This window comes from Chenopodium quinoa, unplaced genomic scaffold (genome assembly GCF_001683475.1).
Source record: "Chenopodium quinoa cultivar QQ74 unplaced genomic scaffold, ASM168347v1, whole genome shotgun sequence".
Taxonomy (NCBI): Eukaryota; Viridiplantae; Streptophyta; class Magnoliopsida; order Caryophyllales; family Amaranthaceae; genus Chenopodium; species Chenopodium quinoa.
In genome coordinates this window covers 5129816-5273994 of record NW_018744626.1, presented here as the reverse complement: position 1 = coordinate 5273994, position 144179 = coordinate 5129816, and the positions used below count along the sequence as shown (strand labels likewise).

At 35.1% G+C, this 144179-nt stretch overlaps 11 protein-coding genes across 15 annotated transcripts; 5 read left to right on the top strand and 6 right to left on the bottom strand.

Moving 5' to 3' along the window:
- The first annotated feature begins 9477 nt into the window (after window positions 1-9477).
- LOC110700816 lies at window positions 9478-11173 on the top strand. Its single transcript, XM_021878405.1, has 3 exons — window positions 9478-10023; window positions 10122-10293; window positions 10926-11173. Exons 1-3 carry the CDS (start codon window positions 9868-9870, stop codon window positions 10967-10969), a joined length of 372 nt encoding a protein of 123 aa, XP_021734097.1. The 5' UTR covers window positions 9478-9867; the 3' UTR covers window positions 10970-11173.
- Window positions 11174-31505: 20332 nt separating this feature from the next.
- LOC110700659 lies at window positions 31506-43471 on the top strand. Its single transcript, XM_021878231.1, has 8 exons — window positions 31506-32090; window positions 32798-34198; window positions 34536-36275; window positions 36708-37820; window positions 39616-39720; window positions 39877-39966; window positions 42331-42441; window positions 42516-43471. Exons 1-8 carry the CDS (start codon window positions 32028-32030, stop codon window positions 43056-43058), a joined length of 5166 nt encoding a protein of 1721 aa, XP_021733923.1. The 5' UTR covers window positions 31506-32027; the 3' UTR covers window positions 43059-43471.
- A 197-nt stretch (window positions 43472-43668) lies between these two features.
- Window positions 43669-65921, bottom strand: LOC110700660 (DNA annealing helicase and endonuclease ZRANB3-like). The gene is made up of 23 exons (XM_021878233.1): window positions 65280-65921; window positions 64137-64499; window positions 63533-63665; window positions 61912-62087; window positions 55986-56059; window positions 55797-55832; window positions 55627-55717; window positions 54877-54936; window positions 54508-54667; window positions 53240-53430; window positions 52616-52717; window positions 51946-52056; window positions 50403-50468; window positions 50223-50321; window positions 48816-48956; window positions 47652-47756; window positions 46291-46584; window positions 46023-46204; window positions 45849-45951; window positions 45618-45763; window positions 45207-45286; window positions 44629-44783; window positions 43669-44291 (listed from the first exon to the last, which is right to left on the bottom strand). The coding sequence occupies exons 1-23, from the start codon at window positions 65634-65636 to the stop codon at window positions 43944-43946; spliced, it is 3573 nt and encodes a 1190-aa protein (XP_021733925.1). The 5' UTR covers window positions 65637-65921; the 3' UTR covers window positions 43669-43943.
- Window positions 65922-67737: 1816 nt separating this feature from the next.
- On the top strand, window positions 67738-70596 carry LOC110700815. The gene is made up of 6 exons (XM_021878404.1): window positions 67738-68011; window positions 68478-68563; window positions 68673-68921; window positions 69547-69685; window positions 69796-69877; window positions 69984-70596. Exons 1-6 carry the CDS (start codon window positions 67983-67985, stop codon window positions 70179-70181), a joined length of 783 nt encoding a protein of 260 aa, XP_021734096.1. The 5' UTR covers window positions 67738-67982; the 3' UTR covers window positions 70182-70596.
- A 7737-nt stretch (window positions 70597-78333) lies between these two features.
- On the top strand, window positions 78334-82624 carry LOC110700658 (transcription factor PIF7-like). Its single transcript, XM_021878230.1, has 6 exons — window positions 78334-79164; window positions 79602-80238; window positions 80872-80970; window positions 81147-81212; window positions 81306-81716; window positions 82281-82624. Exons 1-6 carry the CDS (start codon window positions 79001-79003, stop codon window positions 82392-82394), a joined length of 1491 nt encoding a protein of 496 aa, XP_021733922.1. The 5' UTR covers window positions 78334-79000; the 3' UTR covers window positions 82395-82624.
- A 3437-nt stretch (window positions 82625-86061) lies between these two features.
- Window positions 86062-91306, bottom strand: LOC110700656. 2 transcript variants are annotated; one of them, XM_021878228.1, is made up of 2 exons: window positions 90587-91306; window positions 86062-88253 (listed from the first exon to the last, which is right to left on the bottom strand). In XM_021878228.1, the coding sequence occupies exon 2, from the start codon at window positions 88214-88216 to the stop codon at window positions 86342-86344; it is 1875 nt and encodes a 624-aa protein (XP_021733920.1). In that variant the 5' UTR covers window positions 88217-88253; window positions 90587-91306; the 3' UTR covers window positions 86062-86341. The 2 variants fall into 2 exon arrangements, with proteins under 2 accessions (XP_021733920.1, XP_021733921.1); XM_021878229.1 differs by lacking the exon at window positions 90587-91306 and adding an exon at window positions 89649-89823.
- A 2328-nt stretch (window positions 91307-93634) lies between these two features.
- Window positions 93635-98503, bottom strand: LOC110700655. The gene is made up of 2 exons (XM_021878227.1): window positions 98347-98503; window positions 93635-95265 (listed from the first exon to the last, which is right to left on the bottom strand). Exon 2 carries the CDS (start codon window positions 95129-95131, stop codon window positions 94337-94339), a length of 795 nt encoding a protein of 264 aa, XP_021733919.1. The 5' UTR covers window positions 95132-95265; window positions 98347-98503; the 3' UTR covers window positions 93635-94336.
- A 2514-nt stretch (window positions 98504-101017) lies between these two features.
- LOC110700654 (flavin-containing monooxygenase FMO GS-OX-like 9) lies at window positions 101018-105187 on the top strand. The gene is made up of 7 exons (XM_021878226.1): window positions 101018-102189; window positions 102368-102438; window positions 102698-102853; window positions 103210-103292; window positions 104376-104511; window positions 104659-104832; window positions 104990-105187. Exons 1-7 carry the CDS (start codon window positions 101634-101636, stop codon window positions 105185-105187), a joined length of 1374 nt encoding a protein of 457 aa, XP_021733918.1. The 5' UTR covers window positions 101018-101633.
- LOC110700653 (pentatricopeptide repeat-containing protein At2g02980, chloroplastic-like) lies at window positions 103760-108473 on the bottom strand. 4 transcript variants are annotated; one of them, XM_021878223.1, is made up of 5 exons: window positions 106299-108473; window positions 105657-105779; window positions 104966-105343; window positions 104364-104536; window positions 103760-104009 (listed from the first exon to the last, which is right to left on the bottom strand). In XM_021878223.1, the coding sequence occupies exon 1, from the start codon at window positions 108453-108455 to the stop codon at window positions 106893-106895; it is 1563 nt and encodes a 520-aa protein (XP_021733915.1). In that variant the 5' UTR covers window positions 108456-108473; the 3' UTR covers window positions 103760-104009; window positions 104364-104536; window positions 104966-105343; window positions 105657-105779; window positions 106299-106892. The 4 variants fall into 4 exon arrangements, with proteins under 4 accessions (XP_021733915.1, XP_021733917.1, XP_021733916.1 ...); XM_021878225.1 differs by having other exon boundaries at window positions 104966-105196; XM_021878224.1 differs by having other exon boundaries at window positions 104966-105779; window positions 106299-106451; window positions 106555-108473.
- Window positions 108474-109670: 1197 nt separating this feature from the next.
- On the bottom strand, window positions 109671-114689 carry LOC110700652. Its single transcript, XM_021878221.1, has 3 exons — window positions 114141-114689; window positions 112851-113080; window positions 109671-112039 (listed from the first exon to the last, which is right to left on the bottom strand). Exons 2-3 carry the CDS (start codon window positions 113070-113072, stop codon window positions 109973-109975), a joined length of 2289 nt encoding a protein of 762 aa, XP_021733913.1. The 5' UTR covers window positions 113073-113080; window positions 114141-114689; the 3' UTR covers window positions 109671-109972.
- A 12740-nt stretch (window positions 114690-127429) lies between these two features.
- On the bottom strand, window positions 127430-134099 carry LOC110700650 (meiosis-specific protein ASY1-like). The gene is made up of 23 exons (XM_021878220.1): window positions 133827-134099; window positions 133664-133720; window positions 132827-132923; window positions 132664-132732; window positions 132478-132570; window positions 132105-132231; window positions 131909-131978; window positions 131768-131809; window positions 131217-131345; window positions 131013-131126; window positions 130881-130923; window positions 130717-130764; window positions 130511-130635; window positions 130408-130420; window positions 130229-130305; window positions 130025-130129; window positions 129548-129698; window positions 129389-129465; window positions 129234-129291; window positions 128984-129156; window positions 128732-128869; window positions 128546-128630; window positions 127430-127821 (listed from the first exon to the last, which is right to left on the bottom strand). The coding sequence occupies exons 1-22, from the start codon at window positions 133827-133829 to the stop codon at window positions 128574-128576; spliced, it is 1866 nt and encodes a 621-aa protein (XP_021733912.1). The 5' UTR covers window positions 133830-134099; the 3' UTR covers window positions 127430-127821; window positions 128546-128573.
- Window positions 134100-144179: the final 10080 nt, after the last annotated feature.

Here is a 144179-nt window from a genome sequence, read left to right as displayed (position 1 = left end):
TCAACCTTGTAGGTCTTTTTTTGTTGTAAACTATCTTTTATAAAAAGAAAAAAAATAAAGAAAATAAAATAAAGTGGCATAAAAAGGTCTTTTTATCGCACTTGGGTCGTGCTGAGGGTCCTTTGATCGAATTTTGTCCATTGACCTTTTTTTTCGGCCAAAAAAAGTCATGTGCATTGCACGTGACAACTAAAAATTCGTTTTTATTTATTTCCCATGTTGAATCGAATGAACAATACAAGAGGAGGGGGTGAATTGTATTATAGAGGAAATAGGGTAATTTTTGCGGAATCTATACAGAAACTAAGAGAAAACTTAAAGTGCAAAGAGAGATTTTACGTGGAAAACTTCTTGGCCCTAATAAAGAAAAAAAAACCCACGACCACAAGGAATTTTAAACTCAACTCTTAATTATAATAGGGCATACAACCTATTAATTACAAACTAAGACTCTAACTCAAGTTCCTCAATGAACTCGATTTCCTTTCAACTAATCCCTCAACCAGTTGAACACTCTCAACTCTCTCTTTCTCCTTGCTTCACTCTAAGCAATAAACACTTTAGAGTTTACCCAAACTCTAACCCAATACAACTCAAGATTTAACTCTAACGCTAAGTACTAAGACACTCAAGGACTTAAGTGGATTATGACTCTTTTCGAAAACTAGAAAGATTGTAATGCTCAAGTGTGTTCTTTTCAATAGAAAACCAAATCTATTTATAGAGAGGAGAGGAAGTTACTTATGTCGTGCCTCATCTCCACTAAGTCACAACTTCCTTAAGAAGTGCAAGTTGTGGGATGTTGGGCAGCAAGCAAACCATACCTCCCCACTTTCACAGGAAGTGTTTTACTGCTTCCTTACTTTTCTCAACCGTCTTGACCAAGTAAAACACACATTTAAAAGTTATTTTCCAAAAACTGATTTTCCAAATTAAAAGATAAGTTTATTTTAACAAATCTTTTTAACTTAAAACTTGATATTTTATCGAAAAAGATATTTTCTAAAATATTCCAAAAATAAAATAGGAAAATTTTGACTTTTACCACCAAAAAAATCAAATAATGGTATTTTACCACCAAAACTTCTAAAACTTTTATTTTAGAACCCAAAAAAAATTCTAAAAATTGTTTTTTACCACCTAACGTCAAGAAATCCGGAAACTAAATTTCACTGATTGCTTCATTGTAATTTCGGCGGCAAAACCAAGAAACTTTAATCCGAGACAATATTTAATTTCTAAGCCCAGAACATGAAACAACTTAATCGATCGAAATTCTTCAAACCAATCGAACTAAAGTTCATAACCTAAACTTGCAAGCCTAGAAAATCGATCGAAAATCTTCAAAAAAAAACACCCATAAATCCACCAGAAAATTGTCAAAAAATGTTCAAATTCGAACATTAAAGAGTGAAAAATTGGAAGAACCCTAGAAATTTGGGTAAAATTCAAGAATCAAAAATTTGTTTGATTTTTGGTTCGAAAAACAAATTGTAAGTGATTATGGAAGACAATTACGTGAATTAATCCTCCAATTGCCACTACTAGTAAACACGCTATTTCCGATGGGTTCCTTCCGATGGCCACCTAAAACCATCGGAAAATATATAATTTCCGATGGTTTTAAAAGCCATCGGAAATTTCCGATGGTTTTTGAATTCCGATAGATCACGCCGTTGGAAATTTCCGACGGCCTTTAAAAGCATCAGAAATCGTATTTCCAAGGGCTTTTTCGATGGCTTAAGCCATAGAAAATTTCTGATAGTTTTAAAAACCGTTGGAAAATATAAAATTTTCGTTGGTTTAAAAAGCCATAGGAAATTTCCGATGGGTTTTAAGCCATAGGAAATATCCGATGGTCTAAAGCCATCAAAAAATAAATTATTTTCGATGGTTTTTAAACCAACGGAAATTTTCGATGGCTTTTGTTAAAATTCCGTCGGAAATTATATAAACAAAATAAAAAAAAAACCCTAATGCTACTAAAGAGCCAGCCGCCCCCTTTAACTCTCATTTCCCTTTCTTTCTCCTCTCTTTTCCACTCACTCTCCTCTCATTTCCCCACTCTGCGCCCCTTCATCTTTTTTCTCTCCTCTTTTTTCTCATTTCTATTCTTTTCTTTCTTGTTTATCCCACTTTAATTATCAAATTTTCAGTTCATCAATTGTTTATAGCAAATTTTACAAGAAAACAAACATCGTTGGTGGTTTTTTTTTCGGGGGTTTTTGGCCAAATCCAACCATAAAAATTCCAGATCTGGAGTTTTCGTGGTTTAATTTGACCATGTAAACCCAATTTTCTTGAAATTATGAAGGTTTGTTTTTTAATCGTTCCTTTTCTTTCATTTTTGTTGGGGATTTCGTTTTTTTTTTCTTGTTTTTGGTTGCAGCTACGGTTGGATCCCTTGGTTGTGGTGGAAGCAGCGAGTACTAGTGGTGGCAGTTAGGTTTTTTTTGGTGTACGTGTGCGTGGGGCTGCTGTGGTTACAAAGGAGGTTTGGGGAGGTTGGTATGGTGTGGATCTAGTTGCGTGGGTGTGGGTAGTGGGTTTAAGTTTAGGGTGGTTTTTTGTGGGTTTTGGTGGTTTAGGGTGGGTGGGTAGCCTGAGTGGGTAATTTGGTGTCTAGGGCTTGGCAGGGGTGGGGTTTAGGGTTACGGTGGGTGGTGGAGGGGGAGCAGTGTTTTTTTAAAAAAATTTCTGGTGGCATTTCCGATGGCTTAGCCGTCGATAATCTCCGACGGTTCATCTGGCCATCGGAAATCTCCGATGGTTTAAGCCATCGGTATTTTCTGATGGCCTTTAAAAACCATCGGAAAAGTGATTTCCGATGGTATTTTCGTCGGAAAAGTGCAGATTTCCGACAAAGATGTTTCCAACAACACTTTTCTGACGGAAAACCATCGAAAATCACTAATCCGACGGTTTTTGGGTGTTTTCGATGGATTTTTACCATCGGAAATAGCCTTTGTTCTTGTAGTGTGCTGAATTTCGAGTAAGAATTAAGGAAATTACGAGCAAGAAATTCCAAACGAAAAATCAGAAAAATGAGATGAAGAATCTTGAAATTGAAGAAGAATAAAAAACGCAGAATGAATGAGAGGAATCAACGCGCTCTGATTCCATGTTGAAATATACATTTATGGTGGAAGAAAGTTATGGAGGAAGTGAAGAGAAGTCATGGTAGAAGTTTGCTTCTATCAGAATCTTGGAAGAGAGAAAAGAGAGTACCTTAATATTGGTAGAACCATAGAATGAAAGAGTTCGATACAAATTACTATTACATGTATTTATATAATACTAAACCTATACTAGTACACTACTAAACTTATACTACTAACCTGTACAAGTATATTCCAACACTCCTCTTTAGTCTATATATATATTGCAACCAACTTGGAGTTCTAATAAGCTCATTCAACCAACGGTCCAATTAACCAATTTCCACGCCAACTTTCTCCATCACTCCTTTTTATTTTTTTCATTTCTTTCTTACAAGTACAACATTTCCTTAATATTATTACTTGACTGTGAATTCAACAAATTTTTCTTTCTCCCTTATCTTTTCTAAAAACCTCATCTCTCTATCTCTTTCTCTATCTCTTTCTCTATCTCTTTCTCTATTACGAGTAGGGCTGGCAAAAGGTCGGGTCGGGTCGGGTTCAGGTCGACCTGTTTACATAAACGGGTCAGGACCCCCCAACCTGAACCCGACCTGTTTACTTAAACAGGTCAAAATAACCAACCTGAACCCGACCTGATTATAAACGGGTCGACCTGAACCCGACCCGCCTAAATCTGATTTTTTTTTAATTAAAAAAAAATAAAATAAAAACCTGTAATTTACTAATTTCTTTATACTGTAATTTTTTTAACCTGTAATTTGACTAATTTCTTTAACCTGTAAGATTCAAGTATTCAAGACTTCAAATTCAACACATAATTCAAGCAAACATAACTTAACAACATAATTCAAGAAAATCCTGCTGCATTAGTGCATTGTCCATACTTCATAGTTTCATACACTCACAACAACAACTAAAACTTGAAAAGTAGCTAGCCAACAAGTCCAAAATATTTCCAAGAGTTACATGTCCAAAATACTTCCAAGTAGGCAAATAAAAGTTCAACTAGAAAACCAAATACATGTCCAAAATAACAGTAACAGTTTCATCAACTAATTTTAGAAGAAATTAACAACATAATCAGGTTTGACTCTCCATGACAGTAGGACTTTCTGGTGCACTTTGTGGAGGGCTGGGGCTGGGAGTATCCCCCACATCATCGTTGACTTTCATGGCCATGATTTTTCCACATAAATCTTGCAATTGCGGATCCATATTAGCTACAACCAAAAGAATACATACAAAAGTTAATTTCAGCCTTAAGCATAAATAAAATAGTACAAAAAAAAAACAAAAAAATTGTAATTTTAAATACATAAACTATTTTCATACCTTCACCAAAAGTCCAATCTTTGAGGCAAATGATAGCTTCTGCTGTGTTTGGTTTCAAAGAGCTTCTATAGCAGTCCAAAACTCGACCACCAGTACTGAAGGCAGATTCTGAAGCTACTGTTGAAATAGGGATTGCAAGGATGTCCCTTGTCATCTTTGAAAGAATTGGATACCTCACAACATTTGTTTTCCAATGATATAGAATATTAATGTTGGTTGCACGAGGAATCAATGGCTCTTCCAAGTAGATTTGCAAGTCAGATTTAGCAGCAACATATGATTTGCTAGAAGAGAAGTTATCAAAGTCCTAAAAGATGTTTAAACAAAAATTACAATAAAGCATACAAAAAACAGAATTTAAAGTTGATTATCAAACAAAAAGCAAGTGTTCACAGTTACCATCATAAAAGAATCAGAAGCAACATCAACTTGCTCTTCATTAGGCTGTCTAGAAGAACGACGCCTTGTTCGTGGTGTTGTTGTGGAAGCCTCAGTCACATAAGCACCATATAAATAATCCAACCTTTCCTTGAACTTCACCAACTCATTAGTACCCTCTATTTCCCCATACACCTTCTTAAAAGCCCACTCCACAAACTCATACTTAAATCGAGGGTCTAAAACAACAGCCACAACCATGATTATGCTAAAGTTGGTCCAATATTTAGCAAATTTCTCATTCATTCTTGCTGCCATCTTATGCATGAAGTTATCAGAATTTTCAAGCTCCTCTTTCAAGAGTAAACGGATTTTCAACACATTTGGGAAGTATACATTAGCGGTAGGATAATTAGTACCCGAAAAAACATTTGTCACATCAAAAAAGACCTTCAAAAATCTAAATAACTTCTCTATTCTCCCCCACTCCTCATTTGTTGGACAATGAATGTAATTGGCATCAACCTTTTGAAAATGAAGAAAAGCTTTTTTGTAGTACAAAACATTCTCTAACATCAAATAAGTTGAATTCCATCTAGTAGGGACATCTTGTCTCAATCCTCTACTTGAGTCTAGTTCAACATGTGCCACACAAGTCAAAAAACGTTGCTTTCTAGCCTGAGACCCTTTACAATACTTCACAGTTTCTCTCACCTTAACAACAGCCTCATTAATTTCTTTTAACCCATCTTGCACAATTAAATTTAGGATATGTGCACAACACCTCACATGGAAATAATCCCCCCCACATACCAAATCAAGTTCATTTTTAATTACATCAGCAAACACATCATTAGAGGAAGCATTATCAAGAGTAATACACATGATTTTCTTTTGGATACCCCACTCTTTAAGAAAATCATAGACATGGTCAGACATATGGACACCGGTGTGAGGTGGAGGCAAAAAACGAAAGTTCAGAATTTTTTTTTGCAAATTCCATTGATTATCAACAAAATGGGCAGTCAAAGACATGTAACCATCAGTAGTAATTGAAGTTCAACAATCAGATGTAAGAGAAATTTTACCCTTAACTACACTCAACTCCTCCTTAAGTTTATCTTTTTCCCTCTTAAACATTTTCAGAACATCAGCCTTCAAAGTATTTCGAGACACAAGTTTAACATCAGGATTTATGTAATTAATCAACTTCCTAACAGCACTATATTCAGCAAACTGAAAAGGCAAATCATGTTTCACCACAGCAATAGACAACATCTCACGAACAATATCATAATCAATTGTAGGAACCCTATTCATCATAGAACCAGAACTGCTTGAATCAATAATCATCTGACCCACATCTTTAAAGGTCCTTTTTTTACATTTCTTAATGTGGCGTTTTAAATTACCAGTTCCTTGCCTACTTTCAGCATTATATTTCTGCCCACATTTTTTACACTTGCAAATGATGTTACCTTGTTCGTCAGGTTTATCAAGGAATTCAAAATTTGCCCACACATCTGAAGTGAGCTTTCGTTGGCGCTTGAAATGAATTCCAGGCTTATTCAGCGAGGTGACATTAGAGGTTTTCTTCTTTGATTCCGTTTGATGAGAATCAGAAACTTCATCATCTGAATCAGAATCCGGAAGATCAATGGGTTCATCAGGATTAGGGCTATTAGCCATCTGTGAATAAATTAAAAAAAGAATTACACTCATGGCATAAAAGATAAAACATGAAAAACAGAAGTATAAACTCATGAGTCATGACATAAAGAATCAAACTCATGAAATTGCAGAGTAAGAAAATCAAATCAGGGCAAAAAATCGCATAAACAAATCGCAAATAATCGCAAAATAAGTAAATAACAAATCAAATCTTCGAAAGAAATTGCAGAGTAAGAAAATAACAAACGAACAACATTAAATGATTAAATCACATAAACAAAGCATACATAAACCATAATAGCAAAAAATCGCATTAAAAAATCAAAGAAATCTGAAAATTGCATAACCAAATCAAGGAAATTGCATAAACAAATGACTCATGAGCAAACAAACTCATAAAAAATCGAATAATAGGATTATTACCTTCAGAATGTTTGAGATGAAGCTTCAATCTTCAAGGTTCAAGCATTTTTATTTCAATCTTCAAGAGTTAGAGAGAGAAAAGAGAGGAGAGAAGAGAGAGAAACTGAGAAGAGAGAGAGTTTGAGTGAAAGAAAGCGGCGAGAGAAAGAGGGAATTAGGGTTAGATAATTTGGGCTTGGCCCATATTTTAAAATTAGGGTTTTAAGTTAAGCGGGTTGGGTTCGGGTTGACCCGACCTGAAACCGACCCAATTAAATAAACGGGTTTATGCGGGTTGGTTTCGGGTTGGGATTTTCAACCTGAACCCGACCCATTTAACTTCAGGTCGGGTTCGGGTTGAACCAATTACATAAACGGGTTGAAAATCTCTATCAAAACCCATTTATTTCGGGTTGGGTTCGGGTCGGGTTGTCGGGTCGGGTCAGCTTTTGCCAGCCCTAATTACGAGTGAGTGTGTGTTGTTGGGTAGCGACTTCTGAGCTTTCTCCTCCATTGAATCGGCCTTTGAGATTTCTCCTGCACTGAAGTAGTTTCCGAGCTTTCTCCTCTATTCAAGCAGTTTCTGAGGTAATGTGTTAAATCATCGTATATATGTGCATGCCTAAGTAGTTGTTAATCCATAATTAGACTTAACAAACTACTGCAAAGTGTCTCAATTAATTAATCAATGCACGTGTGCTTTCTAAAGTGTCTCATTTTACTAGTAATAATTTTTTTGTTATGTTTTTGTACAGTATACTTCACGGTTTGGTCAGATTACTAATTTTGACTTTGATTTTGTATATATGTGTACAACTTTTTGTTTGAATATTAAACTAAATCTTTGGATTTATAGAGATTTGAAGTTGAGTTTTGTGAAATGGAACTAATTTTCTCCGTGGATTTGTGTGATTTTTGCTTCAAGTTGTTTGAATTAGAATTTGGAATGCCTGAGAAAATTATGAATTATTCTTGAGTTGTTTGATAGCAATTTTTGCTTCAAGTTGTTTGAATTAGAATTTGAAATGGCTAAGCAAATTATGATGAATTATTCTTGAGTTGTTTGAAGCAATGAGGTCGGATGAGTGATGAATCATATTCGATTGTACTCACTAATTAATATTCTTATATAAACAAGTTAAACATTTTTGTTATGCTCCCGGTTTGCGAACTTTGATCCTTCTCTAGTTAAAATAATCAACTCACAATGGTTCTGATTAACATAAGAAATATGGCATGGTTTATTTTGAGCTTAAAGAGCTTTTTATTCTTTTTTTTTTTTTTTTTTTTTTTTTTTGTCATTCACAACAAATGCTGCTATTTTGTTCTGATTTTGTCCTAATATTGTAGAAATTCTCTTGTAATACTATTTGCTAAAGAATTATGTAGATCTATTTACAAAAATTTTGTTAATTGCAGTTTATTTCCAAAGAGAAAGACATTTATTATGGACAAGTATGGATCACTACCCAAGCTTCACTGGTATAATTTTTCCTTTTTATTTATTTATTATTTTTTTTGTGATATCTTATGATCGATGTGGAACTTTTTTTTGTGAAGGTGAGATTCTATAAAAATAAGGAATATACATTTAATATTCCTTATGAAATTGGAGAGACTGATGGAAATGGTATTTTAGTTTGTAATCTAATTTTAGAATGTAGGGGAAAGAAAATAAGCAAAAAAAAAATGAGTTGTAAAATAATGGATAAGAATGAGGCTTTGCAAAGGATGAGAAATAGAAATGCATGTTATTTCTACCCCGTAGTAGGTTTCCAACAAGGTGAATTGGTTTTGTGCGTCGGTAATTTTGTTGGGGTTCAATTAAATGATTGGATTAGAGAACAAATACAAAATAGTAGTGGATTATGGAGATTAGATGCGATTAACAATGTTATTATTGCTGGGCCAATGTTAATCCAAATAGCTAGGGAAATTGCTGAGAGTTTAACCCTATGCCAGCAACAACAAACACCCTTAGGTTTTAATCGTAACTGATTATACATTAAGGGAACTTCTTTCAAGCTCTCTGATCCTCCCAATAATCAAGGTATTACTTATTTATGTTTGTAATAAAGATTAAAATTTTCAAACAAAATGGAATGTAGTATTACATTTAAAGTAATTTGTGTTTTATTTGTAGGTGATGTTGTTGGAATTCGTAACGATTTGCGAGAATTTGTCAACTTCGTTAACGATGCCGCAGTTGGTTATAGAAGTGATCGTAACATCTTGTTGTTTAACGAGTTGCCTAACATGTCAATCTCTAATGATGTTGGAGAAGTAGTGTAAGTTACCATCTTCATCTTGTTTAGATTTGAGTTTTAATTAGTTGGATATAAAAGTGATTATGTATTTCCCTGTTTGAAATTCATATAATATTTAGAATTTCTAATGACACCAAAATTTGGTTATTCTTGAAAACAAATCATAACTTGTCTTAGCTTCTAACGGCAACATTAAACTTCATTTTTTATTTCTCTCAACCACTGGAAAATGCTTTTATCAACAAGAGTATTAATTCCAATCCAACTATAAATCATGCCATAACAATGCTTATTGACATGAACTCAACTGTTTTAACATAACAGCAAGCATCAAATCTGACTAGTCTAGCTTGAGTTATCTACTTTGCTAGGGACAATCCCATCAATGATGTGTGCTTAAGAATATTTAACTTGTTCCAAACACTGACACCATGGGACTTTTAAATTGTGCCCAATAAGCCATTATAACCACCATAAATTGATTTTTTTTTTCCCACCACGCACTTATTCTGCAAGAAGCCATCAACAATTGCATCCTAATTTTACAAGCATTCCTCCAACCCCAAGTAGAAATTCTATGTATTTAATGAAATATAGATTTTCCAAACACTGTCTCATGTTATTTATGTTTTTATTTTAATAGGATACTCTCTTACTTCATTTGTCATTCTCCACTGTTTTGGAGTGTTTTCAAGATGAATTACTCCATATATCGCGTCGATAACTGGGTGAATAAGATACCAGTTGCTAGTTATCATCCGTTACGAATGGTATATAATAGATCCGGAGGACCGCACAATCGTATGTTGATGCAATATATCAGATATTGTTATCATCATTATTTTGATAAGGTAATATTTATAAAATAATGGTATAAAAATAATATCTTAGATATAATTGTTTTATTTTATTTTTAGTAAAAAGCTAACATATTTTCCCTATTTTGCAGCACCAAAGTTCTTCTTTTGATCATCTTGATGACGAATTACTGGCGCTATTTCCCACTGCATTTTCAGCTACCTATGGAGAACTAGCATTAAGAATCAACTCTTTTCCTTTTACGGTACCTAAATCAGAGTTGTTGAATCACCTTCACAGTGTCGGGTTAATTTACAATAGAGGTAAATTTACTAACTATCTTTACACTTTTCTTTCTTTATATTATGAAGAGTTATTGTTCTTTATTTGTATTTTTGTGGAATTTGTATTAATATGAACTATTATGAAATATGAATTTATTAATGTTACAAATGGTTATTGTGTGTTTAACTGTTATCTATTTATTTTTAATTGTAATTTTTATTCCTTACCTCATTTGTTTTCGGTTCTAGTTTTCTAGAGTCTAGACTAGTAAAAAAAAAATCATTCTTCTCACATTCCTTTCCCAGATACATCAACCAATCATACACCCATTGAGCCAATGGATTAGAAGTGTTGATTCCTAATTAAGATTCCGCCCCCCCCCCCCCCCCCCCCGTTGCTTGGCTTAGTCAATGACAGTAACGAAACAGTTACTGTCGCTGTTTCGTGACCCAAAGATAGTAATCTTTGATTTGCGCCCATCCCTAGTACATGTGCTACAAGCTGGCTCTTCTAATCAACCTTTAAGCATTTTAAACTTTTGCTTACAAAGTATAAAATTCAATTGTTGTTCTTCTGTCAATGGAAGAAATTAATTTAAATGTCAAGCCCATTGCAAAATTTTGAAATGTCAAACTGTTGTAAATCTAATCCATATCTATGATACTTGTAGGTAACGTCAGGGATCGAGCTGCAATTCGAGAGCAGAGAATGTAATAGATAGCTGATCACAATTTGTTTGTATGGTGACTCTGTCACGTTGTGTGTTGCATTACACGCTGTACGGATTTGATATCTTATCGTCTCATGTTTGGTTACATCTTTTGTGGAATTTATGTCGTGTAATGATGATATGATACTATTGATGGCATTCTGTATTTGAGTTTCGTGTCCTTAAAGACAAGCACTACAAGTTTGCAACATTACTTGTTCTGTGTATGAGAATGTAAGAATTAATCTTTTGTTCATTCCTTGATGTGTTTTGATTCATATTTCATAATAGTTCATATTAATAAATTCATACAAGTGTACGAGATATTAAGAATTGAAAATGTTAAGTGACACACTTGAATAATAATTAAATCGAGGAAATACTTGAATCTATTACATGTAAAACATGTTAAAGCTGGACTTACCAGGGTTGTACAATTGTACTAACCTTCTATGTCTCTACTGAAAAGGTTAAGATTGATTGAACTTGTATGACTTGACTCATACAAGTGTATACCCGGAGGTCCAAAGGGAACAACCCAAGAATCAATGGTCAAGAAATCAGCAACTACAACAAAGAACAAGAAGACAAAACCCATTAAGAAGCAATTAAACTTGATTATACTAGTATACAATCATTCACATGTTAACAGATGATTAATATAAATATATTACTACATTTATATATCACAACATAGTCATTGTATTAATGTTAATTCTTTTTCATAGTTTGGAGTGGAAAATTATTACTACATAGTCATTGTATATATAAATGTCATTCTTTTTCATAGTTTGGAGTGGAAAGTGATTTTAGATGAATATTCGGTTGTATTTTGGTAGATGTTCAATCGCATAAAAGTATATGGTTTTCACATATTAATATACGATTACTAGAATTTTGATAAATATTTATATTTTGGTCATCTTCTTCAAATATTTCATGCTCGGTTAAATTTTGAGTTTCAACATATGTCTTTTTTCAGATGGATGTATGATAAATCACATATTGATAGCTTCAAGTGTTATTTACGTATATATTTCATGTTCATCGATTGATATCTTTCATAGGCATTTTTAAACTAATGCATGTTCATTTATATATTAATAGATGTACATTTTCATATTCAATTATGTAAATATGTTCATTATTGTATTAATAGTTGTTCATTCCATATTAATAGATGATCAATTCTACAAATATATATGTTCATTTATATATTAATATATATTCATTTCCATATCGATCATTTCAATTGTTATATTTTCATATTCATATGAAAATTGGTTCATTTCAACACTTATTCTTGCTCAAATCTAACTAAAAAAATCTTGTTTTTGTCGATTAGTTAAACAAAGAATCGTGGATATTTAGCAAGGAAAAAAAAGAAAGATCAGACGACAAAAATAAGGAAATCAAGAATGCATGGATTCGCGCAACATCAATATGTGTAGAATTGAATTGTATATTTAATATTCAATAGTTTAATTTTTGGTGATATACAATTTCTATTTGATTTTAATAAGAAGGATATAAACTTTTTGTTTCCCAAAGTATTATTACAAATCACATCGTTCAAAAGCAAACATTTAAATAGTATATATATAATACTAATATTTTTTTACGACTTTGAACCATCATTCACTAACTATATTAGAATATGTTCATAAACACACCTTAACGATCAATAGGAAACTGTACAAAAGTTAAACATTCAGTTCTTGTATCAAGTCACTCATAGAATTTAATATTTCTACACTTATTATCTTTATAACCCCTTATTAGAACAAATAAATCCTTTCATAAAAAATGATCCATCCTTTCGCCTCTTACTCCTCCTAACTCTGATCCCAAACCTTTCATAAAAGCATACTCATTATATATTTCATAAGCATCATCTACCGAAGGAAATTGTTTCCTCCGAAAATCAAAGTGACTTGCTTCTTCAAAAATAACAGCATCCTCTATTCCCACTGCAATAATTAAAAATGTAATAAATGAACAAATACAGTAGCAATAATGGTCAATTACAATAATGCATTTGATCAATTACAGTAAAATTACCATATGTAAAAATATATATGATCATCTATAGTTACATAACTGAACATTATTAATGAAACTACAAAACAGTGATAATCATTAAAAGTTGCATGTACAACTTATAATTCCATAAACACAAGTGTATATATAAATGAACATTTATAATTGCATAATTGGACATTATTACAACAAAACTGTTTGGGGTAAAAATACCCTAAACACGTGGCCCAATGGCCTAGTGACACGTGGCATCCAGCCGTTGGTCAGCAGGGCTCCAATCCTCTGCTGACACGTGTCCTCTAAACCCTAAAAGGGAAACCATCCCTTCCCCACTATAAATAGTGGAAGGACCCTCATTAATGGGGGCTGGAACATTTGTTGTTCACATTGAATACTCCTCAAAAAGAAAAACACTTACCCCGAGCAATATTAATTGCAGAATTCTCCCATTACGCGAGAAGTAACTTCTACATTACGTGCATTCTACCTCCCGTATCTTTACTAACTTGATCGTCGGAGGCGGAGCTCCTACCCCCAGGAGTCTTCGTGATTTTGCAGGCACAGGCGTCGAAGGGCATTCTTGGAATTGTAACTCTCCCGCAGGACACATCAAAGAACCCCGAAACATTTGGCGCCGTCTGTGGGGAGAGTACTTCTAAGATGACTTCTGATACTGTGTCACCGAATCAGGGCAAACGGCCTGTGGTCGAGCCTGAGGTCCAGACGGACCATGAAAGTGGAGACGAAATTGAAACATATGTGGCCCCGGATGGGTCTTTCAGAATGAAGCACCCTCGTGCTAAAGATAGAAGAGAACGGGAAATCAGCCAAGCTGCTCCCAGCAACCCAGCCGGGCAACCGGCTGGAATTTCCCAAACGGTGGAGGGCTCAGCCCCCGTTACAAGAAACGAACTCATGTCTTTCATGAATAGTTTCAAGGGTGAGATCAAGAGCCTCATCCGGTCAGCTACTCCAAAGAAGGGTCAGCCGGCCAAGAAGCCTTCTGGAAAGAAGGCGGTCAAAGAACGAGTTCCTACCCCTCATCCCAAGCCAAAGGAGGGGGAGGGCTTAAGGTTTGATCCAAGCAGACTCCGTTTTCCTAAGGGGAGCTGCGAAAGGCCATCCGGCACGTACAGCCGGATGGCTCCAAGAAAACATTCTCAGACGCCCGCACATTTCTCCAAGAGAAGCGAGGTCAGGCGTCTGCGTCGGCCTCAACGTCGACCTTCCCGGACAGTTTCCATGACGTCTCACACAGGCGTACGAGAACGAACCTTGGGAGCCAGACGGGTGAAGCTTCTGCCCGGTCTGGACCCAAAGTGATCCAGCCTGGCCTATTCGGCACACCGAATGGGTTGGGTGGATCCCCTTTTATGTCACCGGGTCTTTTCGGTGGGCAAGCGCAGCAGCCGTTCCAACCCACGGACTGGCAGCTGCGCCTGCTAAATTTGGGGGAACAGCCAACGGCGTTCTCACCAGAGATAACCCAGGCGGCACAGCCGCCTAAGATCAAGAATGTTTTGGTGGGGGCCTATGACGGCACCACCAACCCAGAAGACCATCTAATGGCCTACTCTAACCTCATGTACCTCCAGGGGTTAGATGATGCCGTCTGGTGTCGATGCTTCCCGGCTACCCTCAAGGGCATAGCCCAGCGGTGGTTTGGTAACCTACCAGCCGGTTGCATCAACAGCTTTCGAACTTTGGCGTACTTGTTTACGTCAAATTTCTCAATGAATATTCCTGCCAAAAAGACTAGCCTCGACCTAGGGGCAATACAACAGGGCGACCGGGAGGGCCTCCGGTCATACGTCAGACGGTTCAATCTGATGAGAATTCAGATTCCAGGACTATCAGACAAAGTGGCCTATACAGACTTCTTTCGAGGTCTGAAGGATGGGTCGACCTTTAAGTTTGACCTCGTCCGGAAGAGGGTTGCTACCCTCCAAGAGGCGTTAATTGAAGCTGAAGCCTATATACAGGCGACGGAGCAATGTGCTGTCAAGCAGCCGTCAGATTATAAAAAGTCTGACAAAAAAGAGAGCAGGCAACAGCATCAGCCGGCAAGAAAGGAAGAAAAGAGAAAAGGGGTCTGGGCAGCTGACCGATCAGGACAGCCGGCCCAGAAGATCAGGCGGAAGTCAGAATCGTATGCTCCCAAATACGAGTTCGCAAAAGATTGCTCCACCATCCTCCTGGAAATCAAAGACCGGATGTCTCTCGACAAACCGGCTGAAATGAAAAGCCCCGTGAATAAACGGGACAAGAGCAAGTATTGCAAATACCACGAGGATGTCGGCCACGACACCGATGGCTGCTATAGCTTCAGGCGGCTATTGGACCGTCTGGCAGATAAGGGGCCCCTAAAATCCTACCTACCCAAGGCTAAGGGTAATACCCAGGCCAAGAAAGGGCAGGCGGCAAAAACCGGCCCAGCAAACTCCGAGACGGATGAAGAGACCATCTTCATAATAGCAGGCGGTTTTGCCGAAGGGGGTCCTACCATCCGGGGCACCAAAGACAACATCAGGAAGCTGGTCAACTCAGTGGATGAGGGCCAGGCGTCGAAAGACATCTTTCCTGAGGTCCTTATTTCTGAAAAGGACCGGGGCAAGGTCAGGCGGCCTCATGATGACCCCATCGTCATCGAATGCAAGGTTGCCAACCAGAAGGTTGGCCGAATCCTAATAGACACCGGGAGCTCGTCTGACCTAATCAGTTATCAGTGCTTGACCAAGCTCAAGTACACATCCGGTAACATGCACCAGGCTCCTCACCCACTAGTCGGTTTTGGGGGTGGAGTAGTGCATCCGGTCGGAAGCATAGATCTTCCGATCCGGCTGGGTGAAAAGGGGCAAGGACGCCACATGATAGTCAAGTTTTTAGTTGTGGAGGAACTGTCCGCCTACAACATGATATTTGGCCGTCCTACCCTCAACGCATCTAAGGCTGTCATCATCCCGTCCCTCATGTTGGTCAAATTTCAAAAGGATGATGGTACAGTCGGTGCCCTAAGCGGGGACCAGAAGACGGCAAGAGAGTGCTATCTCTCTGACGTCAAGACAACTATGGGTGCAGCCGGCCAGGGCGAGCCCATAGATATTGATAACTGCGACCCAGCAGTCCCAGCTCCAAGGGCAGCCGGTATGAAAAGAAAGGCGGACCAACTGGCACCCGTCAAAAAGGAGAAATAGCAATCACTAGCCGGGGAAAGGTCAGATGACCAACGACCTCAGCCGGCTGGTGACTGCCTTGATGTCATCCTAGATGACAGCCGTCCTGAAAGAACAGTCAAGGTCGAGACGGTAGCCTTCGAACGGTTGGGAGAAGGCTTGCTCCAGCTGCTGAAGGAATTCAAAGACATCTTTGCCTTTGAAGTGGAAGAGATGCCAGGCGTCAGCCCGGATCTTGCTGTCCACAAGCTAGCCGTAGATCCCAAAAAGCAGCCGGTTAGGCAGAAAAAGAGGGATCATGGTGGAGAAAGATCTCAAGCGGCAGCGGCTGAGGTCAAAAAGCTGTTGGATGCTGGGTTCATTAGGCAATGCTACTACCCGGATTGGGTGGCAAATGTCGTTCTAGTAAAGAAGCCGAACGGTACTTGGCGGATGTGTGTGGATTACACAGATCTGAACAAAGCATGCCCAAAAGATAGCTACCCGCTTTCAAAGATTGACAGCCTAGTCGACTCAACAGCCGGCCATGCGTTAATGAGCTTTATGGATGCTTATTCCGGCTTCCATCAAATACCTCTGGAAGAAAGATTAGGAGAAGACGGCTTTTGTCACTGATCAGGGGTTATTCTGCTATACGGTGATGCCGTTTGGGTTGAAGAATGCACCGGCTACATTCCAGCGCATGATAAACACCGTTTTTATCAACCAGATTGGCAGGAATGTAGAGGCGTATATCGATGACATGATAGTCAAATCCAAGCTATAGACGGATCGCCTAGCAGACCTGCGAGAAACCTTCACCACACTCAGGCGGCACCGGGTCATGCTTAACCCAAAGAAATGCGTATTTGGTGTTGAGTCTGGGAAGTTTATCGGATTCTTGATTGACCAAAGAGGCATCGAAGCTAATCCGGAAAAAATACAGGCGGTAATTGACATGAAGTCTCCCCGCACTGTAAAAGAGGTCCAGAAGTTGACCGGTTGTCTGGCGGCATTGGGGAGGTTCCTCAGCCGGTCAGGTGACAAGTGCCTCTATTTCTTCCAGGCAATCAGGAAGAGGTCAAGGTTTGAATGGGGTGAAGAAGCAGAGGCGGCATTCCAGAGGCTTAAGCAGCACTTGCATTCTTTGCCAAGGCTAGTGAGCCCCCTACCCCGGGAGGTTCTGTACATGTACCTAGCCGTCTCTGATCACGCCCTTAGTGCCGTTCTCCTCGCTGAGAGAGACGGCATTCAGCTGCCGGTGTACTTCATCAGCCATGTCTTTAAAAATGCTGAGCTCCGGTACCCCATGATCGAAAAATTTGGGTTGGCCTTATTCGTAGCAGTCAAGCGGTTGAAGCCTTATTTTTTGGCACATCCGGTTGTGGTAACTAATTTTTTCATCCGGTGACACCCATACGGGTGAATTCATCGAAGAGAACATCTCCCATTTGGGTGGTAAATTGTTCTAAGCGATCACACAGGCGGACAAATCCGCCTGACGATCCTTCGCACCAAAAAAGGGCAGGCTAGCAACCCCAAACTTGCAGCCGGCTCACTTTTTGGAAGGACAAATGAGAATTACATTCAATTTTGTATACAGCCGCCATGTCTTGTGCCTACCACAAGCGGCACCAGTAACTAATTTTTTCATCCGGTGACACCCATACGGGTGAATTCATCGAAGAGAACATCTCCCATTTGGGTGGTAAATTTTTCTAAGCGATCACACAGGCGGACAAATCCGCCTGACGATCCTTCGCACCAAAAAAGGGCAGGCTAGCAACCCCAAACTTGCAGCCGGCTCACTTTTTGGAAGAACAGCCGGTACTCAATACCGCCGCCTGACTCTCTAAGAGCAGGCCTAAAAACATTTGGTCTAGGCCATAATTCATTCAGGGGTATGCTTGCAAAAGCCCAACCGGTGAATGGACATCCTAATCTGGCGTGATTCTTTTGCGAAGTCCCGACCGGTAATTCAGTATAAACCGACTGGCTCCCGAATCTAATGTTGGCACTTAGTGTATATTCGAGCTATATCATATGGATAGTCGCCTGGCTTGCAAAGACCCAGACCGCTATCCAGGGGCAATTACCCAGACGCCATCCGGTTTGGTTTTGGGTCGAAATTTCTTCGCCTAGTTTGCGAAGACCCAGACGGCAGTGTTACCGGTGGGGTCTTCTTGGCAACCCTAGTAAATTTCTTCGCCTAGTTTGCGAAGACCCAGACGGCAGTGTTACCGGTGGGGTCTTCTTGGCAACCCTAGTAAATTTCTTCGCCTAGTTTGCGAAGACCCAGACGGCAGTGTTCCCGGTGGGGTCTTCTTGGCAACCCTAGTAAATTTCTTCGCCTAGTTTGCGAAGACCCAGACGGCAGTGTTACCGGTGGGTCTTCTTGGCAACCCTAGTAAATTTCTTCGCCTAGTTTGCGAAGACCCATACGGCAGTGTTACCGGTGGGGTCTTCTTGGCAACCCTAGTAAATTTCTTCGCCTAGTTTGCGAAGACCCAGACGGCAGTGTTCCCGGTGGGGTCTTCTTGGCAACCCTAGTAAATTTCTTCGCCTAGTTTGCGAAGACTCAGACGGCAGTGTTACCGGTGGGGTCTTCTTGGCAACCCTTGCAAATTTCTTCGCCTAGTTTGCGAAGACCCAGACGGCAGTGTTACCGGTGGGGTCCTCTTGGCAACCTTTGCAAATTTCTTTGCTGTTTGCGAAGACCCAAGCGGTAGTGTTACCAGCGGGGTTCTTTTGGTTATCCTCGCAGAAATATGTATAAAAAAATAACAAGAATTCTAGTATTGAAGTGCAGAAACATAAAAAGCATTCAAAAGCCGGCTCAGCCGGTGAAAATGTTAATATTCAAAATAAAAATTATTACAGCTTAGCCCATCTCATCCGGTGCTATTACAAGATAATGCAAGGCGCGCAGGCCGGGAAGTAGTTGCTACTCCAGGCGAACAGTGAACCGGTCCTCTTCCGGTTGGTTCTGGGTTGGATCAGAGTGAGCGGCTGCGTCGGATTCAGGAACAACTTCTTCCTCTTCAGCAGCCTCCGCCTGCCGTCGCGCAATCTCCTCCCTAACCCAAGCGTCATAGGGTCCGGGCCCCGGCTCATTCGCCTCCTCGGCCAGAATGGCAAGATCAGAATATTTGAAGGCGAGTTCCCAGACGGTGAAGTCCGCCTCCGGGTGGATGAGGGAAAACGCCCGTTGCATCCGGTTTGCACAGTCATGCTCATTCTCTTCAATGAGCCTCTCCTGCTCCGACTCCAAGGTGGCCTTGAAGTTCTCATTGGCAGCAGCCGCCTCTTTGCGCAGGCGCTCATTCTCTTTGGCAAGGCGGCCATTTTCAGTCTCCGCCTTGCTCAGCCGTTGGAGGGGCTCTTTCTGTTCCTCCAACTTTTTATTGGCATCATCCAGGGACGCCTTTAGTTGGTCAACTTGGTTTTTCAGCTGATCAATCTGCTGTTGGAGGGCCTTGGTCTTCTCCGCCTGTTCCATGCGTATAGATTTAGATTCTAAGCCATGCATGTACAAAGAGTAGTCAGCAACATTATGGGCGTCATCAACAACCCGTTTGCTTCTCCTTACCTCTTCAGACTTGCGGGTATAAGCTCGTTTGAGCCCCTCTACGCGCAGCATAGCCTGCAAAAATACAGCCGGTTAATACTGCATATTTAAAAATGCACGTCAAGAAAATTACCGCATGGTTGTTGGAGCATACGTCGGCCAGGTCGACCAGCACCCGGTCGGCATTAAAGGAGTTGATCCCAGGGATCGCCTCCTTCTGGTCCCTGGGGACGACTTTCAGCATGGCCCGGGCATATTGTGCCCCGTCCGGCCAGCGGGGAGAATTATCTGCACCAGAAACAGACGGTGAGAAACTCGCATATGCTCTGCCTATAGATTGCCGGCTGATTGGAGAATCCCCCGGCTGCGATCGAGACTGTGAATAAGACTTGACCCGCATGGGCAGGTCAAGCAGTGTAAGGTCGAAGTTACCTTGGCGGCCCGAACGGCCTTCAGAGGGACCGGTTGCGGTCCTCAATGGGATGGCAGAAAGCACATCCGCAGATCCAGGCCCGCCTGGGACCTTTATTGATTTACCGCCGGTAGTTTGCCGGTCGGCTGTCTTCTGCACCTTGGATGCAGACTCTTGTCGGGTCGGCGGAGGCCTGACCTGTTTTTGAAGGGACCGGGGCATCTGCTTCCCGTCCTGTAAACGAGAAAAATATAAGTTATGGGATAAAAGGATTGAAATAAACGAGAAGGATCAGACGGTTATACCTTCCTCGCCGCCTGGGCAGCAAGTTTTTTCTCGAGATTGGCTTTCCGGATGTCGGCAGCCGACCTAGCCGGTGTCTTCTCGGTGGGCAGCATTTTCTTGGCTTCTTCTGCAGAGGAAGGCACACGGTTAGAATAATAAATAAGCAAGGAAATAAAAGCATCCGGTTCGAAAGAAACCGACTGAGTTCCGAATACATACGTTTTTTAAACATGCTGCTTAGACCACAAGCGGACAAGAAGCATTCGTCCCTAAAAAATTCATGTTTGGGCACCCAGTTTCTAGGTACCCTTACTATCTCTCCGGATGAGAGGGTGTCAGGAACTAACTCAAAAAACCCGGAGTCAAGGATGGTCTCTCTATCATCCTCCGGGACAGGGGGCAGGCAGCACTTGGTCCCCAAGAGTTCTGGTTTCCGGTTGTAGATCCGGAATTCTCTGTTCTCTGCCGTAGTTGGGGCCTTAACCAAGTAGAACCGGTGCTTCCAGTCCGACCATTTGGATGGCTTGTCCAAGGTCATAAGGTATTTGGGCTGGGTGGTCAAGGTATACCAGGCTCTCCAGCCGCCTGGGCTCCTACTCAAGTAATGCATGTGGGCAAACGCCTCCCAGCCGGGATTGAGGCCCTGCATCTCGCAGGCGGCGATATACCCTAAAATATTTACCCATGAGTTGGGGGTTAATTGCCAGAGACCTAGGCCATACCCCCTAAGTATGGCTTTTATTGTGTCGTGGAGAGGGAAGCGGACTCCGGCCACGAAGGCCGCCTCGTAGCACCCGAACCAAGCGTTCGCGTTCGGTTGTCCATCCTCCCACCATATTGTTCCCAGAGCAGCCGGGATTTTTATTGTATAGTCACCCCCCAGCGGCCGCCGTTTGATAAAATCTGGCAGCGCAGCCCGCATGAGCTCGCGGTCCTTAGAGGAGACTGCGATCATGAGAGGATCGTTCCTATTATCCCAAGAAGGCCTCTCCGCCTCCTCGCTATCCTCAGATTTGGTTAAGTAGCTGCTACTGCTACTTTGAACGTGACCGGCATCAGAGCCGGCTGGGGAGTTGGAGACCTTATCAGAGCCTACCTGCTCTCTAGTCTCCTGGAGGGGAGCAGTCTCTTCGTTTAAAATGCTATCACCCGGGGTGCTAGGAGCGCCCCCGGGTGAGCCTCTCTGCTCTACCTCTCCTTGCTCTACTTCACCGCCTGAAGCTGGGACCTCAGGCGGCTGCTCATCTGAGCTCCCACTTCTGTAGTTGGGATCTCTGGCAGTAGACCGGATTCTGGCCATTGTGTCCTGCACAGACACAGAGTCGGTCGATATGGGTGTTGAAAAAGGGTTGTCCCAAAGAACAGAGGCGGCAGACCCAGTTCTAGACTCAGCCGTACTAATAAACCGGCTGAGCTCACAGCTAGGTTCCGGGTATGGGTATAAGGGGTCCATCTACTTATGGGACCAATGAACAAAAATGCGAGTAAAAGACTCAAACGGAAATACATGAAAAAGCTAGAAAGAATAGAGACGGTACCTAGAAGAAAATCTGGAAATTCTTTGGGATGCTTGCGAAGACGCAGGCGGTTCAAAATCCGGCTGGGTTTCTCTGATTACCCTCTCGAAAATCTTTGGCTAGCTTGCAACGACCCAGACGGTCTGTAGACCGGTTGCTCTCAACGAATCTCAACTCCGAATGCTCTCAACTCTCAAATTGCCGGCTGCTCTCAAATTTTCAGAAATTTGCCAAATTTTGTAAATGAGAGCTCGGGGGACATCTTCTCCTATTTATAGAATTTGTCCCAGAAGGTGAAAAGTCGTGACTCTTCGCCTTCTGCTTTTCCATCCTTCAAAAAGAATCTGAAGAGTTGTAAAAAAAAAAAAAAAAAAAAAAAAAAACCTTTCACCGGCGCCACGTGGCACCCTGCCACGTCAGCACCAGTGAGGGGCAAATGTTTGGGGTAAAAATACCCTAAACACGTGGCCCAATGGCCTAGTGACACGTGGCATCCAGCCGTTGGTCAGCAGGGCTCCAATCCTCTGCTGACACGTGTCCTCTAAACCCTAAAAGGGAAACCATCCCTTCCCCACTATAAATAGTGGAAGGACCCTCATTAATGGGGGCTGGAACATTTGTTGTTCACATTGAATACTCCTCAAAAAGAAAAACACTTACCCCGAGCAATATTAATTGCAGAATTCTCCCATTACGCGAGAAGTAACTTCTACATTACGTGCATTCTACCTCCCGTATCTTTACTAACTTGATCGTCGGAGGCGGAGCTCCTACCCCCAGGAGTCTTCGTGATTTTGCAGGCACAGGCGTCGAAGGGCATTCTTGGAATTGTAACTCTCCCGCAGGACACATCAAAAAACCCCGAAACAAAAACAGAATAACAAATGTTAAACTATTTTTTTTGAGGGAATAAATATTAAAATATGTTCACTAGTTAAAATTTACATGAGCATCTTTAAAAGAATGAAAATCATTCAAATTTACATGTACAACATATATTTTCGTATACGACTACAATAAACCTATAGTTTACTACAGAAACATACATTAAACATAAATGAACATTTACTATTACACAAGTGATCATTTTTTTTACTAAAAGTATTTTTAAACGATACACCAATGTGATAAAAATAAACGATTTGGCAAAATAATATTTAGTGTTCAATTTTGTAGCACATAATGTTTGTGCCTTTAAAGCTAACATTTTAAGTAAAATTTAATAAACAAGTTATAGTATTTAGTGTTCAATTTTGTAGCACATAATGTTCAATTATATAACACTTAATGTACTGTTTATTTTAATAACAATTCATTTTCATTAACATGTAGGCTAAATCACAAGGTTGGGGATGCAAATTGCAATACACTGCTCAACTAATGCTACTGAAGAAAAACCATGAGTCTAAGAATAATAGAATAACATCAAGAAGATTTGCAAAGGCATAATATAATATGTTCACTTATGGATAGATATATGTCCATAGCTGGTTGATAAAACTTATACTTCGTAGATATTATTTGTTAACAGAATTACTCTATGTGATTAACTATTTAATTTTATACGTTTAAAGTTTGATACGGAGTAGATATTATTTGTTTATAGAATAATTCTTACAATTTTATATGAAAATTGCGGATTTTATGTAAAGTATTATGTTAATCAATTTTGATCATTCACAAAAGCTAAATGATTCTTTACAAAAACTTAATGATCATTTTTAAAAACTAAATGCTCAATTACAAATACTAAAATATTCACTTATAGAAGATTTTAAAAAAAATTAATATTCAATAAGAAGAATAGTACTTAATAACAAGGCAAAAGCTAATGAGCGCCCCCGGGGCGTTAGATAAGAGAATTAAAGTGCAAATATTAGAGTAAAATTAACATTAATTGCACCGAACGACGCATGATTTTGTCATGAATTCCTAACTTAATACTATTTCAACCAATATAATTTAACCTTATCTAACGCCCCGGGGCGCTCGTTAGCAAGATCCTAATAACAAAAGGTTAAAGATATTCTTATAAATATTAGAGCCATTTGAGCATTTATAGGAATTTTTACATTTTTGGAAGATAATGGGAGGAAGTTGAGCACTCGATCTTTTGAACACTAGTAGCAACTTAATTATTTGCTTGACCATATAATTGGAATTTGAACACATTTCATAAACTTCATCAGCAGTTTTAAATTGTTTCGTTCCCCACTAACTCAGACTTACTTGCTTCTTCAAAAATAATAATATCCTTTTTTCCCACTGCAATAATGTAACATGTAATAAATTACATTAGCAATAATGTTCAATTATAATGATGAATTTGGTCAATTACAGTTGAATTACCAAATGTAAAACATAAATGATCATCTATCGTCATATAACTGAACATTATTTCTGAAACTACAAAATAGTGATAATCATTAAAAAAAGGTCACATGTACAACATATAATTCCATAAACACAAGTATATATATAAATGAACATTTATAATTACATAAATGAACATTATTACAACAGAACAAATATAAAATATATTCACTAGTTAAAATGTATATGAGCATTTATAAAACAATGAAAATAATTGAAATTCACATGCACAACATAAGTATTCAAATACAACTACAATAAACATATACAAGTATTTTAATACATAAAAAATACATTAAATATAAATGAACATTTACTGTTACAGAAGTGATCATTATTTTAACTAAGATTATTTTTTTACGACGCACAAAATTGGTAAAAATAATCGAATAGCAAAATTAAAACAACAATATATACTCATACGAAACGCACAAAACTGGAATAAACAACAATCAAAAATACAAAAAAAAAAACCCCGAATTAGATGAACAATACAAACTAAATTATTAATCAACTAATAACAACAATAACAAAACCAAAGCATTATCAAAATTAAAGTCAATACAACAAAAACTATGAAATCAGATCATTATAATCATCCAATTACAATTGTAAAACAAAGCATTATCAAAACAGTTGACTAATTATCATTAAAAGTAAGAATTACTTATATTGATCTCCATGAAAGAAGAGAGAGAAAATTGAAAAACAATAAATAAAAAAAAAACCAGGAGAGAGAAAATGAAATTGGTGAAAAAGAGGAGAGAGAAAATGAAATTGGTGAAAGAAATGAGAGAGAAAATGAAGTCTATAAAAAAAACAACACTCAAATAATAACATTACAATAAAAAAAATACAAAAACAAAAAAACAATCGAATTAGAAGAACAATACAACCTAAATTATTAATCAACTTATAACAACAACAATAATACCAAAACCAGAGCATTATCAAAATTAAAATCAATACAACAAAAACTATGAAATCAAAACATTATAATCATACAATTACAATCACAAAACAAAGCATTATCAAAATCGATTGACTGATTATCATTAAAAGTACGAATTATTTACATTGATCTCCATGAAAGAAGAGAGAGAAATTTAAAAAACTATAATAAAAAGAAAAAACAAGAGAGAGAAAATGATATCAGTGAAAAACAAGAGAGAGAAAATGATATCAGTGAAAAAGAAGAGAGAGAAAATGAAGCAAATGAGGTTTGTAAAAATGTTTATATTCTTGTTTGAATTGAAAGCAAAGAAGGAAAGGAAAAAAAAAAATAATACAAAAAGTGCTACTAGATAAAACGACGTAGTATAGAAAGGGGGGTGTAGGGGAAGCTGCATACATTAGAGTCTAGGGAAAAATTTGTAGTTTTGGCCAGGAATAGCATGTTTGGGCACGACTTTTTTTGGTCTGAGCTCGGCCCAACCCTGCCAAGATTACCTCTACTTGACCTTAATTGTTCGTCATTAATTGTATAAGAAAAATTGGGTCTAAAATAATTTATTGTATGTCGATAGGGTCCATACAAGACCTGTTGAAGTAAGTATCTCGTTAGATTTGTCTTAACGTGTATTTTTCAAATATATAATTTTCATAAGATAGGCTCAATCCCTAAAGTAATATTCTAAATCTTGAATTCCTTTTTAAATATATACGTTAAATATTGTGCACGTGAGTAGACATAAACACACAATCTATCCTTGACGGCAAGAGAAATAGAAGAGTAAGGGTGTCCATTATTCGGATTAAAACCAAAATCCAATTCAATCCAAATTGAATTATAAATTCGAATTGGATCTGAACTTTAAATCGTATTGGCTCGGATTGAAATTTTTTGGAAATCTGTATTTTTAAATCGAATTGGATTGACCTTGCATGTTCGGATCCAAATAACCAAATATGAAACCATTATTTTATAAATAAGTATTGTTGATATTAATCATGTTAAACTATTTTTATACTTATATTAATATTGATCATCAAAAACTATGTTTTCAACACTTGTATTAATCGTGTACAACTATACTTTCAAGGAATGAATTTTTATCATCGCATTTTTTATTTTATCTCGGCCCAAAAAAAATTGCAACATATTTTATTTCGGAATTTCGAATCGGATCCAAATAACCAAATTTTAATTCTGATTGGATCGGATTGGATTTGGTTAGGAATTCGGATCGGATTAGATTTGATAATTGAAAACCGAAATTTATTTTGGATTGGAGTGGATTTGAGGTAGATCTAAAGCGAAAATCGGATGGACACCCTATAAAAGAGTAAGCGCGATTGTAATTAATAATTATTTTTTAAAAAAAATAAACTTTTAGAGACATTTATTTTAATATGTATGGCAAAATTAGAGGGATTGAGGAAACAATGGGTTAGGAGATCTAATCAAAATCCTTAATTGCAAGTAACATTTTTTCTACTAAGAAAGTCATTATTTTTTGTTTAAGGAAATGTCAAGTGTTACTAAAAGCATTGTTTAACTTGAACTTTAAATCACCCAATTAGATTTGAAATTATCAAAGTAAAATGTGACTTGGCTAATCCATATAACTGAATTGAGTACTAATACCTTGATTTAAAAATATACTTCCTCCGTTCTTTTTTATTACACCATGAGAGATTTCACACTTGTCAATGCATTACTTTGTTTTTTAAAATCCTTAATTATATTTTTATATCATAAAAAGCTGATATTTTAAACGTAATTTTTGAGTCGAATCTAACTAAATCCCACATGACTATATTTTTCCTTATAGATAAATCACAAAAAAAATGATCAAAGAAGATTATGTGAATAATGTAAAAGTCTTGATGGTGCAATAAAAGAAAAACGGAGGAAGTAGTTATTATTTGGATTTAATATTTTTATAATAACTTTTTTTTTACCATCATTTGCGAGTCTTTAAATTTTGACTTATGTGTAATAAAAAAATTTATATATAATTATGTGAAATCCTATTAAATTTATTTTAATATTACGTATGTATTTTTGAAAAATCAACTTTTATTATTGCTATACATGCAATCAATACTATATGTGCATTAAAGTTCAAAGTTTTACATTAACAAAATTAAAATTATATAGTAGTAAACTAGATTAACTCCCGTGCGATACACGGATATAACACAAAGAATTTATGAGATTTTCTAAAACCACGTAAATTTTCTAAGATATAATATAAACTCAAATATATTAAGCCTAACAAAAAAAAAATTGAAGGAATTGAAATTTGTCAATATGAGGAATTAATTCAATATTTAGATAAAAAGATTTAATCTCCATTAGTCGATTTTTAACCTAGTATTTTTATAAGGAATTTTTTTTTTTTTTGACAGGAAGATTAAAGATTTCATTTATAAAATAGCCAAACGACACTTACAATCAATTTTTGAGAAATTTTAAATTCCAACAAAAACATATAAAATCCTAAAAATAACATCGCATAATCGATTGATAATAGCCTTAACAAAAAACTTCATCCGAAGCAATACAATCTATGAGTTCGCTCTAATTCGGCATAAGATCTGCAGATGCATAATTTTTTGGATGAATATCCTTCCGTGGTCTTCTAAACTCAGGTAGAAATTGCGAAACCTTCGATCTTCATTCTTCAATAAACAAGTAATTAAAATCCCTACCATGAACACCATCTTAAGTATGGTATCTTTTTATTGAAAGCAATTAAAGAGATTTTGGGGCTTCCCACCGGTAAAAACCAGTGGAAGCCCCTACAAATTTCACAAATAAAATCAAGAATGAAGGAGATGAGGAAAAGTAGGAAAGGATTGAAGAAAAAACAAAGAAAAAATCCTAGCAAAAGAGGCTAGGAAAAAACCCCCCAAGGGAAAACCCTAGAGGGAACTATCTCTCTCTAAAAACTAGAGAGAGAAAAAAACTGAGATCGGTTAAGGAAAATTTTTAAATTACCACCAAAAAATGTAACCATTTTCGAACTAATCACCAGTTTAATTTTTTATTTTAAATTACCATCCCTTAAATTAAATAAATGCTCAAATTACCACCCATTTTAAAATTCCGGTGGATTTTTTGTCCGTGGGCCCCACCTAACACTTATTTTGACCATTTTGACTGATTTTTTCCTGATTATTCTCTTAAAAATTTAAAATTTTACCGTAGTCTTTTGAAAAGTGACTACCATAAGTCTTATTACATGGCATAATTTGATTGGATGTACTTTGTTATGTAAGTTTTGACTTTTCAAAACACATTTTAATTAAAATTCATTTTTGTAATTTCTGAAAGTTTTATTTTATAATTTCTGAAATCCTTTTTCTACCACCACCATCCCCAGCAACATCCCCCTTCGCCCCTTTTCTCACTCCAACAAACTCGACCGAAATCGCCGATTGGACTCGCAACCTCAACAACCTTCCTTCGCACCACACTTGCCCTCGATGAAGACTCCTCCTTCCGCGCTTATTGATGGTAAACCCCCACCTCGCCCTAAATTCGGCCCTAAATGGCGCTTCCACCACCACCATAAACAACCCATCTTGCCATCTGCCCATCTCCCTCAACGCAGCGACGAAGATATCAAAGCTTGTAAATGTGAGGCTAAGAAGGAGCATGCTCGACTGCTTACCATGATCGGCTTTACCATGACTACCATTTTATTGGTGGTGGAGCATCAACGCCACGAAGCCGACATGTTCAAATCATCGGTTGAATTCAAAGCAATGAAGAACAGTTTTTTATTTAAATTTTTTTATATTGATTTTCGGAAATTAATTAAGAAATCATAAAACAACAAATTATAAAATATAATTTTCGAAAAAAAAAATCAGAAATTATAAAAAATGAATTTTAATTAAAATATGCTTTGAAAAGTCAAAGGTTACATGACAAATTACATCCAATCATATTATGACACATAATAATGCTTGTGGTTGTCATTTTCAAAAGGCTACTGTAAAATCATCCCTTAAAAATGCTCTCCTAACTTCAATTCACATTTACTTCACCAAATTCTACCAAATTTCACTATAATTGAGGTAGAATTTGGTGAAGGAAATGTGAATTAAAGTTAGGAGAACGTTTTAAAGAGAAAATCGGGAAAAAAAATCAGTCAAAAGGGTCAAAATAATCGCTAGGTGGGGCCCACGGACGGAAAATCCTCTAATAGTTTTTTTTTGGTTAAATTTTTTTATTTTCATGTTAATTAATGCTTGTGAAATTAATCTACTGTAACAGTTTGACTGTTAAAAATGAAACAAAGACAAACCAAAAAAAAAAACGAAGAAAAGATCCAAAAAAAAAAAAATTAAAAAAGGAAACAAAGACTCTAAACTACGCACTTCCATTCCAAACCAGGGAAAAAAAACACAACATCACACTTCCATCATATATGCAGTCAATTTAGAGGAATCATGAGGTAACAGAGCAGCTTGACGGACAAGAAAAAGACAAAAAACTAACCGATTATGAAAACTAGTAATTGTTCTATAATACTCTCATCTTGCCAAAGACTTTAACGTAAAAATGTGTATAAAAAATTATAACCATTAACAATGATTATTATTATTATTATTATTATTATTATTATTGTCAGTGTTGTTGTAATATATACTAAAAGTATGAAAGTTGGCTTTAATTATCATTAGCAATATCATTAGACATAAAGATGAACTTAAAAGATCGGCCCAAAGGCATGCCTAAATTAAATTGCCATTAAAAAATCATTAGCTAAATAATATAAAACAAATAAATTAGCAAAAGAACTGAACTGAATGGAGATGAACTGAACTGATTGGAGCTGAACTGAACTAAACTGAAATAAAACTCAACGGAAAAGGGACCTAAGAATATATGCAAAGAATCTACAAGTTGCTCCAATCTCCTATGGGCCTATTAAATTGACGACTACCGTTAATTTACCACACAAACACCCCTATCCCAACAAAAAAAAGGAAACTTTGAATTTTGGTACCTCAAAAACGGACCCTATTAAATTTTCATACCCATTTAAAACTTTTTTTTTCTTTTTTTTTACTTTTGTACTTATCAAAGTGTAAAATTATAGGTGTTGGTACCTCTGTCCCTATTTTGTTAAATTTTCTGTTACTGAAATGGTTAACTAGTGAAGTACAACAAAAAGTTTGAAATTTCATTCGATTTCAAGCTATACTCAAACATTTATAAACTTATTGTACGGCATGACTTTCTCTTCTCTCTCTCTGACATAATTCCAAAATACACACTAAAAAAGACATCAACAATGGTGAGTAATACACTGACTCTCCATACAGATTTATTTATTTATGGGTGGATAGAAAATAAGTTGGAAAGTTATGGTCCCGCATCGACACATGCTACACAATAAGAGATAAAACTAAAACTATTTAAGTGGTTCTTGCCCATAAACCAACCTCAAGTGGTTGTCCATACATATAGGTGTAGTTGACTCTTCTTACTTCTTAGAATTCACTTTGAGAGCTAATCCAATAAAAAAAAATCCCAATAATACATGCTCTTGATCTTCTATATGAAAGTTTGACTTGGTTTAGCTCATTTGTAACTCTAAACGAAGTAGCTAGATAGATTAGTTAGAAAGCCAAAGAAAAAAAATAAATAAACTGAAGGGTAGTGAATGGAAGGAGAGAAAATGGAAAATTTTGAAATAAAAGAAGAAAATGCGACTTTCTCTTTACATAACTAAATTGCTTTCTATAAACTGAAGGGCAGTGAATGGAAGGAGAGAAAATGGAAAATTTTGAAATAAAGAAGAAAATGTGACTTCCTCTTTACATAACTAAATTGCTTTCTATAAACCTATTGCACATCTATATGCATAAAATACTCGTACAAGTTACGCTATAACAACAAAGTCAACAACTAATGCAACAATATATTTTAATCCAAACGTATTATTATCACGGGTCAAGTCTACACGACTATATAGAATTTAGTTTTCAACATTGGAGAAAACTTAACTAGAGGTGTCAAAAGCACACCCGACCCTATCCGAAATCGATCCGAAAAATAACCAATTTATATTCAAACTAGTGTAGACATAATAATTTAGCATGACTCAACCATAACATTGACCGGACCTTATCAAATCCGATCCGATTATTCGAATTGATACCTCTACTTAACTAGTGAAGATTGAAGAGTGAAGACACAAAAATATGTCATATTGTTATCAAATAATTATTTTTGTAACATCATTTTTCTGGGCATTACCATAATTATTCCACCAATACAAAATTTCATTTTCTCCCTCCAAAGTCTAACCCTTTCACCTTCATCTCTCAAAACTGCTCCTTCACCAGAAAAACCCTATTTTTCTGACATACTTGTCTCAAATCTTTCTATTTTTGGAACTATTGTTTGAAACAACATTTCTGTAAATCTTAATTTAAACCCTGTATTTATAATCTTCACATAAAAATCACTCCTTTTTTGTTCTTTATCTCGCTTTTTGACGAGCTCTGAAATTAAGGGCATCAAAGATTTCACCTTGAACCACTAGAATTGTAATTATTTTCGTCTGTAATCTGTAACATATATTTGATTTTTCTGGCATTCAATCGGGTAATTATAATAATAAAAGGGTTTATTTGTACCTAAGTATAATTGAAAGTTGAGTTTTTTTTAGGGTTAATTTGTATGCTTTTTTCTGGGTAATTTTATATGCATTTCCTGGGAATTAATTTCCGGGTTTCGATCATATTGGGATGGATGATTCTGTTGCAGCTTCTGCGGATGATCAGGGCTCAGGATGGTTTGAAGTGAAAAAGGTTTTATTTTTCTTCTTTTTCATTTTTTGATTGAATTATGTTGTTCATGTTGTATATTTGTATGATCAGTCTCATGTGAAGTTCTGTATAGTGTACAAATGGTTAAAGCGTATACGATTACATGAATCGTGGTTGAATGCTCATGTTGGTTTAATGTGTTTGATGATTTGTTGTTAAGGAGGGTGCAATTCAATGTAGCCAATATTGTTGCTATTTTTAGTTGAATTACATGTTTGCTTGAAATGATAATACTTGAGTATTGCTGAAAAAATGTAGTATATTGTGTTGGACTGCACTTCTTTTGCTAATTGCCCTTTTGTCAAGTTTTAGTTAGGGATAGGGTTCTTAAGAATCAAGTAGACAGTATTATATCAGGTGGTATGGCCTTATAGAGTTATAGAGACTGTTTGTAGCAAAAATAATTTATTTGTATGCTTATGTCTTTGTTTGATTATGAACTTATTTGAGATTACTGACATTATAGTGCCTTAGCTAAGTTAATTAAATTGCATGATTGAAATTTCATTGAATGCTGCAGGCCTGTTGATTCTCTTATAGCTTTCTTGTTCAATCAGTTATTGTTTGTAGGACGAGCTGATGCTAAATTGCTGACGACCTTTGTCAGTTTTGGTTTTTACTTGTTGATTGATGGAGTTTCTCAAATATTATATTTTGTCTCGTTGAAATGGATTTTTCTTTTCTTTCAGAAGCACAGAAGCAGCTCAAAGTTCTCTATTCAAAATTGGGTAGGGGGTTTTTCAAGGCAGCAAGTAAATGGAAAAGGTCGGAGTTCTAGCAGTAAGCATCGCTCCCATGTATCAAGACCAGGGAAAGATTCTGTTCAGAAGGGTGTATCAAGTCAATCTTCCTCCTCCAAGGAGCACGAAAAAGATGAGTGCTGCCTTGATAAGTGTGTTGTTGGTGATGATAATGGATGTCCAAAGACACCACCTTTGAAGATCATAACAACTACAAGCTCTCAAAGTTCCTCCACTGCAAATGAAAATGTCTATGAGAAGAAGCCTGACATGGTTCATAAAATCAAGTGGGGTGACCTAGAGGATGATGCAATTCCCCCAGAATGTGGAACTGCTGCTGTTTCTGAACTCAGATTTGGCGAAATTGGAGATGATGATCTAGCAATGTGTGGTACATCCAGGAATATTTGTGATTTGAGTGCTTGCAATTTATCAAAGGACTTCCCTTTAGTTAATAACAATACAATTGAAGTTTCAGAGGCAACTAGTGATGTATGTCATAGTATACCATCGCCTCTGAACGATGGGCCCTTAGAGGAAGGCTGTAAAGAGGTCACTAGTGATGTATGTCAAAGTATGCCATCTCTTCCAAATGATGGCCCCCTTGAGGAAAACTGTAAAGAGGTGAATGAAGTAGCTTCAACTGATGTGGGAATGCTTTCAGCAATTGAAAACATAGCAAAATGTAGTGGTTTGGACCCTGTGGAACCAGCAAATGATGATGTTGGTGAAGACTTTGCACATGCATGTGGACCACCGAAAGATGTGTTTCAGTGTTCATCTACAGAGAAGCCTGCAGAAATAGTTGATTTGTCAGCAACCACTCTCACTCCTGGTGTATGTGAGATTGATTTATCTGCTTTGAATGATATTGATGATCAGAATGCAAATGAAATGATTATTGCTCAAGATAAAGAGTTTGCTTCATCTGTTCAGAGTCTACCAGAAGCTCCTGGGAACTGCAATGCAGCAGCAATACCTGCTGGTTGCAGTGGTAAGTTGCTTGATGATTTACCCACAGATAGCTCATTGAATACACCTACAATGAGTACCGTTAGACAACCTGAAGGCAGTGAAAGCAAAGAAAGGTTTAGAGAGCGGCTTTGGTGTTTCTTGTTTGAGAATCTTAATAGGGCTATAGATGAGTTGTACCTTTTATGTGAGCTAGAATGTGATTTAGGGCAGGTGAAAGAGGCAATTCTTGTTCTCCAAGAAGCTGAATCCGATTTCAGAGATCTTAATATTAGGGTGGAGGAGTTTGAAACGATGAAGAATTCATGCCTATCATCAAGTGGTGCAATGATGAGTATCAAAGGTGACCACAGACGACCTCATGCACTTTCGTGGGAGGTAGGTTGTTAACATCTTTAACCAATATGTCACTTATTTTGTTAGATGATTGTGTGTATGTATGTCCTTTAGCATTATGTGATTGATAATTTGGAAAGGATAAAAACTATGCAATAGTTATGAAACAACTGTCTCATTGATCACTTGATATAATCATATAGGAAGTTAGACTATTAAATTGAGTAGAAAGAGGTTTTGGAGCAGATCTTTGTAGATTATAACGAACACTTTATGATCTTATGGGAAAAATAGCTGGCAAAACCTTAAAGACTTTAAACGTTTTTGTATTTCAAATGACATTACATTTAAATGACTTTAACTCAATTGCATGATACAGGTTCGTAGAATGACTACCTCGCCTCATAGAGCAGAAATATTATCTTCATCCCTTGAGGCCTTCAAGAAAATCCAAGAGGAGAGGGCAAAAGAGCGTGTTTCTGGTGAAATTAGTAAAGGCCATAGTCGTCTTCGTACTATGGATGAGCATAAAAGGGAAAGTGCCCCCAATACTTCTGAATTGGATACCAAATCAAGAAGGAAGAGTGGAATTTCAGATGCTGCCCGTGTAAATGTTAGCAGGGAAAGGAGAAGCACAGAAGCAAGCAGGTCTAGCAAAATCTCTGTACAAAATAGTCGTGTTCCTTCGGTGACTTCTGCTTCTGATCCTATAACTACTAAGCTACCTGTTAGAGGCAGATCTGCCCCCTTTCTAGGTGGAAAAGGTAAGAAAGAACAACTAGGACCTTTGGCTGAAGTGGAGAAGCTTTCTGAAGGTGAAGTTCTTAAACGACATAATGTTACTGGTGACAAAGAGAAGGAGAAGGATAAGAGTAGTTCACAACCGTGGAAGCCAGTTGATGCTTGGAAAGAGAAAAGGAATTGGGAGGAAATACTGGCTCCTTCACGCCGTCTTTCTTCCCGTGTTTCACATTCTCCTTGCATGAGTAGGAGAAGTGCTGAACGTACACGAGTTTTACATGATAAGCTAATGTCCCCTGAAAAGAAAAAGAAGACTGCTGTGGACTTGAAAAAAGAAGCAGAAGAGAAGCATGCACGTGCTATGAGAATTCGAGGCGAGTTGGAGAATGAGAGAGTCCAAAAACTTCAGCGTACATCTGAGAAGCTGAATCGTGTGAGTGAGTGGCATGCTGTTCGCAGCATGAAATTACGGGAGGGCATGTATGCTCGTCATCAGCGTAGTGAATCTCGGCATGAAGCTCATATAGCTCAAGTTGTGAAGAGAGCTGGTGATGAGAGTATCAAAGTAAATGAAGTGCGCTTTATAACTTCATTGAATGAGGAAAACAAAAAGTTTCTCTTACGCCAGAAACTTCAGGATTCAGAGATGAGGAGGGCTGAAAAGTTCCAGGTAATGAAAACTAAGCAGAAAGAAGATATGGCTAGAGAAGAGGCTGTCATTGAACGTAGAAAACTCATTGAAGCAGAAAAGTTACAGCGCCTTGCTGAAACACAACGAAGAAAAGAAGAGGCTCAAATGAGAAGAGAAGAGGAAAGGAAAGCATCAAGCGCTGCCAGGGAGGCAAGGACCATGGAACAAATCCGACGGAAGGAAGAGAGGGCCAAAGCACAACAAGAAGAAGCTGAACTACTTGCACAGCGATTGGCTGAAAGACTCAGTGAAAGCGACCAGCGTCGCAAGGTATACCTTGAGCAGATACGAGAGAGAGCATCAATGGATTTTCGAGATCAATCGTCGCCCCTGATGCGTCGTTCGGTAATTAAGGAGGGTCAAGGGAGGTCTACACCACCCTGTAACAGTGATAATAGTCAAACAAATAATCATTCAGCTGATGGAGTGTCTAATCTTGTGAATAATGGCATGGGGATGCAGCAGTCTTTAAAGCGAAGGATAAAGAAAATTAGGCAGAAGCTTATGGCTTTGAAGCATGATCTTCCTGAAACTTCTGCTGCTGAAAATGTTGGTATTGGCTATAGAACATCTGTGGCAACTGCCAGGGCCAAAATCGGGAGATGGGTCCAAGATTTGCAAAAACTTCGCCAAGAAAGGAAGGAAGGAGCAGCAAGTATAGGTCTAATAACTGCTGAAATGATAAAGGTAACTTATATTGGAGATAATTACGAATTACTCAATCTTTTTTTTTTTTTTTTTTTTGTCCTGATCTGATTGTCTTTTTTCCTAAAGGGTGAGCCTGCATCTACGTTTGGCCTTTAATGATCTTAGATTCTTTTAATAGCTATTCTGTTGTTTGTCTAGTTAGATTTCCTGTAAGATACAGTTGCCATGTCTCCATAGCATCCTTTGTTTCTTTTTCACAAAATATCAACTGTCGATTATATTGATCAACATGAAATCTTATATCACAATCCTGTCCTACTGTCCTAGCAGTCATGTACTTGTTTTCTCTTGTTTGCTGGAAACTTGAAATTTGATTGGTGTTAAAGGCCTTTATTTCTTAGTTTTCTCTACCGAGAAATGGTAATATGTTATCTCACTAATGTATTAATATGTCATTTGTCTTGCCATCAGTATTTGGAAGGAAAGGAACTTGAACTACAAGCTTCTCGCCAGGCCGGTCTGCTTGATTTCATCTCTTCTGCCTTGCCTGCATCTCACATATCTAAGCCTGAAGCTTGCCAAGTTACAATATACCTGCTGAGACTTCTGAAAGTCGTGCTTTTCTTGCCTACAAATAGAAGTTATTTTCTATCCCAGAACCTCTTACCCCCTCTTATTCCAATGTTGTCTGCTGCTCTTGAGAGTTACATTAAAATTACAGCATCATTAAATAGTCCTGGTAGCACTAGTTCACAGCAGAGTAAAACTTCCTCTGTCAACTTTGATTCAATCTCTGAAGTACTAGATGGTTTCTTGTGGACTGCAACGATGATTATTGGCCATCCTACCTTCGAGGAATGCCAATGTCAAATGCAGGATGGCCTCCTAGAGCTCATTGTTTCCTACCAAATTATCCACCGACTACGAGATCTTTTTGCTCTGTATGACAGACCCCCCATGGAAGGGTCTCCATTTCCAGAATCCATTCTGCTGAGTATAAAACTCTTGATGGTTTTGACATCTAGACCATGCGCTGTGTTTTCCATTGATTGGGAATGTTATCCAGTGGTGTTGATGCCTGAAAATGAAGTAGAAGTATCAAACATCGTGAAGAACAGTAAGTCTGGTTGCTTGGTTGCTCCTGATTTTCAGAATGGACTGAAGTTGTCCTCATCAGCTGCAAATTGTGACTTGTCGAAACTTTCTTGTGTACACAAGAATGGGCAATGTGATGAATCACAGAAAGAAAAGCTTTCTTATGACTCCTTATTCTCTGGAATGGTTAGTGAAAAAGAGCTAGGGAATGATCTTATTGAGTTGACCAGCAGCAATACAGGATTAGATTTTGAACATTTTGACTCACAGAAAGATCCAAAAATGCATGTTTCTGAGTCTAATTCTTCTCAGAAGGATGAGAAAAGTGCTGCATGTACTAATTTAGGAAAAAAGGACGGGGAGCAAATGAATGTGAAACAACCACACACATTTCTTCTTTCTGCCATATCTGAAACCGGCTTAGTCTGTCTTCCATCATTGTTAACAGCTGTGCTATTGCAGGCAAACAATAGGTTATCTTCTGAACAGGTAATTTTATTAAAAAAAGAAGTTATCAAAATTTCTCGCACCTAATTATGTTTTATTATTTATCTGTATGATCACTTTCTTTTGTTGGTATCTGGTATTGTATAGGCCTATTTGAATTTAAGGCCATTGCTTATCTGCTTAAAAGGGAAGAAGCCGAAGAATCATGTATTACTAGCCATTTATTAAGCCCTAAAGCTAAGTAGCTAACTCTATTAGTTATAAAATGAGTCTAGGTACTTGAGCATATACATCTTCACTATGTAGCCTAACAACCATAGGGATTGATTCAAAATCTTAAACTCAATGTAAAGCAAGTAACCAAAAGTTTTTCCATTGATGATATGTTAAGAATTCTTTTGTACTAATAACCCATACAGAGGATCTGATTCCTATCTTTCCTTAGGTATCCTCCTAAGGCTATCCCACCTTCTAAGCTAATCTATATTGCAGATTCTTTTTTTAGTGAATCAGTATTTTTCTAGGAAGGTCATTTTAATATTATACAATCTTATCTAATATAGTCAAACTTCACCATTAGTTTATAACCAATATCAAGGAGTTTACAATATAATTAAATTAATTATATTTCTCTTTAACACTGTCAATCCCATTAATGAGTTTTTGTTTCCAAAACAAGTATCCTTGTTAAAATAATCACTCCTTTTGTCCGAATTTACTTTTTCCGATTGCTTTTTCACATTTCCAATGCACTGTTGACCAATAATATCTTTGATGACATATCAGTAAAATTTGTGAAAAGTTAATATACTGAATACACACATTGAAAATGAATGACAAGATTCCACATATATGTGTATATAGTATATGCTGTCAAATCTATTTGTCCATTGTCAACTCATATCTCCATGTTAAATATTATGCTTCTTTAGATTAGTTGGGTTTTTTTTTTTTTAAAAAAAAAAAAAAACTATTATTGGGTAAGGATGAAATTTCAAATCTAGTTGTTTCAGACATATCGTCCCTTATGTTATTAATCTTGCCACAGTCAGTCATTTCAGTTTGCATTAAAGTTAATTATCTTTGGCCCACCAAGTCCATTTTGTGAAGCTTCCTTATTCCCTGGGCTGTGAAAGGAGAATTCAACTCTGTTAGAAGCTAAGGTTTCCACTTAGGTTTGAACTGGAATTGAATCTGCTAAATCAGGAAAGAACTTAGATAGAGGCATGAACAAATCAATCTTTTGGAATCAGGAACAAGGGATTGGATATTGATAACACCTTGATAATTTTCTGTTCTTCTGCCCCTTAAATGGCAAAAAGAGAGTTACTATACCTAGTCTTATGGGGCAAGCCCTTTACAGTTTACTATAAGACCTTCTCTGCCCTTATTCTTGATTTTGAGAGAATTATGCTATACATGAAGTTAAATGAGGGTTTGCTCCGTTGATTTGTTCAGTTGAGCTGCTCTCCTCATGGTCCTTTAAAGGGTAGTGTTGGACTAATATAGATTGGAAGTGGGATGTATGTAAATCCTTCTAGTACAGGACGTTCTATCAAGCCCTGCAAAAGCTCTTTAAAAAAAATTAGTTTGTCCTCAAGTTTTGAAATGGTGGAAGTCAATTAATTTTAAACCTTGCATTGAATATTCATCCAATTTTAATCAGAGAAGAGTATATTTGGAAACATCTAATCTAATATTGCTTTTGGTTTTTAGTTTTTGTTTTGTTTGGTTTTGTTTGTTAATCTGTTAGTTAACGTGTGATCATACAAAAGAAGTTATATGCCTTATACTTTGCATCTGATACAATACTAAAAGTTATTTTCTTCAATTCTAGGGCTCATATGTTCTCCCCACAAATTTTGAGGAAGTGGCTACCTTTGTCTTGAAGGTTTTGAACAATCTGGCTCTCACAGATATCACTTTTATGCAGCAAATGCTAGTAAGTCACTTTTATCCCTTTCTCCTTTGTCCTGATACTTGCACAGTTGCACCATCCGGGAGCCCCTTGATATATCTGCCTTTCTTTTTTGTTTGTTTCTGAATTGTGCTTGTGATCTATTATCCATTTTTTAATAATATTAGTGTAATTTTTTAGGCCATGCCTGACCTGAAAATGGAATTTTTCCACATCATGGGTTTCCTACTTACTCACTGTACCAATAACTGGAAAGTTGCAAGTGATCAGGTAATTTACAAGTGCTTTTTGATAATCTTTTGTACTAATTTATTGTTTATCATTCTCATCCCAATATCCCCACCTCAGTTTTATACACTGGTGTGCAAACTGCCAGTAATAAACCACCATTGTCAGATAGGTGATTACAATATCTTCAAACAATAGAAATCTATAGTATTATGCCAAGTGGTTTCAAGCTGCAATGTTGGCGTGTGATAATAAATGGCCATGGCTGTGTTTTTTTTTTTTTTTTTTTTAGACTACAAATACATAGCGAATTTCGACAACCTATTGTTATGCTTAAGGACACAAACCAATAGATCTTTAAAAGAAAATCTTCTTGTGGATAAGATGGTATGTCATAGCTTGTGGGCTTGATATATATCTGCCATTTGTACATGGTGTATCCTTAGAGCAACTCCAACAGTGTAAAATTAGGACTAGCTTGCAATTTATAAAACTAATAAATAATTAGCTTAACCATTGGAATTGCATTACCAAATTAGCTGGGCAAAGCTATTTGCTTAGCTAAGCTAATTAGCTTAGCAAATTGTGGGAATTAAAAAAAATTAAATAAATAAAAAAAATTATTGAAAATTAGCTTAACCATTGTGGGATTAATTAGCTACAAGGTAGATTAGCTTTGCAATCCTAGGTGGCATGGCAAGCTAATTTCACAATTAGCTTACCATTGGAGTTGCTCTTATATCTTTGTTAGAAACTTATTTGTGCACATTATTTGTTTTTTTGGAGTTGTTTCCATTCTCATTGTTAGTGGCTGAATGTGAGATTTTCGTATGGGTTAAAATATTTAGAAAATACAAATAATACTTCGTACTTAGGTTTTATATAATTAATAGTTTAATACCCATGCATTTTCTAGGGTACACTTTACTACAATAGATAGTGAAAGGTTAATAATTTCAACCTCTAGCTCCAATTCCTTAAAGCTATAAGAATGTACTCTCTTTCGTTTCATGTTGTTCCATAATGCTCTTTCCACTTTTGCTTTATTCCTTGTTAAGTCACTTAACTCTACATGCTCTCTCAAGCATATTTTCTCCCCTTTTTAATGAATAATAAAAGACGTAATTTCACACTCCTCATTTCCTTGGTAACTGTTTCTATGAAAAGTGGGAAGAACTTTAGGGAACAGAGTACTCCTCAGCAACAATTAGACTCACCTATGTAGAATTATAAGGGAAAAGACAAAAGAGTGATCAAATCAAAAGACACGAAAATTAAGAGGAAATAAATATATGAACAAAGACTTGTAAAACTACAGGATTCAAACCTGGTTATTAAGGTTTTGGATTGCATTGTCTGCTCAAAACAATCACCCAGAACTTAACTGACTACCATTTGCAATTGTAATGCATTATAAAAATTTTCTACTCAATGGACTTGTTCATGTCCCGGCTGGCCACTGATGTTGTGTGTTGTATTGCTTACTATATGTATCACCGTCATTACTACTTACTGTATTAAGAATTTATCTCAATGTCTTTGTGAGGTTATGTTCAAAACTAGATTATGTCTTTTGAATTTATGAAGTACCTATTATTAGCTTCTTTTTTTTTTATTTTTTTTTTTTGGAAACAATACCTTTTATGACTTATTTCTTGCATAATTTGTTAAGTGCATAATAAAATTGACCTAAATGCATCATTCATCAACTGCAGAGAGCTGATACACATACAACCATTATATGTTGTCCCTACATACAGCTCCACTAGAAATTTGACACATCATCAAAAAAAGGGGAGAAATTTAGGAGTCAAATAACTCTTATGGAACATGGGCCTGTAATTGTAGCCAATAAAAACATGACAAAGTAAGGTTGTATGTAGGGACCACATATAACAATTGTATGTGTAGCCTTTACCTCAAGGGGGTGTTTGTTTAGAGGGATAAAAGAGGGGGAATAGGATAAAAGAGGAGGGATTAAACAAGTCTTTTGTTTGTTTAGAGGGATGAAGATTATGAAGGGGGATAGGATGTGGATTAAAAAGGGAGTTATCCCTCCAAATTAGTAACTAAGGGGGGGTGGTATAAGGGATAGGGACTAAATTTAATGGGTAAAAGACATTATTACCCTTAATGAAAGAGAAAGAAAAAGAGGGTGAAGAAAGGATCGTAAGGGTATTTTTGTATTTTTATTAGTTATTCCAATCTAATCCCAACTCATACCAAACAATGGAATACACTATTTTTATCCTTATCCCATCTATTAATTCCACCTTCTTATCCCACTTAATCCCATCCCTCCTACCAAACGCCTCGCAACTGCATAGGCAGTTTCGAACAAAATTTTCAGTGTAATTATGTACACAATATATATGCAATTTATATGACGCTCATTTGCCTTGTCAGGTGGGTATGCTGCTACTTGAATCATTGATGCTTCTTGGGTACTTTTCTTTATTTCACCCTGGAAATCAAGCAGTCCTTCGATGGGGAAACACTCCAACAATCCTTCACAAGGTCAGTGAATCTCTGTTGATATCTCTCTTGATTCTACGGAAACAGGTATTGACATTGGGCCTCTTAAATACCAGGTGTGTGATTTACCAATTGCATTCTTTAGCGATCCAGAATTGATGCCAATCCTTGCTGGAACTCTGGTTGCTGTCTGTTTTGGTTGCGAACAGAACAAAGGCGTTGTCCAACAGGAGCTCAGTACAGAAATGATTCTTTCCCTGGTGAAATTTTGGAAAAGTAGCTTGCCTTCAGTTAGGTCCAAGTCCCCGACAGGAAATCCTTCTGTGGAAGATTCAACTGAGAGTTCTTTGTTAACTCTTGAGCATAAGAAACTGCAAAGCGATGTGTCTGTAAAATCAACCCGTTTTACTACAAGAGGCTCTCGTCTCTCTCTCCCCAAGGGAAATGTTTCTGGGAGTAGTAATGGTAGAAATGGCAAGATCCGAAATCCTAGGGATAGCAGAACAAGTAAAAATTCTGAAGACACAGCTTCAAAGATAAAAAGTCAAGCTTCAGTAGCTCCCACGGTTCTGCCTTTGTATTGTAGGTTTCCACCAAGCTTTGTTGATCGAGCTGAGCAATTTTTTTCTGAGGAACATAATGATAAAGCACCTGCTTAAGTTTATCTTCAGGTTATCCTGCTATTCTTAATTCATGGATCTTATACTCTTTGAATGTTTAACATGATGATCAAGGGATGTTCTGCACGCTTACAGTTTGAGTACCATCTTGGATTCTCACCTCGGTATTCAAGAGAAAATTTGATGTACAATATCATGTACAATCTCAATAACTCATTGGATTGAAGCTTTTGTCTGACCAGCTTCCCCATTTTGCATTTTTATATTTAGAGCTTTCCAAAATGTAATATGTGAATATCATTGATAACCCATTAAAGCTGGGTGCTATGAAAATTGTAGAAAAAACAGTACATAAAGAAATATAAAGCTTTAGAACACAAGGGATACACTCTGTACTCACTCTGAAACCTTGTGCAAACACAATAAAGTTCTAGCAGAAGCATATTTAGCCTGGCAGATTGAAGATTATGCTTATAGATAAAATTATCTCTGAAAATCTAGTGAAAAAAGTTCAATTTACACCATTGTTCCAATTATCCCCTCCCTCTTCTGTTGAGCCTTTTTCTTGCATGGAAACTGGCATTGCAGTTTACAAGAGGGAGAATTTTGTGTCCAAAGCATTTTACAAATGACATATATAAAGAACATTTCAAGCATTTTAGAATTGAAATTTATAATTAATATATTGAAATTTTCATGCAACAATTGCAATAAGATACACTTCATTCATACATTAAATTTCCTGTACTACCTGACAATTGATTACATGTATCCTAGACTAAACAATATTACAGCAAAATCATAATACGCACAAGACCTACTGCATACAATCTCCTACAAAACTCCTTCAAAAAGCTGCTCCAAAAAACATCAGTATGCTCAAACTTAGTGCCTTGAATTTCACTGTTGCATGCTAAGATAGACTCAACAGGTACCAGTGAAGCTAAATTTGGAGAAGTCGGCAATCAATGGTTGTTTCAGGCTGCTATCGTCTTTCTTGTCTTCAGATTCTTCAGAAAAATTGCTGCCAGGTATTATATCTTTCTTTTCTTCAGAATAATTGCTGCCAGGTATTATATCTTTCTTCTCTTCAGATTCTTCAGAATAATTGCTGCCAGGTATAATATATTTCTTCTCTACAGATTCTTTAGAATAATTGCTGCCAGGTACATCTTTCTTCTCTACAGATTCTTTAGAATAATTGCTGCCAGGTACATCTATCAGTAACTCACTGTCATCGTCTAATTTCTCTTCCATTGCAGAACTTTGGTTCTGTACAAAAGGATTAGTGAAATAAAGTTTAAACAGCATAATTTTTGCAATTAAAGAGTAACCATTTTTATCTATAGTAACTCGACGATCAAGGGTAATAAAAAAATTATACAACTGATCATAAGATTTTTTTTTTTTTTTTTTTATTATTTTCTCGTTTGTTTTTCACCTCTAAGTTAATATGTGCCTTTGCAGCTTTGCTTATGTTTTTTCATCAACGCTGCACTGTAATATAATTTAGCTGTCGACATATCTTTTTGGAAATAGGTGTAAAATACTACTATAATGCTCTGAAACAATTCTTGTATTTGAAGAATAACTATGAAGTATAACATACCTTACGCAGTGTCTTCTTTTTATTACTTCTTCTGAAACTGGCCAATGCCTTCCTATATAGCTTATTTTCCATACATCGTTGGGTACGTTGGGCTGCAGTAACAGCAGCATGACATGCCACACATAGGGTCCTCATGTTTTCTAATGTGCACTCACCTGCAAAGTTGAATATAGTGAAAAGGTAGCTCATAGATGACCCCCAAAAAAAAAAAAAAAAAAAAAAAAAAACCCTCATATTAAGTAATTTTAACTAACACAGTACTATGAAATATTAAATTAAACAAATCACGTGGAATTTACATAAAACCAAAGGGTTAAAAATCTACTAGTAGAAAAGAGTGCATATTGTTTTGGAATTTCCTTCAATATAGAAACATTTATACAGAGGCAAAAGTATGACGAACAATAAAAGGAGGTACTGTCTATAAATGAACTAAAATCCTATAAAATTGCAGTTTACAATTGGTTGCATTCTGTATTCAAATAAACAAAGCACCCATCACAGAACTAAACCATTCAGGACAGAAATATAGCAGCGAATGAAGAAAAAACATGCAGATTGAAAGAAATGTACCATACCTCCTCCCATGAACACAGCAATTATGTGATCTGCATGCCAGGCATTACCTTCAGTTGGTTCACGAACAAGTTTGTCAAGCCTGATATTTTCAAATTATGGCATTTCGGAAAGGGGAAAAAAAAGTGTAAGTGATACTCAAAATTTCACAAATGCAATAAACAATGGAGCATATGGCATTTGAATTTTACTGATGATCTATATATACTTCAATTTTTCCTGATAATTTAGAAATACATTGTAGAGTTAACATGTCCTGAAAGACTTAACGTATGACAAATGAGTCTAATCTTACAGAAAATGTCATCATTACCATGTATGCGAAACTATTAAGTACTTGTATTAACCATGACATAAGACATCACAAGCCACAGCTAAAATATAATATAGCATAGTATGATATGGCCTCATACAATTTTCTGTGCTTAGTCAATTGTGGCGCCTCACGCTCGATATACTTCTCTCTATCTTCCACTGCTAATGGTAATAAGTGCTGCACAAGTTTGTGGCAGTCGAGCTCACAATTTGTACAGACACCACGTTCAATTTGAAATAGCTCCTGAAACCCCAAATAACAGTGTTCAAGACATAAAATTTGAAAGACTAGTGTCACATTAATACTGACACGAGTGTAAGATGCGAACCTGACGAAGGTATCTGCCACTAGTCATTGAGCGATACTTATCATAACAGACATTTGAACAGAAAAGATCGAAAAAACCCTTGGGCTTCTTGGAAAAAATACCTCTGAAAGCAGAGAGTTAATTTCAATAATGAACAACTGTAAGAGATCTAGGATACTGCAAAATCATACTCACTGGCAAGGGTTTTGGCAGAATTTGCACAAGGGTTCATCCATTAGTGTCCAATACTGTAAGTGCAATGTCTTCTTCTTTCTACCATCAAGGAGACAAACTTGCTTAAATAATGCATTAGATTGAGGGCAACTTATTTCAAATAATGGTGTATGCCTTCTCTTGCTTCCTCCTTTCAAAAGTCCCTGAGAAGATGCACTAAATATGTTTTAGAAGAGTGTAATTCTGATAATACAATAAATCTATAGAAATTCATGGCCATTGAATGTACATTTCTATCGTGGTTGTTGCTTTCACTGAGACGCAATAGTTCAATGGCTAAAGGTAACTGCAAAGGCTTTCCAAACAACTTCTTCTTTTCAATGTGTTTCAGGTTCTTCCACTCATTTATGAAGCTCACAATAGCAAGCTGGCAAGTAGGATTCTCCTTGATGAAGACAGAAGTCCACTCGCTGGGATCAGCAGAGATTTCCTCTATCCGGAAATTTTCAGATAATGATCTAGGTGCTGAATCTTCTGCAAGATCACAAATGCACAAGTGGACTCTTCCAGTATACTGACTCACCTACAGCTCAGGTAAAGATTATAGTCATTATTCATTGGACAAACAAATTGCAAATTGAAGGTGGACTCATATCAAAACATATTTTTCAGCAACGAGGAAACAAAATTGGAAATATTGAATTTAGTATTCAACAAGATAGAATCAAACATAAATTACCATAATAACAATCCAGGTTAAATCCCATCATTGCCAAATATTATTTTTCGAAATGTAAAAAACACATAATCTATATTTTACAGATATATAAGGGTTTCTTCTACAGCTGTGCTTCAATAACTGAAAATCTTGAAAAAACAAAGAATAGAGAAACCACTACTCTTCCAAGGGTTTCTTCTACAGCTGTACTTCAATTACTGAAAATCTTGAAAAAACAAAGAATAGAGAAACCACTACTCTTCCAAGGGGCATGCGTTACATTATGAAGTGCAAAAGTATTTACTTCCACACAACTTGTAGCTGTGTAGCATGCCTAAGATAGATTTTCAGACAGACAACTTCACTGTAGTCCGCGTTTAATAACACACACACAGACAACAGCTATTGCATTTACCAAAGTGCAAAAGAATATCAGAATTAAAGGGAAAGAAATATTCACATAGATACCCCTGGAAAGATTGAAAGAAGCAATTCAAAAATCTCATCCTGAAATGATTGGTGGTAGTCCGCATTGTTAAATAAATCCAAACTAAATGACCTTCTACCAGACCATTCCATAACTAGCAATTTAATGCTAAGACATACATAAAAGTATTGAATTGGGTGTTGAAATTCTCCACATAGATTTGAATTCTTATTCCCCCCCCCCCCCCCCCCCCCAAACACCAAACTTCAGCAGTTAATGTGGCAAACGGGATAAACTTATTCTTGTTAAGCTGCAAAAGTATATTTGTGCATGAAGTGTATCAATCATATACATAACAATTGAATTGATTATGTATAACACATACAAACTCATACGACTTCACGCACAGATTTTAGTGGCGTGCTAGAATGAGGATACACCAAGTTTATTTGAAAGAAAGGAGTATAATACTTAAATGAAGTAAAAACGTATGTGTAATGCTCACCGCAAAGCGCAGTGAATCCATATTTACTTGGACAAAGCTCTGACTTATAGCCAAACAATCATTCTCTTTAGTTAACTCCTGTGTCACTTTAACCGTTTCATCTGTCTGCATAACATATTGAACATAAGAGTCATCACCTACAAATACAAGATTGATGAAACACAAACTTCTTGTATGAGAATTATATACATGGAATTCCCTAATATATGGAATTCTCTATTCAGAGAGGACCACGAATTATGAAATTTGATAATCTTTTTCTTACTCCAACTACCATAGTGGGTGCTTGCAGGCAAGAAATCTATACATAAAAATATAGAATCTAGTAAAATATATATCAGCACCCTTGTTCAAGATGGTCAGATAATTTGATGAGCTGCCCCCTGACCTTTGTAGATAAAAGAAATATTGAGAAGTCCAGTATCCTTAATTTCATAATAATACACTATAATATGATACACTTCTTACTGCCTAAGTTTATGCAGTGCAATACCAACCATATATTACTGAACAGGTTGTAACCGAGATACAGGTCATATTTACCTAAAACTGGAAACATGTGGAGTAGGAGAGCATTAGAATCTAGACTCAACCGACTTTGAGCTACAATATATATCTAACCCTGTGACATTGTCACTGTCCAAGATGTTTTGGATCGGGCAAATGTCATCCATTAAGGTAATTTTCATGACAATGTGGGAGAGAACCAAAGTATCTAGGTTTAAACCATATGCAATATATATTAAATAGAAAACCCAGTTGAACAATGTCATATAGGAATGAGAGTTTAATGTCAGCAGTTTGGAGGTATAAGGGGAACAGGTCATGTCCATCTGTTATCAGTTCACTTGACTTCCTTAGATTTCTAGTATCCATAAATAAAAAATGACTTTTACCAATGTCCATGGGTTGTGTATCTTTGTAGCAGTATACTTCATTTCTCCTGTTTATTTACAGGGTTTTCTAAATGATGAATAAAAAATTCAAACAAGGGGGGAAGTAAGCAAGGGAAAGTAAAATTCAAATTCCAAGTGTTTTCAGAGCATGTTATACCATGACAATCTTGACATGAGCAAGCCTAAAATTATAAGATTTTAGTACTAAAGCATCATGAATCAGCATGTTACAATTATTGACCAATGTCTCGAGTTCTCATTTACCTACCTTAACATCATCATCATCATACTCTGCTCCATTCTGCTGTACGTTTTCATCTGTTGGACACTTCTCAATAGATGGAGCAGCATAACTTGAATTCACACTTTGAAATAAATTCATGTTTCTGATACATGATACATTATCAACCTGTTTGTAATTAAAACGAATTTCACTTCAAAAGTCTACATAACAAATAGACATCATGCATCGAGGAAACCAATTTCCCAATATTTTTATAACATAATCATATTCTTGGATACTAAAGTTTTGGACAATTTGTAATGCAACTTTTAATCTTTAAAGAGCTGTCCAACAAGTCCAAGTTATAATTCATCTTATAACCCTTTATCAACTACTTGTTAGGTGATAATATCTGTGGTGATGGGAATAATTTATATGAAAATTTGTTAGAGAAGTCATGTTCCAATGCCCATGGTAATGCTAGTTTACCCAAACGTATCTCTTTAGTCATTTACAACCAAAAGTATCAGCACATTGGGTAGCATAACCATAGACATTAGCATGAATTTTTCTTGATTTATATTTTTATTCCTCAATACTGCCTCCTAAGAACCAAGCTTTAAATTTTTTTAGGGTTTTTCTATATATTAACCCTGTTTTTTTTTTACTTTTCTACGTTGTGCCCCAACATATATCACTTTGTACACTGTATATTTTTTGTTTCCATACTGTAACCTTGCCGTTAAAAAATTCCGTTAGTGAGGCCCACTCTCCATTATTAATATTTTTTTATCGATTTGTGCGTTGAAAAATATTCCGTCAAAGGTTTCGAGAGATATTTTGGCCCTTAGGGGTCCAAATTGAGCCTAGATTTGGCAAAAAAAAATAACGTAAATGCCTCGTTTTGTGTGTTAAAATGTGAACACGTAAATCGAGACATTTCTTAATAAGCAAAACAAGGCATTTACGTTATTTTTTTTTTGCCAAATCTGAGCTCAGTTAGCCCCCTAAGATCCAAAATAGCCCCCGAAACCTTTGACGGAATATTTTTCAGCGCGTAAATCGATAAAAAAAATACTAATAATGGAGAGTGGGCCCCACTAACGGAATTTTGTAACGGCAGGATAACAGCAAGGTTACCGTATGGAAGCAAAAAATAGATTGGGGTTACAGTGTAGAAAGTGATATATGTTGGGGCACAATGTAGAAAAGTGAAAAAAAACAGGGTTACTATATAGAAAAACCCAAATTTTTATCTTCCTTGACAATAAATAGCAGTCTGAATTTATAACTCAATTTAATTCCAGTGTCACTCCTCTATGTTCCCTAATCCCTTCTTTTTATACATTATTGAAAATCTAGATAAACATTCAATATGATATCCTCCACACTCTATCTGTATTCCCACAATAATGATCATACAATCCACTGGGAGAAGAAAAGAAAGAGTACCGCAATCTCTCTTATTGCATCATACTTCCCATCAATTGCAGATGAAACACGTTGAATGCTCCTATTCAACTTTCGCCAGCGTGATTCATCAGATGTATCCTAGAGTTCCATGACAAAATTAAACATGAAGATCACATAATCTAAAATAAGGATATGATAGCCAAAAGGGAGAGAGAAAACCTTTGCACAAAATATGTAAATGTTGACTGCATTGGTTTGTCCTCTTCTATGCGCTCTATCCTCAGCCTAAACAAGCAACTGCAAAGGTTAATCAAAGTTCTACTCAAAATCAATCATAATACAGATAGCAAATGTGCTTAGTAAATGACATTGAAAAAGAGCTGTGGCTAAGCTAATAGAAGGAAGAAGTGTTGTTAGAAGATAGGTCTCAAACAGGGGCGATGCAACCACACAGGGCCCTCAAAATTGGATAGAAATAAATCAAGAGACGATAATGACTAAAGAGAAGTGGCACAGTGGTGAAGTGCAAGAGTCGTAAACTGAAAGTCCTGAGTTCAAATCCCAGGATGAGATCTGTTGGGTTTTATTTTTCCTTTCACATTTCTTTCTTTCCTATCTTCTTTATGATTTCTAATTCCCTCCACTCCATGAAAATCCTTTATAATAGACCAAACCAAATTCGTCAGTATCTATAGGCAGTGTTTCAAAACCTGTGCTCTTGTCCGTATCAAGAAGGGGGTGTTTCAACCACCTGTGATCTTGTCTGTATAAACAGGGGGTGTTTGAAAAACCTGTTTAACATTACATCCCATGTTTCACACAAAAGTTACTTCCTATTCAGAGATATAGTGAAAAATTCCCCATGTCTCCCCACTAAAGGCTGTAATCCTCTACTAATCTATTGATTCTATTTTAAATATTCTAATCACATACAACTACAATAAAATCCTAAAAAGGTTTGAAATCAAATTTGCATTGTGACATTCGTGACATGGTCTGTGATCAACGCATCATATGTGTTCCTGCAATCACAATGAAACCGTATCTTCAACTCATGAAATCAACCACAAGAATTTACACATCCTACAGTAGACATGTTACACATTGGTCCATTCCATGCTCAAAATTGAAGGTGTTGGTTTTTTTCTATAGAAATCAAAACACATGTTTTCCTGCGTACCCTTATATGCTTCATCTCCAAAATAGTTCAAGTTAAGAGGGAGAGTCCAGACGCGTCATTGTTTCCTACTTTCATTATACGATTTCATCCTTCTCTCCCTCTCATTTATTTATTTATTTATTTATCTCATTTTAAAAAGAAAACATTATAGAAAGGGAAAGAAAAAAAAAAAGTGTGCAACCTTTGGAGTGAAAAATGTTACTTCATGTTGCAATTAATTTCTCACATTCATCATAATACCGGTCAAAGATACTCACAAGAAGATTTCACAGATAGCCAAAGTCGTGCTACATAGACAACTTTGTTCCAAGCCCTCACTTTTGAAATGAAGATAGAACACAAAAGCTTCAAAAGGAGCATAGTCCTCTTGAAAAAGGATCTATTATTTCAACCAAAGTCCTAAAACGCTAAGCACAATTAGAAAGCAAACATGCACACTTACATAGAAATTTTGAGAGTATAGCGCACAAAGTCACTTGTGATAGTCAAAGGTGTGCATTGGAGACCGTAAAAAAAATAATAAATAAATAAATTATACATCTATGGACTTCAGCACATTATCAATTACCAGCTCAACTATACCTGCTGCAAGGAAGTTGGGTCTTTGGGTAGCTCCAGAAATACCACATTACGAGCCACTGAAAGATCCAGTCCTGCATAGCCAACTGTAATTCCGATGATGGCAATCTTGACCTACATCACATAATTTCTGAATATAAATACAGGATATCAAATCATTATGCCAGTCAAAATTTATTGTCACCTTTAAGATCACTATAATAAACTCATTCAATTTTGATAATAATGCACATTATCTGGGTTGATCCATTCATCATTTCAACCAAATGTATCCATCTACAAGTATAACAGCTTCCATAATTCTTTTTTATTAAATTCTTCAAAACAAGACAGGATGATGACGTGTTTCTGTAGTAGAAACTAGAGTAATTGTAAAAGCATGTCTTTAAATAAAAAAGCATGCTAAGATATTTCTAAAACTTTGCTAGACATGAAAATTAGAGGGAACACTGGCACTGTGGTCAGCACATGGATAGGAAGACATACACACTGGTCACTGTGGTCAGCACATGGATAGGAACACATTGAGCTTGCATACATAGAATGAACTCATAGTAAGTTGGAAGGAACAATCAACTAAATTCTAGAGGCAAATTCAAATACAGTGAAAATTGCAAAGCATCAAACGATGACAATATATAGAGCATAAGTGAGGATAAAGAGCATAAGTAACCTCTTTTGATGACTGAAATGACCTCACAGCATTTTGCCTGTCGCAATCAAGTATATTACCATCAATGCGTACAAAACCAATGCCTTTGTTACAAAGGAACGCCTGAAATTGGGTAACCATTCATAAGAATAAACACAAGAAGTGTATACACATAACACTTCCAAATAGCTAATCTTTTCCATTTAATCTTAGATTTGTTAACTTCCTGCTCAATTTAGAAAAAAAAAAAAGATATAAGCCTTATCTTAGGTTTAAATGGGGCTTTCTGTTTCATGGAAATCGCCATGCCCCACAGATTTATCAATTACCATGGAAATGGAAGTCCCTATGTAGCTTGCTACTAAAGGGTAGTTTCTTAACAGGAAAAGAGGTGGGGTAAAAGGAGCGAGCTAATTTCTCTTAACTATAATGTACATTGGTCCATGAAAAGGTGGTCCTCTTACGAATGAATGGATTCCATTTTATCATTTTGCGGTTGCTGAAAGTAAATTTATACAGCCAGAGAACACAACTATCACGATATATTTGCAGCTTTAATAATGACATAACAATTCCATCATTTTTAAAGTTGGTGAGCCAACATTGGCAACACCTGAAGCAAGAGAAAAATGAAGAGCCCCTCACCTGTAATTTATCTAGGACCTTGAGATGGTGAGCAAATATTATCATTTTGTGAGAACTCGCATCCAGCTCGGTATTATTTGAGTCACCTGCTTCGGTAACAATAGGGTGAAGGGAAAGCCACTCAAAAAATCCAAGCACCTTAGAAATACCAAGCACTTGATCAGAGAGCTCTCGGTCATGCCCTCCAGTGTCTGCAGCAAAAAGAATCACCTCAAAGTGAGAACCATCTATCTGGTGCCATCATGAGGGATCATAATTCAATTTGAAACCACCAATGTAGACATAAATGATTGACCTATTTACTTTACTAACTTATCACATTTACCATACCAGCACATACTAGAGGAAACAAGCAAGAATCAGTCTAAAATTAACTTTGATCTGGTTGTATATACATTTTTGTAAAAAAATAAAAACCTTATAATATATCATTGAATTTGCAACGGATATTTTAAAGCTTAATACTATTATACTATATTAGAGACTGATAGTATCCTTTTTATATTAAAAAAATAAATAAATAAATAAAAAATAAAAAAAAAACACGGAAACAAGGTACAAATATCATAACAGCAGAAAAGAAAAGGAAACCAACCCCCGCCCCCCCCCCCCCCCCCAAAAAAAAAAAAAAAAAAAAAAAAAAAAAAAAAAAAAAAAAGCCTCAAGGGATCAGAAAGTACGAGTGTAAATAGAGTAGAGGGAAAGCAATTAAGCATCTTTGGATTGTAGTGATTATGATTTATGACAACCAACCAAGCAAAGATAAATGTAAAGAATCATTACATTTCAATAAACAAACCCACAAACAAGCAAAGACTCAGTGAAGCCTTTGGAAGGCTTTCACATATTTATAATTTCTTTTATTATGAACCGACAAAGAAGACACATGTCATTACTCATTAAAGCCTTGATGGCAGTTTGAAGTATTATTCTCACATAACTTGATTTCCCAAGCTCTTACATGCCCATAAGACCATGGGTAAATGGAACATGTACATCTAAAAGCTCAAAAAGATGTATTATTCTCATATAGCTTGATTTCCCAAGCTCTTACATGCCTATAAGACCATAGGTAAATGGAACATGTACATATAAAAGCTAAAAAAGAGTACACACATGTATTTATCCTTATGAGCTGCAGTGTAATTAAGGCAAAGCTGAACTTGAGCATGATCACTCCAAATCATAAGTAAATAGGAAAAGGACACAATACAAAAGACAAAATCATGACATTGCAAATAAATTTAAATCTTAGAGTTATATCGTACCGTTATCACCATCTTTACCAGCATGATTAGTATGTGACTCTCCCAGATTTGCCACAACATTCTTTGCAATAACAATGTCTGCTTTTTTTAAAGATAAGCTTATAATTTGTCTACGTTTAGGCGGTAACTGCACTAGCAAATGCTCCTTCAAACGACGTATCTATAAAGCAGAAGCGAATATAGGTAAGTTGGATATATGTAGTCTAAGAAATATCCAAATTTCAAATATCAGCAGAAAAGAAATTGCAACAAAGAAACTCAAAAGTTTATCAACCAATAAACTCTTTACTAGTTACATGCATATGAACAGAGTATATACGATGAAAAAAGCTCAATAGATCCATGATCAAGTAGAGAAGAGAGGAACACCATGACAGTTTGTCTAAGTAAAACATTCAGCTCCTCCAAACGGGTGCCCCTTGAAACATCCTAAAACAGATGCAGGAAGATTGGGTTAATTGACTTGCAATAATTACAGAGACTTGTAATAAATTCTAAATTAAATTACTTCTACACAGCCAAAACTTAATAATAATTACATTTGTGGGGAAAAAAAAAAAGAGGATCACTTGTTCTCTGCAACAAGGCAATCGATACAAAGAGAGCCCTGGGACTTTGGGAGGTGAACTCTTTCACGAACAATATCACGAAAGTATTATTAGTTATAGCCGAATATAGATTTCATGTGTCAAGCCCAATTTTGCGTTGAGAATGGCACTAGTTCTTTAGAGACGAAACAAAATGTTCCAAAGGAGCTCAATCTAGTTTGGATTGAATTTAACACCAAGTACAAGCTAATATTCTAAGAAGAAAGGAATACCCTGGATAGTGGATATCTTAACCAAACCAAGTACTGCTCCAATTATGTAGGTTGATTACACATAGACATTTCTTCCATACAACTCAAGTAAAGACTTGCCACTGAATGTACGACAATGTACATATAATACACTTTAAGCATTTTAAAATGTGTCTTAATCTATATAAACAAAAGATGGATAACTCATTCATTACCTAAAAAAATAGTTTGAACAAATGCTTAATTTTTAAAATTTACGTAGTTCTTTTCCTTAGATAAGGATGAGGTAATTGAAATTCAATGAAGGATACAAACTTTACCATGAATGCCTTTCCTTTATGATTGTTGATAAGTTTTGCAGAACAATAAGTATTTGCATACTCATACTTGTCCTTACCCAGCAGGCCAGGCCTAAAAGAGAAAAAATCACCTTAGAAATTCACAAGGCAAGGAAAGTTAGATTTATGCAACATAAGATAAAGAAGCTCACCATAACATATTTATCTGATGATAAATATCAAATGGCCTATGATCACCTAGCAAGAATTTCACTGTTTAGACATTCACAGAAATTAAAAGAAAAATATCCACAGCATGACAAGATTATAAATAGAATGCCAAGACTTTATGAAGATAATGCCATTAATTGCACTGTTGAAGCTTTGGCTGCATGTGTAACCTTGACAAAGATGGTGTTCCTGACAGCAGAATTATGCGTTTAGCCTCAGATGCCACATCGAGAACAGCTTGTATCTATTAACAAGAAAAGGCATCAAGTTAAGGTGTATTATTGGGCAAAAAGCAATTAAGGATACTACATAATAAATGACTTGCAGTTGGATCATTTGCAAATGACAAAACCCAATATTTTAATAACCATGATACATAGTATCTAATTTCAAGCAAAAGAATGGTAGCGAATGGGCCTTGTACAAATTCTGTTCTTCATGTCCAACTCTGTTCAGATTTAAAATTTCATCGCATTGACTAATTTAGACTAGAGCACTGGCAGCCAAAATGGAACATTAATAATGAAAAAACAAAATTGCTGTGGCACAATATATTTGTGATAACTTGGACGGGTAGATACCCATCAATGACTACTCTACATTCTATCCCGTCAAAAAAAAAAAAAAAAAAAAAAAAAGAGACTACTCTACATTCTAAAGTAAAACGGTAAGACTCAGTTCAATTCACCTTACTTCAAATCAGATCAAACCACTGTAAACAAGAGAGAGAGAGAGAGAGAGAGAGAGAGAGAGAGAGAGTTCAGATCATATCACATCACAAAAAAATTAAAAAATAAAATAAAATAGATCATATCAATATAACTTATTTTACACATTGTTATTGTTGTAAGCCAATATAATTCATTGATCATCACTCATTATTGCTAGCTTCTAAAGAGAAAATGCCAGAGTTCCGCTCCCATTTAAGAGATGTAATTTGAGCTTTAACAAATGTTCTGTTAAGGTAATCTCTCCTCTACTTCAGAACCCACATCATGAGGCTCAACAAGGAAAAAAAAAAAGAGAGACAGCATATACGTTTCCGAATTCATAGGCATGTCTTACTCTATGGGAAGGATTACTTAAGAAAGAGGGTTGAATGAATTTTTTTTCCACGGCAAACTGAATATAATTCTAATTTATCCACCAAACCCCTTAATGACCCTAAACTTCTTGGGTCTGCATAAATGGATTGCTCTTGCTCAATCAACTTTCTTCCTCGTAATGTTGCCCAAAAATCAATAAAAATGACTTAACCTAATGGACATACTGCTTTACCTTCTGTACCAACTACCAAAGGGACCTTTGCCATAGGCGACAGGGAATGATTTGATGATACCCTATTGCACTTATCAATTTCTAGTAGTTTAGGACTTATCAAATTCTAGTAGCATAGGAAAATTGCTGATACAATATTCACCTCTGCAAGAAAGTTTAGCTCATAATAGGCAGACCGCTCACAAAATCACAAGACTGTTAAGTCGACTAAACATGTCAAGCTACAAACTTTACATTTGGTACTCAAAATTTATAGTCGTCAATACTTGTGACACAAAGTTAGCTTCACTATATGTATAAATAACACTGGATGACTACACTGCGCTTTTCTTAGCACACCCTAATCAAATGCCTTATGAAAAAGTTTAACATTGGGTGGATGGGTATTTATGGTTGTTTGTGAGCTCAAGAGCATGATCATGCATTCATGCACCCATCTTCCATTCTTTTCATTGTCATCACAACCTCATCAATGCCAAAGATGAACTCTTTTCTCTTCTCAAAAGCCCTTCCAAGCTCAACCAACATGATTTACATGATCTTATCCAACTTCCAGCTACACCTATCTGAATACAAGAATCAAACTATTAATGAGCAGCTTGAGCCAGGCTTAGCTAAAACTTGTTTGTGTTTGTTTAAATATATGAATATACCAATTTCAAAAAAGTTTAAAAGCTCAATTACATTAAAATATGAGATTGACCACAGATAGATTTGTTACTCATGAACAACAGCAAACAAAATAAAATACGTATGATTTATGTTCATTTCAAGACTATCAAGAGATAATTTGGAGGTTTTTTTGTTCATTTTAAATTCTTTACAAATTTCAAATTTTGGTTTCATAACTAATGCACCGTGACTATCGATCAATATCTTTGAACCTTTAATTCAGACATACATGCCAATAATGAACATATTTTTAATTTTAATAGAAAGCTTAAAGTTGAGCTCCATTACGTTAAAAACGCTTGAGCATAAACAAGATGATACTCAGAATAAACCACACCCACTAAAATGATGTTGTCACTTCAAACCCTACCACTCAATCTTCGTTCTCTTCCCTTTGATTATACTACTTTGGTTACACTGTAAATAATGCCAATATAGAACATTATCAACAAGCCATATATAATGCCATTAGAAGTTGATCTCTAGCACTATAATTCTAATAAAGACTTGGTGAAGCTTCTCAATAATAAGACTCCACAAAAACCCAAAGCATGTCATACATGAAGAAGCTCCCATACTTCATGAATAGGGTCCAAGCACATCATCCCACTCCATCTCACCCGTAGCAATAAATTTCCCACCCTTCACGACTCTAACATGGCCTCAATAATATTCTTTTGAAACAAAAACTATAAAAAATAGTGATCAATAATTTTCTTCAGAATGGCTTCTTGATGCACTGCACTCGTCCTTTCAGCCTCTAAAAGAAAAGGATTCATTTCTCAATAACGAAAGCAAAATAAACCCTTAAGAAGGAACTCAAGTCTCAACAAATTCATTGTATATGGTTATACGTCTCAACCTCAGTTAGAATAACACTCATTTATTCTAGCTCATCAAGCCCCTTGTAAACTGCCTATTTCCTTACTCAAACATAACAGTTTCATACTTCTTTTCAACAAACATATAGCCTAAAAAACTGCACAAAAGAAAGCTGCTTCCAAAGATATCAATGAAAGAAGAAAGTCTATACCATACTGAATCTATTAGAATAGAAGGCTATTTAGATATTAATGGCTATGTAGTTTGGTATGAGCAATCGGCATAGCTTTAGCAAATTAGCATTATAATCAACAGTGAAGGGGAAAATACATCTAAAAAATGAAATAAACCAACACACATTATTACAATTGTCTAACTCAAGCAAAATGTTTCCACTATAATATAATGAGCAAAGAAATTTTGAATAAAAGGAAGCATGATAAAAAGTCTAATTGAGTTTTTAAAAAAAATTATAAAAAAAAAAAAAAAAAAAAAAAAAACACACCATAAAATTGTTCCTACATCAACTGCAATATCAGAACCTAGCCCCAATGATGGTTTGGCAACATGAACCAATAATATATCTTCTGTAATCACCAACCAAGATCCTCTCCCTCCATTACTCTTATCAAAATAGTGATATAATTCAAGAATTTATCTACAGTCAAAATATTCTTGTCATTGAAAATTGTTTTTAAATGACTTACACCATTTCACGTTCAAGATCATTCCAGAAATCTGACATGATTTGATCAGAGGTAGTAGATCTTCTTCATGGGATCCAGCTTTTTTAAATTTCTAATTTTCATGGTATTACTGGAACTAGAAACGGGGAGCCACTTTTCCCCATTAAAGAAGAGATGATTATAAACGAGGGATAGCAAGATATTTATATCTTGATTAGATAAAAGGGTTTGCCTACAATTTTACTAATACAAAGGATACCAATGGAATTCATATTCAACAACCCTAAGTTCAGAACATGTTCTCCTCCAATTGAAATATATTTTGACTTGATTAAGGCGTTCTAATCTGTTTTAGTTAAGGTCTGCTCTGATCTGGCTTCTATCTCGGACTAGATTTTGACCGTAATGTATAAGAAAAAACAGTACCTTGTTGAATTTGTCTCAATCTGTTTTTTCATAAATCTCTTGTTTTTTTTTTCCTCTACAATATTTAGTCACACGATCATATATATTATAAAAAAAAAAAAAAAAAAAAAAAAAAGTAAGTAATTAGAAATAAGAAGTTTAGGTTTAAATCTTTTGGGTTCAGTTTGATCCAACCTTGCATGATTATAAAAAAGAATTAGTAACAAGTTTCCGAAATAAGATAAATAGAATATGACTCAATAGAATATGTTGGAATATGATTTGGGAATCTATCAATGCTAGGCATAAAAGCTAAGGGGATAAATTAATTGTGTTAAGCAAGGAACCATTGGATGGGTCAACTTCAACTGGGCATATCTCTCAAACTACTTGGAGTTTTGAGGTGATTCAAGTTGGAGATGAAAGCTTGTTTCAAGAGCTTTCCAATGATAGGTCAAATGCTTAATTCCAATAAGAAAATAGAAGTTATGGATGTTTTATTGTGAGCTGTCTGTGCTGACCTGAACAAGGCTGCACATCTGTGCCGAATTTGGCACGTCCGTGCAGCTGCAGTTCCAGACAATCAGTAGCTTCTGGATTCATTTATCCTACGTGCCAACCTGATACTCTGACCCACTTTATCGAGGATATAAATACCCAATTGGTTTTATTGTTCATCCACAAATTGAGAGAGACACATTTGAGAGGTAGAGTTCTTGTTTTGTAACCCTTGTGCTTTAGAGTGGAAATTAGTGGGAGATTACTCTTGTAAACCATAATTAAAATCAATACAAACATTTGCATGAAGGATTTTCAGTTTTTCACACCTTCCAATTTCTTGTCTCTTTTACTATCAAAATTCTTAATTGTTCTTTGCTAATTACTTCAATTATCAACCATTTGCTCTAACAGAATAAGTTTGATGACACTATACACACAATTGTGCAACATAACATTACTCTTATTTTTAAAAGCACAAAAGGAATTTAATCCAACTAAATGTCAGCTCTAAATTAGAGATATATCCTTTAGGGTGAATATCTTAACTCTTAAGGGAATTGTTCAACAAATTTTAGGATAAAAAAATTACTTTCAACAAATTTTAGGAGAATGTTATAACCCTTAAAGGTACCATGAAACACAATCAATCAATCAATCAAAGTCTTAATCCCATACTTGGGTCAACTACATGAACCAAAAGTGATTATTTCATGCAGTCATCGACAAAAACCTTCCTCTTCGATCCCTTACAATCAAATGTTTCATCCTCATGCAAATCTATATACTTCATATTCTTCCTACCTCCTCCCAACCAAGTCATTTTCAGTCTCCCTCTCCCTCATTTAACCCCTCCATGGTCCTACTCTTACACTCTTCGTACCACTGCTCCCTCGGGTCTCCTTCTTACATGCCCAAACCAACGTTGGAGATTTTTCCTTAGTTTGGGTGCAATGCCTGTCACACCCACGTTCTTGCAAATAACCTCATTTCTAATGCTCCATTGAACACAATAGAGTATTAATACGTGACAAAGCATTTTGAAATGGTGTTCAATGTTAAGGGGCTAAAGTTTTTGCTAGCATACCGCCTCCTCGTTTAGAGGGCAAAAACTTGAATGGATCATGGAAGAGTAATAAGCTTCCATCAACACTCCATTTTCCATGTCAATTCTTTTAAATAAACATATATATAAAAAGTAGGAAGTCTTTTTTGGTAGTAAGAATAGCATACAACCACAAGACAAGAAATCCTTAAATTGAAAATATAAAGAAATGCTTCTAAAGTCCTACGACCACAATACTAATATCACAATTTCAACTTTAAATTTCCCATACCTATTAATTATCTATTAAGTACTTGCAAAAGTGGTGCAAGGAAAACAAAGGCCCCTAAAACAAACCAGCTAAGACAGCTGAATAACAATGTTAGGTTAAAAAAAATTAAAAATAAAAATTAAAAAAAAAAAACCCATAGTAGCCTCTTTATATAATAACATGATCTGGGTCAAAAAAAAAAAAAATCTAATCTTCTACTCTATAAATGATCCATTCTTCTCATAACAAGTGTTTAGAGCTTACAAACTCATGTTATTACGACTTAGATAACCAACTGTAGCAAAATTATGCAACTAGAAACAAAATCTAGGATTGTTTAAGCCAACATACAAAATTACAGCCAAGTCATGTGCTCACCAACAATGTTCCGATAAAACAAGGGAAATGTAATAATCTACCTCTCCAGGCTCTGATTTCTTCTTTGAACATCGTATATGATGTGATTCATCGACTATCATGACACTCCATTCCCATTTCATTATACTGTCTCGCAAGCGTTTAAGCATAGTATAAGAAATGACAACAACTTTTGGACGTCTCTTCAAATGCACAGGATTGTCTTTATAACCAAATACTGAAGAAAAGATATGTACAAGTGTTAAAATCAAAACAAGACAAGCATCACCGCTTTTACAATTTGATCTAGTAAGAAGAAGCTAAAGCAAGCAATACTTATCAGATTTCCAATAACTATAAGTTATACTTCATTCAATCAAAGATTCAAAGGACTACTTTTGCATTTGTGACAACTTTTTTTTTTACGTAATGTAGAAATTCTTTCATCATATAATATGCCAAAAATATATGTAGTTAGATATGGGATAAAGTGGTGAAAAAAAATCACAATGCTCCCATATTTGTAATACACTTAGGCCATGTTCTATTCACCTTTATTTTCACTTATTTTGAATAAGTTCATATGACATAAATTCGGAGAAATAAGTATAAGGGTAACCCAAGTTCATTACAAAAATATGTTTTAATAAGGTCTAATAAGAAAATCAGGCGAATAAAACACACCCTTAGAGGATGAAGGAAGTAGATCAGCAATTTCTTTCTAAGGTGGATGATATCAAGCAGTCTTTTCTTTAAAAATAAAATTATAGTAAAAAATAAAAGCCAGAAGCGACTCCCAAAATCGCAGGCAGTAGCTAATAGGGCTACTTACAACACACCCTACACACGCGTAAACCCGTAATGAAAACAAAAGCAAGCACGTAAACTCTTGTCTGTGATTATAATGAAGTAAGGACCCTAAGAGCAATACATCTTCTAGCTAAAAAGTGGTATACTTATGTATCAACATGCCAAAAATTGCAAAGCCATATGTTAACAAAAAGATAATAAGAAAGTACTACAACAGTTAAGCTCATCATTAAATGTTATTATGGAAACAAGATACTGGTAAAATGAACAACGGATCATAAATCAGAAGCCAGTAAGCCATAAGCAAAGAAAAAAAATGGTCTTTAAACTACCTAGGCAAATAGCCAATCTAAATAGTTATCATTCATTTACAAAGATATTATTTGAGAGAACAATGATGAGTCCCAGGCTAAACTCTCTAATCCAATCAGAATGCTATGCTCTAACCATAGTTCATCCAATGAAAATGATTGCCATTCCTAAGAGGACAGGAAAGATCTTAAGGTGCATTTAACCCCACCAATATAGGCTTCTTAGGCCCCGTTCACTTCAACTTATTATTGTTGAACTGAAATTATTTTTACTGAAACAAAATTATATTTGCTGAATTTAAATTACTTTTACTGAACTTAAATTAATTTTACTGAAGTATAATTATTTATACTGAACTGAAATTATTTTTACTGATTTTCTACTATAATTCTTCTTTAAGATAACTGAATTTTACTGAACTGGACTTATTTTTACTGAACTGAACTTATTTTTACTTAATATTATTTTTTTAAGGTGAAATGAACAGAGCCTTACAGGGATGAAAGAGAAAAAGGAGTATTAGCTAAAGAAATTAATAGTAAAGGTCATCCAGGACAGTACCGAGATGGATATCAGCTGGCAAATAAGAAGGAAGCCAACGCTCCAATTCTTCAGCCCATGCATAGCGCAAAATAGCAGGGCAAACAACAAGTATTAAGCCTTCATTGGCAAAGCAGCTTGCAATGGCAATGGCCTGAAACCAAGAAAACATCATGTAAATGAAGTGGACTACATCCCCGCAAGAAACAAACAAAATAACAATGTAATATATAATCATTCAATTTATAAAGCCTTCCTCGGATTTTGATGATCAAAACATTTTCCTCATTTGGAAGTTGCTAATAAAATGTAACATCAATAAACTTAGCTAAGGTTCTCTCTATCTCTCTCCTTATCACAAGAATCCCTCTTTTTATCCATCTTTATCTCTCTCCTCTACACAAGGGCTCCTAAACAATGTATATTCCATATCACCAAATTAAACTTCATGAGCACATGCAAATTATTTAGGCCACAATTAAATATTAGGATCATCACAGGTTCAGGTTACAGCATAATACTCATATAAAAGAAGGGACCAAAAATCAAAACAATAAGAAAGGAAAAAAGCATACGACTCCAAACCAAGCAAGAAAGTGAGTTGATACATCAAAGCTCATGCTACCTGAAGGGTCTTGCCAAGCCCCATTTCATCAGCAATAAGACACCGACCCCCCCTTTGCAATCCAAATTTTAGTCCATCAAGCTGAAAAGGCAAGAGAGTATCCAACAATTTTCTTGGCAGCTTCTTTATCAGTTCCTCAACCTTCTCATCAGACAAATGCTCAGGCCTACACGGTGTCCATTTTCCAGGCATGAGGGAGTGAGAAAGTTTCATCATCACATTATAAGTTGTCCATGGTATTTCTTCAACTTCTTCAATGTCAATGCAGTTCTTTAAGCATTTAAGAACTGCATCGTAATATGTAAGCTTATAAACAGACGCCTTCCCACCACCATGGATTTGTGTATAATGTGTCGAAATAACCTAGTCAAAGAAGAGAACACGAAACAACACAATTCAGGGAAGTTTATGCAGAAACTAGAATAGCTTCAACAATCAACACACATTGCTCCAGCGTAGTGACCACACTTAAAGACACCAACTCATAGCTTCACATTGTTATTCATCATACAGAAGCTCAGCAACCACCATATAAATAATATTTTCAAAGAAACATTGTACAGATGATTGTGCATTGTTAAGGACAAATACAAAGTCACAAACCCTTTCACTGACAAATTAATTAATCGAACATCCAAGTTTGTTCTGTTCCCGTTCATGATAAACTCTAGAAATGAAATCTGAAGACAACTTAGCATAAATAGAATCAAATGCAGCAATAATCATCAAACATAAAAGCATACAGGTCCAGCAAAACACAAATATAGAACAAATCAAGCTTAGTATGAACTGCATTCTCGCAACAAACCAGGGTTGCAGGATGCCACGATTAGGTCAATTACTATCAAACAAGAAGGAACAAATGTCAAGCAAAACACAACTTCAATAAATCAAAGTTGCCACTAATTATTAATTTCACAACATAGCTCACACCGCGAAAAATATACAACAAATTTTGTTCATTCAAACACAATTGGATAATACTTCCGGCAAAATCAAGCTTAATATACATACCACAATTTCCACATAAAAAAAACGCAAAACCCATGAAAATTGAAACATGAAGCTTAAATCCAAGAAAAAACCCCAATTCAACAAAAACCCAACAATGAAATATAAATCCCAAAACCCCCAAATTCTTACATTTGAAAGACAAGCCTCTATAATTTGAAAGCAATCATCTTGACCCGGAAAGCGAAACCCTTGAACTAGGCTAGGATTAATGGAGAAAGAATCAGGAGAACAGATTTCGAGTCGAACCCGAAACTTCAAAGGCGGAGAAACAGGTTCATTTTTGGAGGGAACGGATAAATTGGTTGACGGGTCAATTACTTTCCGTGATTTGAATGATTTCCAGTAATCAATTGGGTGTTGAGGGTTTGTTATTGAGGATGCTTGGCGCTTGGCTAAAAGCGACAAGGCACGTAAACGATTGGTTTCGATCCTTTGCTTTAACTCTTCGGTGAGTTCTGGTGATGGCGGAGATGGGTCTTCCGCCATTGTTGATTAAAGAAGGTGGGTTCTAGTACACTGCGCTTACTGCTTTGTTTTCCTTTCTTTTTTGAGTTTTAGGGGGAAACGCGGGCAAAGGAAGGTTTGAAGACCTAAAATTGCCGGTTTTCGGGTTTTGACTTATAGGTTTCGCTCGTCACAATGTAAAGATGGCATTGGATCGTGTTGGTGACTTAATAACATAAATTTGAAATAAAAACATCTTTTAATTAATGTCTACCAAGGCTTGGAAACGACAAAAGTCAAACCCGTTACTTGTACTCCATAGTCCATAATAACTAGTGCAAAGAGGAGACATAGTTTGCCTATAGTACAAGTTTTATATAGTGTATTGTCCAGATTCAAATACATTTTAAAATTTTCATATATAATTACATCATACATCAAAAAATTAATTTAAGACTGTAACTCATTGGCCAATTAACAAAAGCAAAAGGGTACAAAGCCATAAAACCTCCATTATTGTGGTAGTCTACAGTCTACACACAGAGGAAGTACATGTCAATAATCTATAGTAATATATAAAGTGAAAAGGGGTTTTGGGTGATAAATTTTACTTTCCCAAAATACCCCTTTCATCTTTTATAATTTTCAAAAGAAAACTACCATAATTTACAAAATATAACTACCATTTTAAAATAAAAAATAAAAACTACCACCCATTTATTTTATTTAATTTTTTTTTTTTTAGGGAAATCATATTTTGCATGAAAATTAGAACGATTTCCCTTAATATTGTTAAAATAGAAATTAATTCCCATTATGCTTCGTTTTAAAAACAAATTCCCAAAGTAGTGTCCACATAGGATTGGTTTTCGGTTCAACTTAAAACCGCTAACGGTATTAGCGGTTTTGCAATTTTTGTAAAATAAAGTCAAAGAGACCTGTTTTATTGAAAGGCGGTCTCTTTGAAGTTATAAGTGTAATTTCTTGTTGTGGTCTAAGAATTAACAAGAACACAAAGAGACCTGTCGTATTGAAAGGCGGTCTCTTTGAAATATTTTTCCTAGACTATGCCTTGTGAATTAACCAAGGACGCAAAGAGACTTGTTATGTTAGAGGCGGTCTCTTTTTTAAATCCGCTATCACCATTAGCGGTTTTAAGTTGAACCTAAAGCAAAAAAACGATCCTACGTGGACACTATGTAGGGAATTTATTTTTAAATCAATGTATTATGGGAATTGATTTTTATTTCAACAATATTATGGGAAATCTCTATGAAAATTATAATGTACTCATATCTTACCTTTTATTCTCTATGATTTCATCAATTTATAAACCCACTAATATTTTTTTTATTAGAATAAAGTAGATAATATATTAGGAAAAAAAAAATTAATCGAGCCGTGCATATTAATTTCTTATGTTGCACACATAATTTGCGTGTGTCTCACAGCTTGTTACTCTAATCATAAATGACAATAGCAAATGTCAGTTAGATTGTTGGTACTTTTAAACCTCATGTTGGTATAATTATTACACCAATATAACGTCTTCTAATTACAAGTACAAATCTTTGTTATTGTCATTGTAAACAAGAGTAGTATTTCTTTCAAACGACCTATGTCTGCTCGATCATTTGCTTATTTTGAGCTCCTTGACGCTTTGATTTCAAATTGTAAAACAAATCAAGTTTACAACAAAAATAATTAGTTAAAGGTAACAAGACACTATTTTGTATAAAGACTTGAACACAAGACTTTTAAGTCAAATTCAATGCGCTACCACTATGGCAAAGCTAATTTGATGTTATTTATTGCATTAAAATTGTATTTAACCTATAAATTTACATCTTTTACTTAATAAAATTTTAAAAAATAAAATAATGGCGGGGTCGGCGCCACCCAGGCCCCTTCATAGCTCCGCCACTGCGTGTAGCAACTGTAGCACCTTAAAAAAAATTAAAATATTTCTCTAATGTTCAAGTATATAATTAACAATGAAAACATTTCATTGATGCACAAAAAGATTCCTTGCTTCATTAGTAATTATGCCTAACCATGAGTTCGAGGATTAAGTATAAGATTGCCAAAACCAATCTTAGTTTAATTTGCACGTTACATATTACTTCCCTAACGATCTCTTGTTCTCTCATATATACTTCTACAGTTCTACTGTATATTATTCATACTACAATGCAATTACCTAAATGCATAATCGATCTGCTTAGATTTTTTCAATGATCTAGCTAGTAGTTTGCATATATATATATATCAAGCTAGGGAAGCTGCATATTTCTCCATAGAGAATATATTTAACGAATAAGATCAGTTTAAATACATAGAAGCTTAATAGATTGTTCTAAGTGTTGTATGTGCGCATAGAAAAGGATAATGGACCAGCAAAAGAAGCATCGCCGAAGGTATAGTACTTTCTATTCATGCCTTTGAACTTTACCATTTATCAAAAAGACCTACTTCGTATATATGTACGTTAGTACATGTACTTTTGCAAGAGTATATAAGATATAATGTTTGGCATGATAGAGTATATAATATATTCCCGGGCCTCAACTATCAGTTTAAACTTTTGGTTGAATTGGTCCTTTACAACTTTAAACATTCTTAACACAATTGAAATTATATACCGTTGTTGCACCACAATGTGATGTATCATACTCCGTATATCATCATGCCTCTGTTTTTGGGAGATTTTGAAAGTATTTAGTGTGTCACCATATAATAACAATCTTGTACACAAATAAATACGGAGTATAAAAAAAGAATAAAAATATATTTCCTTTGTCCCGTAATTATACATACAATTGATTATGAATATTTGATTATCATTTAGCAAACATTATTATTGACGTATAGCATACATATTAGAGTGAGTTTTTCAGACGTACAACAAGAGAAACCTGAAGATTACATAAACAACAGAGACATTATGAAATCAGAATCTTTTAGACGAGGTACTTTTCTTAAATTAGAAACTTTGCATTTTTTGTTCAATAACTATACTATTTATATTATATCAACTTATATTGAAATCTTACTTATGAAATTCTTGGTTTTTGAAAGGGAGCTCAATAATGAATAGCAAGGAAAGCGATCAATTCGCAGCAACCATTGCAGCAGCAGCTTATGCAATATACTCCCTAGAAGAAACGAGAGCCGAGTTCGAGAAAAGAATGGTAGAGAGCTTTAGAGAGGATCCTAATTCAATCAAGAGCAAGAGCAGGATACATAGTCGAGATGATAATTCTTTTGAACGGTCGAGTTTAGGAAATTTGATGGGTCAATCATCACAAGTAGAAAGGAGAAATGGTGGTAAGGTTTCTAAATTTGAATGATCCAAACAACGTTTAGGAGCTTTCATACTATGAACGACGCAACAAACTTAGGCTTTGATACCGTGTTAAAATTTTGAAACAATATAAAATAAGTCTGGGTAACCCAAACAAAGAAGAGGGGAGTTTGGTCCACAAACAAGGCTTCGGAACTTTCATACTTAAACCAATTGGCAATAATAGGAGTAACTCCTCTATCTTATAAAGTGGAACCACCTATCTTTTTCTCCAATATGGAACACTCACAAGTGGGCTACAATGAATTTCAACGATAACATTAATTATTTGCTTTTTCTTAAAAATGGAAATATAATTTATTTATCATTAGACTCGAATAAGAACGGACAAATAAATTGACTCAAATCAAACACGATCCAAACTATTTGTTTGCACGCCATCTTTAAGAATATTTGCCTATCATCATTACTTCATTAGTAATGTATTGGCTTAGCTTAAGTAACCCTTAGTTTTAACATTAACATAAAATTAATTTTATACTATAATTTTGGATCTCCCTTTACCTTTGTTTATTTAATTAGTACGTATGTTAAGTATGACATACATTACATTCTATGTTTAACTACGGTAAGATAACATATGTACAGATGATCAACGTTCAAATTCTATGTCAAGGATTTCTACAAGAGCTATTGAAATAACAGGATTAGAGCAAAGGGGAAGTAGAAGGTTGCCAAATAAAGCAGATGAATGGGAGCAAGCGCGATTAGCCAAAATTAATAATTGGTACGTAATACATATTACACGAACAATATTCATATGATTGTACACATACGTACATAAACATCAATAATGAATAAACAGCAGAACTAATTAAGGGTGCTACACATTATTAGGTATGTGAAGATGAGTAAGAAGATCATAGATTGGGAGAATGAGAAGAAGAAGAATGCTAACATTTCCATGGAAAGAAGAAAGGTAAATTCCGATATATATATTCGAAATTATAAACTATTGTACGATTCATTCTTTGTTATAACATATGTTGATAATATGTTTTCAATACACGAAAATGTTATTGTAGGCTGAAATAGAGAGGTTAAAGAGGATAAACTTGCATCATTACCAAAACAAGTTAGATAAAATTGAAGATGTAGCTGTAGGAGCAAGGAAGCATCTAGAAGAGAAGAAGCGAAACGAAGAAGCTTATGCAAAACAACAGGCTAACAAGATTAGATCAACAGGAAGAGCTCCTGTTCAATGTTTATGTTTTGATTGTTAAATTAACATGTATGTACCTAGTACGGAGTACTAATTAACTATTACGCCGTAATTTAATTAGTACACCGTATTTCGAGTAAGGATTATGAGAAAATGACCTAGCTTATTAGCTTATAGATATTATATCGATCATTAGCTAAGATATTCAGATGATTAATCATGTTATTGGCTAAGAATAATAACTCCCTTCGTTTTAAAAAAGAAAAATTGCAACACTTTGACTAAAAATGTGAGAGCTTTTTGGTCAAAATGTTGTAATTTTTGAAACGGATAAAGTATATATACGCAAGTAGCTAGCCGGGCTAAAAACCTGGGTGTGATCAGCGAGTAGAGGGCCTGGATTGAGGTTGTAGTGGGCTTTGGAGTACAATATGTGGATCTACGTTTGTCTCATGACATATTGACGTATAATAATGTACTAGCTTTAATTTAACTTCCATGCATCTTCTTATGCTTGCAAACGAGAGAGGTACACATAATTTAGAGTTTGTAGTAACTGAAAAATACAAAACCAAAAACTGAAAACTATGGTAAAACTGAAGACTAATAATGTTTGGCTAATCAATAAGGTATATACGTACTAATTACTATTACTACTGCACACTCTTTTTACCATTGATATGCTTAATATGCAATATAACTAAAATATATTGATACGTCAAAACTATACATCAAAACGAACTAGTTAGATTCCATCCAAATATATTTTATTTTACACTATATATAATATAATACCTGTATAAATATCGTTCGTTAATGGTTGGGAAATTCTACATACCGCCTTCCAGAATCAAAATTCTATTTGGAAGACTCCTTTTTTTTGGCATTTTATGTAGTGGCATTAGGGAATGTCTAGATTGATAAAAGTGGCCTATTTGTCATTAAATCGGCTAACCATAGTTTAATGGTTGATTTTAGCCATTCTAATTTAATTAAAAGACGATTAACCCACCCCTTTTTAATTATTATACCCTCTCAGCCGAATTGAAATATATCTCTAGCCCGTCAACACCGCCACCACCAGACCACCACCTACTTAAAACTAACCACCCATCTCCTAAACACCCACCCACCTCTATAGCCACCAAGCCCACCACCACCTACCCAAAACTAACCAACCAAAACCAAAACCTCCACATGATTGTGTAAAAGCCAATCTTCATTCATTTTATATATGTAAAATATCTTATAGCTTCTTGTTGAGTTTATCCGCCTATAATCTAAGTTGTTTGATGATCATATTTTCAAACTAAAAGCCAAAAGCCGACCAAAAAATGAATACAAATTGAATAAATTCCTAGACAAGCCTAAAATGGCTATTAATTTCTCAAGCCCACTTACTCCAAAACGCTACTCAAATACAGGTTGGTTACAAAGAATAGGGTTTCGTACAAAAGAAAGGTTGGTGTGCAATAAAGGCTTGTGACAATAACATTAGCCTTAATATGTGGTAAAGAACTTAAGACCTCGATTCATTGATTCTTTGTACATGATCATAGTCAATCTATGCTTGCTGCCATTATGAGTTGGTTGCATTTACAAATTACATAATATTTTCAGTTTTCACACCTTATATAATTCTAGTATGTGACATCAAAAGAAGTTAGTTTTGCTGACCTTACATAGAAATTTATGAGACAAGAGGCTTTAATGCTAAATGGTAAATATACTCTTTTCGTTTCAAATTGATAGGTCGTAATTGATTGGAAGTCAGATTTTAAAATTATAATTCTTTGCTTAGGATATCATAACACATGTACCATAACCAAAGTTCATATTTTATGAGTTAAAGTACCATATATAATTTTCATGCACTAGTTTATACAATACGCTATCATTCACAATATAAAATAATTAGCTGTGAGAGTGATAAGCAAAACTTGAAATTGAACCATATCTATAATATGCCGCTTTGTGACTGTCTATACACTTAAAATAAATAACAAAACAAAAAACAATCCCTGTGTTTTTGTATTGTACATTTGTACTTGGTCCTTGGTATATCTAATCTATCTAATTACCAAATAATTAAATTTTACATTTTTTTAATCATTTAAAGTACTCCATATGCTAAGATATATTTGATGCCTCCATTGCTGAGACAAGATAGGCTTGATCTGACATCTTATTTTAAATCTACCATTAGAAATGCAAAAACGTGTGTAGGCATTATTGTATACCACAAGGGATCAAGTTGGTCATACATATAAGAAAGTAGATCACATATTAAAATTAGAGGATAATAATTTTTGACATTCTTTTATTTACATTATAATAAGATTTCTTTCAATATTATAAGTATTTTATATTTTTAGTCGTTCTTACTAGAAATGATAAAATATAAGCGCGTAATAAAACTAATCTGTAATATACATCAACTTTATTTGGTCAGCATTCACATAACATCATGCCATATGTCTAAATCGCGAATTCAATCATCTCTATGTGTTGGTTATCAAGCTCTTTCGTTATATTTATTGTTTGTTTTTATTCTTTTTCCTTTATAATCAATGGCTAGCCATTTGCCCATACTCTAAGATATGATATCAAATCTCGTTTGCATCATTATCCTCTTCGTAAAGAAATTACAGGTCAGAGTAGGTGGCTGGAATGAGGGGTTGTAAACTGACAGTTAGTCATTTGATAGCATGTTATTTGCAACAAGATTGGAGTACATGGAAGGGCACAAAGCTGCGAAGAAAATGGGCATCGAGGACCCCATTATTTGCTATGTTTTTTCTAGATATGGCCCAAAAGTGGGTTGGAAATTAGAAGCCAAGTATAATGTTTGATGCATGTATCACCATGAAATTATAATTATTGTGAGTGTAAGTCATTCTCAAATCTTTTCATAGCCTCATCTATTCATTTATAACTATAACCCACCGCCGATGATATTTATCATATAATTAATGTTATTCAATTGTTTACGCGGAATTTTGTTTAACAATAGAGCCGACAATACGTTTAAGAAAAATTGTCAATTACTAATTTATTATCGCTACACAACATATCACATATGTTGTTTGAGAAATATGCATGTGTACCTTAATCAGAAATTTAACTCAATTATTATACAATGATTAGTGAGAATTTGGTTAGATGGTATATTATTTATTGTAATCATTGCTAATTCATCAACATATGTATGTTATGGAAAATATTTCTATGAATGAATAATTGGTGGATATAATGATCGACCCCAAGTCCACAACCCTTACTTCCAATTCCCTAGTTTCCTACATCAAGTTAATAAGACTATTATATTATTTAAGATATAAATTAAATTCAAGAGATCAGAGTTTTAACAATGCATTAACAACTAGAATACTAGTAGATGATGATCAAATTTGTGTAACAAATTTGCACCTAACCACAACTCATTTATGAATTATTAGATGATTGTGGTGCAATTTTTTTTTATTATTATTTTTTTTTTCTACAAAATGAAAATAAAATTCTAAAGGTACAAATTAAAGTCGGCTAGTTCATATAAGAGCTAGAACAAAAAGGGATAAGTCCGAATTGCAAATGATCGACTTTAGGGTAGGCATGGTCTCAAAATCCTAGATTGATGGAAAGAGAAAGGCAATAAGCATCCAATCTTAGCTTGTTGACAATGGCACATCATAACATTTAATAATTAGTGTCCAATCTTCATCCATGTTTTAAGTTGGCTTTAAGTGTATTCAATCAAGTTTTGGATAAAAAAGCAAGTGAGTAGGTTTTTATCCATAAAATCTTGGAATGTGTGTTTATTTTAATGATTGGTTGAATGTTAAATAACACACTCAAGATCAATTTTTTCATCACAAACAAAATACTATTGTTTAAAGTTTTCAAAATAGGAAATAAAGCAAGTAATAAAAGGGAAATAAAGTGAATAAAGTAATCAAATAATGAGGAAATAACATTTAGTCCTTTATCAGTCTCTCATCGTTCAACCTTTACAATGTAATGTAAACTTTCATAATTCATGTTATTATATATATCTAATAAAATCATGCTTTAATTATATCCATAACTAAGAATGCTTGATTAAGTTTATGGAAAATTTTGCATCTCACAATGATGAGATTGTAGGATCGAACCTCATTAGATGCATTTTGAGATGAGGATTCCTTTACTCTCCCCCAAGAACACAACTCAAATCTGGTTGATCTATAAAAAAAAATCCGACTTGATAAGGTATTTCTCCTTACCTACAAAAAAAAAAAAAAAAAAAAATTATATTCTCTATGTGTTGTTTTAAGTGTTACGTACACTTTGATCAAATACGTATGCAGAGACACAACTTTGACCGTTAATGTATTTAATTATATAGTAGTAAAGTTATAAGAAAATTGATATTATGAAATATACATTATGACGAATCCAACAATGGAGTAGCATTTATTTATTTTTGTATATTAGTAAAATAATTAAGTAAAAAAATTAAATGTAACACTTTAAAAACACATAGTAACGGCAATACGAGTAATTTTATTTTTATTTTTTTAAATACCTTAAGGTATTTAGGGCTTGTTCTCTTTAGTTTAATTTCATTTTAATTTAGCTTCAATCAATTCAGTTCAGTTCAGCTTAGCTCCTAATTTTCTTCTCTTATAAACAATTCATTTTAACTTTATTCATTTCAGTTCAACTCCAATCAATTCTATTCAATTTAATTTAATTCAGTTTAGCTCAATAAATCACAGCAATCACTTAGCAGCTAGCAAGAATCAAAGGAGGAGTCAATAGAAGCCACAGGTTAGGCAGTTGAGAATCTCAATCTCTCATCTTACTGGTTGAAAATGATTGGCAGTGACACATGGTGGCCATATAAGAGGACCATGGTAATTTTAAAATGAGTGTCAAAACATAACATGTGGTACTAAGGACATGTAGCATTGCTGATGCAAGAAATAAAATTCAAAAAAACTTGCATTTAATTTTATGTTATGGTGCGATAAATGATTTTCTGATGTTTTCCCACTACGCAAATAATAAGCCAGCCATTGTTGACTTTTCAATAATACCTATTATAATACGGAGTAATAATTTGCCGAAAAATAATTCTCTCACCATTTTTTGTAAGTGTTACTATTTGATTGGTACTCATTTTAGATAAATTAATTAATTGACTTAAATATAAACAATTGTAATAAAAAAAAATGTAATTTTAAATGGTTATTCAACATCCCGAAAGGTATTTGGTAGCAAGATCTTTCTTAACTAAATATCAACATATGTTATGTGAAATGCTTATTTGTAACCTTAGCTACATAAGTCATTAATCTTAAAATCATCCATTTAGCAATTAGTAGTATTTCATACATGTCCAATGAAGTCACTCTCATAATCTTAAATAAATAATCCAAATTTGAAAATTTTGAAATTGCATTGGATGGCTATGTATATGTATATGTGTAAACTGGCGATAGGCCAAAAAATAATAATAATAATAAAAAAAAAACTAGGGATAAGCAATGTAAGCTACACCATTTGTGAATATTAGGCTAACAACACCTGACTTGTGAATATTAGGCTAACAACACCTGACCCGACCCGAAATCGACCCAAAATAATCATGAGAAACCCGAACTCGACCCGAACCGAAGCCGAACAACTTGAGATAAAATCAGGTAGGTTTTTGCTTGACTCATTGTAATAATAAATACTTTAATAATACAATATCAAAGTTTTTTGGTTTTTACTGATACAGATATGAGTATCGTCCTTTCGTATATAATTACAAATACAATATTAATAATGATCAAAGAAACAAAATAATATTGTATTCTGTAGTTTTCTAATATACGAGTATAAGCACACTATCTTAAACATTGCTTTAAAAGTTAAAACGTGCAACAAAAAGTACCTTAACTAACACCAAATAGAGTACTTCCATAAAAATATAAATTAAAGAGTAGTTGAGTACTAATTAGATGAAACTTACTAGATTTGTCAAAATAAATCAATTAATATAATAATTGTCCTAATCATTAGTTTCTTGGGTGAGTTGGGTCCCTTCCACCAAACCCTCATCAATAGACGACGAATCCTCTCAACCAACCAAATCTGGAATTAAGAAGACATTAAATTATGTGGCCTTTAACTGTAAAATACAAACAAACAAGTAAAGGAAAATCTTTCAGGTTTTTTATATTCCAATGTTTCCAAAAAGATGGTAATTATTTCCTTTTTTTTTTTAACCGTTGTACTGGACTACAGGACTAGTAGCTCATCCTCAGTCGAGTGTTTCACTTTTTAAAAGTAGGTTTTGAAAACGAGTGTGATTTGTATCTAAATAAAAGACGGTTATGTTTCTTCACTTGAAATAATGTGATTTGGTCTGTATTTGAACTTAATACTCTGTATTTTGTACTCGTATTAGTTTACTAGTAAGTTATAGTTTGACCTGACATCTTGGTTTAGTTATAAGCCGTATGTGTTGATCGTATAGTTATGCGAATATATAGCAAAAAAAAAAAAAATCAAGATTAATGGCCTGTTCTGATTTATTAAACTAAGCTGAACTGAACTGAAATGAAATGAATATTTTATGAGAGAAGGAAATTAGGAATTGAGCTGAACTAATTGTAGCTGAACTGAATAGAACTGAACTGGAATGAAGCTGAATAGAACATACCCTAATCTTGTTAAATTGATTTTTAATATTTTATGTGTATTCTTTGTATTTTTTTGTTGATACAATGTTAATTTTTTTTCATATGGAGGAGTAGTAGTAAATAGTAACTATTAAGCCAACCAACAACAAAGTTTAGTCTTTTTAATCTTGTTTTCATAATTTTTTAGTCTTAGAAATCTGTAACACATTTTATGAAATAAGGTAAAAAGAAACTACTGGTATTAATATTCACCTCAAATAATTTAACATGCACAAAAGACATCATAAAAGGTTGATCTAGAAAGTGGGGTGACAAGCCGTTGTGAGTGATTAATATAATTAATATTTGTGCATTTTATGCACTTGATTTTATTATGCTATTATTATTAGTTTGAACTTCACTTAAAATATTTTTCTTTAATTAAACTTACATATGGCTTCTTTGAACTTATAAAACAACCTACGTATAGTAGTACTTCATTCATACTATATGGGATATTACATACTTCATTGAACACAACAAAGGTGAACCATGCACTCATGTTGTATGAATTTACATTTTATTTTTGAAGGGTTATGTTTGATCCTCACCAATTGCAGTTCTTTGGGTGGAAAGTTCGATCACTTAAGACTTTTGTACTAGTCTCGTGGTTCTGATCAACAAAATAACTCAAGGTTCGTTTAGCAACACGGTGGTTTTTTTGTTTTTTTTTTCAAAGTCATATAATATATGTCATATAAATATATAATGAATGAAAAGTTAATCAAACTTATTAAGATTATGATAATTTTGAAAACTGACCAAAAAAAAAAAAAAAGTAGAAACACCTTTTTCTTTTTTTCTGTTTTTTGCTTTTTATTTATTTATTTATTTATTTTTAAAAAAACTAAAAATTAAAAAAAAAAAAAAAAAAACCCATGTCAAACAAGCCCTTAGTTTAATAAGTTTTTTTTTCCCTTCCAACATAAAAATAAAATACCAAAATATGTGATATTGTAAGGAAAAAGGGGTCTTGATTCATAAATCCAAACTATATGTCCATGTTTTAACATTTAATTAACTTAATTATCAGTGAAAACAATCCAATAGATAAGATATTAAAAGTATTTCAATTTTGATTTTAAGCAGAATTATATATATAAACTCCATAAATAGGTTTCAAGCTAATATGATACTTCTTCTTGTCTACTCGTGGACATAGTTTACACGTCGTTGGTAAATTAAACCACGTACCTAAATCTATATGTTCCCGCCGCTCTTTGCTAATCGTTCTTGAATTTGTTAAAATCCGATCCCATAAACACAAAAAATCCACTTAGCCAAAAAACATTATAATGAAGAAAGGTGTATTAAAGGGTCAATCAATAAGTGACTCAACTAAACCTCCAAATGTAATTAAGATAAAAGAAGCTCTTGGGGCAGAGAATAGGGGGGGGGGGGGGGGACAAAACTGGTCCATACAACCAAAAAATTTGATGGTGATAAGCAGCAATACTACCAAATGACCTTAGCCAATCAATTATTATTATAGGCCACCCTGACCCCCCAGTAATGAAACTTTGATTTATATCTTTCCACAAACACCCAAAAACATTAAAAATAAAAGATATTTCACACAATTTGGATGTAGATAAGTGATGCATAATCATTTGTTTTAACCTAATTAACAACTGGATCATATTGCTCTAAATATAAGCATATATATATGTAGGGTGACCTCGGCGATATAGCCTTTAGGCGGGATAGGGTTATAGATAAGCACCTGAAAGTGGAAAACACAAATTGAATGACTAATGATTATTAAAATAAAAAAAAAAAACTCGAATGTACTGTATACCATTTTCGAAATTATATCATGTTAATTATGCGAAATTAAAAAACGATTGTGGAAAACATATATGCACCAATAATAATTATTCTGATGACCCCTCAAAGTTCCCTCTTTAGAGATGGTCATAGTCCTTGAAACTAGTGGTAATATTCTCTTCTTTGCTTACCACATGTTTTGTGTTAACTCCTTATCAACAAAACCAAAAATGGTCAATATCAATGAGACAAAGACATACATGTGAGCTGCCAAATAAAATTTTCCAGCTCTCATATATTCACAAAACACCCCCTTTATTTTTATAGATAAATTAGAAACAAAGAGAAAAAAAAAATAAAAAAATCCAAAAAAAATAGAAAAAAGAAAGGAGGAGAGAAAATCATGAGTCAGTGTATAGTACCCAATTGGAATCTAAGTCACCAAAGACAAGACCTTAACCAAGGTGAAGGTAACAGATCCTCTCACGTGGACTTAGTCTCCCATCACAACCATTTCCAGCAACACCAACAACACCAACAACAGAGCTTCTCTCAGCTTGTTCCCATGTATGCTTATTGCTCGTTCCCTTCTCGACGTTTTGTCTTGTGCATTTTTCGTCTTTCTGTTAAGGATAAAATTGCGTACATTTGAATCGCAGTAATATAATCTTGCCTTAGGCAAATGGGTTGTTTTTCTTTACAGTTTTCTGCTAGTTCATAATTTGACTCAAAACAATTTTTTTGTGTTCTTGTTTTTATTCATACAACAAGTTTTGGTCAGTGTGAACTACTTTTCTATAGGAGTTATTGATGTATGTTCCTTTTTTTTTTTCCCTGTTTTTTTTTTTTTTCTAATATCTGTCTCAGCAGAATCTTATGTTACAGCTTTATGAATATATAGTCAATAATCTTTTAGTAATGAAATTCAGCAGAAATTTAACTTATTGATTATGTTAAGAATTGATGGTTAGCATTGTGTTAATCTAACATTTGTTATGTTTCAGGGCAAATTTTGAGGTAGCAGAGCTAACATGGGAAAATGGACAACTAGCCATGCACGAATTAGGAGGAATTTTTCAGGCTCCAACGACTGCGCCATCAAAGGGCACATGGAATGGTGGTGTAGGCAGGGTTACAGACACACTAGAGTCCATAGTTCACCAGGCAACTTACTGCAACAGCAAACAAAGCCCGAATTTAATGACTGCCTCAGCATCTCATCAGCAATCAGGCATTCAGAACATGGAAAATGTCGGGTCATCAGTTGTGGCGTCTTCTGGAGGAAAATGGGCTGAGAATTCTGGACACATACAGACACCGGTAGGCCCACTGCCACCCCCTCCTCCCGGACTGATGAAGAAACGGACACGCTCTGAGTCTGAAAATTGTGCAGCAAGGAATAATACCAACGATCATGAGATGAGCGCGTGTGCTAGTGCAAACGCTGCTTTTTGTAAGGACAGCAGTAACAACAACAACAACAACCATAATATAAACAACAGCAACAACAACAACAACAATAATAATAATAGTAATATTAATGACACTACTATGATGACATGGGCGTCGTTTGAGTCTCCAAGGAGTTGTACAAGAACAAAGACTACCACCGACGAGGATTCTGCTTGCCATGATGGCTCGGTAATTTGATCTTATTCCCCTTTTTATAGCTGAATTTTTGCTTTATTCAATGCCAATGATGGAAAAAAATAATAACATAAATCAAACGATACAAATTGAGATAAGCGAGACCATTTTATATGTTAAGTAATTGTTTTGTTGCAACATTTAACTATTATTGCTCATGAAGATAGACTTGTCTCAGATACTGAAATACCGGAGTACACATTAATTCCTAAACTGTCATGCCTTTATCAATTAATTGTCAGACTAGTTTCCTATGTTTTTCTTCTACATGTGAGCTAGTACCTTCATTTTACCCATTTCCCTTGTCTGGTATCTGTCTGCCTATCTGATTGTGTTTCACCGGTGTTTTCTATATCCAATAATTGAGTTGTTCAATCCTAATCAAAGCAATCAAGCGTTATATGCTCGAATATGAGTTGTACTCAGCACTTGTCCTTGATGAGTAACCAGGTTTATTCTGAAATAAGAGTAATGACTTTGTATAAGATTTAACCTTGCAAATACCTTTTAGCACAATAAAATCCTGAAGTCTGAAATTCTGTAGAATTCCTCGCGTCTTTGGCTAGGCCACTCTCTAACAATTTTAGCACGAGAACTTATAGTTTTATGCTTTAACACTTGTAACAGGAAAACCAAGAAGAAGAGCGAGAAACAAAGGGAGAAACAGGTCGATCATACACAACAAGAAAAGGAAGGGCAGCTGCTGTTCATAATCAGTCTGAAAGGGTAAATTTATTAATGATCAAATTCTTCATTACCTACTAGCAATTCTAATAACAACTTCAAAAGAAAATATTTTTCCTAGAACATGCACAAAAGTAGTTATCTTATTTGGAGCAAATTCAGAAATAGCATACCTGATATGACTGTGATTCTAATTGTTCAAAAAAATAATATTACAGCGAAGAAGAGATCGTATCAACCAAAAGATGAAAGCTCTGCAGAAGCTAGTTCCAAATGCAAGCAAGGTAAGAATATTAGCAAATTTGAGATCCATTAAAAAAACATTAAATAATCTATTATCTCAGCTTTGTACTAATTTCAATTCTGAAATGCAACAGACAGATAAAGCATCAATGTTGGATGAGGTGATAGAGTACCTAAAGCAGCTTCAAGCACAAGTTCAGATGATGACTAATGCGAGATTTATGCCCCAGATAATGATGCCTTTAGGGATGCAGCAACACTTTCATCAGATGTCCCTCTTGGCGAGAGTGGGAATGGGAGCTGGCCTAGGAATGGGTATGGGCATGCTCGACACAACTAGCATGGGTGCCTCCCACCCAGCACCTCAGTCAATGCCCTCAATGATTCATCCTACACAAGTTGGCACTGCTACCTCTGCATTTGTACCACCTGCCTTTGTCGTCCCTCAGATGATTCCTGCATCTTCCCAGCAGGCAAACCCTGCAGATCCCGGAACCAGCTGTTCTGCTCCTTTACAAGATCCCTACAGCACACTTCTGGCACAGGCAAGTACAACATGGTGTTGCAGACTTTTTTTTTTTAATTATTTTTTAATTTTCTTCAACCCTATACCTCACCTGAAAGCTGAAGTTACTGAGAGAAAGCCAAGATCGACCCAAACAAACCCGGACAGTTTGAAATTTACCCATTTAACATTATAAATTTTTAGCATAACACGAAATTACCTCAAAGCAAAAGCTAACCCCAACCAGTTTAACTGAATTGCCAGCTCTTCATTTTTGAGGGGGAGAACACTATCTGATGTAACTTCAATTTTTACACTGCTTAAGACACTCATAACAGTAAAATAACCAATGCATGACAAAAGTCATTCCCTTGATAACATAAGAAGAATTTGTTTTGATTATAAACTATTTATACAACAAAGAATGTGCAGACTCAGGGTGTGAATTTGTCGCAGACTTCAGTCAATATGATGGCTCAAAATTTTGCTCCTAAGACAAATAAACAATAACAATAACTCTCTTAACTAGCTGAGATAGAAAGTGTTACATGTTTCTGTTATTACCTTATGTTTAATAACTAACCCCATCACAATTTACATGCAGTCTATGAACATAGATCTCTACAACAGGATGGCAGCTTTACAGAGGCAACAACAGACATCGTCACAACAAACAAGCAGTCAGTTACATTCCAACCATCACATTCAACGGAGTTGAGGCGATTGTTTATGATCTAGAGGTTTTTTTTAGCTCCCTTAGTGCAGTTTTGGTAAAATGTAAATGCATTAGATCATTAGTTGTTGATTATAAGTTAATTTCTTTTTTCTTTTACTGTGTTACAATTGATATAAAGCTATCTTCGAACATATATTTGTACCATCTATACAAAATAACCATCAGAACAATATACAATACAAGAAAAAGGAGTAGTTAAGGAATGTTGTTCAGAGACGAATTTCCAACTTCCCTGTACCTTATAATGAGATTTTTCATCTTAAATATATATGCAGATGCAACATGTGACATGTCCATAAATATTAAGCACAAATCCCTCAGCAAGTTTAAGCTTTATATATGCATTCAAGTTTGCACTATGCTAAATCGATCAATGAAAACTCTACTATAGGCCATGACACCGTGTTATGCTTTTATTTTTTATGTTAAACACTTTCCTCCGTTGTTTGTCCTTCAACAATATTAACATACTACTTCAGGTACATGTTTTCCTGCCTCTCTCAACACAGGCAAATATTCCCATCTCTTTTGTCACGAGTTTTCCTATTTTGGTCATGACAACATGAAAAAAAAAGGGGAGGACTACAGTTACAGCTAACAGAAAAACAGAACTAATAATATTGTTTCTTAAGACACTTGCAATATTACCCTTGCATTTTAACAGAAGCTGTTGCAATTTATCGACAGAAAAGAAACCAATGGCAAACAAAAGTACAAATCCACAGAAAAAAGTTACAATATAAAAGAAAGAACAATAAAAAGATCACTCATTAGTCAGACAACTGATTTATCTTATTTCTGTAATCAAAGCAGATATTTGGATGTTATTTTGCAATGATTACTCAATAATAAAATTCTTCCTTTTATGAGTAAAAAATAAAAGTGGGATGGGTGGAGGAGTTTGAACTCTTGGTGGAGTGGGGAGTTTGCTCAAGTCACCAACATCATCTTTCTAAATGTGGATTAGCTAGGATTCTTAGGCCAGGACCACAGAACGAGCCGCCAAGGTCTAACCTAATAATTCTTCAAACCAAAGAAGTTCTAAGATCCAATTCTAGAAACTTGATAGAACTTATGCCCACATTGTAACTGTAATTATAGACTGCCTCAAGAAAAGCATAACTACTTTCTTTCGTTCGACTTTTAGCCATTTGTTTGTGTGGCTTGGAATACATGTCAAGGCATAGGAAGTACTTTATTTTCGACTCAGCTTGGAATATGATAGAGGTGGTTTGAGCATCAAGACATAGGGAAAATGGACTGGCTGCTTAACCAGAAGCTCTACTTTTAAGAAAAAGAGAAACAAACTTTTATCCTGCAGAATCCAATCTCAGAACATTGCATTGACAGGACCAGTTACATTTAAGCTTAACAGATGCACACCACAATTTTGATATGCTCATGATACGTGGGACCGTTGCGAAAAATTCATAGTGGCAGGAAGCTTCACATAAGAAAATTAATTGTATGAATATGATAAATCAGACTATCCAAGATTATAGGCAACAGGCAAATTTATGTACGGAGTTAATGAGAATAGGAGATGATGTCTTTTCTAAGCATCAAAGTCGACGATCATCTGAGTTGTAACACAAGGACCACTGACAGCTACATGATAGGATGGTTGACAAAGACAACCACCCTCCAAATTCCAAACGGCTAAATAATGCTAACAAACTTTTGGCTTCTTATTCAGATTAATCATCTTTACTTAATCAGCAACATTTTTCTATGCAGCACTGAAGGTTACAAATCCAAAATTTTGAGCAAAAATTTATTTTTTTTTCCAAGAAAGATTCGATTTAAGGTCAGGGAATCTACTCGAAATCAATCACTAAACTCAGACTTCATAAGCATCCAAGCAAATAATACAGTACAGAACTACAAACTCCTTCGTCGTAAGACCTTACAACTTGCAGGCCTATTCGGTTAAGATCTTATTCTAACAGATCAATCATATTAGGATTGGCTGATTGGGTAACTAGGTACGGTCTTTTGTCAGGTTTTCATTTAGGTTACACGTCATTGTTTCTAAACTTTTTTTACACTTTCTTATAAAGTGCTTGGAACTAGTCTGCATGCAATGAATAAGGGTCTGTTCTCTTACGTTGAAATTTAGTTCAGTTCAGTTCATCTCCTAATTTCCTTCTCTTATAAAATATTCATTTCAGTTCATTTCAGTTCAGCTCAGCTCAGCTCAGCTCAGTTCAGTCAATGAGAACAGGCCCTAAGTTAACTAAATCTTGTCTCTTATCAAACTTATTTGTAAGAATGAAAAAAAAAAAAAAAAACAGTAAAAACTACAATTTGTCCTCAGCTAAGCTAGAGTCTTCTCACTCTTCTGGTTATCCAGAAGTGATTGAAGAAACGAAACTCGGGTCCATATGACAAAGACAAAAGGCCCTCCGACATAAATCTAGTCAATACAACAGTTGTCTGTGTATACTTACTATCATCAAAGCCAGCAACCTGCCTCTCTCAACCCTCTGTTCTTCTAGATTGTCATTATATGAATTTAATTAATTATAAATTCCAATTTAACTATATACTAACAGTTCATATTATGATACATGTCTTCAAGAGTTTAAGACATTGATTCCTAATTCCCTATAAGTTTGACTACATTTCAGTAGCTAAAACAGCAATGCAGTCCCAACTCTTCTGCATGCCAATCGCCCGTGGTCTGAAAATCAACCAATTCGCCTTAAAACACCAAGGATTACCAACAACTACTCTCTTCGTCCTTAAACAATTGTCTTGTATTCCATTTTACTCAATCCCAAAACAATTTTCCATTTTTCTTAAAAGGGTAATTTAACCCACCCATCCTCTCTCAACCCCTGTGACGTGGGCCCCACGGCCTCGAAACTCTCTCTATGGCAGGCTCTCTTCATATCATGTAGAGCGGAGTTTTTGTAAATATACATAAGATATAACTAAATTGTGGGCTATGATTATGTGCTGGATCACCAGAACTCTCTATGGAACCAATCCCTGAAATCTGACAGGTTGGAAAGATATATAGCCTCTTTAGTATTTTCTGTGGTTGGTGAAGTTACAGTGTCAGTAATCATAGTGTGACAGCCACATCTTCACATAATGTTTCATGGGCTTCCAGTTCTTGTTTTTATTATGTTATGATTTCTGGATGAATATGCCAGAATTAATATCAATTTTGTACAGATCATTTCTTACCCTTGTTTAGATTTACTGCATATATCAATCAGAGTAAGCAGATTTTATGGATTCTATCATATTTTTGGCTTCATTTTACAATCTTGGTAATCGAATATTCTCATTACTCCTGGTGCTGTGATATTCTCAATAATTAAAAACAAAAACCTTTTGATCATGGTTTAAATTCCTATTTATTCAGGCCTAAGGGTTATTGTCTTGTTGATGTTGAATGAACAACTGTCATTACGCCTGGCTCATATCTCAGGTACAGAGCCCAGTACAAGTACAGGCCTAATGTCTAACTTGTTTCCACTCGGACCTGATACGCTGGGACCTTATGTCTAGAACGTGAGAATACTACCAATCCATCCCACCTTTGTGTTCAGACAAATGTGATACATATGTTAACTAACTCAACTACTGCAACAACACTTGGCCTTCAGTTTTATGGACTCTCTCTAGTTCCAAGCAGTTGAAGCAAGAAAATCCCAAACACGGGGGAAAAAAATATTCAGAAGATGTCTTAGTATAGCAATTGAAAAAAATTATAAATGTGAATCCCCAAAATATATACATCAGAAAAGAAACAATAGCCTCCAAAATGAGCACTGGTATGGAGTACAAACATCTCCATGAGTGAATATAGGGGAACAAAGGAAAACACAAATGGCTATCTTCACACCATGTCACTCGACTTTAAAGCTATAACTATACACAAGAAAGCTATATGATACATACCATATTTCTGCATGTCAGGAGGCACTAGGTTCTACCAAACGTTTGCGATCACGAAGAGACATCACAGTTTCAAAAGCACCCACCAAAGCTTTGACCTTACTTTTCCTAGTCTTGACAAGCTTGCTTGCAGTCTCTTCAATCACATTGTTCAAATCTACATCGTCTTTTTTCTCTGATGCTTCTTGGTGTCTCAAACGAACTTTTTCTGGTCCAGGTTCAGCATCCTGTGTTTCACTGCTCATATCATTCTCGTTCTTCAATTTTTTAATCTCAGACTTGGCATTTTGGTCCTCACCCAAAATTTTCCCTCTCTTAAACCGAAGTTTTCTGGGAGCACTGTTTGCAGTCTGAAGGGCAACCACAGTGCCTCTCTTGAATTTCACTTTCCAAGCAGAAGCATCCTTCTCTTCAAGAGAACTTTTCGCTTTCCTTCTTGGTTTCACTTTAGGTTCCACAGTTGATTTAACCCTTGAAGTGCTAGTTTTTGACCAACCATCTTCTCGTAATGTGTCAGTCTGTTTGGTATTTTTGAAATCTAAAATTTTCGTCCTGCGACTCACAGTTGATTTAGCTCTAGGTGTTACAGATTTTGATCCACCATCTTCTGTTTTAATAACAATCAGTTTATTCTTTGTAGTCTCTGAACCTTGCTGATCCCCGCCCTGATGCCGAGAAGAATCTCGAGATGAAGAAGACAGCAGACTGAACCCAGTTCCTTTTTTGCTACCTTTAGATCCTTGGGTTTTGCTGGTCCGAGGAGTACATCGTGAATTTTCACCAGAAGATATATCTGAATTTGGTCTAATCATGCAAACTGTGTTCTCAGAAATATCATCATGTGCATCAATTTTGGCTTCTTCAGGGTTAACCTGATTTTTGAAGCGAGAAGAACTCTTGCGATTTTTGTACAGTCTTGCTTTGAGGCTTGGAGATTTCTTCAGGGGTGTCTTCGGAGAATTACTTATTGGCTCCTTTGCTTTGATCTCCTTTTCACCCTTGCTATACCCAGTTTTCTTCTTCAGTGATGTCTCTAAAGGGCTACACAATGGCTCTTTTGTCTTGACCTCCTTTTCACCCTTGCTATAACTGCCCTCTTCCTTCAATGTCTTTATTTCTTTAACCTTTTGGGTCAAGCTTTTCTGCAAATTTGGGCTTTGAGTCACTGGTTTCTTGACAGCTTGAGTATTAGTCTTACTTCTGCTTGAAGTTCCAGGACTTGGAACCGTAGATGGCTTAATTTCACTCTGCACACGCTTCATCACTGACTTGTCTATGTCTTTCTTAGGGGAATTATTATCCTCCATACGCATTAGGACAGCTTTCTCTGGTATGGGACCTGAAAGAGATGTGCGTCGTTTCCGCTCTTTCACCTTGGCCACTTTCTCCAGCGCACAATTTTCCAAGTCTTCACTAGTTGTCTTCTTTAAGGGCTGGGCTTCTCTATTTGTTCGATGTACTAGTCTACTAGTCTTCTTCTCTGACTCGTGTCTATGGCCATACTTGCACATATCATGGCAGGAACCAATTGAAGCACTACGATAGCGGGAACGGACATTAAATTTATGATTTGGACCAACAATAACTAAGTCAGACTTTTTTCTCAGCTGACCTACAGAAAAATCAGTATCTTCAGTTAGGGATTTCTTTGAAAGAACAACCTCTGTAATATTGCCTCTCGAATTTTCATCTTCTTCCTTGATTGAAGCATCTGAAGTTCCATCAGCCAATTTATCTGTTTCTTCCTCATCAATAAAGCCAGATTCCATTTTCCCCTGGTCAATGCTGCTATCACCATCTTCCTTGGTCATTGATTCAATATTCGTCATTATATCACCACTTTCCACCTCCATATCTTCAAGTGAAGCCTTATCATCATTTTCCTCAGCCATTCTTTATTGGCAAGAGAAGTGGGTGAAAGGCACGACTCTGAAGCATAACAAATTTATTAGGATCCAAGAACAAATGATTAAACTCATTAAAGACTAATAATATCAATCAATCAAGTGCTTACTGCTTAGTAAGCATTCACACATAAGAAATTTACATAAACTTGGTTTCAGCAATTTGGAGTGCTTGCTGACAATACTATACATTACAACAAGAACTTAATACAGGAAACTAAGCGCTAACCCCATTTCTTCAACTTTTAGAAAACAAATATTACTCCAAAATATTGGCAACTCATTACAAAATATTATGAGCAATTATCACAATTTAATCTTTGTATAACTCTTACCTACCACCTTACAAAAGAGAGATAGGAGAAGCTTATAATATCAGTCTCGTAGCAACAAAATCACAATTAAGATGAAATCATATTAGCAGCTCTCAGGAAATTTTTATGAGTCACTATTCACTAAGCCAAATCTAAATGCAATTCTTACCATCTATCAGAAAGAGCGTTAGGTAGAGGAAAATTAAAAATAAAAAACTCCCTTCACTCACTGCCAGGTAACTTTGTAAGTGCATTTAACCCTTCTCAAAACTACAATGATATTGGCCTTCATAATTTCATTATACTTATCGATATTTGGTCCCAACAGGTGGTTTGAAATAGGCTCCTATGAAAGCAATGTGTCTGTTCTGGTCTGCTGCAACTAAATTTCAATAAAGGTGAATGTTGCATACTACATTTCAATGCAGATCACCATCTTAATTATTTTCTCAACAATGTTGGGATAAAAAAGAAGAAATGAACTCTACTGTTCTCCTTAAAGGATCTCTTCTTCCTCCGTCTATTAAAGAGGGCAAAGAGAAGAGAAGCAGAGTGCGATGTCATGTGAGAACAGTTTCCCCAGTCTAGAGTGCAGCAAGTTTTACATGAAGAACTCTCATTCTAGTATGCTATGTTTTTGTGCAGGTTGGTGTCATTACATGTTATATTCCTCATTTTCAGCCGTGTTTTGTGCAAATTGTGCATAAAGGATGGCATGAATCTAGCCTAAGGAATAAAGTTGGTTGAATAGGATAAAATTGTACCCCTGACACTTCTATTCCTCCTTTCAATATCAGACCAAACTACCACTTACAATTCCACAATGTGTCAATGAAGTTACTTCCTCTAAATGCCTTTTCCAATACAGCTTATACAAGTAATACCTCGAAAAACCTAATGAAGCTTGTACATGTTTTTTGCTCATCCATAATTGAAACTTACCACCCTCGGTTAGTCAGTCATCAGGAAAGACTTACACATGTAAGTTAGAAAAAGGTAGGATGACTCAATAGCACTACACTGAAGAATGAAAAAACCATAGCAAACAATACACCCAGTTCAAAACAAACTTCTTGAATAAGACCAGACATTAAAATGAGGGGCACCATTTTGAAAAATCCTTCAACTCGAATCAGATAAATCTTTCAATATCCTCCCCCAAAATGCCCCATGAGGAAATTCCAATACGCCATTGATTTTTTCTGACAAATGAAAAAGTCTGATGACTTTGCAATGAAGAGTAAAGCCAGGCTCTAGAGCAACTAATTGATCTAACACAATCTACAAGCCTGTCATTATAATACATACCAATCATCTACCAAGTACAAAAGAATTTAAGACATTCAATTAGCAACCATTCAACAATCAAAAACTTTTCAATAAACTATATAAACATAAAAGAATGCATAAAAAATTTACTAATTATCCAAATTCAGTAGTACTTACATCAATAAGAGAATTATATGCAACCAACTGAAACAAATTTTGTGATTGACATGAAATCACCATTAAATACCAACAAAAAAAGGGATAGACATTTCACATAGGATAAGAAATCACATCATGATTAGGCTATTCCTGAATTATAATCAAGATTCATACAACCAAAGAATGCATATCCCCAAAATTGGTAGTTTGGGATTCGAAATTAATACAGTTATTGCTCAATCACCAATTATATGATAGGATACACATCACTAGTAGACCGGAAAAACTGACTCGTATCCGATTACGCAACACAAAATACCCACATCAAACCCAGTTAAACATACAACTGTTGCCTAAAATATCACAAATTACAAGATACCCATCTCAGAAAAATAATTAATCACAAAAAGGAATCACATTATTATACAACCATAATTAGCATGAAACACAAACCAGCTTTTGATCAACAATCAAAATGAATAAAACAGGAACAATCAAACATTCAAACCCATTTAAAAAAATGGATTAAAAACAAAATTACAATCAAATCTGAATTGGGTACAAGAAAAATATAAATAATTAAAATTACTACAAATAAAAGGGTTAAAAATAGTACCTTGAAGAAGAAGAAAAAATCTCCAACCCAGAAAAAGATGAAAAATGGATGAAATATTCAAAAGGGGTTTTGAACGTTCTTCAAAAAAAAATCAAGGATTAAATAATTAAATTAAACTAAATTAAATTAGTGGATTTTTAAGGGGTTTTACCAATTTTAAGAAAAGGAATATACAATTTAGGTGCGTTGTAAAATGATGAAAAGAAAGGAAAATAAGAATGAAGAGAAGAGAAGCAGCAAAGCAAAGCAGGTATGACTTGGAGAAACCGCGTTTGTTGGAGTCTTGGAGAGAGAATTCAAGGGTCCCGCGCCATTTGTAACGGCCGTGCAATTTACTGCTTTAATTGTAGTTTTAAGGCATTCTTTGTAATTTTTTTTTTTTAACTTTTAATTAAATTAAATACTTTTTATAATAAAGCTTATCTAATTATCCTTTGTTAATTGGGTGTTAATTATCTTTAAGACAAACTCTAATTAAAGAAAAAGGGGTTGGCAAATAGGGTTATGAAGTAATGATGTGTTTTTGGAGAGGGAAAAAGGGGAAGGGTGGAAAACTAGAATGGTCTAGTTGAAATGTGCATTCACTCATTATTTTCATGTGGTAAGAGTTAGTTGTTGAGTTTGATATGACCTTTTCATGATTAATTATAAACTTTCATGGTTGATCATCATTTGATTTTAATTTTTTTGTATAAAGCGTTTTACTTTTACCATATAAAATAGTGATTACCATAATTATATTAGAATGTAAATTTTCAATTGTCGAAAGAAATTTTTCTTGATGGGAAAATGATGTAACACTTTTAAAATATTCAATAGGGCAGGTTCTCTTCAGCTTAATTTCAGTTCAGTTCAGTTCCTAATTTCATCCTCTCATAAAATATTCAGCTCAGTTCTGCTCCAATCAGTTCAATTCAATTCAGTAAATCAAAACAAACCCTTAAAATAAACTCAATTTGAAATTATAGTTATTGAATTAGATATAAAATAATGTCAACACATTATGTCTAATATGAATTAATTATCGTCATAAGACGTTGGAATTAAACTAACTAAAATCTAGATGACTTATTAACCAAATGTGATCTAATTTAAACATGATTCAAACTGACTTAATTGCCACCTATGAAGATAACCCAATCTTCAATAAATGGTTATTTTGATTCGTGCTTAAGTATATGGTAAACAAGTTCTTTTTTTTTCTCCCCCATAAACTCTGTAATTTTTTAGAAGAAAAATGTGACTTATTTAAGGGTAAGTTTTCCTCAAAAGTATGTTGGGCTAAGCTAGCAAACAACTCGGCCATAATTAAAATGGGGAGCCTGCATGGGCCATTGGACCGCATGCCCAATGAATAGTGGTCAGATAGATGATAGGTGGGAGCTAAGAGCTTCAAACAAAAATCATTCGTAAATACAAGTTCATTTCTTATATACTTCCTCCGTTTTTTAATACTTGCAACACTTCTCTAAAATGGAAATATCACAATACTTGCACTACACTATAAATGGAAAGTTATACTACTTCCGTTTCATATTATTTATAACGATTAAACATAAAGTAAAGAGGAAAAATGTCTAATCGTTGCAAATGATATAAAACGGAGGTAGTATTAGAGAAAATATGTACTATTTTCCTTATTTAAAACACATGGCCCACTAAATTACACCTCTAACATCCACTCTCCTCATTTTAATGTGTATTATATAATGTGAACCCCACATATCTTAAATACCGTGAAAAAGTGTGTATTGCAACTATTAAAAAACAGAGAAAGTATATACTCCCTACGTTTCACTTTGTTAGTCCCATATAGAATCAATCACTAAAAATAAGAGAATGAATAATATTTATTACTACATGACATTTTTGTAAATAAATCAATAAAATTTTTCAAAAAAAGCAGGTCCTACAGTGATGATGACTGGATAAAGCTGTAGATTTCTTTCCAAAATACCATGTGATAAATAAATTTTGTTTATATCATTGATCAACTTGGGCTTCCTGGTACCAAGTAAAGACTTTGTAAATAAAACGTCATAAAGAATGATATTTTTTAAAAAAAAGATAAAGAATGATATTTTAATGTTATTTTAAATTAACCTTTGGTAATTGGTATGGCAAAAAATAATAAAAATTAGGTTGGAAAAAAAAAAAAAAATACTTCGTCTACATAAAGGCCATGTTTGGTAAATGGCTTTTTGGTGGCTTTTTGGTTAACTTTTGGCTTTTGGCTTTTTTATGAGGTCAAACAGCCAAAAAATGTGTTTGGTAATTGACTTTTTAGCCAGTGAAAAAGCTGGCTTTTAAGCCAAAATGAAAAGCTGCTTTGAGTAGCTTTTTTGTTGGCTTTTGGCTTGTTGGCCCACAAATTATCTAATAAACAGCCAACTACCAACAATTAATTTACCAAACACTTTTATAAATAGCCAGCTTTAACAGCCAATTTCAAAAGTCATTATAAACAGCCAAACATACCAGCTGGTCAAACAAGCCAAGTGAACCAGCCAACAGCTAACCGCCAACAGCCACTTGCCAAACAAGGCCAAAGCCTACTTGTGGAATTCATTTCAAGAACAATGACATCCAAAGCAAGTCCACCTGCAGACAGCCAGCTTTAACGAAAAGAAAACCCAACCACAGTAACACAAACATAAGGATTAAGGAGCCCTCTCACTAAAAGAAGAGGGTCAATTTCTGAAGTCATCTCACCATGTCCTCCCTACCTTTGTTTTGGGTCACTTCTGCATAATTTTGCAGCATAAAGCATCTGAATTTATTCATAAATAGATGGCCAACGAGTCGATGACTAACTCAGGTGGTGGTCGTAGGAGCCACAACGTTAACAGATCATAGACATTCTGGATAGCAGATTCTTCACTTTGTAACGTTGTTGTCATGGCTCACGGCAGGCATACATTGACATTAACAGTTCATATGGCAGGGTAGTCATCAGATTCTCGTTAACATTCATCGAGGGCATGCATCTGAAAGCTGATCCTAAGACATACTAAATACAGGTATATCCCAGGAAACAAAAGCAAGCAGTGAATTAACACTCCCACTGATTGGGATTATCAGTCCAATCTCAGAGCAAGTTCTGATAAATTGAATATAGGGTACAAAAACCTGAGATTGGAATTTTGTTCACTCCAATCTCTGAGATCAGTTCCTCAAACAGAATCATATAACTAAATTTAGCTAGGTTATGAGTTGTGACAGTTCTACAGGAGCATAACACTGTTTCGATACAACAGGCCTAGAAAGTTGTCAAATATTACTCTTCTTCACAGCAAGGAACTCGACAACTGATTACCAATGTAATATGAGTAATTCCTCAAACTGTCTTAGACGAGTGATCAAATGACTGAAAATTGAATATTCATCATAGTTTATATTACAAGATAGACAAGGCCAGCAGCAATAAAGTAGAGATAAGAGCAGAACATGTTGGCTGATTATGAGGCAAGTTTAAACATATACCTATATATCATAGTGCTACACAAAGGTTCTACCAGTGCTAGGCCTGCTCGCATCGGTTTACAGATACCAAACCTCGAACCACAGTGCAAAATTCAAGAAGACAGGTTTTCAGCATAGAGCATTTTCATTAACATTCTGCAGAGGAAGGCAGGTAAACTTCATGGACACTTCAGAAAGGGTGTGGTCGTCAAATTAATGGCTTGCAGAAAAGGCAAGTTCTACTGTTCATAGGTATAGAATGCAGGAGAAAAGAGAGCACTTTAACCCTCAGGTGAGAATTTCTCTAACTAACCAATCCAAACTGGGGTATGCAAAGTAGAGCACAAGGAAAGATGGAAAAGCAAATAGAACAGTGATGAGAAGATACAAAGCCAAAATGGCAGCACTTGCAGGTATTGCATAAAGGGTGACAAGAAGGAATAATACCACAAGGGGAAATTTAGCGGTCAAGTGAACTATGAATGCCAAGGACTTACGAAGAGACATGCTGAGTCTCTCTCTGTTGAAATACTGACGTAAATAGCTAATGCTGTTGTGATTAAGCTCTGCCCCATCTGGTGATTGTTGAATTTCTCGATGGGATCTAGCATGGGAATGGGTAGACATACCAGTACTTCCATTCAAAGAACCTGGTTGACGAAATTCCCCATGGCCAGATGCACAAGACCTTGTCCTATCCCCATTCATGCTCTCGACCATCCAGAGGATGAAGTAATTTTTCCGAGGATATCTAAGAGCACCTTTGTATATCATCCGAGGAGAGAGAAAATTGCACCATGGACAGGAGATGAAGAATGGAAGCTGGATCGGAAGAGTGGGAAATTTCAGAGCAGCCCATGGGAGACCCAGCACACAATGCTTGCACAGAGTGTGACCACACCATAACACATAAGGGACATTCTCAACGAGATTGAAGGACTCCCAGCATATTGGACACTCCAAGCCTTCTTCTCGGTTGGTATCAAAGGATGCATCGTCATCTGAGCACTCTGCATTTGAATTTGAAAGATCATCCTTCAACTTGACACAGCCTGCAATGGTGCTTGAATTACAGGTCCACATTGTAACTAAGCCAACAGGGTTAAAGCTGACTTTATATTTCGTTATGATTGGCCATAAGAAATTTTCATTGACTCTTCTTCCAAAAGGTATCACCAAGTCATCAGCATCAGTATTCAAAAGCTTGATCTGAAACTCTGAAAGAATGGAATTTTTTTAAATAAAAGTTGCAATAGCTATGTAAACTCTTGTTCAGATTAAAATATACGAAACTACAAACTGCAGTGCGCATTTTCACTCCATGTAAATATTTAATCTTCTACTTTACAATTCAAACTTCTAAGTGTACTGGAAAATTACTATGAGCACAAAGGAACACACGGAATCAGAACCTAACAGACAAAAGATAAACTTCATAGCATCAGTTCAAAACTTTAAATATTCAAATTATTCATAAGATTTTCCATAGGCCAGATATGCAGGGCAAATATTTTTCAAATATGCAACATTACTCGCAAGTTCATATTCATCTGTTCCTACTTTACTCTATCAGGTTTCCCTCTTCTACCTTCCCATCCCCCAATTGTTGGACCCAATCTAATTCATTCTCTATAAATTCCTATCAAACAAGAAAAAAGCAGTCCTCTTTCACACTATCAAAAGGAAATAAACAGTCAGGAAATCACATATTAAGCCTAACTTTCAAATTTATCTACTGCCATGACTCGTGAATCCTAGTTTATCAAAAGACCAATACGTTTATTTACTATGAAAAGCTCTAGGTCATATCGTTCTCTCACGTACAGCTGACTCTAATAAGCAACAGCTTGTCATATCTACTCTCCTCCCCCTCTCTGCCTAGTGAGAGCCTTAATGGCTACTTCTGGAAAGCAATAATAAATGGCAAGTCTTACCCTCACCCGGCTCTAGATATGTTCTTACAGGATTCCTCCAAATCTTGGTGACATAGAAGTTCTTAATGGATGCAAGGAAACAGAGCACAACGTCAACAGCAAAACCAATTTGCAAAGAGGGTGTGGGAAATAACATGGAGAAGGCCAGGTCAAGCAATAAGGACAAAACAAACCCTAGATCCATTTAGATATTTTCAAAACAAACCCTAGATCCAAATTCTTCATAATATAGAGGCCTGGACCAACCATGGCCGGACAAATATTCTGTTTCCTATAATCTGCTAAATCATTTTGATATATAATATGCCCTTCGGAAGGTGAATTGAAGTACCATTGATTTCTAACTATATATACACAAGTGTAGTCAAGCAAAACTGAGGTGGAAACATTAACAAAGATGGTAATGAGAGATGCTACTTCAAAACATCAATGCAAGAAGAATATTATTAGGATGCTGCCACATCAAGAGAAAAACTTCATTGTTGTTAGTGAAACATGTGGCCCAAGTGGCTAAGTGAATTAAAGTACCATTGACTGCCACCTAAATAAACAAAGACAAATAATAAAAAAATTCATTCCAAGCGATAAAGAAAAGCAAAATCCTAGGAAAGTATGCAAAATCCTCAAGGATAAAGAAAAGCAAAGACCTAAGATAACCTCATGAGAGTGATAAAGTATAAAGAATCCCCACTTTTATCTAGATTCCAACAAAATCAACAAACTTTGAAAAGAAATCCTTCAAGTAGTCTTCACTTGGTTTGGACAGCTGGTTCATTAGAACAGCTTGCACTCTCAATCTCAGTTTCAATGTCTAACCAAATGTAAATGGAGACTAAGCTCACACAATACACACAATTGTAGTTAAGAAAAATTGAGGTGGAAACTTTCACAAAGATGATGAGGTGAAATAGTTGCTACTTCAGACACATTACAGCAAGAAGAATGTTATTAGATGGTGCCACATCGATAGGAAAACTTCATCACTGCTTGCAAAACACATGGCCCAGGAGCCCATGGATCGATAAAACAATGTAAGAAAATCAGTAAATTTCCTTTCTTTAACCATGATTTTGCAAAATGGTAAAACAATGGTGCAAAATCCAAATTTACTATAATGTGCGCATATTCACAAGATATTTTTTTGGGTATATATGTGTATGATGAATTGATAACTAATGAGTGTTTCAATTAAGCTCATCTAAAAATAAATAGAAATTTGACATTATTTAGTAGTACCTTAAGGTACATCCTACAAGGCTCCATAAGGATTTGTTTGTTCAACACAGAACACTATTCAGCCTTCAAGGGCTTTTACCAAATTCTTTTATGCATTTAATATGATCACGTTTCGAACAAGGCTTTTCTTCAGGGAAACACAGGGAACCAGAAATGCAACCGACTTAGAAACCATAGTGGATTCACTTATTGAGATTAACAAGAACAGAATACGCTCAATGATCCCCAGTAAGGACTTCTCCTATCTTTTTAGTCCAACACGCTCAATCTTGGGGCTTATCCTAATTCGGGATTGCAAATGTAGTACAATATTCAATGCATTTCTCACAAGGAATTTGGTTCAATCCATATTATATACTACTATTTACTTACACGGCAATGCTAAGCAGTTTCACTATTTGGTATTCAAAGTCGCAACCCCGATATTTTAGGATGTTGAGAAATTGCGAATTAGAGTGAGGGGAACCTCATATGCGATATGCTAAAACGTAGGAGAATCACGAAACCGTGATACAGGTCTACCATATATACTTTAACATCTATAACACACATTGCAGGATGACATTTTAACATAACTACATAAGCAGCAAGCATGACAACTTGACAAGCAAGCTGCAATATATAATTACTTTTCCAATCACAATTTGAACATATTTCATGATGTTATTTTTCCTAGTTGATAAGGAATAGCTTCAATTTCGAGTATCACTCCTAAAAATTTCAATTTACACGAAATTTGAAGCATTTTCTACATGCTGCAGTTAAATCCTTAGTAGTGTCGAAATCAAATACCACAAAATTAATAAATTCAAAAGATTTAACACGTTAAACAACATTTGATTTGAATATCAATGATTCCATGCCAATTGGAATACCAATTCAATAGAAATATAACCTAAAAAATTAGGGAAAAGAAAACCCAACAAAATCGATAAAAACATCAATAAAATCAACAAAAACAGCATAATCATCATCGCTTAATAAAAAACTCCCCCAAAAAAACAAAACCCAGAAAAGATAAGCTCCTATATTCAACCCAAGATGATAAAAATGGCGGAAAATGGGATCTAAAGTGAAGTAAATTCATGGGAAATGGGAAAAAATACATAGAATTGAGGAAGAAATTACCTGAAGAAAATCTGGAATTGCAATCTTGGATGATTGTTAATCATGGAAAGAGGGTAATTGTGAGAGGTGAAGAGAAGATCTTTTGGTAGAGGTAGAAGGGGGTCCAAGTGTAAGGATGAGCTGATCATATGAGCCGTCGTAGTCATCACCGCATGCTCTTTATTAGCTATAGGTTTCAAACCACACTTTTCATCCCACACCGGGTAAGGATGGCACGGTCCGAAATAAGGATGACACGACACGATACGATACGATACGATACAATAAGGTGATAGATAAGATCGGTATGACACAATATGATACAATGCGATTTATGTAGATGTATTTAATACTATTTATGATACGGAACGGTATATAGACGTGTGTGTGCTTGTGGGTTAGGTATAAAATTCAATACAGTTTAAGAAATTCAATTACGGTATGATATGACTATACATGACAAAATTGACTAGAATAAGTGAAGATTGACTTAGACGTGCAAGCATGACATAGCGAGACACTATCATATATTCATATGTGAGTTTAAGTGGTAGTTGCCTTCTTAATATATTCTTCAATGTGAGACAATAATTAGTCTTTACATGCAATTTAAAAATGTTACAAGATTGTTTGTTAGGCCATGACATGAGGTCAAATGGTTTCTAAATGTGATATAACAAAATGACTTGCATAGATCTGGTCCACAATAATATTATTGTGGACCCGAGATTTATACACATGCAAATGACATTTTATTTAACATAGTGACCTTTACTTTTAACATAGTAACCTTTATATCCCGTAAAAAAAAATAAAAAAAAAATAAAAAAAAAACATAGTAACCTTTATTAAAACTTGTAAAACTTTTAATATTATTTGTGAACTTGAATACTTCCTCCGTGTTTTTTTAAGTGTTACAGTTTGACCGGCACATAGTTTTAGGAAATTTAATTGACTTAAATAAAATAAGAGGTAAGTGGGGTTGTTGGAGTATTAAAAAATTGTAAAATAAAGATAGTGCAGTTAATAGTTTATTGAAAAGTAATGAATGTGAGAGGAAAAATATAATTAAAAAAAGTATTGGTGGGTTTGGGTGGGGACCATGAGATGAGAGAAATACGGAGTATAATATTTTAATGTAATTTTTTGCCAAAAAAGAAAGTGTAACACTTAAAAAAAACACGGCCGAAAATGAGAAGTGGAACACTTAAAAAAACACGGAGGGTGTACGACGTTATGACCCTAATTTAAACATAGTGACTTTTATTTTTTCATATTAACCAGTATATAAAATATTTCATTAAAAAAATTAACCTCTTATAGCCTATATATTACCAAAATGACTTTTAATTCAACATAGTGACCTTATTTTTATTATAGTGACTTTTTTTTTTTTATTATTATTAATAAAACAACCATAGTTTCTCTAATATTGGTGATCCACAAGTGTGAACCACGTTCATTTAAGAATTTGTGGTGATATAAGGTGATTTGTAGTAATAGTTGTCTAAAGGTCGTGAGTTTGAGATGTTTTGTAGTGGGTGTATTAATGGTTGTTTTCAATCAAATATTATTAGGAACTAATTTTTTTTTTTTAATAATTTTTCTTACATTGTCAAATTGTTAAAGTAATATTCCAAAATAGTTAAATAGTAATGAAGTCTATTAAAGAAACATGAGAATTAGTAAGTAGTAACCACATTACCAGGTTTTCAAACTCAAGAGGTTAAAATATGTATTATATAATCATATTTACTAATTACCTTAGATCAAATTAGTCTAATGCTTCATCAAAATTACTTTCTCAACTTCAACAAATGTTAAAACTGACAATTGGATTAAAAATTGATTTTTAGGGGAAAAAAAAATTTATATAAAGTCTTAAATTTAGGGAAAATCAACCAATATCTCTATTGCTTTCCTCTTCTTTTGTAACATTATTGTCATCAATAGCAACTACTCCGTATATCATGTGACAAGTGAAGACGTATTTGTCAATTTCATACAAGATAATGACGATCTATAAATTTTATAATGTTGCATTAAATACGCACTCAAATGTAAAATTAAACAATTTTAAAAATCTTATAAACAACCTTTTAATTCATAGTTTTTGTACAAGATAACATTAATGAAAATTTTATTAGTCAACCATGGTAAATAAAATGTATTGTTTAGGCGGCCTTGGGGAAAATAATTCAAAGCACCACAAACAAACATATCGCCAATTTGTAATTAGAAGAGCATTTGTTTTAAAGGAAAATTCATTACTTATTTATTTACTGAAAGCTTGTTTGAGAGTCAATTTTGGTACATAGCCGTGTTGTATAAGCACCATACAACATAGAGTATTTTGGTCATTTTCAGTTATTTAATTTCTTATTTTCATATTTGAGCTTAACCCTTCATTCTTATTCCAAGAAAAAATATGAATTACTCATCGGTTGAAAGTACAAAAATAGGTAATAATAACCCTAAACAAATCCCCCCTCCCCCCCCCCCCCAAAAAAAAAAATATAATAAATAAAGAAACACTTTATTAAAGAATTCCAATAATTGACCATGTAAGTTACAATGTTATTGCTTTAGAAGTTTATATTGGTTGAAATGGTATTAAGTTAGGAATTTATGACAAAATCACGCGTCATTCGGTGTAATTAATGTTAATTTTACTTTAATATTTGTACTTTAATTCTCTTATCTAACGCCCCGGGGACGCTCATTAGCTTTTGTCTTTTACTTTATATAACGTACTCTCTTTGTTTTTTTGTTTAACTCATAATAATATATAAATAAAAACTGAAATTACTGTTCAAATCTTACCTGAAAAAACCGAAAGAAATGAGGAATTGAAATGCTTTTGGGCTTTGGCAATAAGTGAAAGTCAAAAAGTCTTAACAATCAAATAAAAAAAATTAGAAAAAAAAGGTCATACTTAAGAGACAAAGGAGTTGGGTTATTGGGTATTAAATATTTTACTCCTATTTTTAATTACTGTAAGTTGTAATTACCTAGGAGGCTGAATTTTTGCTAGGATTAACCTTAAATTTTCTTGGCTTCTTAATTAAGTTCTTTTTTTTTATTACTAGTCAGATTATAAGCATTTTTTTTTACTCTTCAATTTTTTATTTTATTTTATTTTTTTTAAGCTAAGTGGGTGCATGTGGGCCCATATCGGTCAATGTGGATCCGCAACTTAATATAAACCCATTTCCAACAACAATATTCACCAAATTCATTTTCTATCACTTTGAGATTAAACATCCTTTCTTCACCAAACCAAAACTAAGCTAACAAGTTAAGCCACAATGGTTGTAGAAAGTTACCAATCCAAGAGTGTATGTGTCATCGGAGCCGGACCATCCGGCCTCGTGGTAGCCCGAGAGCTCATGAAAGAAGGTCACAATGTGGCAGTCATTGAGCAAAACCATGACATAGGAGGGCAATGGCTCTATGAACCAAAAGTCGAGGGAGAAGATCCCTTAGGGAAAGCAAATAAGTTCCTAAAGGTTCATAGTAGTATGTATGAATCCTTAAGGTTAGCATCTCCTAGGGAGATCATGGGGTATACCGACTTCCCGTTCGTAGAGAAGAAAGGGAGGGACATGAGGAGATTTCCTAGCCATAGGGAAGTTCTATTGTACCTTAATGATTTTTGTGAATATTTTGGGTTGAGGGGCATGATAAGGTTTAACACTAGGGTTGAGTATGTCGGTATGGCCGAGTTCGCCGAGGTTGCCAAGGAGTTGAAATGGATGGTGAAATCTAAGGAGAAGAAGAGTGAAAAATTGGTGGAAGAAGTGTTTGACGCGGTGGTTGTTGCTAGTGGCCACTATTCTCATCCAAGGTTGCCTATAATTAAAGGTATACTTTGATCATACACTTCATTTATTTCACATAGTAACACATGGCTTAAAAAAAGAGTTAAAAGTACATAATAGAAGTGTACGTTAAGCATGCAGGAAGACAATTCTAGTAATAAACTCACTTTCATTACTCATTATGTTTTTGTTGCTTCTCTTTTGCATGCATTTTTTTGAAGGTATGAACTCTTGGAAAAGAAGACAAATGCATAGTCATATTTATCGGATACCAGATCCATTTCGCGATGAGGTAACTACATCCATATCATTTCCATCATTTTTTTTTAATAAAAAGAACGATAAATAAGAAGTTAGGATATTCTTCTCTCAAAAATAATACCATTTCAGCATTGTAGATCTCTAAACATCACATTTTTTAGCTTTGAAGCAACCTTTGACTATTAATTTTCCTCAAGATAGTCAATTCTAAGTCAATTGATGCCTAATATTTTATTCGAATTACGATTCACAAAACTAAATGCTCATATAATTATCTATACATGTTGCAGGTAGTGGTGATTGTAGGAAGTTCAATGAGTGGACAAGAACTATCAATGGAATTGGTGGAAGTAGCAAAGGAAATCTATCTCAGTGCCAAATCCCCAATCTCTGAAGGTTTCTCCAAAGTATTTGCCAACCATAAAAACCTGCATCTTTGCCCAAAGGTAAAATTGACACACAAAATTATAAATTGATTTGTTTTCCATGCCACGCCATCGAAAAATAAAATACATATCAACATACGGATTCAAATTACATATTTTATTTACGTCCACGTTCCACACATCTAATAACTAATGAACTAATGACCTTAAAATATAGATGATCAAATTTCGTCCTAGTCTCAAGTCTCATTCACCAATCTGAATTAAAACATAATGTTTAAACTTTTGGTAAATCTAATAAGTAATGAACTAATAACCTTAATATATAGACTATCAGATTCCGTCCTAGTCTCAAGTTTCAACCACCAATCTGAATTAAAACATAACATTTAAACTTTTGGTAAATTATACTGCAGATTGATTGTCTTGAAGAAGATGGAAGAGTGTTGTTTGAGGATGGTTCTTGCATCACTGCCGATACTATCATATATTGCACAGGGTAATATATCAATTCTATATTATTATTAATTTTTTTTTTCCTTTTTAAGTCATTAATTATTATGATTTTTTTTTTTTTTAATTTTTACAATAACAAGGCATTGATATATATATTTTGTCACACTAATGTTTGGGTGTGAGGATTTTGTCCACATTTATGATAACTTTAATTAATTTGGAATAATACAACAATTAATTCATCATTTGCAACAATTCAAATTATTATACTACGTATGTCATTACAAATAATTCATGGATGTGTAAAAAAGGAAATTACTACGTATAATAATTCATGGAGTAGGTCACTAGCCTATTATAATTTATAAACAATGAAAAAAAAAAAAACAAATTATTCACATCAACAACTCAACGAGTATTTTATATTACCACGATAAAATTGCTAAACAAGTATACATCAATGAATATATTGTTGAGTCACTATTAATATAGATGTTTTAACATATAGACTAGAAGATATCAATTTAAAATTTTCATAAATTTCTTTACGAGTATTATTACATCAATTGTACAGCTAGACAAGGACGAGTAATTTGGAGACTTGGAGTACTAGTAAAACAAACAATAATACTTAAAAATTGGAGTAAATATATATAGTCACCTGAGTACACCAAACAAACACCTGAGTGTATGTGTTACTAGCTTAGGCTTCTCAAGGTGCCATCCTTGTCCCAAAAGTGTGCAAAGGCTTGATGATTACCTAATTGGTACGGGAAGTCAAAGATTGAGCACTCTATGTAAGCATGCATCTTGTATTATAAGTTATTCCAACAATAGTATTATAAATCATCATAATAACAACATAATGGGACCAACTTTTTCGGATCATGGTGACATGCAAGTTTCTTAAGCAGGAAGTATTGCAAATAATAATATACAGTTCTTCAAGTTTTCAGAATGTTGTTATGAAAATGATGTCTGAAGAAAGTCGGAAAGTTAGGTACAGTTGTAAGCAAAAGAAAGTTTACCCATAATTTCATGCAACTACTACAACTTTTCTTTTGCTAATAAAGAAACATGATTGATGATTAAGATTAACCGTGAAGAGACTTACTGTTTACTGTAGGTATTCATATACATTTCCATTTCTTGACACCAAAGGAATCATTGAGGTGGATGATGATCGCGTTGGACCTTTATACGAGCATACGTTCCCTCCTTCGCTTGCTCCTTCTCTATCATTTGTTGGAATACCTAGGAAGGTATTAATTAATATCTTCAGATCTCCTGCAATGACATCAACAAATCATTTGGCCTTGTACAACTCTATCATAGTTTGAAATTTATAATCCTGCTAGTGTGACAACATATTTCTATATCATGATGGGTTTTGTTAATTGAATTAATAGATCATAGGGTTCCCTTTCTTCGAGTCACAAGCAAAATGGATTGCTCAGCTGCTGTCAGGGAAAAAAACATTGCCATCTTGGGAAGAAATGATGAAGGAAATCAAAGATTTCTATCAGTCCAGGGAAGCTGCTGCCATCCCAAAGCATAACACTCATGATATTGCCAATTTTGAGGTAAACGGACATGTTGTCTAACTAAATTTTCTTTTACATGAACATCAAATGCATTAAATTGCAGCACTTTACAGATTCTTCAGTGTTTCAAGTACCATAAGAAAGTCCAATAGTTTTTTCTGCTGTCAGTTACCTTTAATTATGCCTTTTGCTGCAGTACTGTGACCTGTATGCGGATAAAGTGGGATTTCCACGCCTGGAAGAATGGAGGAAAGAGCTATGTGTATCAGCTCTGATGAACGCGGAGGCTAATTTGGAGGTGTATCGTGATGTTTATGATGATTTTGAACTGCTTCAAGTAGCTCGTCAAAGTCCTCATTTCACTCAACTTGGAGCACATACATTTGAAGTATAAAGCAATACTCTGCTTCAGCCAGCTCAACAAATCAATGTCAAAGTAATATGCAGTAATATTTACAAAGAACAACATTCCACTGTTCCAGTGAAAGATTTGAGGTTGGCATATTTTGCTTTTTGTGTATTGATGATAGTGGTCACACAAAGTACTGCCCTGTATGCAGTTTTTTGAATGTTTATTAGTAGAGAAACCGGCAAAATTATGCCATGTCGGGAAAGCCTTCAAAAGGCTGTACCAACAAGACACAAGTGTTTTCCATTTTAAATATGAAAAATTATATTTGCCTAGCTAGTTAAGTAACTAACAGGGGGTGAAATAGCCTTACCCTTGCAAATCTTAGTCAGATTTGGATTAAGGCCTAAGGGCTCACATATCACCCCTATTAGTTGCTTAACTGTCAGGGATATATTCAGATTATTTGTTTAATTATTTTCAGCTGTAACATGAAAATATGAATTTTACATACTCGTTCAGATTCAGTATATATGCTCCCCAAAACACAGCCTCATGATGACTTAACAATGATTCCAACACCCGGGAATAGAAAAGGGTCCTCTCAGTCTCAGCCATAGGTGCAACAGTCACTTTGCTGCAAAAAAGATACTCAGCTTTGTTGTAAACCTATCATGCATAGCAACAGCACATTCCAAAATAAGAACTGAACTACATGCCAGCAGATGTCATAATTGTAATAACTTTAGGAGCAGGATAGTGGGGAAATCAAGGTTAATTTTTTTCTTTTTGGTTAGTTATGATCTAAAATAAGTAAAAGAGAAATTATTTTGAGCAAAAAAGAATATTGATTTACTTTTACCAAAAGATAAAAAGGTTATTATTTTTTGACAATTTTAGGCACAGTTGATCAGAATACAGCTTATTGTCACCATAGATGACCATATGCATAATGTTCCATAATAGAGTTTTCCTTTTCTCCTTTTTGTTTTTTACAATACTATTTTCCCACATAATAATCAGCAGGTCTGCCACAGACGTGGAAACATATGAATAGCAAAAAAAACTACATTAAAGTTGAAAGTTTCACCAAGGAAAAAGTACTTCCAAAACAGTAATCGAAGAGAAGAAGCAAGGGATTACAAATCCCACTTACCTTGTTGCAAAAGCTTTGGAAGTGGATGAACTCCAATATGAGTTCATGGAATTTGTTGAATCATATTCCAGCTAGTTTTTGTTGTCCATCTCAGTAAAATTGAATTTAATCTGATAAGAAGTGCTGCTCCATTGATTTTCAGGCAGCAGCTTCCTATAATCCATTTAATGCAATTGGTATATTATCAAAACTTTAAAATAGCCTCTTAAAAAAGTATAAAAAATACCGAGGTCGTCAGTTTGTGACACATAGTTACCTGTTCACAAGAAAACTTGGACAAGCAGTCCACAAATTAACAAGACATAATCATAGTGACATTGTAGCTCAGTAAGCATTTTTAATTGAAGGGGTTCAGGCATTACCAGAGCACTCTGATAATGAACTTTAAAATTTTCATGAGAGGTAAGCCTGAGTCATTTATGTCTTCTTGGCTTCGGCTTTCAGGTGAGATACCAATTACCAAGCTCCAGCCTATCCCAGAGAACAGAGATAGGTTAACTTTGGCAAAAATCTTATGAAGGTTAATATTAGGTAATAACTGATTTACAAAAGGAGAAGAGGCAACCAAAAAATTCTCTCTTCAACAAGATCATGCTACAACATTTCACTATCAGTAACACAGCTTGATAGTCTTAGATTCTCGGCCATACATGCCAAAAGTTTATGTATCTCCTCAAGTCCAGGTTTAATATCATATGATGCAACGAATTCAAATATTTCACTGTTGATAACAACTGAACTGTAGCCAGGAAGATTCTGGATACCTCTATCCTTAATAATTTCCCTCACTACCTCAACTTCTGCCCATCTTTGCTGTTGGATATATAAATTTGACAGTAAGAAAAAGTTATCTCCATTCTGTGGTTCTAGTTCAACGAGTTTCAGAATTACAAGTTCAACCAAATGGACATTTTCACGAACTTGAAAGGCACGAAGCAATGCTCTCCAAATGGTCGGGTCTGGAATCAAGGGCATGGTCCTAATTAGTTCCATAGCTTCATCAATTAAGTCACCTCGGCTGAGCAGATCAATCATACAACCATAATGCTCCATCTTTGGTTCCACTCCAAACACCTCTTTCATACTTCTAAAATGAGACCTGGCCTCACCAACAAGACCTTCATGAAAACAAGCCGATAAAACAGCCAAAAATGTAACATCATCAGGCTTATAGTCATCAAAAACCATGCTATAAAACGCCGTCAAAGCATCCTCTCCTCGTCCATTCATTGAGTATGCTGAAATCAAAACATTCCAAGTGCACACATTTTTAATCTTCATAGCCTTAAAAACCTTACAACCTTCCTCAAGAATCCCACATTTTGCATACATATCAATAAGAGCAGTGCCAACATATACATTCAACGCCAACCCATTTCGCCTTATATAGTCATGAACCCACCTCCCATGATCCAGAGCTCCTAAGTTAGCACAAGCCGATAATAGCCCCACCATAGTCACCTCCCTTAACTCTACCCCATCCCTCATCATGTCCCTAAACACATCAAACGCCTCTAAAAACTGCCTTCCATGTACATAACCAGTAATCAACGCGTTCCAAGAAACAGAATTTCTCTCAGGCATTTCATCAAACACTCTACGGGCATCATCAATCGATGAACAAGAACAAGAACAATACATATGAACAAGTGCAGTATTTGCAAACAAATCTGAACCAAAACCCATCTTAATTACGCAACAATGCAATGATTTCCCTAATCTACGACGACCCAAATTAGCAGTTGATTTAATTACAGCAGGAAAAGTCAATAAATCAGGGGATACACCATGTTTATGCATTTGTACATACACAAAAATTGAATGCCAATGTTTCTTTAAATGGGTATAAGTTCTAAGGACTGAATTACAAACAAAAGAGTCGAAAAATTCATGAAAATGAGAGAAAATAAGAGCAGAGGAAGTGAACCCATTTGAAGTAGCACAAATATCAATGAACTTCATAAGATAAAATTGGTCCAAATGTTGATTCTGAATGATAATTTGGGCGAGAATTTGCTTCATTTGAGAAGGGTTTGAGAGTTTTTCCAGAATTTGAGATGAATTTATGGAATTTTTGAGTGATAAAGATGAAGTTGAAAGTCTGAAAGAATGAATCCATTTCAAAGATGTTGCTAACTTGCCATGAAAGGGTTTCATCGCCCTAATAATTTGTTGATGTGGACACTAATTAGTAAAAATTGAGATTAATATTGTTAGAAAATATATAAATTTCAAAATTATGTTAGTTTTTGTAAATATTCCCTACATACCATCCCTATCACTATAAAATTAATATTGTTAGAAAAGATATAAATTTCAAAATTTGTAGTATTTTTTTTATTAGCGGTTTATTTACTTGAAATTCAGGTACACGAAACAAAATAAATGAAACCGCTAATTCAATTAGCGGTTTCTTTTTTATAAAACCGCGGATTGAATAAGCAGTTCGTTAGTTAAAAAAGTATATAAAAAAAATAGTTGATGACGTGGATAATATGTAGAGAATATTAGCAATTAGTGACATATTCTTGGAATTTATAATTTTTCCAACCATTTCTATGGAAATCACAAATAAAAGACCTTAGAAATTTCTTGTAATAGAAAGTAGAAGAAATTGATTTCTAATTTTTATTTTTTATTATTTTTTTTTAAGAATCGATTTCTAACTCAATCGGTCTTTCTTTAATACTTTCGAGAGTAACAAATTTAGTGGAAATTATTGACATATTCATACAATGGGATACTTTCAAAGTTTCAAACACGGTTTTGTGGTCTTTGCACTTTTATACTTTGAACTAAACTCAACAAAGTTATTCGTTTAAAGATCAGACTTGAAAAAGAAACATGTTTAAGAGCATGAATTACAAAGACGATATGTGGATGTCAACTAAATTAATCTGTTATAGTTGTCAAGTTGTGTTGTGGTATCTAGGACAAGAACAAACTTTGTCTACGTCATTTTCCATTACGTATTCTATATTGATGACAAAACAACAAGAGGTGTATAATAATCTCCTATAAGTTTAATTTATAATCAACTTAACACCTCAATCCTATCAAGATATTTTTTGATATTTTATTTATTGGTCCTACTTCAGTTGTATTTGCATTGGTATTCATCAGACTCATTACCACTAAAACCATTTCAAGATTAATTATTAAATAGACAACTAATTGAATTATTTTGGCTTTTATAAAGTATTGGCACTCCTCTTATACATTGTCTCAGAAGCTGTCCCTTTCTTTCCCTTTCCAAAATTTGCACATTTATCTTATTGCTTTTATTCATACCTTTGGCAGTATCACAGAAAGTCTCACCAAGAGAAAACAAAAGGTTATGTGCTGCAGTACTAGTAATCTTATCAATCATTGTTAAATACCAAAAGAAATTTTGATCTATTTTTCCAATTTCAAGATATACAGAACAGCCTCTCTTCGCTAGCTTTCTCAAATTTACGTCACAAATAGGCGTAATTCGACAGTCAGCGTTACAAGTGACAGTAGACTAAAGCACCACATCTATTATTCAGACATGGAAATAATATCAAAGCTCTATATCCTGCCCTAAATCATGATCCTAAGTTAACAATAAAAGAGAGGGCCATTCAATCAATAAGTTTGTAAATACATGACTTTTGTAATGGAAACTGCATACTTCTGTTATAATAATCCTGTCATAAATCATGCCCGAGCCATTTTGATATAGTAGTAGGACTAGCAGGACTTCTTCGTCCTCTAGGCCGCCTGTTGACCTTACCCCAGCTGATAAGAGCAGTCAGTTCTTGAACTTTATCATCAAAAGTCTGCTGCTTGGCCACCCGAGGTTTTCTTCCCGTTCTACAAGCTCTCCTTGTCTTACTTAGACTCCAAGGGGTACCTGCTGCTTCCATTAGCCCTTCTATCATCATGATATCCTCAGTAACCTCATACCTTGATAGAGAAACAAGAGAAGGCAGAACTTCCCTTTGGAAGTCCTTCCTCTTTGATCTTTTTGTTCTACCCCTTCTTGTCTGGCAAGGCAACACCGTCGAGCAAGTCTCATTCGAGATTTGGACATTGTTTTTACACAAAAAGTCTTCCGATTTCAATTCAGGGAGTTCCAATGTCATTGCCTCAAAATCATCAATACTACAAGTATCCTTGCAGTTAATTGTGTCGAAATCATTCTCTAGGTCGGAGGAAAGGGAGTTGATTAACCCAGCAAACCATTCTAGATTTCCACTTACAGAAGATTCACATTTTTGCAAGTCCAAATCCTCTTGGTAAGATAGAGAATTAGACGAAGAAATTGATACAATGGCATCAGCTGCAATCTTTGCAAGTTCCATAAAGCGGTCACTACCCTCTTCTGACTGATTATCTTCAGAGTCTCCCCTAGGTGGGGAGCACTCCTTTACTTCTGGGCTAATAGGTGCCTCCAAATCAATTTCTAACTGAGTTTTTTCCAAAGAGGGTGACTTAGGCGGTAAACTGTCATCATTCATACAAAAATTCAATTTCAACCGACCTGAGTTCTCATGATCATGTACGGTTTTATCATCTTGAATAACTGGCTCTTCATCACATGGCAAGTTGATATCAATCATTCTGCATATCTTGCTCCTTTTCACAGTTTCAGCTTCAGTGGAAAATCCGCTATTTGATGTATCATCAGATGGTGTAAATTCTGAATTTTCCATCACATCAGAGTTCAAATCAAAGCCATTTAAATCAGAAGTTTTGGATGACGTGCAAACCACTGATTCTTTGGACTTGAAGTCAGAACAGCTGCTTCTTAAGGACCTAGCTACCCTAAAATTTGGACTACACGGTACACTAGCATCGACCTTATTATTAATAAGCCCTTTCCGTCTGCCACAGTTTCTAGCACCTTTACTGCTGGTTAGTTGGTTGTCAAAAGAGGGAAGTGCTTGAACAACAAGAGGATTCTTCCCCAAACAGTAGGAAGGCTTTCTCCCAGATGTAGCAAAACCCACCTCAGATATACCCTTGTCAGATTGAGCAAGAGGTTTCCTTGTCACATTATCAGCAATACCACCTGATATAGTATTCCCGATATTAGACAGATCATGATTAATTTCCGAGATTTCCAAGAAAGAGCTAATTCCTTTGTCCCCACCACTCTCTTCCAAACAAGATGTCGCCAGAGGTTCATTTAAGTCGGCCAAAGTAATTTTGCTCCCTGTAATTGAGCAAGGACTGAGATGCTCTCCTTGCAAAACAGGACCCAATGATCTCTTTGCAGTGGAAGCCATTGCAGAAGTCTCAACCACTACCTTGAACCTTTTATTTGAAGGCAGAGTGGTAGGAGTAGGAGTAGGAGCCTTTGAGAATTCCATATCTTCTATAGATCTCTCGTCATCACTGTCAATGTACATCTCAGCCGGAAGCTCAAGGTCTAAAAGCTTTCCTTTAACTTTCTTGCACTTGGATTCTGCAAAGTCTAGACTTTTGAAAGTGCCACCAGTCTGTGAAGCAACGGGACTTACAGGTGGTTTTGGTTCATTCAAAAAACTGAGAGATGCCGGATTGTTATCTCTACCTGTGGAATATGGTGTATACTGAGAATTAATGAATGGAACACTGTAAAGAGTATTTTGACCACATCTAGATGAGATCTTTGCCGATGATGAACTTGACCTTTGGACCTCTATTTGTAAATGGCTTATATACATTTCATTATTTTTTACTTCATCCATCAATTCCTTCTGTCTTCTATAAAGCCGATGCAATTCTTGAACCTGAAAGCAAAAAAAAATTAGGGAGTGAATCAATAGCTCATTTTTTGTCATTGGTACGGTCAACTACAACTAAAACAAGAAGGTATATATATATAGATAGTTGGACTATACTACATTTCAACCGCATTCATGCAAGAAATGACTTCTAAAGTAAAAGGTCAAATTTGAGATCCTATCCAAACTTTTTAGAGTGCTTATCAGTCCTCAAATGATATGATAGTGGTCCTTATTTTATTTAGGAGGGAGTTGAAAAAGGCGAAGATCATGAAACAACGCAAAACAAATTTCTTGCTTCCCAAACAATTGACAACATTACTAGCGCTTAAAAGTAGGAACTAAGCATCCAGGGCAAATGCACAACACCATACATAGTAGACGTTAATACCGTTCAGGCCGTTCACCCTTAAGCATAGACAAAATAACAAATTGAAGTCAATGAGATTCAATAACATATGGTAAATTGGTAGCAAGAAAAGATAGCCAAACTGATTTTTACAAAAATAACACCTTGTAATGATAACACAAATTCTATACAAGTACTGACTAAATGAAAGTTTATAAATCATCAAGTCTACACTCTATACTCCACCTTCGTCGATGATAATCAAATTTGGTTCATATAACCAACCCCACTTGTGGGATTAAGGCTTTGATTGATTGATACTCTATACTCCACATTTCAACTTCAAAATATGATAAAATAATAAAAAGCTTGTGATGAAAATTCAATGAACAGAACATCATAGACCCCAAATTCTATATGACTATTACTGTATGAGATTGAACCGCCCTGAGTAAGGTTCTACGGTACCTGATCCTTAAATGCAACCTCATGTAGGACCATTGTCCGGCGCAACATTTCCTTATAAGCAAGCTGCCCTGGTGGTGGAACCGGCGAAAGTGGCACAAAATCGTTGTAATGCCCACTTCGAAAGGTCCCATTGCCACTAATCAGGGGCGTCGCACCACCATTTACATCGACATTGAGATCGTACTGTGAATTATACACAGGTAAGTAGCTTTGGCACTGCATTATTTGCCCTGCTCACAACAATGTGCAACTGTGTTAAGTGTCAATGAATCAAATTCATCTAGAAACAAACTAACAGAAAGTTAGTGGTAATTATAAACAAATAATTTAAAGTAAAACAAATCAAGCTTCATTTTTGAAATTTAAAATATCACACAAGATTTAATTATCTTCAACAACACCCACAACTTTTGTATGAACATGTACATGAAAAGTGTGACACATATCAATTTCCTCTTCTTAGTTAAGTTAATACTCCCTTTGTCCAAAATTAGTTGTCGCATTGACAGCGTATTTTGAAGTAATAATGTGACAACTAAATCTAGACGGAAGTATTATGAAATTATAGCTTCTTAAGCTACCAAATTATTAGCTTACAAGAACATTTTCTAAATATAGATTAACACTCATTAACTCATACTAGAACTAATAATTCTAAATTAGCATCTCAGTTTTATTTTTATTTAAAAAAATAAAAAACCAAGGTCAAAACTGTAATTTGGCTGAAATGAAAAAATCAATAAAACAAACTACAGAATTACTGAATTACACTATTTGAATACATCAATGGCAGATTCTTTCAAAAAAAAAAATACATCAATGGCAGAAACTATAACACAGAAAATCAAGGATTATTACAAAATTACCAGATTGAGCTTAGAACACAGATCAATTTATTACCCAGGAAAAAAAAAATTAATCTTTGAAGATTTTTAGTTTTATAAAAATGCTTTAAAATCTAGAAAAGAAAAAAAAGGACAAAAAAAAAGTAACATGAAATTCTTTTGTACTCACTTTTCAACAGATTCTTAGACCATCAAATCTCAATCCCCACATTGTTTTTTTTTTCTGACAGTAGTGAGAGAAAGTTAGAGAGAGAAAGTGATATTCACAGCTAAAATTTTGATATGATTTTGAAAACCCAGATTATAAATTCATACCCAAAAAGAAAAAAACATTTTAAAATTAAAAATTAAACAGCAAAAAAGATTGTAATTATACAGATTAGTGTTTGAGAAAAACCCCATGAGTAAAATTTCAAAGAGAGAGAAAATTTAGAGCAATATTTACCTGAAATTGAGACAGAGTATCAAAAATCTTCTTAACCCTTCAAACAAAAACAACCAAAAATCTTGAGAAGACTAGAAGAGGTTAAATTATGAAGTGGGTATTTCTTAAAAATGAAGAAAATTGAAGAAAAAAAAAGAAGGATTTTCATTGGATTGAGAAGATGAAGAGAAAGAAAACTTGTAACATTGGATCTGCTGGACCCACCCACTTTCTCTCACTAAGAGAAGAGAGAGAAAATGAAAGAAATCTAAAGAAACCAACAAACTAGGAAGAGGAATCAGAGGAATGGAGGAAGGAAAGGACATTAATATATCAATATGCCTTTTTTCCTTTTTTTTTTTTTTTTTTTTTTTGGATGTTGTAAAAGGACAATGAAGTCAATGATAAATGAATTGAAATTTCAGGCTTCGGTTGAATCACTGGTATCTAATTTTGTTTGAAATAAAGATATTTATAAAGTAAGTATTCCGTATTAGTTACACTAATACTCCGTATTTTGTATACACGAATACTCCGTATTAGTTATGAGTTTTTAAATTTATTATACCTTCTCCGTTAAGTATTAGTTGAAATTTTCATCCAGACACAGAATTTTAAGACAAAACTAGGTTAGATCCCGTGTCATGCACGTTAATTTTAATTATTATTTTTAAATTAACAATGATTTTTTTCTAAATATTATATGGTGTAATGAATTTATTATAAAATAAGCTATAATCAAAAGAGCCTATTTTCCCGGTTATTATTTTTAAAACGCATTTGAAAATATGTATATTATATTTCATAAAAAAATTGGTACAATTTTCTTGTCGTTAATCAAATGGGTTTCTTAAAACGTTGCACATTACACTTCTATAGTCACTTAGGGATGTCAATGGGGCGGGGCGGATTTTGGCTTTTCAATCCCATCCCTGCCTAATATTCTCATCCCCATCCCCCGCCCCGCCGCGTCCAATGCTAAAACCATCCCCACCCCACCCCCCACTTGGATATCCACCCCCACCTATCCCCGCCTCCCAAATACAACAACACTACATAATTTAAATTACAATAAAAAAATTCATTGTTTATATTATACTTTTAAAATTTTTTTTATACATATATTATAATGTATTACATTTATTACTTTATTTTACATTATTATTAATTATTTATATGAAATAGCATAAAAGTATATAATTATCTTTTAAAAAATATATAGATAGGTATGGGGTGGGGATGGGGCGGGGATGGGGATGGGGCGGGTACAACCTAAAACACCCCTGCCCCATCACCCATGGCGGGTATGGTTTTTATCCTCATCCTTGTCCCGCCACCCGCCAAACCGGGATCCATCACTAGTCACTATGTATATCACAAATTATGTTATGAACCTGATTTTTTTTCTCTTTCATTGATTTTTAGTTGTTAATATTTATTTGTAGAAGGATACATCAAATTTTTAATTTAATCTATTTTTTAATATTTGAAATTTAAATTACTTTCTTGGATATTTTTAACACATAGCTAAATATAAATAAATAAAATTATTGTTGTAATAAGTAGTACATAATATTATGGCACAATAATATTAAAAATCTGATTTACTATATTTTTTGTACTTTAGTTTTTATATTTGCCAATGTACTCCGTATATGTTATGGAAAGACATATCAAATCTCTTATATATGTATTATTTTGCAATCTTTTTATTTATGTATAAGATTTGTCAAATCTTTTATTTATGTATTATCTTGCTATTTTCTATTTATGTATAAGATTTGTTTGCTAAAGATTTTTTTTTAAAAAAAAAGCTAAAGGACACACCAGAAAATGACACGTGTCATTGCTGGTGTGTCTTTTAGTATATAGTTATTGATTGATGATTGATGATTGATGATTACATATTAGTTGATTAATGAATAAAAAATAGATAATTAAGAGTAAGAAAGAGAAAGCAAAGAGATTATCAAATGAAGAGCATAAACAAACCTTGAGTTAGGGCATGTTCATTTCATCTTAATTTCATTTCAGTTAGTTCAGCTCCAATCAGTTCATTTCAGTTCAACTCCTAATTTTCTTATCTTTTAAAATATTCATTTCAATTCAGTTGAGTAAATGTGAACAGACCCTTAATTGAGTGTACAATACACGCAGGTGTTTATAACTAATTCTAGAGAAAGTGAAGGTAAATAATAAATTGACCACCACCAACAACAACACCTGATTAGGGGATTTTTATCCACCAATCAGCATCCGACACGTGGGCCAGCCAGGTTTCGCCACGTGTCCTTCATGTAGGCCAATAGGAGCCTGCCATGTGTCATCAAGAGATTCGTCCTCCTTGGACCAATTGCAATGTGACACGTGTCCACCCATGCCAAATGGGAAAACCGGCCAACAAGGCCCAATCATTGTGGGAGGCCCAGTCAGCCTTAGGTTTAACCTAAACCTAGTACTGGCACGCATCCCAAGGCATATAAATATGCCCATTAATCCTCATTAAGGGGGATTACGCACATTTAACACTCTCACCTAGAGAAACCCAATTACTTTTATTTCTGCATTAATTACTCCTTAATCAAGTACTAACTTGACCGTCGGAGGCGGATCTCCAATCGTCCGGAGCATCCGTTTGTTTTGCAGGTACAGGCGTCCGGTTCCAGTCTCAGAATTGTAACTCTCCCGCAGGACATCAGAAAACCCCGAAACAACACCCACCCCGCAAATATCACCCAACAAGCAACCACCCTGAAACCACCAATCTCACACCCTATAACCACCCTCCCTTGCCCTGAATGACCTAGAAATCACCCACACGTACCCCTAACAACCCTAAAACCACCCCTCTTTGCTCGAACAACCACAAAATCACCACCTCTTAGCCCGTAACCACCCCCTCTCAAGTCGACCACCCATAAACCATCCACACGCACCTCAAACAACCCTAAATCATCCCCCTCTTAGACCGAACAACCCCAAAGTGTATTTAATGCTTAAGGCTGTATATAGCAACGGAATATTAGAGACGGATTTCAATCCGTTTCTAAATTAGAGACTGAATTAAAAAAATCCGTCTTTAAATTTGAGAGGAAATTAAATACCTGTCTCTAAATTAGAAACGGAATTTAAAATCCGTCTCTAATTTAAGGGCGGTTTTTTCCTGTTGTTAGATTTAGCGACGAATTATTAATTCTGTTGCTGATATGAGCGACGAATTTTAATTCTGTTACTAAAATGAGCGACGGATTTTTAATTTTGTTGTTGATATAATATTTTAGAATCGAATTATGTAAAATATTACTTTGAAGACGAAATATGTAATAGAGACAGATTTTTCTTTCACTTATAATCAATTATGTGCGTAGAAGTAAACGAATAGTATTTGGTATAATTGGTAAGAATTTCACCATGTAACTTTGAGGTCACAGATTTGACTCCTACTAATTGCATTTAAGGAGTCTTACATGGAAAGCTGAGCCGAGTTGACTCGAGTGAGGTTTCGAAGTGGTAAATGGATCGAGGATTTTTTTTTCGCCGTTGCTAAATTTAGAAACATAATTTTTGCTCATCTCTAAATCCATTTAGCGACAAGATTTTACCAACAGAGTGATTCTGTCGATAGATCCGTAGCTAGGTATGTCCAGCGACGGATTTTTAGAATTTAGAGAGGTTCACCTGTCCCTAAAAAGCCAAATTTTTGTAGTTATTTACGGCTAAAGTGTATTTAATGCTTATATATAATTCTTAAGGCTACATATAGCATTACCTTATTTTTTGTTTTTTAAACCACATACAACATTACCTTTATTATTATTCTTCACTTTTCAGGGCATGTTCTCTTTAGCTTATTTTTAGTTTAGTTTAATTTTTATCTTAGGGCCTGTTCACATTTACTTAACTGAGCTTAACTGAACTGAACCGATTGGAGCTGAACTGAACTGAATATTTTATGAGAGAGAGAAATTAGGAGTTGAACTGAACCGAACTGATTAGAGCTGAATTGAATTGAACTGAAATTAAGTAAATGTGAACGGACCCTTAATTTCCTTATCTCATAAAATATTTAATGTAGATCAGTTCAGTTCAGCTCTAATAAGTTCAGTTCAGTTCAATTCAGTCAATCAGAAGCCCTTATATCTTTTTTTTATATATGAATAAATTATTAAACCCACATATGTTTTTTTTATACGATGACATTTTTATTTTTTCAACACAAACCTTAAAATTTTGTTGTAAGGAATGATAGCACGGGATTTTAAAAAATTAAATTAATTTCTGTCAAAGTAATAATAATTCGTGGAAAGGAACTCATATAAATGTACTCGTTCCGCATTACTACCTAGTTAAAGTGAGATGGAGAAAAATACTCTCAACGCTTTCCTGGAAAAATCTCTCAACCATGCTGCTACAAAAGGAAACCCATTCCCACCACCTGTAACCTCCGCTGAGGAACAGGATTTACTTTTCCGCTCAAACAAAAAATCCAAAAGAAAAATTAATCATCTTAGTATAGGAAATCAACAGAATAATTCTGATGATACTCCTATGGCTGATGGCGATCTCGTGAATAAACCGGTTTTTAATCAAAAATCGAAATTATTGGAACAATCAGTCCCTGTTCCAGGAAACCAACAGGGGCAGTTCATATCTGGGTTTTCTGCTAATTATGGGCGTTGTACCGCATTTAGAGCTGAGGTAATGGCATTGGTTCGAGGCCTGGAAGTAACAAGAAATCTGCAAATAAGCAAACTCCAAGTCCAACTAGACAATCTATCCCGTGTGCAAATAATTAACTCGTCTGCCAAAGGAAGCGGTGAATGTGCTCACCTATTGAAATTATCGCTGGAGATTTCAATGATACGAGATTTCCTAGTGAAAGAAACAAATCATGTGCCGAAACAAATAAAAGAGCAGCAAAATTCAATGACTGGATCAATGACATGGAGCTCTTAGAAGTGGAATTTGCTGGACCCTCTCACACATGGGCTAGAGGGTTAACTCCCGAAACCAGAAAATCTGCTAGATTGGATCGAGCCTTGTGCAACTCAGATTGGGCCCTAATGTTTGGGACTGCTAAGGTGCGACATTTGCCAGCAATCTCTTCAGATCACTACCCTTTATTTATAAGTCCTAATGGCTTCGCCCCCTTGCAACAAATGAATAAGCCATTCAGATTTCAGGCAACTTGGCTAAATCATGAGCAATTCCAGGATTTTATTTTGGAAAAATGGGACAAATCCTCTGCTTTAATCCCTGCTTTGCCAAAACTAGCCACGGATTTACAACAATGGAACAAAGATGTTTATCACAACATTTTTCGTAAGAAGCGTTCATTGCTTGCTCGAATTGAAGGAGTGCAACGTTCCTTATCTTGTAATCCTCATCGTGGACTTATCAAATTAGAGGCATCACTTCGAAGGGAACTTGATGAAGTGCTTGATGAAGAAGAGTTGTATTGGTACCTAAAAGCAAGGGTCGATTGGTTAAAGAATGGTGATCATAACACAACCTTCTTCCATCTTAGCACAATTACTCGGCGTTGGAAGAACAAAATTGTTGCTTTGAAAGATGACCAAGGAAATTGGGTACATGACTCGACTTTGTTCAAAGGAAAAGTTGTGAATTACTTTTCTAAATTATTCACGGAAGAAGGGGAGGATGAGCCTTTCGAAATCCCCAATGATGTCTTCCCCCAACTTCCTGCTTCAACTTGGGCTGCAATCTCAAGACCTTATACCACTATCGAAATTGATGAAGTGGTAAAACATATGGGCTCATTGAAAGCACTAGTCCCAGATGGCTTTCAAGCCCTTTTCTATCAAAAGAATTGGGACCTTGTCAAAGACAATGTTTACAAAGCAATGCTCGATGCTCTAGAAGGTCGTGGCCTACCTGACCATCTCAACGAGACTCATATTGTGCTGCTGCCCAAGGTCGATAATCCTGAAGCTCCAAATCAGTTCAGACCAATCGGGTTATGCAATGTAGCCTACAAAATGATCATGAAGGTCCTAGACAATAGAATCAAGCCTCTTCTGCCGCAACTTATCTCAAACACTCAAGGAAGTTTTGTTTCGGGGCGGCAAATCACTGACAACATTGTCATTGTACAAGAAGTTGTGCACACTATGAGAAATAAGAAAGGAGGAAAAGGTCTCATGGCACTGAAAATTGACTTTGAAAAGGCGTATGATAGACTTCGTTGGAGTTTTATTCGTGACACACTACTCCAAATGAATCTGCCATTCTTGATTGTAGAGGTGATAATGGAATGTGTAACCTCGGCTTCGATGAAGGTCCTTTGGAATGGTGAACCCTCAGATGAGTTCAAACTGAGTCGAGGAGTTAGACAAGGTGATCCCCTGTCACCTTATCTCTTTGTGATGTCCATGGAGCGGTTGTATCAAACAATCGAAGAAGCGATTATAGCTAACCGTTGGAAACCAATCCGTGCAAGTAGGAATGGACCTTTGTTCTCCAACCTTTTCTTTGCGGATGACATTATTCTATTTGCAGAAGCTAATGTCGAGCAAGCAATGGTAATTGAGGATTGTCTTAATCGATTCTGTAAGGCTTCGGGGCAGAAAGTCAGCCTTGCTAAATCTCGAGTGTATTTTTCGAAAAATATGGAAGAAGATGCACAACATGATATAGCTGCTGCCTTGGGCATGGAAACTACTACTGACCTTGGTTTATACTTGGGAATGCCAGTGATTTCGAGTAGAGTAACAAGGGAAACCTTTAGCCATTTATGTGAAAAAATTTATAGGCGTCTCTCAGGCTGGAAAACAAAATACCTTTCAATGGCTGGTCGTATTACCTTAGCCAAATCCACCCTATCATCTCTTGCAAATTATTCTATGCAATCTACCAAGATACCGAAGACTGTGTGTGATGATATTGACAGGAAAACCAGGAGATTTATCTGGGGGGGGCAGTGAAGATAGCAAGAAAATTCACCTCATTGCGTGGGATAATCTACAAAAACCAAGAGCGCAAGGAGGAATTGGAATCAGATCTACAAGACAAGCCAATGCTGCTTTCTTAGCAAAATTAGGTTGGCGTCTTCTCACCAATCCTAATGCTCTATGGTCTCGTGTTTTGCGGGACAAATACTGCAAAGGCCGCTGTGACTCAGACATGTTTGAATCAAGACAAAATATGTCGAATTTCTGGAAGGGTATTTCAGAGAATGCCAAACTTCTTTGTGAAGGCATTCGAGTTGCAATTGGGAATGGAACAAAAACTCTCTTTCGGGACCATCGATGGGTGTCTTCGACCCCTCTATTTGAGCTAGCTATACAACCAATTCCTGAAGACATTCTGGGTGCTACCGTAGATGAAATGTGGGAACCTGGCTCGGGTTGGAAATGGGAGAAGTTCAGCCACCTCCTGGACAGAGACACCCTCAAGTTTATACAAGCTCATGAAGTCAATGAAAATCCTGAAGTTGAAGATCTTCTTTACAGGAGTAATTCTTCTAAGGGTAAATTTTCAATTAAATCAGCCATCCACATCATTCGGAAAGAAAATTTGAGTCTTGATGAAGATGTTTGGGATTTAATTTGGAAAGCGCCTGTTCATCAAAGAATCAAAGCTTTCATGTGGATTACCTGCCATGATAGGTTGATGGGCAACTTGAATCGGTTCAAGCGCAAATTGACTAATAATCCTTCGTGTTTTGTCTGTGGAGAAGCCAATGAATCTACAATGCATATAATTAGAGATTGCCCTGCTGCCAAGTCTGTTTGGAGAAGAATTGGAGGGCGTAGTAACTTTCCTTCGTTCTATCATGGCCAATTGAAAAATTGGTTGGCTTCGAACTTGGAAGAAGATGAAAGAGATGAAGAAAATGGTTGGCAGACTTACTTTGGCATCACAATCTAGTGGCTCTGGAAATGGAGAAACAGTAGGGTGTTTGCAAATGGAAAGGACATTCCAATTGATGTTGGAGCCTTCCTAAAAGTTCGATTTGAGGAAATGTGGAGAAGCATGTATGAAACTGATTTACGAGGTGAACAAGAGGCAAGTACGAGTAGAAGTGAGAAGCGCATTTCTTGGGTCAAACCTCCTGATGGCTGGTTTGTTCTAAACACTGACGGTGCAGCCAAAGGGTCCCCAGGCGATGCAGGAGGTGGAGCGATTATTCGCAACCAACAGGGGCAGTTCATATCTGGGTTTTCTGCTAATTATGGGCATTGTATCGCATTTAGAGCTGAGGTAATGACATTGGTTCGAGGTATGGAACTAGCAAGAAATTTGCAAATAAGCAAACTCCAAGTCCAACTAGACAATCTATCCTGTGTGCAAATAATTAACTCGTCTGCCAAAGGAAGCGGTGAATGTGCTCACCTGATCAATTACTGCCACAACCTGCTTCGTAGGGATGATTGGGAAGTCTTGGTGGTTCATGTGTTCCGTGAAGGTAACCGTGCTGCTAACTGGCTTGCTAATCGGGGCGTGGCTCAATCAGACAATCTTCTTATTCTCAGTAGTGCTCCTTCGGAGCTTAGTAGGATTATTAGTAAGGATGTACAAGGTGTGGCTTTCCCACGCTTTGTTCCTCCTTGATAGGTTGTTGATTGTTTTTTTTTTTTTTAATTTTGTTGTGTTTTCTTTTTTTCCTTCTTGGTCTTGTACCTCATTAGCAAAATATATATATATATATATATATATATATATATATATATATATATATATAATAAAACCTAGCTATTACATGTGCTACCAAATTATGCTGTACATTTTACATTTACTAGAAATATGTTACATTTAAAAAAAAAATTAAAAGACAGGATCTCCTTTAAAGTAACAATATAAACACCTTCTATATACTTCGTATTTCATACCTACGTTTTTTTTAAAAAGTGCAATATTATAATGGGTGAACTATACATTAAGGGCCTGTTCATATTTACTGAACCGAGCTGAACTGAACTGAACTGATTGGAGCTGAACTGAACTGAACTGAACTGAACTGAAAAATTAAAATGCATAAAAATATATGAAAATGTTTATGAAAATTAATGATAATATATATAGTGGATTGTGAAAAATATAAAAGTGTTTTAAAAATAACTCTGTATTTTAAATTATTATATTTTAAATTATTAAATTTTTGTGTATTATATTTTAAATACATATATATAAATAAAAAGTATTGTTCAATATTTTACTGTAGTCAATCGTTGCTTGTTATACTCTACACAATTTTGTTCGTTTACATGAACTAGGGATTCCATTCACGCACCAAGTTGAAGTCATGGGACCAACAGAAGATCATACTATGTACGATGATAACAGAAAAGCAGCTATGGATATTGTACGAAATCAAATGACTGATCAGATATGGGAGTCAATTCAGAGGAATGCCGAGGTAATGGAGCAACTTAATGAAGAAGAAGACGACGAAGAACTAACCGATTATGAAAGCTAGTAACTGTTGTGTAGTACTCTCATTTTGTCAATGAATTCAACTATAAAAAAAACATGTGACCATTTTGAACGACGAATATAATTTATAATAATAATAATAATAATAATAATAATAATAATAATAATAATAATATTATTATTATTATTTTATTATTATTATTATTATTATTGTTATTATTATTATTGTTATTATTGTCGTTGTTGTAATATGCTAAAACATCTAAAACAAAAAAAATTAACAACTGAGCTGAACTGGACTGATTAGAGCTGAAATGAACTGAACTGAACTGATTGGAGCTAAACTGAACTGCACTGAACTGAACTGAAAATAAGTAAATATGAATAGGCCCTAAGTATTTAAGTGGCTTTGTACGAATGTATAAATACTTGATTTTATCATGTGATATATTGTTTGATTAATAACAATGAATATTTTACTAATATATCACTATTTTTAAAATTTATAATAATGAATACAATGATATTATGAGTAATGATCAAAGTAATGTACGAAGTAGTTTAAATAAATAAATAAAATAAAATTGATGTACGAAGTATGGTAAATAACTAAATATACTAACCAACTTATTGCACTTAAAAAATAGATGAAGGGTCTATTCTCATTGACTAAACTGAGCTGAACTACACTTATTGAACTGAAATAAATTTAACTGAACTAAATATTTTATAAGAGACAAAAATTAAGAACTAAACTGAATTGAAATAAAATTATTAAAGCTGAATTGAAAATAAGTTGAAGATAACAGACTCGAAGTATATAAAGTACAGAGGATGTTATACAGGTTGTATTCCTTATGTATTGTATTTATTTCTTTATTATTGTGTAGTTGTGTTGAAGAAAACGAGGAGAAAGAGGAAAAAAAATAAAGGGAAATGAAAAAAAAAATTAAAGGAAGAGAGAAAGTGTAGATTCTCTCATGGTTTTATTTTATTATTGTTGTTGCTTTCTGTTGCAGACATATCAATTACTTTCTCTCTCCTGCTGTCTCATAATATTCAAGAAAGATTGGGGTTTATTTGGGTTTTTATAATTAGAGTACTTGTATATTTTTGAATTTTTATGGGCTTTTTTATCTTAAAAATATGAGATTGGGACAACTCAGAATCATGGAGAATAGACCCAATAATAAATAATGTGCATATCTTAAACAATCTGTCTTAAATTTCACTATGTTAGAATTTAAATTGGGAATTGGTATGTCATTCAGAAATCAGAATATATTTTGTTTGTGAGTTTCAACTGGCTGCTTAGTTTGCTAAGAATGAATTGATTTTGTTCATTTGGAATGAATTAGGGTAGCCATAATTAGAGTCGAGTCTGTTTTTATAAGTTTATTTTCAGTTTAGTTTAGTTCAGTTCGTTTCAGCTCAGTTCAGTTCAGTTCAGTTCAATTCAGCTCCTAATTTTCTTCTCTTATAAAATATTCAGTTTAGTTCAATTCAGCTCCTAATTTTCTTCTCTTATAAAATATTCAGTTCAGTTCAGTTCAGTTCAGCCTATGAGAACAGTCCCTTACTCATGTCTGGAGCTTGTTCAGTTGGTGACAACATTAATGAGGAAAAATATGTAAACAAATGTGTTTAGGATTTAAAGGTTCACAATAATAATAACAACAACAACAACAACAACAACAACAACAACAACAACAACAACAACAACAACAACAACAACAACAACAACAATAATAATAATAATAATAATAATAATAAGGAAAAAAATGGAAAGAATTGAAAAAAATAAACAATTTTTACACCGATTTACTCGTGAATTGTCAATAATTTTTTAACTACGAGTAAATACTAAAAAAGGAAGTATATTAAATGTTTATATAACATTATCCTAATAATAATACGGAGTGGTAATTAACATTGATGAGGGTACCTAAGTAAATAAATATTTAAGACAACATAATTGTCCAATCACTATTTATATTTTAGACGGTATAATTGTCCAACTACTATTCATTAGAGTTAAATCATTAATTAACACAATGAAAAGCATAGAGATAATTAACATCGTATGAATAAGGGTATAAGTAAACAAACATTTTAGGGACAAAATTATCTTCACAATATTAATAAGTGTTTTCTCATACTTTTTAAATGTAGGGATCGGATAAAAATAAAATAATTTTGGTATTGATCATATTCAAGTTAGAAAATAAGCAAAACAATTTGTGTTATACTTTGTCTCACCTATATTTTTTTTCTTCTTATTTCATACTTACAAAGTATACAATTTTTTTTTAATGTAAAATAAGACGAACTAAACCGAGCCTAATAATAGCAAATACTAGTAAGAAATTTGCACAATAATCATTACCAGCTACCTACTGCGACTAGTATGAACAATGATATGATTTGTTAATTTTTATTGAGTACAGTATGGGTGCATTAAAAAAGGCACAATTATGTGGACCCACTGTCAAGTGTCCAAGTACCCCATTTGACAATTTTATAGTATAGTCATGCATGGATAATGCATTTTCTTAATGCTTTCTACTCTAATCACAAATCTGCCCCTTTCTATCTTTTTTAAGAAGAATAACTTTGAAGTTAACCTCCTGTATTAAACTCTTTTTAATATTCATTTTAGGTATTCAAGATGACGAGTCATAATTTTGGTTTAGTTGTAAATAATATGCCAATAATAAATTGAGTGTAATTCCTCTATGCTAAAATAACTGCAACATCATTTATATGTTTGCTAAATCCCAATTTATTTTGATCACTAACCTATGTAAATGTCTTCTTCTTCTTCTTCTTCTTTTTTTTTTTTTTTTTTTTTAAATGAAAAATGTCTGAAAATGTACTATAGCAGACACCTCTCTCAGCCACCACTAAATTTTTCTTGGTTTTAACTTTTTTTGTGAGACAATCACCATTAAATAAAAAGAATTTTTAGAGCAAAATAGTAAATCTAATAATAAATTTAATAATTGCTTACAATGAAATAATAATAAAAAAAAAATCGGACAATATGCATAGTGTAATAGATAAAGTATTAGATAATTTCGTCAACTATTTACACCCAATTACATATTTTATCCAAAAAAACTTTGAAAAATTACTTTGATTCGTGTAATTTTGTTATCCTTACTCAATTATTGTCAAAGTTTTTTTAAAGAAGAAAAATCAATTATAGGGAATAAAATTCGTGTAAAAAAATATAAAATTATATTATAGAGGAATAAAATTAAAAATAATTTTTCGTCATTGCTTAATGCCTTTATTATGGTCAAAGGAATTTTTCAATAAAAATCAAATATTTTCTGGGAAAAAAAAATCCAATTTTCGTCAAAAAAATTAAGACCATTTCTCGATTTGTGCGTGTCATCCTTGCGCAGGGGCCATGCTAATCTTCTCTGTATCGTTCCAATTTTATCAGATGTCCCTGAAGGGAAAACCCATAAGTAAAGGTTGAGCTATATAAAGAGGTAAACAAACTTCTAAGTTTCGATGTGGGACTCAATGTTGTTCAGTCACACAAGTCAATATCAGACCTTCAGTAATCTGCTGACAAACATGAAAGATAAATAAAGTACTTTTGGTCTATATTCTATTGTTAATCCATGTAAAAACATTCAGCTGTAAAAATGAACAGCTCAATTTAACAATCACATATCAAACAAGCCTGGAACAATCTACAACTTTCTGCACTTCAAAACTTATAAAGCTTAATAACTAAAATTGAGCGGTAGTTCAGCAAGAAGTCACCAAGAACTCCAGACTTTTGAACCTTAGCTTAAGATCTATCGAGTTTTTGAGCACTTAACTAATAACAGGATCGATTGGGCCTGTTTGAGGAAAGGGAAGTAAAATCACAGGTTGTGATCGACTTCAAGAACATTTCATCACGATTCGATTGCTTTAATTTCATGCTCAACAAACAGAGGAAACTTTCATTAAACTAATGTTTGGTAGGTAATATTAGAATTCAGTCGTTAATTTATACTCCGTAAAACTGTAATGCAACATCACTGCACAAGTCTTTGGAGGAAAGGACTTAAGGAGTCCAACTATAAGAACACTCAGTTTGTCCGAACAAAAGAAACCTGTTAAGCATATATACAACATTTGATTGAATTAAACTTAAGCAAATATTAGCGCGTTTTCTGCAGTCAAAAAAGTTGTATCCTCGTACTGCATTGCTAGTTCCTGCCAACGGTCAGCCATCAGACCCGTCGAAGTCATTCCATGCCTACTGCTTTTTTGCTGGGACAACAAGTTGGTTGCTCCCAAACTGCAAGCAACATCTTCAGTTAGCTTAAAGAACACCATCTTTTGATGAAGACAATCCAACTTCCGCGTTAAAAACATTTAAGCATGTATTGTTAAACAAGGGCTCTATGCAACCTTTTACAGACTAAACACAAATCTACCAGGAATTGCTAAAAATCATTGTTTTATTTGAATAAGAAACATGGTATACCAAGAAATTAATGTTCGTATACTGAGATTCTTCACAATATTTGATGTGAGACGGAACATTTATCAGATAACAATCTTGAGGTTTTTAGTCAACAAGTAACTAGCATAAGTCTATTGCATTAAAGATGCTTCAATGACTCAACCCAACAGGTCAACAACAACAATAACAATTACAAAAAGAAAACAATAAATTGTTATTGTGGTTAAGGTTTTTGTCTTGGTTGGTACACTATGATTAATTAAGCATATTGAATAAAAAAAAAAGTCAACCGACTATTTGACAAAGTTCATCGTCTTTGTGTGAGTCTTCTAACGACAGTCCAATTCTTATTGTTTTATTAAATTAATTGCTGCCCGGTGCCTACTATCCATTGTAAGGGTATACTGAAGGACTAGCAGCCACCAGACAGATTACGGATACTTTATGTAGATTATGAAATTAACATCCATTCCAAATGGCAAATACAATATGGGACTTTACTTAGCTGAATCATTATAACCAGAAAATCATAATTAAATCAAAGTGCAAAGTTTACCTCTCTGGTAATAGTCGAGTCTCATCTTCTAAACAGCTTGAGATGATCTCTGGCGCTTATAGTATTGAATGATTGGTTCTTTGACCTATGTCCAGGCAAAGTTACATTACAGGTCAGAGGTTAGTTGTAACTTGTAATGCTGTAAATACCATTGCTAAGTTGCTTTATTTAGACACTGTAACTTACCGTGCTTGCCTTCCTAGTACGCTTGTCTTGTGATGGTCTGCTGCACATTACGTCATCAGTCTCATTGCTGTTTCTTGTTTGCCCATTCAATTTGGATTTACCACTCCCAGGTATGGTACTCTCTCTTGAAGCTGCTGGCTGTTAGGAAATCACATAAGAGTTACAGTTATATTTATTTTGAGAGGACATCAATATATACTAGCAGATACTAGAACATTGAAAATCTAAGAAAGGTGCTTCAGTAACACTAACCCCAGTCTTGCTTGTGGGGGTATATGGACCCTCCCTTGCTTTTGAAATAGACTGATCACTCCAAAGCGAACCATTTTGATGCATATCAGGTTCAGATCTGATTCGCATGCGTGTGATATCAGATCCAATGGAGTGAAGGACGCCACAAGTTGACACATCAGGCTTTTTGATTCCTGCAAATTACAAGGTAATTAGCATATGGAAAGCTATAGTAGTTGGTTTATGAGTCAGACAAAGGTGAGCGTTTCACCAGTTTTCTCAAGTTCTGCATGGTTCAATTTGCTTTGTTGTGCAGTAACATCAACATCCTGTTAAACAGATTAGAATCGAGTAGTTAGAGCCTTGTCTTGCATAATTTCTCAGTACAGCTGAACTAATATATCCAACAGATAATTGCATCATCACCATAGCTTCAAAATCCAACGTCTTTCTGACTTCACGTAGCTTCATATCAGCTGCATCTGAATGGATGACACGCTTGCCTGGAACAGAACAAAAAAAAATATTATACTAAGTATAAGCTCATATGAGAAGAAGCATAGGAAAAAATGCAGCTACACAGACCTAGCCTGCGGTTGCTTGTAGCTTCAACATATCCTTCTCGGGCCATTTTGTCAATCAGTTTTCTCACAGTAGTTTGGTTGGCATCACCATCAAGTTTGCTTTGAAGCTTGCTGATCGTGACATAATCCATTGGAAGAGCATGGTATAAGGCCTGCACTCAGAACTTATAAAGTCAAGGACACAGTAAACGAAACCAAAACCTGTATAATATCAATTTTATTTAAATTCTGTTGACAATTGTTTATTTTGCATCTTCCTTTGAGGTAAAGGAAGAAGAAATAAGTTATGTTGCAGCACTTGCAATCATCCCTATCTTTTCTCTAGTCTAGAAAAAAATGCTCCAATGCCAAAAACAGAAAGTTTAAAGGCCTAAAAATAAGCGTCTGTCACAACTCACAAACTGTCGAAAGGAACAGGAATGTACTGTAAAATAAAACTCCATCTAATATGCAGAAAGAATGGAAGTGACCTACTAACCTTCATATACAAGAAATCTTCTCCAGAAGCAGGGGCAGATTTCTCTTCATTAACTGGAACTTGATCATCTATTTCTTTTTTGACATCAAATTCATACTCAGATTCCTGATGCATCAAATGGACATTCAGAACAAAGTACACAGTTGCAGAAGAATGAGATAAGAAATGCAATGAGCAGGAGTGACAAAGTGTAATCCAAGTAACCTTTCGTTTGTTGACAGAATATGTATCTTTTCCGGATTTAGCTAAAACACCTTCGAGAACAAGCTTGTCTATGATCTCTGCCATCAATCAAAATTATGCACATATTTTCTGTTATGATGAAAGTTCAAAGGTTGCTTTTGATACTCCTCACTGACAGGAAATGGAGTAAGATAATTTACCTTCAATCAGCACCTGCAATTGTATAAGATCAAAAACAAAATTATGCTATGCAAAATGCAAGATTAATAGATTGCAAGTCTTCTTTGTCTAAAAAATTATTACCACAGAGATGTCAGGGAAATTTGCAAGCACATCAGTGAATTCCACAGAATCAAAACTGTTAGAGATGATCCAGTCCTTGACTCGGTTTGATTGTTGTTCATCTTCTGCTGGATCCTGTGTGAAATCTGCAAAGTACCAGAAATTTTATGTAAAACAAGTAGCATTATCCTTTTGATGCAGTACCCTAAAATGAGAAGTGTCGTTACCACTTCCTTGAGAAGCCATGGTGTCTTCTTGATAAGGTTGCTGCTTGTCTGGAAAGGCAAAGCACAAAACAGAAAGTAAATCAGTATATCTACACAATGTCTCTTATGAACTTGCAAGAAGACCATTACAGTGCCTAGTAAGTTGAGAGAGAAAGTTGAATTACCCACTGGTTGGATGACATACTGATCTTCTTGTGAGGAGCTGACCTGAATGAGATGCACAGTGTGTTACAATGAGATAAACAATTTCTTACGCAAAACATTGGCACACTGAAAATGCAAAATCAGTTACATACCTCACTGCCAGATTCTGAAGTATCATCTCTATGAACAGAATCATTTCCCAAACTCACACTTTCATCATTATTATCATCATTGTCATCTTCACAAGGATCTAACACACTTTTGACCTGTAAAGATAAATGAATCCCGTTATGAATGGAGTAACAAGTGAGAACTGTAATCGCCTGATTCAAATATTTCTCAGCTTCTATTCTCACCTTCAGAGCCAATATAAAATGCTTGCTATTCACATTCCCAACCTCCATTCTCAAGGGATTTCTATTCCACAAGTTCCGAGCATCCTCATCTGTGCAGCCTCTGAAGAATGGTGGTTCATAATCTGCTGGCTGCAGTTTCAGTTGATGTAACACTTAGAGATACATGCTATGAATTAATCCAAACATAAGGACAGGTATGTTGGAGCAGGACAAAGAAAACACATAGCTCTTGCCACAGCTAAACTAGGACTCTCATTAAAGTCTGAAGGTGTTTCTTCTAGGAACAAGGTCACTAGGAGTCTGCATTCTGAGGCTTTTCAGATTCAGATACATGGCTCTTATGATCATGAACTGCATAAGCCAGAGTCTTACTATAATTAATTGCACAAGGTTATGTGTGTGGTGTCAACTTATAGAAAATTATTTTCTTAGTGATACTTCTTACCATAAATGACCTTTAGGATTTAACAGCTTTTAATCATACACTCATGATACAGACTGACAGGCACAGATACAATCAGCACTGATACAACAGGCAAGCAAAGACATACCGTCACATCATCAAAATAGAGGAGCTTCATCAAGATTGTGCGCTGAAATGTGAAAAGGTAATATCAATATTTTATTTGATATAAGCCAGACAAACATACAAAATTGCATGGTATCCTGTGATTGATTTGCTGAATTTTTACCTCTTCAGGCATTTTGTCAAGTGTTCTCATAAGTTGAACCAGAGTGCGAATCATTTTGCAAGCTGAACTCCTACAATTATGCACTCTTCAAATTAGAATTTAATTGCATAATAGCTGATCTATGTCAGCAGAACTCCATGCATATAATATCATTACAAAAATCTTAGAGAAAAGGGGATAATAAAGTAGGTTTTACTTCATTTGATTTGGAGTAACTTCATCAGTTGAGTTGCACTTGAAAGATCCTCCCTGCTTTTTGTTTCCAGTGCGATTAAAATTCATGCAGACTTCTTGGCTTTGAGCATTTGGGTAGCTAAACGAAACTGTAGGACATATATATACAATATGATAAAGATAGGCATATTAGTCGAGTTTCAGTAAGTTAACATCATAATGTAAAGAAGACTTGCAGACAAGTAGATTCAGGAATAAGAAACTGAACAATTTACACATGCTTAATTATTGCAACATAATGATAAATCCCTCTAATCAACCTAATTGACACATTGAAATGCAGTAGTACAGTGCTTTTGTGTGTGTGTTTTAGTTGGCTTGTATAAGAGTCTTACATGCATATTCTTCGATTACTGGACCGTCTATAGCCTCACATATGCTGAACAATAGAGTCCTTAGGTACTTATTCTGCAATGCATCATAAACGCCTGCAAAAACACAGCACAGCCAAGTTTATCAGCTAGCAAGTAGCAATAGAGCCAACAGGTAGTATGATGAAATCAATTTAAAGGTGTACTCACCTTTCTCCATCCAATCAATCAGTCTGCGGGACTCAGGATCCATTGGCATCAGCTTCTTTATCTTCATCTCTAATGATTAACACGAATTCCCAAAACACACAAACTGATTAGACTAACATATTTTCACAAACATAAACTGAGGTGAAATCAACTAGAATATTACCTAGAGCAGGAACATTCTTGTCATTGAAATATTTCTCTGGAAATAGGCCTCTTATGTAACTGATGTTGAATATTGCAATCCGAAGCAAATTCCTAGTCTGCAATAAGTCATTTTTCAGTATTATATTTACTGATCTTATCTCCAAAATGGCCAGCCTACTTATATTTTCACCATTACATATTTTTTTTCTTCTTCTCAAGATTCGAGTTATCGAAAGGTTGTTTATCTTCGATCATTCAGTGATAACATGAGTTGCGAAGCAGTACAATATTACAAACAGAATTATGAATTCATAGAGGTAGGAAATCAAATCTGAGACCACAGATTTTCCGATTCAAAAAATTATCCAAAAATGTAGCAATTCAACTTCCAATAATTTGGCAAGAAAGATTTTCAAAAATTCAATTAACAGTTCTTTCAGAGTTACAGAGGCGCGTAAACATCAAATTCATACAAATTCAAAATTTCAAACATTTTTCGTACCAAAAATTGCCTCGAATATCTCTATTTCGCAAAACTTCTCGCTAAATTAACTTCGCAAATTCAACCTAAAATTTCCGAAACTAGTCGTATAACAGCAAAATTAAATTACTGAATAATCCACCAATAATTCCAGCCGATAGCACAATTAACACAGGATAAACATATATTTCAACATCAAAACGAAAATAAAGCCCTAATCCGAGGAAAATAGGCAATATACAAAAATCAGAAGCTAATTATAGCGAACAAACATGAAATTCAAACGATCGAACTATTGATTGAAGCGTTGTAAAACGATTTAGTAATATTCATCTTCGATTGAGCTGAAAATTGAGATTATGAGTGAAATTTTACCAGTAGAAGAGATTCTTGCTCAGTTATTTCAGCTTCCTTCACCTTTTGGGCGACAACCTACGTCAAAATGAGAAGCATATATAAGAACTCAGAAAATTCTGGAAAACAGCAATGCAGTGAGAATAACAAAGGAGATAATCGGAATGAGGAGAGAGAAAATCACCATTTTCGCCGGAGTATTGAGCTTGTAGAGAGAAACTTGCGCAGTAGAGAGAGAATGAGAGGGAAAAAGGATTTTCGGTTTGATGGTTCGAAAATTTGAATTTGGAAAATGAGAGTAAGTTGGAAATTGGTGAAAACAGGGGTATATAAAGACCGCGAAGTTTTGCCTCCCCTATGCTATGATTCAATTCGGAGTATTAATTTTTTTGGTATTATTATGTATTACTCCGTATCATTACATATGCATATTGTAATACTACTTTTTTTTTTTTTTTTTTTTTGAAACATATTGTAATACTACTATGTAATACACTATGTTAGAGATATCGGAAAATATATGTGTGATATATTTTCCGTAGATATCATTTAAGTAAATAATATATTTAATTAGGATATTTATGTTAAGATATTATTTTGAGAATATATCTTAAGGGTTTATGGTTAGACGTATATCTTTTAGGAAGATTGTTTCCTATCTTATGAGCTTAGGTTTTGTATAAATACTCAACCTATTGATGAATAATAATCAAGCCATTCTATTCTATTTCTCTCTAATTTGTCATGGTATCAGAGCAGGTTAAATCTTGGGACCGCTCACAAAAATTTCTCTCCCTGCCGGTGGGTTAGAAAGTTAAACCCATCGGTGGGATTCAAAATTTGCTTCCGCTATGCAATATTAATATTTTTTAAATTTTTATTTTTTTAGGTTGGTACACGTATCATATATTTGTATGTGATTTTTTTTTGGGAGAATTTTTTTTTTGTGAGTATGTGAGTGGACTTCCTCCACTATAACACATCTTTGGAGATGAAGAAATTAAAAAACGGCTCTTTTGTGTCGTGAGACAAGATATATTTGGTTCTCCTTGTGCCGTGAGACAAGGTTTTTGAGTTGATTTGAGCCATGATTTTGCTCTTTTGAATTTGAGTTTGGTTTTACTCTGAAAAACTAATAAAAAATTTGAGTGTGGTTTACTCTGAAAGACCAAGAGATTTGAGTGTGGTTTACTCTGAAAGACCAATAAGAGATTTGAGTGTGGTTTACTCTGAAAGACCAATAAGAGATTTGAGTGTGGTTTACTCTGAAAGACCAATAAGAGATTTGAGTGTGGTTTACTCTGAAAGACCAATAAGAGATTTGAGTGTGGTTTACTCTGAAAGACCAATAAAAGATTTTAGTGTGGTTTACTCTGAAAAACCAATATTTGATTGGAGCTCGGTTTTGCTCTGGAAAAACCAAAATTATTATATTTGCAGGTTCGAAAAGAATGACGTTCCTGCTTGATTGATTGATGACTGATGAGTTCGAAAAGATGAACGTTCTCATCATTGAAAAAGAAGAAAAAAAATTGAAGGCGACATCTCAAGAGTGTGCATCTCGGCTTCAACAAAGTGAAGAATTTCCAATCGCAACGTTCGTGTTACTGCCGTTACGATTGCGGGAGGGTGTTAGAGATATCGGAAAATATATGTGTGATATATTTTCCGTAGATATCATTTAAGTAAATAATATATTTAATTAGGATATTTATGTTAAGATATTATTTTGAGAATATATCTTTAGGGTTTATGGTTAGACGTATATCTTTTAGGAAGATTGTTTCCTATCTTATAAACTTAGGTTTTGTATAAATAATCAACCTATTGATGAATAATAACCAAGCCATTCTATTCTACTTCTCTCTATTTTGTCACACTAATACTGTATTAATTTATTACATCTATTATTAAACTAACTCGATTTCGGGATGAACTCGAGTTCGGTTTAAAATAGTGAAAATACACATAATATATGTAATATACGAGGAGTGCCATAAGAACACCCCCCACTAAACAACCTATTATTTTAACCATTACAATTGCCGGAACTTTGTGGAAGTTTCCGACTACGTTAACATTGTAAGATTTAGCTTCTGATCCAAATACAATTGGAATCAGAACGAAAAAAATGAATGTGTGAATGATTTTACCTTTGTTTATTACCATGGCTTGTTCAGTTATTGGATGTACAAGAGTATAAGTGCTTTAAAAACTGAAAATATTATCTTAAAATATATTAGTAGAAGAGATATTTGTAATGGGGGTTGCTGTGATGGTGAAGGAAAACAGAGGAGAAAGTGCAGTGAGCACTGAACAGTAATAGAGGAGGAAGAAAGGAATGAAATTACAAAATTACCCTCATATAAATAATGGAAATGACTTTGTTCTCAAATTTTTTTTAAAGGAAATCACTTTTATACCCTCTGATTAAGATGAATTTTCTCGTTTTTTTTTTTTTTTAGGGATCATTTGTGTTTTTTGAAGGGATGTATTTTCCCATTTTATAGGAGTCAATCAGTCCTTTTTTTTAAAAAAAAATTAAAGAAAAGTCACTTCCACAAGGTAAACCATGTGGAGTATCGTGATTAGCTGGTAATTTCATTTTTTAAGATATCAAAAAAATCATTTGGTCAGAAGATGGAGCAGGGCCGCTTATTGGGCTGTGCAAATAGCCCAACATCACAGGGCCTAAGATTTTCTGGGCCCCAAAATCTGGAAATTTAATTTATTTAATATAAATATTTAGTAAGCTTTGTTGTAATTTACAAGTTGGCTTAGTTGGTTAAGTTTTCCGTTCATGAATTAAATCTTAGCTTCACATGCTGTGTTCGATTCCCCTCCCACCCCTTTATATATTTTTGGTTTAATTTGTTAACAAGCAAATCAGTGTAAGAAGCAATCTATGGTTAGAAACCTTACTTTATTGAGGTTTTTAGTCCAAACAATAATTTCATTATCAATCTATGGTTAGAAATCTTACTTTATTTAATTATTCTTGGAGGTTTTTAGTCCACACAATAATTTCATAATCAATTTATGGTTGAAAACCTTACTTTATTTGATTATTCTTGGAAGTCAATCAGTATTTTTTTTGTAGATCCGTTTCATACGTGTGAAATTACTATACCAAACGCCACTTAGTGAATTCCTTAGTGGGATTATTATATGTTTCACATCATATTTCAGTTTGTGCCAAACTCCAATATAAGAAGTGTTGAAGCAGATTATTACTTAATTGAGGAAGATATGGTCAAGTACATTAAATGTTGAGGCTTATTTCTTGCCATATGAGGATTTAAGGCTTTTAAAAGAAGTACGTAGTACTTTGTATGAGAATGTGAGGAGAATGAGGAGATAAAAATGAGTGGAAAGTTAAGGTGGGATTTTGTTATTATAGTCGTAACTCATAAGCAACCAATTCAGTTATTATAGTCATAATCAACCAATTCAAACACCTGGTACTAGGTACTAGTGTAATAGGTACTAAATTTAGGTAAATACAGGTATTTATATGCTTTAATTGATCTTATATTTGTTTTTTTCTTGCGTACTGCGTTGGTATTTTTAAAAATGTAAACCCATTTGCTTCTTCATAGGGGTTGCTTTTTCAAATTAAGCTATTAATCTTATTAAATACAATACTCCGTTAGGATTTTCGGACACTAGCGTTGAGCGTTCAGCATTCTATACTTCTAGTGGACAATACTCCCTCTGTCTCTTTATTAATGTCCACTTTCTATCATTTATTACTCACATAATAAAGAGAAAGTGGATATTAATAAAGAGACGGAGGGAAAAATAACTTCCTTTGTCCTTTCTTTACACAATATACTAATTTTATGTGTTTATGTAATATACCAATTAGGCATTAAATTTCATGAAAACAAAGGCCCTGTTTGGGAGAAAGCTGAAACTGATTGAGTTAGCTGATTTTGACTAGCTGATTTTATTAACTGATTTGACTAACTTATTGTATTAACTGGTTATATAAAAGTGTTTGGTAAATAGCTGATAGCTTAAAGGTGATTGAGTATGTGAAATGACCAATAAGCTAATTGTGGGGTAGGTAGTTTAGATAGGATTTTAAATTAAATGAGGTTATAAGTGTCATTTCACAATAATTAATGAATAAGCTAATTGAAAAAGCTCCTAAAATGAGTTTTTTCAAAAAGAGCTTATTTAGTGGAATAAGCTCTTTCAATAAGCTTTCTACCAAACACTTATATTAGCTTGTTTGACTAGTCAATCAGCTAAAGTTAGTCAAATAAGCTAATATACCCCCAATAAGCTTACTACCAAACAAGGCCAAAGTGAGACTTATTTGATTGGTCACAGGTAACAATACTTAGGGATGTTTATCGGTCCAAGACTAGACCGGACCTAACCGACCCAGATTGGACCGAAGACTGAAAATTAGAATTTTAAGAACCGAAAACTGAACCGATTAAGCTAGGACTGAACCCGGACCAAACCGCTTTGGACCGACTTAAGAATTTTTTTAAAAAGAATACTAAATCTTAGTAAAGTTATGGAAAATACGAAAAGTAATTGGAAAAACTATATTTTAACGTCATTTTTACGTCTTTTTTTATGTTTAGTACAAAAAAACTTATAAAATTAAAGTATTCTAAGCTTATAAAAGATAATTTTAACCATTATTTAAGGTTTCACGCATATTTTTAATAAAAAAAAAAAGCAGTCCGGTCCAAGACCGATTTATATAGGGTTTTGGACCAGACTGGACCGAAAACCGAAAAAATGAATTTCAACACCCAAAGACCGAGTCCGGTTCGAGTTCGGTCCGGAGTGGTCCGGTCCATTTTTCGGTCCGGACCAATTTACGAACATATTAATACTCATTTATATCAAAAAAGAATGAACATCAAAGTTAGACTTATTTTTTTATTTTAAATTTTTGAAGACCACCCAAATTTCGATTTATTGTTGTTAATTTTTCCAAAAATTAATAAAACAAAAAAAAAATTCTAACAAGCAGAGGCGGATCCACGTTGACGCCTGGGGGGCACGTGCTATCCCCCCCCCCCCCAAAAAAAATGATTTTATGAAAAAACCACCCTTTATATTTATATAAAGATTACAATCTGCATATATGTTTACTATCTCCAGCATTGCTTCAGTGGTAAGGGAGTTGTAACTCTCATAAGGAGAGTTTAGCTTGTTGAGGTCAGGGGTTCGAGACCGCTTTGCATATATTTATTTTATGAATTTCCACTTTCCTCTACTTTCATCAACACAAGGATAAGCTAGTACTATGTTTCCAAAGATATTTTATCATAGTATAATCGATATCAAGAATATAAATTATTTGAAAGAAAAAAACTTGTCAATATAAATGTTTAAATTTGATTGTCAATTATAATACGATACACTACGCATTATATTCAAAATTTAACATAGTTTGTTTGGCTGATTGTATTACGTTACGTTACAACAACGTTATATTTTTATAATTGTCCAGTGCTACCCCTAGTTAGGTTCCTGGATCCGCCACTGCTAACAAGTCTTGAACCCGGCCCCAAACACAAGTGTATTTAAATTCTTGTTATAACCATGCATTGAACTACTTTGTTTAATTGTGTAATGTATTAGGAGACTGATTACTAAAAAAATACACACACCTGTTTACTTGTGTAATACTTAGTATAATAGGAGATAAATTACATAAAACACATACAACACTTCCTCTCTCTCTCATGTATGGGCGTATGGCCATGTATGATGTATCCATCACACGTTTACTTTTATATAATGTCATTGTTTTATTACTTCCTCCGTTTTTATTTTATTGCACCATTAGAACTTTTACACTATTCACTTAATTTTCTTTAACCATCATTTGTGATTTATCCATTCGGAAAAATATAGTCATGTGGGATCTAGTTAGATTCGTCTCGAAATCTGCTTTTCAAATATTATTTTTTTTTTTTTATAATTTTTACAAAAGTATAATTGAAGATATTAATAGCTTAAAAAAATGCATTGGCAAGCGTGAAATCCCTCTTTATGCAATAAAAAAAGAACGGAGGAAGTATTATTTTTCGGTCTCTTTAATGTTTGCCCATATATTTGTCATACATTTGCTATATAGAATATCTATTAACTATTACTAAAACAAAACATGCTGACATCATTAAAGGACATATGTCAACTTTTTATGAAAAAATTTCCCGCCTAAAGTATTTTTGACATCATCCCTTTTTTTTCCCTTCAAATTTTCATGATTAAATGAATACAATACTTCTTTCAAAATAAATTATTGAAATTATGGTTACATTAATTTTCAAATAAAGAATATTAACAACTATTTTAAACGAATAATAGCTACTTAATCCGTGCAACGCACGGTACTAAACTAGTTATTTTCTATAATAAACTACAATAGTAATCTATGTGCACACAATGCATGCTAAGTTTTTCATACATTTCAATCAATTAGGAGAAAAAATGAAAAAAAAAGAAATTCAAAATTAACATTATGTAATTACTGAAGGAGTTATGTCTTCGATAAGTGCTATCAAGGATCACGATTATGGAGATAATTAGTTCATCCTATAGGGTCGTCAATGTTTGGTGCTAGATATTGATTAGGGGATTTTGCTCCCACTAATCACCATCTGACAAGTGGACCAATCAGGTTCCACCATGTGTCCGTCACATGGGCCAATAGGAGCCTGCCACGTGTCAAGCAATGATCCGTCCACCTTGGACCAATTACGACACGACATGTGTCCTTCCCATGACACCTGGGAAAACCGGCCACCCAGGCCCAACTTCCGAGGGAAGCCCAATCAGCCCTAGGTTAACCTAAACCTAGGATTGACACGTTTCCCAAGGTTATAAATACCTCCCTTAATCCTCATTAAGAGAGAACACACATTAATTACAGAGATAATAGGCTGATCACGCTAACGAAGCAGATTACGCTAAAAACTCACATTAAATACTCTCACCTAGAGAGACTCAATCACTTTAATTTCTGCATTAATTACTCCTTAATCAAGTACTAACTTGACCGTTGGAGGCGGAGCTCCCACCACCAGGAGTCTCCGTTGTTTTGCAGGTACAGGCGTCCGGTTCCAGTCTCGGAATTGTAACTCTCCCGCAGGACATCAGAAAACCCCGAAACAGATATGACAATTGATCTTTGGGCTAGCTTAATGGCCCAAAGCCTTATAGAATAGACGACCCTCAAGTTCAGTCGGACCACGATACTGAGGATGAATTTGAAGTTGAAGCTCACACAGCTTCAGACGGGACCCTAAGGGCCCGACGTACCCGTCATACCGAAAGCAGGGAACGGGAACATCTTCATACAGGAAGCGAGCCAGCAGACGCACCGCCTGTTCGGCAACAGTCGACTGATGGGTCTGCTCCCATCACAAGGAACGAACTCATGACCTTCATGAGGGACTTCAAGGGAGAGATTCAAGAGTTGATCAACAAGAAGCCGCCTGCTCTGGTCAAGGAGCAGTCGGCTAAGAAACCCTCCACTTCACTGAAGAGGAAGCCAGTTCAAGGGCGAGAGGCGACTCCTCATCCTAAATCTAGGAAGCGGGAGCCACCTGCCCTTGATTTCACAAAATTCCGTTTTCCTACAGGAAATAGGAAACCTGTTCGTCATATTCAGGCGGACGGGTCGAAGCAAACATTCACAGACGCTCGGCTACTGCTAGAGCAGAAGAAGAGTGACCGATTGTCAGAGTCGGCCTCTACTTCAAACTTTCAAGACAATCTGCGAAATGCCTCGATGAGGCATACTCAGTCGTATTATGAGAGTCAGTCAGGCGGCACCTCCCGTCAGTCCGGCTTTCATAGCGACCAGGCGGTACCAAAATTACCATTTGTGCCGCAACAACAGTATTTTTTGCAGCCACCTCCGGTTGGTGGACCTGCAGCAAAAAACGTCCAACCTATGGACTGGCAGCTACGGTTGCTTAGACTTGGTGAACAGCCGTCGGCCTTCTCCAAGGAAATTACTGAAGCCGCTCAGCCGGCCAAAGTGAAAAATGTATTAGTAGGCGCCTATGACGGCACTACTAACCCAGAAGACCATCTTATGGCCTTCACCAACCTGATGTACCTTCAAGGGTTGGATGATCCCACCTGGTGCAAGTGTTTCCCAGCGACTCTCAAAGGAATCGCACAACAATGGTTCGGCAACCTGCCGACTGGTTGTGTAAATAGCTTCAGGACGCTTGCTTACTTATTCACCTCCAACTTCGCCATGAACATCCCTGCAAAGAAGACGACCCTTGATTTAGGAACAATTCAGCAGGGCGAGAAGGAGGGGCTTCGTTCTTACATCAGGTGTTTTAACTTGATGAGAATACAGATTCAAGGGTTACCGGATGAGGTAGCCTATACTGACTTTTTCAGAGGTCTCAAGGACGGGTCGACCTTCAAATTTGACTTGGTCCGAAAGAGGGTGGCGACTCTTCAAGAGGCCTTGATTGAAGCGGAAGCCTATATACAGGCGACTGATCTTTGTAGTACGGGAAGACAGTCGGACGGTAAAAGGTCCGACAAAAAAGAAGGACGACAGAAGCAGTCGTCCAACAAAGACGAGAAAAGAAAAGAGGTATGGGCGGCTGATTCCTCTAAACAGCCGGCCCAGAAAAAGAAAAAAGAATTCAAACCATACTCCCCAAAGTATGCGTTTAACAAGGGTAACCAGTTTATCCTAAAAGAAATCAAGGGGCGGATCTCAATTGAGAAGCCGGTCCCCATGAAGGGTTCTGCAAACAACCGGAACCAAGAAAAATTCTGTGCTTATCATGATGATGTTGGTCATCACACCAATGACTGCATCAGTCTCATGCGGTATCTAGACCGCCTGGCTGAGCAAGGTAATCTTGACACTTATGTCAAGAAATCTACGGGGAACACTTCCTCAAAAAAGCAGTCGGCCAAAAAGAATCAACAGGCCGACAGCTCCGATACAGATGATGCAGTCGTCTACACCATTGCAGGCGGCTTCTCAGGAGGCGGCCCCACTATTAGGGGCAACAAAGACAATATCAGACGGTTAGATGTAAATTCCGTTCACCAAGAACGGCCCTCCAAATATTCATTTCCTGAGATTGTCATCACTGAAGAAGATCTAGGAGGGGTAAGAGGGCCGCATGACGACCCTATCGTCATTGAATGTAAAGTGGCCAACCAAAGAGTTGGCCGAATTCTCATAGATACTGGAAGCTCCTCAGATCTCATCAGTAGCAAATGTCTGTCGAAACTAAAATATCAGACTGATTGCATACATCCGGCCTCCCACCCTTTAGTAGGGTTTGGAGGAGGAGTCGTCCACCCAGTGGGACGAGTGGATTTACCCATCCGTCTTGTCGAAAAAAGGGAAGGACGACACATGGTAGTTCGGTTCCTGGTAGTAGAAGAACTCTCGGCCTACAACATGATTTTGGGACGACCAACCCTGAATAATTCGAAGGCTGTTATAATCCCATCTCTTATGTTACTCAAGTTTGAGAGGGATAATGGAACAGTCGGGTCTCTAAGGGGAGATCAGAAGATGGCCCGAGAGTGCTATCTCTCGGATGTCAAGCCCACTGTTATGGCCACTGGGTCAAGTGGTGGAAAAATAGACCTTGACAATGTCAAGGAATGTGCGCCTGTTCAAGAAGCAGGCGGCAAGAAAAGAAAGGCATCCCAGACAGGGGCCGCAAGAAAAGAAAGAAAATAGCAATCATTGGCAGAAGAGCGGTCGGATGAATTCCGCCCTCAGCCGGCTGGTGAGCATACGGACTTGATCTTAGACGACTCACGTCCTGAGCGAACAGTCAAAGTTGGGACGACTGCTCTGAGAGACCTTGGTGACGATTTTCACAAACTATTAAAAGAATACAAGGACATCTTTGCATTCGAAGTCCATGAAATGCCAGGCATTAGTCCTGATCTGGCGGTACATAAACTAGCCGTGGATCCGAAAAAGAAGCCGGTACGGCAGAAGAAGCGGAACCATGGCGAAGAAAGAAGTCAGGCGGCAGCCGCCGAAGTTAAAAAATTACTTGATGCAGGGTTCATTCGGCAATGTTACTTCCCAGACTGGGTTGCAAATGTGGTGCTTGTTAAAAAGCCGAATGGCACCTGGCGAATGTGTGTAGACTACACAGACTTAAACAAGGCGTGCCCCAAAGACAGTTACCCTCTGCCTAAAATTGATAACCTGGTCGACTCAACAGCCGGCCATGCTTTGATGAGCTTTATGGACGCCTACTCTGGTTTCCATCAAATTCCTTTATGGAAGAAAGATCAGGAGAAGACGACCTTCGTCACTGATCAGGGGTTATACTGTTACACGGTCATGTCGTTTGGTCTTAAGAATGCCCCGGCTACCTTCCAGCAAATGATAAACACTGTGTTCTTTGATCAGATTGGGAGAAACGTCGAGGCATACATTGATGATATGATTGTCAAAACTAAACTTTAGAAAGATCATCTGTCGGACCTCCGAGAAACTTTCGCCACACTCAGGCGGCACCATGTCATGCTCAATCCCAAG

Bases quoted from the DNA above. Each gene is read 5' to 3' on its own strand.
- LOC110700816 (XM_021878405.1), top strand. From the start codon at position 9,868: ATGAATTACTCCATATATCGCGTCGATAACTGGGTGAATAAGATACCA. The intron at 10,024-10,121 runs GTAATATTTATA...CCTATTTTGCAG, and splicing joins ATCATCATTATTTTGATAAG to CACCAAAGTTCTTCTTTTGA. The intron at 10,294-10,925 runs GTAAATTTACTA...TGATACTTGTAG, and splicing joins CGGGTTAATTTACAATAGAG to GTAACGTCAGGGATCGAGCT.
- LOC110700659 (XM_021878231.1), top strand. From the start codon at position 32,028: ATGGATGATTCTGTTGCAGCTTCTGCGGATGATCAGGGCTCAGGATGG. The intron at 32,091-32,797 runs GTTTTATTTTTC...CTTTTCTTTCAG, and splicing joins GATGGTTTGAAGTGAAAAAG to AAGCACAGAAGCAGCTCAAA. The intron at 39,967-42,330 runs GTAATTTACAAG...TTGCCTTGTCAG, and splicing joins GGAAAGTTGCAAGTGATCAG to GTGGGTATGCTGCTACTTGA.
- LOC110700660 (XM_021878233.1), bottom strand. From the start codon at position 65,636: ATGGCGGAAGACCCATCTCCGCCATCACCAGAACTCACCGAAGAGTTA. The intron at 64,500-65,279 runs GTAAGAATTTGG...TTCTTTGACTAG, and splicing joins TAGAGGCTTGTCTTTCAAAT to GTTATTTCGACACATTATAC. The intron at 45,952-46,022 runs GTGAGTATGATT...CTCTGCTTTCAG, and splicing joins TTCTGCCAAAACCCTTGCCA to AGGTATTTTTTCCAAGAAGC.
- LOC110700815 (XM_021878404.1), top strand. From the start codon at position 67,983: ATGGACCAGCAAAAGAAGCATCGCCGAAG. The intron at 68,564-68,672 runs GTACTTTTCTTA...GGTTTTTGAAAG, and splicing joins ATCAGAATCTTTTAGACGAG to GGAGCTCAATAATGAATAGC. The intron at 69,878-69,983 runs GTAAATTCCGAT...ATGTTATTGTAG, and splicing joins TTTCCATGGAAAGAAGAAAG to GCTGAAATAGAGAGGTTAAA.
- LOC110700658 (XM_021878230.1), top strand. From the start codon at position 79,001: ATGAGTCAGTGTATAGTACCCAATTGGAATCTAAGTCACCAAAGACAA. The intron at 80,239-80,871 runs GTAATTTGATCT...CACTTGTAACAG, and splicing joins CTGCTTGCCATGATGGCTCG to GAAAACCAAGAAGAAGAGCG. The intron at 81,717-82,280 runs GCAAGTACAACA...ATTTACATGCAG, and splicing joins ACAGCACACTTCTGGCACAG to TCTATGAACATAGATCTCTA.
- LOC110700656 (XM_021878228.1), bottom strand. From the start codon at position 88,216: ATGGCTGAGGAAAATGATGATAAGGCTTCACTTGAAGATATGGAGGTG.
- LOC110700655 (XM_021878227.1), bottom strand. From the start codon at position 95,131: ATGTGGACCTGTAATTCAAGCACCATTGCAGGCTGTGTCAAGTTGAAG.
- LOC110700654 (XM_021878226.1), top strand. From the start codon at position 101,634: ATGGTTGTAGAAAGTTACCAATCCAAGAGTGTATGTGTCATCGGAGCC. The intron at 103,293-104,375 runs GTAATATATCAA...TGTTTACTGTAG, and splicing joins ACTATCATATATTGCACAGG to GTATTCATATACATTTCCAT. The intron at 104,512-104,658 runs GTATTAATTAAT...TTGAATTAATAG, and splicing joins TTGTTGGAATACCTAGGAAG to ATCATAGGGTTCCCTTTCTT.
- LOC110700653 (XM_021878222.1), bottom strand. From the start codon at position 108,455: ATGAAACCCTTTCATGGCAAGTTAGCAACATCTTTGAAATGGATTCAT.
- LOC110700652 (XM_021878221.1), bottom strand. From the start codon at position 113,072: ATGCAGTGCCAAAGCTACTTACCTGTGTATAATTCACAGTACGATCTC. The intron at 112,040-112,850 runs GTACCGTAGAAC...TTTTGCTTTCAG, and splicing joins AGGTTGCATTTAAGGATCAG to GTTCAAGAATTGCATCGGCT.
- LOC110700650 (XM_021878220.1), bottom strand. The intron at 131,127-131,216 runs GTGAGAATAGAA...TTATCTTTACAG, and splicing joins ATTTTATATTGGCTCTGAAG to GTCAAAAGTGTGTTAGATCC. The intron at 130,924-131,012 runs GTATGTAACTGA...CATCTCATTCAG, and splicing joins CTTCAGAATCTGGCAGTGAG to GTCAGCTCCTCACAAGAAGA.